Here is a 111,832-nt window from a genome sequence, read left to right on the forward strand (position 1 = left end):
GCTGAGTGTGGTATTAGATTAAAGCCTTCTGCATCTCAGGAGCACAACTGCCAGTTGGAACCCACCTCTGCCCCTCGTCCTGTGTGTGTGCCGAGCAAACAGCGGCGCCAGGGACACTGGAAACAGGCAGGGGTTTCAGCCCCGGATCCCAGCTCGAACCGGGGCAACTTGCAGATTGTGCTGGGTCTCACATGGCAACTCGGTTCAGTGCCCCGAAGCGGGGATCAGCAGGGACTTGCTCGTCCAACGTTGGTCCGTGACTCTGCCCAGCAACGCTGGGGTCGCCAACCAGTGGTTTTCAAATCCGTGGACTATTAGATGATGTTATGTTCTCTCTACAACAGACTGAGAAGTCAACCTGATAGCTTTGTGACTTGTAGCCCTCTGTTAAAACCACAAAGGACCGTCTACACTGGAAGTGAGTGCGCCAGGTCAGCACCTCAGACTATGTGTTTGGGTGATGGAAGATGCTCTGGACCCTTGGGGGCAGCCCCAATCTCTGTCCCCACACGGACACTCATTCTTGTCAGACCATCTGGCATTCAGTGATATGATTTCTGTGTTGACAGGAAAATACTGATGGGATGAATAGAAAGGATAGAGGAAGTGGAGGAAGGAACCATATCGCCATCAGTGATTAAAGGCCACAGGAAATAAAGCTAAATGAAGTGCAGTGTACAAATAAATTAATAGAAAAATCAATCTCTATTGATTGATAGATGCCTGGTCGAAGTGGGTCTTGAATAGGTTTCCCATGGGGACGAGTTGGGGATTTTAAGCGGCAGAGCTGTAACGATTAAAATCTAACTTGATTCTTGAGCTGCCGTGTGTAGTAAAGCCTTAATTAACTAGAACTCGATAATTAAACCTGCTTTCCCATCACTTCTGAGGCCCAAGCCACTGGGAGGTAAGCGTAGGGTGGGGACTTGGATACAGGGTCACAGCACAGCGGCCCCACCCCTTCTACCTAAACACCCGGGCAGTGAGGAGCCGCCTAGAAAGACGGGCTCAGGGGAGAATTTTGGAGAAAGCATGGCTTCAAAACTGGGCTTGAGTGGAATGCTGCTGTGGGAGATCCTGGAGATTCAAGATGGAAACAGCCAACTGTTCCAGACAGTTTACAGTGTGTTCACTCTGTAAATCCTCCAGCACCCACATGAGAGAGGTAGTGTTGACCCCGTTTTATGGTGGGTAAACTGAGGCATGGGGGCAGGCCAGGGAAGTCTCCCAAGGTCACCTGGGTGGTAAGGGGTGGAGCCAGGATTTGAACCCAGGCAGCCTGGCTCTGGAGTCTGAGCACTCACACACTAGGCTATCCACCACTTGAGTAGCTCGCCCCCCAGGGCACAGCTTGTAAGTGGCAGCTGTAGGGTGTGTGTATACGGGAGAGTTGCGCGCTGCACCGTTAGCTTGGGTTACTCCTGGGGCACGGGACTGAGGAAGGAGTTGGTAAGAGACTTTTGCCCTTTGCACTATATACACGTATTTTGTTTTTACAACCAGCATGTGTTATTTTTGTGTTTTTCTTTTTCACTGAAAATAAAAATAAAAGAAAATTAAGTTCACACACACATCCATACCCTAAATGCTACCTCTGCCAAGAGATACATTTGAATGAAGATGGGCCAAACCCAGCTTTTGGAATGTGCCTCAGTAGCCAATTTGGGAAAATAAAATCAGTTTGGCCAAAAGGTTCTAGAAACACTTAGAGAAATATTTTCCCTGTGTGGAAGGCAAATCATCCCCCAGGTGGGTCTGGGGCTGCAAGACCCTGTGCTCGGCGTTCCTCCAACTGAGACCCGAATGACACACAGAACGAGACGACTCCAGACCCATTTAACGCTCCATGTTCTCTGGTCTTCCTGGTCGGGAATGCGGCGTGTCCAAGACCAGGGGAGTGTGGGCACGGGGGGTGCTAAATGCCTGAGTTCCACCGTAAATTTTATCCATGTTTCTAGCCCGTTACCTGTTTACAGAGAGCGCTAATGGGCTTGGCAGCAAACTGAAGGGACATAAATCCCGCCACCAGGGGGGAGCAGAGAGGGGAGTGACTGCTGAGCCTCCCTCTCTGGGGTTAGAGAACTGGGATAGAAGCGAGGCCTGTGTGGGGCACTGGGGAAGGGATTGCATTAGTTATCTACTTGCTGTAACAAAATACCCCAAAACTTTGAGGCTTAAAACAACAAACAGTATTGCACAGTTTCTGTGGGTCAGGAACCTGGCCTTAGCGTGAGTGCCTCCGTCTCAGACTCTCTCCCAGGCTGCAATTAGGGTGTCGGCTGGGGCTGTGGTGGCATCTGAAGGTTGGCCTTGGGGAGGATCCACGTCGAAGTGCCCCCTTGTGGTTGTCGTCAGGCGTCAGCTCCTCACCAGCTGCTGGTCTGGGGAGTTGGTTCCTCACTGGATGTTGACCAGAGACTTCCCATTTCCCTAGCTATGGACTGAATGTTTGTGTCCCTCAAATTCATATGTGGAAGCCCTAACCCCGAGTGTGGCTGTATTTGGATATGGGCTTCTAAGTAAGGCTAAATGAGGCCATAGGCGGGGCCCTGACCCAAAGGATTAGTGTCCTTTAAGAAGAGACAGCAGAGAGCTTGCTCATTCTCCCTGTGCACAAACAGAGGAGAAGCCGTGTGAGCCCACAGCGCAAAGGTGACCATCTACAACCCAAGGGGACTGGGCACCAGCCCGCTCCCCTGCCTGGGTCTCTCCCCAAATCCATTTCCATGGGGAGGGACTGGCATCGTGTTCATTGCCCAGCCTGACACACGCAGTCGTTGAAAAATACTTATTGAACGCTTTCCACATGCTGGATATTGACTAAGTGCCTGGGAGGCAGCAGGGAGCAAGACACCCCAGGTCCCTGCCCCCATGGAGCCCACGTACTAGACGGGGCAACAGGCAATAGCATAAATACACCCACACCGTACCTCAGGTCGTGTGAAGAACAACGACCCAGTAACCAGAAGTGAGGAGAAAAGGCGACCGTGCTGGAGCGCCTGTGAGAGCGTCCCCGGGCGCACGGTCGATCAGGGTGCGAGTGTCGCACAATTCTGAAAACCACAGGATTTTCTTTCCTGTCGGGTAGGAAGATAACCCCAAGGGGTACAGTGTTTTTCCCCTGTAGGATGTTAACCAAATTTGTGGAATAGGGCAATTTCATCTCATCGTTTTTCCCGCTTACTATAAACGTCCCCGTTTTTCGTATTCCCTTTTGCACCAGCTTTGTCATCCTGCACAGCCCCTCATTAGTGAGTGAAATAAGACGTGGACACATGCTCACTCTCAGTTTTAAGAGAGTTATGTTTTAATGGTTTGAGAAGTATAACCTTGACAGGGTTGATAAGTGCTACGAGGAAAAATAAAGCCTTCCAGCGGCTAGGAGAGCATTCATGAGCAGGAGGTGATGGGGGAGGTGATGGGGGCAGGTCCTGGAGAATGAGATGGAGCCAGCTGTGCGGAGGGTATGAGCGGATTAGTGAATGAAGGAGTTGCACAGAAGCCCGGAGCCCTCAGGCTCCTCACTCTAACCCAACCAACCGTGGAGACAGGTGCGGAGCTGGTTCTTGGCTCCTCCCCCAGGTTCCAAGGCTTGAGGAGGCGGGGCCCTCTTCAGCCCCTCACCTCGGGGCTGGCTCACTGGAGGACTCTTGCCACGAGGTGGCGTTCCAGCCTCGTGAATCGACAGCAGGACATGAAGCAAGGAATCCAGGACACAGTCATCAGTCCCTTAGCACGGGCAGCCGCTCCAAAGTGTGGGTCCCCCAAGGGTCACTGGAGACTATAACTAACCTGCTATAGGTTAAACAGCAGCACGTTAGTTCTGAGAGTGGCCAGCACCCAGCTAGTGACACACCCTGAGGCAGATCAAACCCACATGTGTTAAGCACTTACCATTGATCTCATTTGCCAGCACACCAACCCTGTACCCATTTTAGAGGTGGGTACGCTGAGGCTCGAAGACCACATGTAGGCTGTCTGAGGTCACAAGACTCGGAAGTGACAAGGGTGGGGTCTACACCCAGGTCTGTCTGACTCTGTAGCCAGCATTCTTTCCATTGCCCCCTGGGGATCGTTCCTCTGAAGACAAGCAAGAGCCGTGTGGATTGGAGACTCTGCTGTACGATTGTCCTAGGATAGATCGAAGGGTCTGACATGCCGGGGCTGAGACATGATTCTGCCTTAGGCTTTAGGAAGCAACCGACTCTGGGGCCACGCAGGGGCATTTCTTTGGGGCTGGACCAGGAAGGAGCCAAGTTCAGAAACGGGCTTCAGGGGCAGGTGGCCGAGTTTCCAGCTTCAGAGCTCACCAAGCAGAGAGGCTGGAGCTGCTGGTTTAGGTGCTGGGGCCAGGACAAAAGGAACTGAGCCTTCTCCCCACACCCCTTCCACCGGAGGTTCCTGAGAGGCAGTAAAGCGTGGTAGTTAGAGCATGGCGCCTCAAGCCAGCCTCAGCACTCACCTCTCTGAGCCTCAGTGTCCGTGTCTGTAACATGGGCATGCTACAAGTACTTTCCTCTCAAGGTTGTACTTAATAATCCACGTAAAGCGCTGAGCACTAACCTGGCTCTGGGGAGAGGTGCAAGATCTGGTGGCCATCCTCCTCCTCGTCATCCTTATCCTCATCATCACAGTTATTAATTACTCACTGTCACATTTCTATTAACTACCTGGCTCAGGGGGTGGAAACTCCCCAAGCAGGCACCTTGCTCAGCGGTTAATGATGGTAGAACAATCTCTCTTGCCTAACCACTTCGCCTAAGTGTTACTTGACTGACAGGATGGGTTATTTTGGGAAGAAGAAAAAAATCAGTCAAGCCCTCAAGAACGCCATCCCTGAAAAGTTTCCAGGACAACGCACACCTGGATGTTCCAGGGGGAGGGCAGCCAGGCAGGGAAGAGTCAGAACTAAAATCGCTAAAATCTCCCAGTCCTCCTGTGTTTCTGGCTCTTTGTACAGCCCTGGATGGGGCACTTCACATGGGTTGTCTCTTAAACCTCACCACAGCCCTGCAAGGGAAGTACTGTGTTCTTACCCCCATCTTACAGATGAGGAAACTGAGACTCAGAGAGGTTCAAACGTGCCCAAGTCAGCCTGCCAATCACGCATTTCTGGGTTTCACTTGTCCAACAAGAGCAGTCTCTCTCACCCTCGGCACTATTGACGTTTGGGCCAGATCAGTCTTTGTCGTGGGGTTGTCCTGTGCACTGTAGATGTTTAGCAGCATCTCTGGCCTCTACACACTAGATGCCGGTAGCATCTCCCTCCTCCTCCAATTGTGACAACCCCAACCTCCCCAGACATGGCCGATGTCCCCAGTTGTCACCCCCAGGCTAGGTAATCATCCTTCCTTACACTGGTACAGCGCTCTACGTTTATAAATCTCTTTCTCAGGACGGCCTCGTGGAGTCCACATGTGATCACGTGACTTTGGGGTCCTTGATGGTGAGGATCCCGGGGCCCTGGGGCGAGCCCAGTGCCTGAGTCAGGGGAGGTGCTCGGGAAATCAGGGCGAAACTGAACCGTCCGACCTCCCTGTTGGGCAAACACATCCCACGTTACCACCTTGTATGGGCAAGAGAGGAGGAGGGACCCCGAGGGCTCCTGCGGCCTGTGGGCAGCTGGGCTGGGTGGGACCCAGGTGGGTCATCACAGCCTCTAAGATCTCCAGATCCCAAAGGTCTCTATTTGTTCACACAGTACCGCCCAGCCCAGCTCACTGTGCTGTATCACAGGCTGGAGGACGGGCCAAGGCAGCCTGGAGTCCTGGGCACCCCGGCTCAGGGCCCAGCATGGCAGGCGTCAGGCCCTCGAGGACACATCCCCCGGGGATGTGGTTAAGGAAAGTGGCGTGGGGGGAGAGCTGTCATCTTCCTGCAGTTACAGAGGAGAATGGAGGATATTTCAACAAAAGCAGCTTTGATGTGGTCGGTCCTCGTAAGGGGGGATGGGGGCCTTACATGGCTTCAGCAGTGATTTCTCATGCTTGTGAAAAAGCTGCCGCCTTTAATCCTCTCAGCAACCAGCAAGGAAGGAGAAGCCACCATCCCTGTTCAGAAAGCTGAGGCTCAGAGAGAGTCAGTGACAGGCCCAAAGTCACACAGCTGGGGAGCAACGGCGGGTCTGGGACTGGAACCCTGGTGAATCCAACTCAGGAGCTGCTCCTGGGAGCCGGCACGAGGTCTGATCCCTTCCAGGCAGAGCTCCTCCCTCTGCTGTCTCTGAAGTCGGCAGGGGAAAGAGCAGTTGTGTGTCCTTCGTGTCTGCAAACTCTATTGGGTCCCCAGGATTCCTTTTCACGAAGACGTTTTCCATGGGAAAGGGATTTGAAGCGTCAGTTAAGCAGGAGTCCAGTTCCCACAAAGCTTGGATCTTTATGGCACATTCAGTTCAGAAAGAAAAAGAAAAAGGGATACTGTTTCCTCTAATTTGCTTCAGCTCCATTAAACACATGCTGAGCCCTGCTCTGTGCCAGGCGCTCTGCTCGGCACCCAGCGTGGGAAGATGAGTCGGACCTGCGGCCTGTCCTCAAGGAGCTCGCTGGCCAGAGAGACACCCCAGGAATAGATCATTGAAGACACATAGTAGGTGGTCAGCAGGTTTGAGTGTGGGAGAATAAATGAGTGAGTAAACAGATGAATAAATGAGGGCTTGAATTAGCTAGTGAATTTGTGATTGAATGACTGAATTAATGAAGTCGATAAGTACTATGAAATAGGTGAGCACAGACTATGAGATGATGATGATAATATCATGAACGACGATGATGATGATGATATCACGATGATGATATCACGATGATGATGACGATGATGATGACATCACGATGACGATGATGATGATGATGACGACAATGATGGAGGAGGAGAGGAAGCAGCAGCTGCTGCGGCCCTGCTCAGCAATTCCTTATTTCTTTGCGTGCTCGCCTGTGTTCTAACTATCACTATCTGAGACTCAGCCTGAGGGCTCTCTATGGCCACCTCAGCCTGCTCAACCCAAAAGGGACAAGCCAGAAGTGTCAGGGAGGTGACACCCTGGGCAGGCAGTCCTCGACCAATGACGGGTAGTAGTTGGTGTATAAACACCCCGGCTCCCTTGCCCCTCCGGGGGATAGCTCTGAAGTGAATGTTCTACGCTGGCTCCCAGGGTTCCCCAAAGGAATGCAGCTCCAGTGCCCACAGTGGTCACTGTATTATCCACTTTTCCTTTCCTATCTCACTACCCCACTCCCCTACTGGTGTCTCCTGAAGTCACTTCCCACTCGAATCCTTGTCTCAGGGTCTGCTTCTAGAGGAACCTAACTATGAGAGTGATGATTATGATAATGTTCCTAGTAATAGCTAATATCCGTGGAGTGCTTGCTACGTGCCGTCCACTCCGCCACATGCTCTGCAGACGTTTCTCCCGTGTAACACTCATAGGAGCCAAATCATGCAGGCATTACTGTCATCATCCCCATTTTACAGATGAGGAACTGAGGCTCAGAGAGCTTAAGTCATCTCCGTAAAGTCGTACAACTCTTATTCATCACACCTAGGATACGAACCCAGATCTCTGTGACTCCAGAGTTTGAGGATATAAGCACTCTACCACACTGTCTCCTGGTTTTCCTCTTCTGTTGCCTGTAGGGAGGAGAGGGGGAAGATGAGGGGGAGAAAGGACTGCAGATTTGCTGCTGGCCGTGGGGGAAGGGTTTGATCTCAGTTAGGAACTCGGTGACGTTCAGCTGCTGGACAGCTCCCCTGGGCCCCACGCTGCCCCAGGGAGGGGCCCGAGGAGTCAGCGCCCTCCCTCAGCATCCTGCTCAACACTGTCCTTTGCGCGCAGTGAAATTGATCAGTATTAAGAGAGCACCTACTGCATGCCAAGTACTGTCTTCAGAGATGTCAGAAATGCCATAGATCTCAGACATGCCTACAAAGTCATCAAAGGTCTCAGAAAAGACGTCAATGCCTAGCTGTTTTCTCCAGCAGTGGAGATGAGAGGGGGAGCCACACCCCATCTGACCCCCTGAGATGCCCTCCCACGTCCTGGCAAGAACTGGGAGGACCATGAGGGCACCTCCAGCCACAGGAAGAAGGAACCGAGAATGTATTAAGCTCCTTCCCTATTCTTGAAACTACATACACGATAGTTAACGAGATTGAGTAGTGCTCAACCTCAACTAGTGACATCTGAGCAGGATCATTGTTTGTTGTCAGGGGCTGGTCTGCCTCCGGGAGGCCCCGCAGGGCGTGGGGGTGGCACTAGAGGATGACACAGTTCCTCTGTTGTTTCAATGTGCCTGAGCTAGAAGGAGAACTGCAGTTTTGTGTCTCTTGGGCTGGCAGCTCTGAAGGGCTCAGTCATCGTGATGACAGCGGGATAAGCTATGACGTGTCTGTGACCTGTCAGATGCAGCGGCTGCTTCTGTTGGGCATGGCGCACCTACCCATGTGCCCCCATCTCACCAGGGTCCCTCAGGGAAAGAAAGCTGGCGGCAGCCCCTGGGTCTTCTCAGAGCCCAGCACAAGGGACAAAATGCGTGGGAATGAGCACAAGGAAATCCCATCTATGTGCCCTCTTAGCATTCAGGCCTCGGCTTAAATGTCACATCCACCACAGCGGAGGTACCTGCTCCCACCCTGGGCACATCATCCTATTTTTCATTTCCCTCAGAGCACTGTTGTCAGAAATTAGCTTCCTTATCTACAGGTTTGTCTTTTTTACATGCTCTCTGCCAACACCAGAGTGGAGGCTCCGTGGGGGTGGGACCTCGAATCCCCAATGCCTAGAACAGTGCAGCATCTGGCACATAGTGATGCTAAATGCAAGTTTGTTGATGGACTGAATGAATGAATGAATGAACAGATAAATTACTAAATGAATGAATGAATGAGCTCTGCTCAACCTCTTGCAATTGGGTAGGTAACTTGGTGAAACTAGTAATAATAACATCTGCCAATGTATGGATACCCACCAGGCACCAGGAATGAACTCCTCTCGTTTACCCCAAACAATGACCCACTATGGTAGATGCTTTTTTTCTTATTGTGTTAAAATACACATAACGCAACATTTGCCATTTTAACCATTTTAAAGTGTACAATTCAGTGGCATGAAGTGCATTCACAATGTTGTGCAACCATCACCACTATCTAGTTCCAGAACTTTTCCATTACCCCAAAAGGAAACCCATACCCAGTAAGCAGTCACTCTCCATTCCCCCACCCCCAGCCCCTGGCGACCACTAATCTGCTTTCTGTTGCTATGGATTTACCTATTCTAGATATTTCATATAAATGGAATCATATAGTAAGTGGTCTTAGTAAGTGGTCTTTTGTCTTCAAGATTCATCCATGTTGTACCAAGTATCAGTACTTGATTCCTTTGTATGACTGAATAATATCCCATTGTATGGACATACCACAATTTGTTTATCCATTCATCAGTTGGTGGACATTTGGATTGTTTCCACAGTTTCACTATTGTGAGTAGTGCTGCTATGAACATGCCTGTACAAGTTTTTGTTTGAACACCTGTTTTTAATTCTTTTAGCTATCCACCTAGGAGTGGAATTGCTGGGTCATATGGTAATTCTATGTCTAACTTACTGAGGAACTGTCAAACTGTTTTCCACAGTGGCTGCACCCATTTTACATTCCCATCAGCAATGTATGAGGGTTCCACTATCTCCCCATCCTTGTCAACACTTGTTATTCTCCCTTCTTTTGATCATGGCCATCCTAGTGGTGTGAAGTGGTATCTCATGGTGGTTTTGATTTGCATTTCCCTGATGACAAATGACGATCATCTTTTCATGTGCTTGTTGACCATTTGAATATCTTTTTTGGAGAAATATCCATGCAAGTATTTTCGCCCATTTTGAAATGAGTTGTTTGTCTTTTTGTTGTTGAGTTGTAAAAGTTCTTTATGTATTCTGGATACTAGACTCTTTTCAGATATATAATTTGCAAATATTTTCTCCCATTCTTGTGGGTTGTCTTTTCACTCTCTTAATGGTGTCCTTTGGTGCACAAAGGTTTTTAATTTTGATGAATTCCGATTTACCTATTTTTTCTTTTGTTGCTTATAGCTTTTGATGTATTACTTAAGAAGCCCTTGCCAAATCCAAGGTCAAGAAGATTTACTCCTATGTTTTTCTCTAAGAATTTCTTAGGTTTAAGTCTTTATTTAGGTCTTCGATCCATTATAAGTTAATTTTTGTATATGGTGTGAGATAAGGGTCCAACTTCATCCTTTTATATGTGGATATTGTGGTAGATACTTTAATGAACCAGTTTACAGATGAGAACACAGAGGCTGGGAGGGGGTAAATGACATGTCCAACGTCACGTGGCCATTGGGAGGTGGAAGTGGAATTCAATATCAGGTCCCAAGCTGGTCCCCTTTCCATCACACCCAAATGACCTCTATGATATGCCTTTATTATTTCGTGAGAAGGAGGTGTGGAAAGCACACGTCTTAAGAAATAAACCATGTGTTCTAATCTGGCTCTGGGCAACTTCCTCCTCCTCTCCGGGCCTCAGTTTCCTCTTCTGTACAATGGGTTGCTGATCTCTAAGGGCCTTTCCTGCTCAGACTGGCTGGTGCCCCAAGAGCTTCACGCTCCTTTGCCCTCATTTCTCCTCTCAGGAGGTGCAGCGGGAGCCCTCCAAGCTAGTGCTCTTCTGGAAGGAGCTCCCATCCTGGGCCTCAGCCAGCCTCTGGAAAACATCCTCAGCATTCACTGGAAGACACCTGCAGCCCGGAGCAGCCCCACAGGAAAACCGTGGAACTGTGGAAAATGCAAGCGTGGCTAATGTGAGAAGGGCTTTCTCCACCTGCTGACGGTTTTCACAAGTGTCACAATTAGGCTATTTGAGAATCAGCTTGCAAAGCACCATGGCTTTAAATAGCCCTCCCACACCCCTCCCTAACCAGAAATAACACAGCTCCTCTCAAGTGCCCAGTACCAGAGCCTAACCCACAGCGGGCTCTCAATACGTAGTTGAACTAATGAATGAACAGATGAATGAAGATGACGCCACACTCTTTGTTTCCCCAGATGGCCTTAGACCACGGCTTGGCAAACTCTCCTAAAAATGGCCAGATGGTAAATATTTTTGGCTTTGCAGGCTATGCGGTCTCTGTCGCAACCACTCAGCTCTGCCAACGTAGCACAAAGACAGCCACAGACGATGCGTAAGTGAGTGGGTATGGCTGTGTGCCAATAAAACTTTATGCATAATAAAATTTGAATTTTCATGTAATTTTCATGTGATACAAAATATTATTTTTCTTTTGATTTTTACCTACCGTTTAAAATGTAAAACCCATTTTATATCATAGCTTGTAGGTCATACAAAACAGATGGTGGGGTGCATTTGGCCTAGACTTTTTGCTTTTTTGTTTTTCATTTTAAATATTCTTTTCTTAGTACAGGAGCAATATATATTTGTTATAGAATAATTAGAAATTAGTGACATGCAAATAAAGTAAAATTAGAATAATCCATAATTGCAGCATACAGAGATAAGTACTTCTACTAATGGGCATCTATTTTTTCAGTCTATCTGTCTGTCTGTCTGTCTGTATTGGCGCTGTCCACTGTGATAGCCACTAGCCACATATGACTATTTAACTTAAAACTAAAATTAGATAAAACTTAAAAATTCCGTTTCTCAGTCGACTACTGACATGTCAAGTGTTCAGTACCTCCCTACGGCTAGTGACTACCATGTTGGACAGCACACATACAGAACATTCCGCCATCACAGAAAGTCCTATTTGGACAGCACTGATCTACCTATATCTATTTATATAGGTTTAACAAAAATAGGGCAAAACCAAATAAACTTCTTTGGTGAATATCCTTGTTCACTTAATATTTTGAGATGACATTTCCGTACCATTCAATATGCAACAGCTTTGTTTTATTGGGGGCATTCTAGTTCACACAACAGATGTCGCTTCCGAGTCCCTGTTGTACATTTCAGTTGTTTCCAGTTTTTACTACAAGAAACACAATGACAGGAAACCACTATATCCCTACACTTTTACACCATTCATTGTTCGAGGATAAATTCATAGAGGCTTAATTGCTAGGTCAAAGGGTAAGCTCATTTTTAAGATTTTTTTATTTTATTTATTTTTATTTTTTTTTGTGAGGAAGATCAGCCCTGAGCTAACATCCATACCAATCCTCCTCTTTTTTGCTGAAGAAGCCTGGCCCTGGGCTAACATCCTGCCTATCTTCCCCCACTTTATATGGGACACCGCCACAGCATGGCTTGACAAGCTGTGCGTAGGTGTGCGCCTGGGATCTGAACCCCGGGCCACTGCAGCGGAGCGCGAGCACTTAACCCCTACGCCACAGGGCCGGCCCCTTAAGAGTTTTTAAATAAGAATGCCTAGTTTCTCTCCAGGACAGCTTTGATCATTCATAGCCCCATCAACAATTCGTGAAATTGTCCACTTCCCTGAAACCTTCACAAATAATAGTAATTATATTAATAAAAATGAGGCCATTTTGGTAGGTGAAATTTTTCCATCTCTTTAATTTGCCTTTCTTAGACAAAGTTTATTTCCTCCCATGATTATTGACCATTTTATTTATTTGGGCAAGTCTTGGGCGGTAAAGGGGATTATCTGTGTGGCTTAGGTTTTAAGGAAAAATTGCTAGATTTATAACCCAGGCCTCATAAAGTTCTGCAGCAAGGTGACAGGATTAACATACCAAAGAGGCTGGCACGGCTCTCTCAGTTTCAGGAGAATTGTAGATCAATTATATTTTCTGTCTGTTCCTTTGAATTATTCGTATTTATTGTTTCTTTTTGGTCCTGTTTAGCAGTTGTTTATCTATTTGTTTGTTTCATATTTATCTTAATTCTTTAATTCCTAGGACTACAGTCCTCCTTGCTTAATCAGAGATAGGGCAGCCTGGACTCATTTAAGGCAGGAAGGAGGGACTTCAGGGTTCTGCAAGATTCCAGCAGACCCTGGAAATAATGACCTGATCAGGCTGAGTGGAGAAAACCAAGCTGTATTCTTTCTGGGCCTTTTCAGGTCTGGAATCTCCATTATCCATTCCTTACGAGCACTTGGTGAGCTCACAGTGTCCTGAGGGGCAGCTTCTTGTGTCTTTGATTTTACTACTGAATGAATGCGTCCTCTTTCCAAATACCTTTAGAAAGCTACGGGGCTACCAGTCATTCACACTTCAGTATTAACTAGTTTTCATACAGCATTTTAATTTTTATAAAACCACCCTCATCACATCCACAGTCTCATTTACTCCCACGAAGGAGGTACTATCATTATTGTCTCCTTTTACTATTGAGGACATTGAGAACCAGGAAGGTGTAGTGACCTACCCTAGATCATGCAGAAGGAACCATGGACTCCTAGTCCACTGCTCTTTGCGTTGCCCCCACTGTGCACTGCGCACGAGCTCTTCCGGAGCTGGTGCGCCAGGTGTTCAGTGAACAGCAGCTTGGAGGACTGAGCGAGAGCGCCCACACTTGGGGACGGAGAGGGACAGGGCATGATGCTCTTTCCCCCTCCTTTTCATAGGAACCTGGTCTGACTCTGACTCGAGGGTTCCAGAGCCCACGATCCGGGGCGCAGGGTGCAGGTGGGGCAGCTACACTGGCCTGCAGCCCCGAAGATCCAGAAAAGGGGCAAGGAGTAATTAAGGTCTAGGTTAAATCAATCTGTAGAGCCGCCTCCTTTTAGAGATGGGCTCCCCACCCCATCAGATAGGCTCCCCTCCGGCTTGATGGGGGTCCTCGGCCGCCTCTTTCACGGCCCCAGTCCTCGCCCCCGGCCCTCGCGGTCCCTCCTCCGGGCCCCCGGCTCCTGCGCCCGGGGAGACCGGACTCTGCCCCCGCCCCGCCTCCCCCCTCCTCCCCGGAGGCGGTGGCCCGTGGCGGGCGCGCCCATTGGCTGCAGCGCGAGCGGGGGCCGAGGCCGGCAGCGCTGATTGGCCGGCGCGGCTCGGCGGAGCCGGGGAGCCCCGCGAGTCGCTGGGGGAGCGGGGCAGACAGAGAGCGCGCGCGGCCGGAGCGCAGGGCGCGGGTCCCGCGAGTCGGAGCCCGGAGAGCGGAGTCCGCGCGTCGGAGCGGGGGCCCGGAGGTGAGGGCGGGCGCCGGGTCGCGGGGGCGGGCCCTTCCGCGGGAGCCGAGGTGGAGTCCTTCGACCTTGCCCCCAGGGAGCGAAAACCCGGCATCTTCTCCCAGAAACGGGGCCCCCGACCTCTCGAGACGAGTCCCCTCCCCCGAAAAGAGAGAGTCTCCCACCTCCCAGAGCGCAAAATAGCTTCCTTCTCCCTCCAGAAATGGGCCCTTCCTCCTGGCCCCAGACTCTAGAGATAAGATTCCTTTCCCTAATTTACCCCTTGGAATGGAATGTGCCTCCCAAAAGTGAGGTCCAGCCTCCCTAGATATTTAGGGTCCCTCATCTCTTTGGAGACCCATGCCCCTTCCCCCGCCCTAAAAAACAAAGTTTGGATTTCTTCACCCCACCCTCCCTTCGGAACGATGGGGTTCTTCTCAGCTCATAGATAACAGTGTGCTCCCTCTATGGAAAATGGAGGCCCCCAGATGTCCTGGGAAATAAGCCACTCCTTAAGACGAGGAAATCCCAGGGCAGAGACTATGCAAGTCACCCTCAAACCCAATTCTGACATTCCTGCATCCCCTGCTTCAGAAACTGGACTCTGGGATTTGCCTTTAGAGATGGATGGTTCCCCCCAAGACCCCTGTGAGAGAGACATGGCTGCCTCAGACACCCCTACACTCAAGGCATTTGGGGGATTTCCCCTCTTCCTCAAGTAAAGATGTAAGAGGAGGGGCTTTCTTACTCAGAAACAGGGCAAGGGTCTTTCCACCCATCTGGACCCAATCTCCCACCTCACTCTACCCCTCTCTAACCTTTCTCGAAAATCCTATCCCACAAACACCCGACACCCACCCCTCCGCACCTCTCCCAATCCCATCCCTCTCCACTGTGCTCACACACCTCCCTGTTCCACCTAATTCCATCTCACCTTCCCTCCCCCACCCTGGCCTGAGGTAAGACCAGAGAACGAGGTTTAGTAAGAAAGGTTTAGAATCCTGAGCCTAGAGACCCTTCTAGGAGCCTCCAAACTCTGATAGCAGAGATGGCCTCTGAGGCAGCAGGACCAGCAGGGACCCCCCGCCCACATACACACACAAAGGGCTATGTTCAAGTATCCCCCCCACCCCGGAGGCAGTCCACCCCCTCTCCTGGAGAATTGGGTGTCAGTGCAGGGAGAAGGGCGCCAGTTTGCTCCCTGGGGCTGCCGCCCACCCCCCAGCTCCTGTGGGCATTGCCTGGTGGAATTCCCTGGGCGCTTGGCCAAGGGAGATGGATGCTGCAGGAACCATCCTTTGGCCTGGAGACAGTGTTGGGTGTGCTGGACTGAGGGACAGGATGTCGGTGACCTGGGGGGGCTGGGAGCAGCTCTTCTCTGGTGGGCCAGGTTGGGGGGACAGGGAAGAGAAAGACAAGGAGCGTTGCCTTGCTCTTTGGAGCTGCACCTGTGACGTGGTGTATGGAGAAACTTGCGTCCTGGGTGACCAATGAGGTCAGCCCTGGGCAGAGATAAATGGCCCAGTCTGGAGTCCTAAGACCTCAGAGGGCTTCTAGGTCAGAGATCCTGCGCTTTCATTTGACAGTTGAGCAAACAGAGGCCCCAAGAGGGGAAGAGACTTGCTCAAGGTCACCCAGCCAGTGGGTGGCAAAGCTGGTCACAGCCTCTCCGGGTCCCGTGGGGTGCTGGGGTGCTGGACACTGCCGCCAGTCCTCACATTTACAACCGGGATGCTGGGCACTGCTGTCCCCACTTGTCAGAGGAGGTGCGGGGGATCTGAATGTCACGCAGCTGGGAAGCGGCCGAGCTGGAACTCAGCGCCGCCCCCCAACAGGCCACCTTGTGGAATCCGTTCCTGAGGGTCTGCACTTCACCGCTCACCCCATGTGATCTTTTTATTGAGCCTACTGCCGAGTCTAGGCTTGCCCCAGTCCAGATCGATCCAGGTTAGCAAATAAGATGGGTTGCGATATGCTGGAAGCTGCAGGAACCTTAGTTGCATAGTTGGGTTCACCCAGGAACTTTGGACAGGGCCTGAGGGACCCTGTCCCCTCCTCCCTGCTTCTCTCTCAGTCCCACACACTCCCTCTGGCCCCGAGTTCCCTGCAGGAATCTCCCATCCCTGCTGGGAACCTGCTTCTTTTCCTGAGGCACTGGACGGGACAAGGGCTGGAACGCTGGCAGCAGCCTCTCCAGGACCGCCCAGCTGGGCCACAGCGACAGGTCCCTGCACATCGGAGGGTCTTGAGGTGGGGGCTCCGCCTGCCTCCAGCTAGGAGGTTCGCTGTTGTGCTCCAATTTAGAGCAAGGAGCCAAGTCCGAGGTGAAAGTTCAGAGCATGAGGGGGAACGGTAGTGCACAGGGGTTGAGAGGTTGGTCTCTGGACACACGTTATCTGGGTCCAGAGCCCAAATCTGCTCCTGAGGGTGTGATCTTGGGGGAATTATTACCCTCTCTGTGACTCGGTTCCCCTGATGTCCTTATCACGCTAAAACGAGTTAATCTTCGTCAGGTGCGTAGCTCACTGCAGAAGGGTGGAAGCAGTGATTCTGACTACAATGCAAAGTCATAAAACCTCTAAAACTGGGTGGGGGCGGTGCTTTTAAGTGAAACTTGTAACCTGCCCTGTAGATCATCTGCCAGGGGCCGAGGCAGTGGACAGTCAGCCAGCGCTTGGAGACAAGGGTGACAGTCAGCCAGCGCTTGGAGACAAGGGTGATGTCTTCCCAGAGACACAGCGCTGTGTGAGGCATGGAGCGCAGACCCTAAAGTCGCGTGGAGCCGGGAGTCGACTCCTAGCTACTGCTGCCTGGGAACCTTGGGCAAGTCATTGCCCTCTCTGAGCCTCGGTTTCCCCATCTTTGAATGTGGCTTGTTGGGAGGAGGCATCAGATAAGAGCTAGGTCTAGAGCAAGCTTTCTTATCCTTGGCAGTGTTGACATTTGGGGCTGGATAATCCTTCCTTGTGGGAGGCTGTCCTGTGCATATAGGATTTTCAGCATCCTTCCTGCCCTCTACACTTTAGCTGCCACTTGGCAACTCCCTCTAGTTATGACAACTAAAACTGTCTCCAAGCATTGCCAGGTGTCCCCTGGAGGGTAAAATCATCCCACCATTGAGAACCGCTGGTCTGATATATTCCCCGCACACAGTTGATGCTTGGTCTAAGACAGCGCCTTCTCTTCACTCAGGCTCTGCATTCTGCTTTCTGCATGTTGGAGGAGGTGGTGTCCAGCCGAGCCTCCCAAGGTTAATGAGAATTTGAATCCCTCAAATTTAAACAAGACTTTGCCATCTCCAGAGCACCTTCATGTATGTTACTCTAGGTTTCCCATTTTACAGATGAGCAAACTGAGGCTCACAGAGGTTAAATGGCTTGTCTAAGGGCATTACCCGCTTCCCTGCTAGAGGTCAAAAAAACATTCATGCCGGAAACAGTTTTAGAAATAATCTAGTTATGGAGCCTTCTTCAGAAGATCATTTGGCAGTCTCTTTCAGAATTTAAACTGCACACCCTATGGCCCAGTAATCTCGCTTCTAGGAATCTCCTATAGAAATGCTCACACATGCACGCAGATAAATGAACACAGGAATGTTTGCTGCAGGGCTTTGTAATGCCAGCGTGGGAAAGGGGTTACATTACAGTGCATTCATGTGGGAAAATGAGCGGGCTTTTTAGAAGAATGAGGTAGATCTACATTCCTGCCCTGGAACAGTCTCCAAAACATATTATTTCGTGAAAATGATGAAGTTACAGGATTATATACAGTATAATCCCATTTTGGGAGGAAAAGAGATGTCTATAGATACGTATGAAAATGGACAGCTAGAGAAGCGAGCAGCGTGAAGGGACCTCTATATATAAGAATATATTCATGGGGGAGAGGAAGAAGACAAGGAATCCTCGAGCCCCCTTCCCGTGCATTAAAACTGAGCAAAGCACAGCCCACAGAGGTTGAGAGACTTGCTCAGAGTCCCTTGGCCAGGAAGCCTGGCAGTGGGGCTCCAGCCCGAGTTCTGAACCCCAGGATGGGGCTCTCTCAGCTGCTCAGCCCCCAGGAGGAGTACTGCCTTTGCCCCCAGTAGCAGTTGATGGGCGTAGGCTGAGGAGTGGACAGTCCCTCTCTCCAGGGAAGTGGTCAGGCTGGAAGGCCAAAACTCAGGCCTTTGTGCTTGCTGGGAGTTCTGGGGCCAGGAGACAGGACTCTGAGGCCTCATCCCCACAGACTGAGCCTGTGCCCTGGCCATAGGGGATTCCTCGCGCCAGCATGCCAATGGGTCTTGTGGTCAGACTGACCAGAGCTGAACTGGGCTTCCACCAGCATGATGGCCTCAGGCCACAGCCACTTCACCTCTCAGTGTCTCATTTCCCCTCTTTAAAAAGGGAATAATAGTCAAAGAAGAAAAGAAAAGAAAAAAAAAAGTGGGAGGAGGGTCAATGGTAGAACTTACCTCATTGGGTTGTTGTGAGGATTAACTGAAGCCTTGTTCAAGCCCCTGGTACACAGTCCTGCTGTCCCCATCTCTCTCTGCTTGCCAGGAGGCAGGGGACAGAAGCCTGGGGCGTGACAGCTGGGGAGCCCGAGGCCTTCAACAGTGCTCAGCTGGCTGAATCAGCAATGCCCCCTCCACTGCGTCCCAGCGGGAAGTCAGGGGAGGGGGGTTCTGAGGGTAACTGCTCTCTCCCCTCCTCCCCGTGTCCAACTATGCTTGCTTCTCTAGAAGCTCCGTGCGTTTAGCCATCTTACCCATGGCAGGGACGGGATGGCCAGATGTGGCCTCTAATCACACATTCCTTCAATAAGATCGACTCTCCAAGGACCCATTTCCTCCTCCTTCAAAAGCTATCTCACGTTCCATCTTTTATAGCGCGTCTCCCTGACCCTCCCGTCCCCAGCCTGGGGAACCATTTCTCCTCCTCTGAACTTCCGTCACCCACATCCGAGGCTTCCTTGGGTCCAGGCCTGTTGGCTGGTTTCTGTCCCCACCTGTAATCCCTTGGAGGGTTGAGATCACACCAGTCTCGTTTGCTCCTGTGTCCTGAATGCGTAGCACAGTTCCTGGCACACAGTAGGGACTCAGTGAGCATTTAGTGCATGCATCAATGTATTTTTTTATTGCAGTGAAAATACACATAAAATTTAATCGTTTTAAAGTCTACAATTCAGTGACATTAAGTACCGTCACAATGTTGTGCAACCATCACCACTGTCTAGTTGCAAAACTTCTTCATCACTCCAAAAGGAAACCTTGTACCGATTAATTAGCCACTTTCCCTTTCCCCCAGCCCCTAGCAACCACTAATCTGCCTTTTGACTCCATGGATTTGCCTGTTATGAATATCTCATATAAGTGGAATCATACGATATGTGGCCTGTTGTGTCTGGCTTCTCCATATTGTAGCGTGTGTCAATACTTCGTTCCTTTTTATGGCTAAATAATATTCTGTGGTATAAAGGTACCACAGTTTGTTTATCCATTTGTCAGTTGATGGACATTTGGGTTGTTTGCAACTTTTGGCTATTGTGAATAGGGCTGCCATGAACATGGATGTACAAGTTTTGGCTTAAAGACCTGTTTTCAGTTCTTTTGGGAACTGCTGGGTCATAGGGTAATTCTTTGTTTAACCTTTTGAGGAACTGCCAGACTACACCATTTTACATTCCCACCAGCAAAGTGTGAGGGTTCCAATTTTTCCGCATCCTTGAGAAAACTTATTTTCCATTATTATTATTATTATTATTGCCATTCAAGCAGGTGTGAAGTGGTATCTCATTGTGGTTTTGATTTGCATTTCCCTAATGACTAATGACGTTGAGCATCCTTTCATGTGCTTGTTAGCCATTTCTATATCTTCTTTGGAGAAATGTCTATTCAAGTCACTTGCCCATTTTTGAATTGGGTTGTTTGTCTTTTTGTTGTTGAGTTGTAAGTGTTCTTTATATATGTCAACATATATATATATATATATATATATATATATTTGGTGAGGAAGCTTGGCCCTGAGCTGAGATCTGCTGCCAATCTTCCTCTTTTTGCTTGAGGAAGATTGTCGCTGAGCTAACATCTATGCCAATCTTCCTCTCTTTTGTATATGGGATGCCTGCGACAGCATGGCTTGATGAGCGGTGTGTAGGTCCACGCCCAGGATCCAAACTCACAAACCCCAGGCCCCGAAGTGGAGCACGGGAACTTAGCCACTACACCACCAGGCCGGTCCCTATGTAAATGTATTTTTCGTGTTGCCATTTCCTCTTGCATTTAAACATCTGCTCAGCTCCTGTGGGTCAGGCACTGTCTTGTGAGCTTGGGATATCAAGATGACTATAATACAGTTCCTGCCCACAAGGGGCTCATAGATAGAGCAAATTTTCTCAACCTCAACACCATTGACATTGCTTTGGGAGGCTATCCTGTGCATTGTAGAATATTTAGCAGCATCCCTGGCCTCTACTCACTAAATGCCAGTAGCATACTTCCCCCCAGGTTGTGGCAACCAAAAATGTCCCCAGACATTGCCAAATGTCTCCTGGGGGGAATAATTGCCCCTGGTTGAGAATCGCTGGTTTAGAGGCTAAAATAGATATGTGTATCTACAATTTCAGTCATATCTCTTGTGCCTTAAAGAGTACATAGTGGGCATTCAGGACATATTTGTTGGATGTTGGATGGGTGGGAGGATGGGTGGGTGGACAGATGATGGATGAATGGATAGATGGACACAACTCGTTTGTTGGTTGGATGATTGATGAATGAGTTTGTAAATGGATGGGTGAATAAATGAAGGCAATGTATGAAGTCTGGACATGTGCCTAAAATTCTACTATGGGAAAACAAAACGCTATTCTGCCAACTGGAATGTTCTATGCCTTTCTCTCTGCATAGCACAGTGATTCTCACACTTTAGCATCAGAAGCCCCTGGAGAGCTTCTTAAACACAGACTGATGGGCTCCACCACCAGAATTGATGATTCAGTAGAATCACCAGCCTGGCAGAATGCTCCCAACGATCTCCATGTCCTTTGAGAACCCTGTGCCAGACTCCCTTCGCCTCGCCAACCTGTCCATTCTTAGACGTTCCATAGGCTTAACTGCCAACAACTCCCATTGAGGTGCTAACATTTATTGCCTTGGACTATCATCAACGTGCTGGAAATCTCTCCCTTGGCTGCATTGAGAATTCCTTCAAAGCTGGGACCCACTGTGTCCCAGTACCTTGCCACTGGAAGTGTGGTCCAGCGCCCAGCAGTATCTCATCATCTGGGAGTTGGTTAGAAATGCAGACTCTTGGGCCACACCCAGGCCTAGAGAATGCAAATCTGTATTTTAACAATAGCCGGAAGAGAGGAGGATTCGTGTGCACATTCAAGTTTGAGAAGCCTGTCCTAGGACGCTCTATAACCCTCACAACTCAGAACTAAGCCCTGAGAAGCTTTGCTAATGAATTACATTGACAGCATCTGTTACAATGTAAATGGTCTGGGCTGGAACACCATTCCAGCATTCTATCTTTGCCTCCTGTACTTAATTTGTTGGAATGTCTAAACTGACCTTGTTTGACCCATGAGACAACAGAGGCCCAGAGGGGTGGCACCTTGCTCAAGGTCGCACGATGACCATGAAGCAGAACGGAGATTGCCATCCAATCCCTAAAGGGGAGCGGGATCCAGAGGGGTTGAAACGCCACAGTAGTGATACGTGAAAATACGGAGTGGGAGGGTAGCATGCTGAAGCTACTAGGTTTGCTCTTCAAAAGTGGAGAAAGAGAAGATGACTTAAAAGTACGCCAAGAACAAGAGCTTAAGTGATATTCTTTCATTTATTCAGCAAGTATTTATTGAGTACTCAGTAGATGCCAGACCCTGGCATCTAGTGTGTGGTGTTGAATAAGGAAAACAAAGTGTTGCTTTTGTTGGCTTCTGTCTAGGTGGGCAGTGTAATCATCTGACATTCATTCATTCATTCATTCATTCTTTCATGCGTGTCCATTTATTGCACAACTTCCATGTGTCCTGTACAGTACTAGCAGGTTGTGGGTGTGGGTGTGTGTGATGAGGGAGAGCTAGAGACCCAACTACTACGCCAGAGGATCTTCTAGGCTAGCTGTGGGGGGACGTGCCTGTAAACCACTGCCATTCCGCGAGATGAGTGCTGGGAGAGGGTGGGAGTAGATACACGTTCTAGTTCCTCCCCTCACCCTGGGGATGCTGGGGAAGAAATTTCAGGAGGAAAACACAGAAGAGACAGAAAAGATGTTCTCAACAGAGAGAACATGAACAGAGGCTCAGAGACTTCATGGAAAACTGTTAAAAGAAAATCTTCAGGAAAAAAGGATAAAATCATGATAGAAAAACGAACACTTGTTCATGATTTTATTAAGCTCATTTGAGGAGGGCACCAGGCAGATGTTAGAACTGATTCAAAGGAAAAGTCAAATGAAGCATAATTGTGTATGGAGTAAAGGAACGTTGAAATGAATTGCAAATGGAGGCAAAAAGTGGTTAGACAAGACAGAATTTGCTTGTCTGTCAGTTTCCTACAACTTACAAAAAGTTGAAAAAAATAGCTCAAAGATAATGAACAGGGCTAGAAGGAGATAACCCAAAGGTTTGTGTTGTATGTAGACACTGCATAATTTTCCACTGAGACACAGTTTTTTTCCCTATAAAACCAACGTTCAGAGGATGAGGGAGGCGTCTGCTGGGGCACAGGATGGGTGAGTGAGGAGAGGGGAAGCCGCAGGGGGCCAGATCAGCCAGGTGACCCATGATAAACTGTTTGGACTTGACCCAGAGACCAGTGGGGAACCATGGAAGGATTTTAAGCCAGGAGGTGGCCTGATTTGATTAGCACCTGAGAAAGATCCTTCTGGAAGCTGAGTGTAGAGTAGACCGACTATAGGAGGATCAGACAGAGAAGCCTGTTAAAAGATGAGATAGTGGGGACTTCCCCTAGAGTAGGGCTTGGCAAATTTTTTGTATAAAGGAGCAGACAGTAAATGTTTGAGGCTTTGTGGGCCATACAGTTATGATCGCAAGTACTCAACTGTCGGTACCGTGAAAGCAGCCATAGACCGTGTAAATGAATGGGCGAGTCTGTGTTCTAATAAAGCTTTATTTACAAAAACAGTCAGGGGGCTAGATATCCCCCCTCCCAACCATAGTTTGTCAACCGCTGACCTAGAGCAATGTCAGAGAGGCTAGAGCTGTCCATGGTTTTGACAGGCCTCCCGTATCCCTTCCTCCCTCTAGATGTTTAGAATCCATTGGCAGCGATTGGTGGGAGCCCAGGGCCACATTCTCCCACCTGCCTCTGAGCACAGGTTCCATGAGGGAACCTGACAATTCCTGGGGCGGATCTCTGGCCTTCCAGCAAAAGCTTTTAGGACCTCGAAGCTCCTGTGGGGCAAAGTTGGCCAAACAGCCTCTTACAGCAGCCAAAAGAGCAAGCCACCACCTCGGCAGGGCTGTTCCCATGCGGGAACCGAGCCTGCCGCCCCTCTCCTTGCCCAGAGCTGTAAATAGCTCTCTGCTGGCTTTGCAAGCTGAGCGCCATTCTGGGACAGGCTGGAAATGAGCACACCAAGGAGCGTTTGTACAGATTCCTGCCTGCATGCGGATTTGTGAGCCTGGCACCCTGCCCCGCCCTGAGTGCACAGTCTCCCCAGGGGCTGACAGCAGGGCTCAGAGAAGAGCCACACGCAGAAGAGCATGGACATTCTGACCTGGGGACAGGGTCTAGGAGGGATCCAGAGCTGGGCTGTCAGGGTAATGATGAGCTAGAGGGACAAGAGGAAGCATTCAGAGGACCCTGGGTGAAGTTTCAACTTAGGCTCTGCCCATCGTAATGGCAATGAGCCCTAAATAGCGACAGCTCGTATTTGCCGAGCATTCAGTGGGTGCGAGGGCTATTCTCAGGGTTTTATGTGCAATTGCTCATCTCATTGCTCACAACCTTGGGAGGAAGGACTGATCAGATTGCAGAGGTGGGAGATGCAGGCTTGGAAAGGATGACTGACTCACCCAGGCTCTTGTAGTAAAGTAGCACGTCCACAGAGAAACCCAGGCTTACAGGCTCCGGGGCCCCAGGGCCTAACACAAGCCACATGGATGCCTCTGGGTATGCCCACTGCTCTCTCTACCTCAGTTTACTCATCAATCAATGGGAATAATAATATCTTATCCCTTGATGATCACAGCAGAGTTTGGGAGGGCCAGCTGCCACGGCAAATCAGGAAGCAGGGTTAAAAAGTCAAAAGTGCTGAATCAAGCCGGTGGGAAGTGGAGAAAGTCTGAAGCGCTTCCTTCCAGCGGCAGCCGCCCCTAACAACTCGATCGTTTGAGGTGATTGGTCAGATTCGACCCTGTGCAACCCCTCGAAGGCCTGCTGTGGGCTCGGGTGGGGTCCGTTTCTTAGATGCTCCTATAGGGTCATCAAAGCCCCGTATTTGGAAAGCAGCTGTGTTGCTGGCTCCCTGAGTGCCCTGGAGATTGTGACCTCTGGACCTCAGTTTCCTCGTGAAGCGGCAACAACAATACTACCTTTTGAAACAACATATTGGTGGTTGTTAGATGGGTGATAGGAGCGAGCGTGGTTGAATGATTTCTACCTGCCAGCGCTAGGCTCTCTCTGGATTATCTTACTGATGCTCTCAGTAACCCGGCTGGGAAGGTCCTCTTGCGGACAAGGACACAGAATGAGAGAGTTTTAAGTTTCTTGGCCAAGGTCACAGAGGAAGGAAGAACCACAAACTGGACTTAAACCGAGACCTGTCTGGCTCCAAAACCCAAGTCTTCAAACATGGGTTTCACTGGGGACCTCCAAGTGCCAGAGAGTTGAAATCCTGCCTCCTTCCCTTCCCATGCCTTTATTCACCCAGTCTATGTGTAGTTATTCTGTTTTTTTAATGATAATTTATTTTCTGAATAGGTAACGTAGTGCGTGGTAAAACACACCAACAGTTCAACTCAGTGTACAGAGAAAACTAAGTTTTCTTCCTTCATCCCATCTCCTGGGCCCCTTCTGCTCCCTAGAGGCAGCTCTGTATTTTAAAAATGGTCACTGTTTGGCACTTTGATTTTTTTTTTTTTCTGGTGAGGAAGATTGGCCCTTAGTTAACATCTGTTGCCAGTCTTCTTCTTTTTTGCTTGAGGAAGATTGGCCCTGAGCTAACATCTGTGCCCATCTTCTATTTTGTATGTGGGACGCCTGCCACAGCATGGCTTGATGAGTGGTGTGTAGGTCTGCACCTAGGATCCAAACCAGCAAACCCCAGGCCGCCAAAGCAGAGCGTACAAACTTAACCACTACGCCACTGGGCCGGCCCCAAGCACTTTGTTTTTTATCCTTAATATATCACAGAGATCTTTTCTTACCCCTCTTCATGGCTGCAGAGTATTCCACAGTGTCGAGCACTTAATTTATCCGACAGATCCCGTATCGATGGGTCTCTAGGTTGTTTCCAATATTTTGCCATCAGAAGAGAAGCAGCAACAGACCAGTGTGTATCCAGTCATTTCACACGTGCAAATATTTCTGTAAGATAAATTTCTAGAAGTGGAATTGCTACACCAAAACGTATGTGTGTATTTTTTCCAAATACTTTCTGTAAACCTTTTTCTTGTAAAATATAACATGCATACAGAAACATTCACAAAAGAACAAAGAACAGCTCAGTGATTTTTCACAGAGCTGACAGTCATCTAATTGCAAACCAGGTCAAGAAGTGGACCACCAAGAGCCAGAAAGAGCAGGCCCCTCGTGCCCTTCTCAGTCATTACCCTAGCCCCATGTAACCCACCCAGTCTCTCACAGGGACCCTTCCTTGCCCTTCTTTATAGATACAGTTCCACTACCTGAGGATGCATCCTTCATTCCAGATGAGCTTTGCTTGGTTCTCTTCACTGTGTTCTTTTGTGTCTAGTTTCTTTTGCAAACCATAACATCTGCGAGATTTATCCACATTGTTCCCTGTGGCCTCGCCCATCCATTTTCATTGCTGCGTAGTAGTCCATTGCATGAATAGGCCACAATTTATTTATCTACTCCCCTGCTGATGGCCATTTGGGTGGTTTGCAGTTTGGGGTTTGTCTTAGTCTGCTCAGGCTGCCAAGCAAAATACCATAGACCAGGTGGCTTAAATACAGAAATCTGTTTCTCACATTTCTGGAAGCTGGAGGTCTGAGATCAGGGTGCCAGCATGGTAGAGTTCTGGTGAGGGCTCTCTTCTGGCTTGCAGACTGCTGCCTTCTCTCTGTGTCCTCACATGGCAGAGAGATTGCTCTCATGTCTCTTCCTCTTGTAAAGACATAGCCTGTCATGAGGGCCCCACCCTCATAACCTCGTCTAAACCTAATCAGCTCCCAAAGGCACCAGCTCCAGATACCATCACATTGGGGATTAGGGTTTCAACATATGAAATCTGAGGAAACACAATTCGGTTTATAGCAAGACTATTACAAATAATGTTGCCATGAATTGCCATGAACATTCTAGAACAAAGTGGTTGCCCGCCTAGACTCGACCAGCAGTGTGTGTGCGAGTTCCAGTGGCTCCCTCTCCTCTCCAGCTTCAACACCTCGACTTGCTGCTCTATTTTGTCATTTTAGCCATTCTGGGGAATGTGTAGTAGTTTTGAAATTTCTCTCCTTACTAACGGAATTTGACATCTTTTGTATGTGTTTATTGGCCATTTGCGTCTCCTATTTTATGAAGTGCCTGTTCAGGTCTCTTGTCCATTTTCCGTTGTGTTGTCTATTTTTTCTTATTGCTCTGTAGAAGTCTTTATCCTGCTGGATAACGATCCCTTTGACAGTTACACATTTTGCACATATTTTCTGCTCTGTGGTGTGATTTTCATTTTCAACGATGACTTTCAGTGATTGCAATTTTTCATTTTTATATAGTTCATATCATTAACCTTTTATGGTTGACGCTTTTTGGATTCATAAATCCAAGGTCATTCATATTGCCCCCTCTGTTGTCTCCTAGAAGCTTGCACGTTTTGCCTTTCAGATTTATCTCCACAAGCCGCCTGGGGCTGATTTTTATGTATTGGATTAGGGAGGATCATGACTCATTTTTCTTTCCGTATGGATAATCCCATTGACCCAATACCACTGCCACTGTGTCGGAAATCAAGTGCCCACACACCACAGTGTCTTAACCACTGTAGCCTTAGAAATGATAGAACATGCTGAGTTGCTCTCTAAAGAGACTGCACCAACCAACACTCATAGTAACAATTCAACAAAACATGTACTGAGGGCGCAGTACAGTGCCAGGCGGTATAATGATGGGGGTGGGATTTTAAGCATAAACACAGCTTAAAGAGGTTTACAGTCTTATAAGTGGCCAGACATGAACCAAATAATTTTACAAACAGAGGTATCATGTAAATGTGATGGTGCCACAGAGGGGAGAGGTATGTGGGGCTAAGAGTGCGCTCAGAGTGGGGTTTGAACTGGTGGGAGAGGGTCAGGGAAGGCTTCTTGGAGGAGGTGCCTTCCAAGTTGAAATTGGGAAGGTGAGCAGGAATCAAGAATCAGAAGTAGGGAAAAGCATATTTGGACAGTAGGAAGAGCACCTACAAAGGCTCTAGGGTAGAAGCCCTCACTGGATGGACATCAGATCCAGTGGCAGGACCCAGAGGGAGGGGGAGGGGGAGGGGGTGTGCACGGAGATTGGGAAGGTGAGCAGAACCAGACCTCAAGGCCTTTGAGCCATGTTCAACGGCTGGTTTTTATACCAAGAACAACTATCCTAAGACAATAACAAGTCTCCTGGAATCTTCCGGATTAAGGGTGGTTCCGCGAGCCTTTCCAGCACGTCTAGGGTTGCTACCTTGCAGGAGGATGTGTGTGGCAACCTCTGGAGTAACACAGTCGTCCTATTTAGCTTCACCCCCAAGCTCCTGGCACCGAGCACTTCAGTTTTGCTAGCAGGGGAAGCGACGGTTCTGCACAGTCAGCCCGAGTCCTGCCAGCAGCGGCATCTGCCCGGCACCATATCAGGTCTGGAATCCTCTCCCCAGCCTGGCCAGTGTGTCCTGCCTGCTAGGACATTCTCGGGATAGGCCTGGGCCAGGTGCCGAGCTGTGGACTTAAACCGTTCCTCCTCTTTCGTTAGCATCTCTACTCATCACCCTGGGGAGATGTTGTTATTCTCACTCTCACGGAGGAGAAAACAGAAGCTCAGAGGGTCGGCCCTGTGGCTTAGTGGTTAAGTGCGTGCGCTCCACTGCTGGCGGCACGGGTTCGGATCCCAGGCGCACACCAACGCACTGCTTCTCCCACCATGCTGAGGCCGAGTCCCACATACAGCAACTAGAAGGATGTGCAACTATGACATACAGCTATCTACTGGGGATTTGGGGGAAAAAAAATAAATAAATAAAAATTATAAAAAAAAAAAAAAAAAGAAGCTCAGAGAACTCAAGTCACTTGCCTGAGACCCCACAGCTTCCAAGGGGCAAACGTGACCACTTCTAGCTCTCTACAGATTTTATTTTCTAAACTTGAGTGGTGCTTTTTTCCTTTTCAAGATAAACAGGGGATCAGAGTGATCAGGAATTTCACCTGCATAGTTACAACATTTTTTTTGAGTCAGGGTTCTAAAATGTCCCCAAATCCGTGCCCTGAACTGAACTGATGATTACCTAGGCCTGAGACCCCTCCTCCTGCTCTTGGCACTGCCTTCTTAATTGGTTTGCCAGCGTGGGGTTCTGGTTCTTTCTGCACCCAGCAGAGTAATTGAGAAGGTTTTAATCACAATATATGTCTGCTGGGTTTTTACAGAATTGGAGGTGGGGGAGGGAGATCTATATACACCAGCGCTCAAAATCTCATTAAACGGGTCTGTCCCTGTCTCAAGATGGAGATCCAGACAGAGCCAACAAGATTGATGGTGTTTTCATGAATCCAGGCGTCTGTGGTGTTCCTTGTGGGTTTTCAAGGCAGGAATTTGTTGGCAAAAGAAGGAATAAGCCAGGAGCTTCAGGAAGGTTTTGGAGCCTGGAGAGAAGGGGCAGTTCTGGCATGGCTCATCTTGCCCTCTGCGGTGGGATATGTTAGGGGGAAAACCCAAAATATAGATCATTGTTAGTCCCTCCTCTTATCGGACCGTGCTCCCTGTATTGGCGCACAGACTTCTGTTTATTGAGCGTCTACTACCTCCCAATCAGTGTGCTGGTGCAGTGAGTCCCCTCTCTGGGGACCCCATGATGACCCTGTGATGTGATCTCAGGCCCATTTTACAGATGAGGAGCTATTACGAAACTTGCCCCGAGGGCGGGAGCTGCTTCACAGAACTACTTTGTCTATACCCCTGCAGCTATATCGTGGTTAGTGCAGCCCCTCAGAGCAGATGACCTGCCATTGGTCCTTAAGAGTGGGAGCTTTCCACTGGGACAATTGTGCCCCCCACCCCCACCCCAGGGGACATTTGGCAAGGTCTGGAGACATTTTGGGTTGTCACAACTGGTGGGGGCGGGAGGTACTACTGGCATGTAGTGAGTGGAGGCCAGGGATGCAGCTCAACATCGTACAGGGCACAGGACTGTTCCCCGACACACGACAAAGAGTTATGTGGCCCAGAAAGTCAATAGTGCTGGGGTTCGGAGACCCTGCTTAAGAGCACGCTTTGTCTCTACCCTTTCTAGTGTGTTCAGAGGAAGTTTCTGTTAGGGAGCACATCTCTCTCCAGCACCTTCTCCTTTGTGACTGGTTCTTACTGGATTTCTAGGTTTTTCTTCCACTGTGATGGCAGGGCCTAGGCTCTGGGGTGGAGTCAGTAAAGTGCTATAGATAAGATCAATAAGGAGAGGGCAGCTGAACCTGGGATGTTTGGCTCAAGGCAGATTTTTAAAACTCACCATTCTGGATCCTGCTTTCCTTCCGTCCTTTCAATACTGTGAATTCACCCCCGTGTTGATAGGGAGGGTGAGAGAAAAATCCCCCCGTAGGGGCCTGAGACTCTGAGCACTTGGCCATATTATGTTCTCTTCCTTCTTCTGGGAATGGAGAATGTCAGTAAATTCATGCCGTTGCTGCGAAACATGGTACGCCAAAGGTCACCGCGTTTGTCTAGGGGAGATCCCTGCATGATGATCTTGTGGGAATGAGCAAATGTGCACACCTCTCGCCCTTTGTGCGGGGGTTTGCTACCTTGCCCGACTGAATAAAGGCTTCCCCCAATAAGATTAAGGAGGATTCGCTTGGTTCAGACCTTTGAAGGATCCAAAGGTATCTGTAGAAGATAGCAGATTGTAACTGCATTTCACAAGACTGGTAATCTTTAACCTGGAGAAGGTTATAAAACGGGGCATCCTCCCCTTCCAGGTGCTGGGGTTGCTGGCAAAGTCCTGCCAAGGCTCAGCTGGGGGCTGTGGGCCCCCCTCTGCATCCCGCTCCCCAACTGGAATGAGCAAGGTACCTGCAGGGCTCAGGGACGTCGGCACACGAAGGGGAGACCCGGGAAGCAATGCCGATGATGGAAGGCTGCTCAGGGCTCTGCTTTCAACAGGGCGCAGAAGCGCACACGAAACCTTTCGACTAGTTTCTGTTCTCAGCACTATACATGCATCATTGTTTAACTCTCAAGGTAGGTCCTGTGCTCACCAACGTTTTACAAACGAGGAAACTGAGGCACCTCGCCCAAGTAACTTGCCCAAGATTATATGCGGGTGAAATTTCTATCGTACATGATTAAAAGAGTTCAAGGGCCGTCCGGCCTAGAGAGGCAGCCCCTCGGTTTGGGGCGGGTTCGCAACACTCGTAGAGGAAGGCTTCTCCATGCCCCAGGTGAATTCCCACCTCTCTTTGGGAAAGTCATTGTCCGGGGCCTCCTTCTCAGAGGGTTTTATCACTCTCTGTTGTAAGTCTCCTTTGCTAGTGTCTCCAGCACTGAACTGTGAATCCCACAAGGATACAGGCTTTACATGTCCTTTCTGAGCCTCATCCCAGGATCTGGCATAAAGTGAAGATGTGGCCAGTGTTTGCTGAGTGAATACATGAATACATTACTTGGATTAACTTTTTCAGAGTTTTTGAGAATGTTCTGGTTATATTTAGGTCCCATATTTGCTTGGATTTCTTTTGTTTCATCTTGCCTGTTTTTCTCAAGTACATTTTTCGTTTTGAGATCGTTGTCGATTGGCACGGTTGTAAGAAATAATCGAGAGAGATTCTGCGTGCCCTTCACCCAGTTTCCCCGAGCGGTGACCCCTTGCTAACCTATAGTCACAACCAGGAAAGTGATACTGGTGCCATCCACTGGTCTCACGTGGATTTCCCCATCTTACATGCACTCAACTTGTACGTTTTTAAACAACAGTGGCCGCTGGCCTCACAAGGGTGTCAGTTAACACCAGAAGGCAACACCATCTACAGGTGACGCAGGGCTGGGGACTGGGTCCTGGAGGTGCAGGCTGTGGAATGGTGTGGCAGGACAGCCCTGCAGGTGCCTGGCTAGCTGGCTCGGGCACCTGGTAGTCGATTCCTAGCTCCTCTGGAGCTCAGGGAGTGAGGAGGCACGAGGACACTGCCCTCTGCAGACGTGTTGTGACAATCCCCTAAGGACTGCCCAGTAGAGAGACAGAAAGGTGGTGGGTAGGACTGGTTGTGAGAGAATTCAAGGTGATGTCTGGTAAATCCCCCAGAAGCAGCTCATTTGTTCCCCAGGCCTCATCCTTCTCATCCCACATTCGGAAGTTTTGTCTTATCCGAGCCCCACCTAAATCCTTGTCTGTGGGTTCGAGTCCCAGCTCAGCTGCTTCCTGGCCGTGGAAACACGGGCAAGCTAGTGAACCTCTCTGCGTCTCATCTGTACAATGGGAGTGATCATCATAACTACCTTGTAGGTTGGTGTGAGGATTAATACACGGAAACGTTTAGGAGATCACCTGGCACAGAGCAGTAAATACTTGATGGACATCAGCATTACTATTATCACCCATGATTTCTTTTGTGTGTGTGTGTGAGGAAGATCAGCCCTGAGCTAACATCCGTGCCAATCCTCCTCTTTTTGCTGAGGAAGACTGGCCCTGGGCTAACATCTGTGCCCATCTTCCTCCACTTTATGTGGGACGCCACCACAGCATGGCTTGATAAGCAGGGCGTCGGTGTGTGCCTGGGATCCGAACCCTGGATCCGAACCTCCGCCAGCAGCGGAGTTCGCGCATTTAACCGCTATGCCACGGGGCCGGCCCCACCCATGATTTCTTTACATTAAATTGATTTGCTTTCTTTATGGAGCTTCATCCTAAGCAAGCATATCCACACATTAATCAGTTTCATGTGTTTTTTTCTTACTGTACATTAAAGATTACCATTAACATGAATGTTTTCTTATGTGCCATCTAATATCATCTCCGGGAAATGCAGTTCAGGACCCTGGGAGGCCTCCACTGAGTCCCCCTACCTGTGTGTGTTGCGCCACATGACTCCAAGCCTCAGTTCCCTCGTGTGGAGGATGGGTGTGTTGATAGAACCCTCCTCTCAGAATTCGTTGTGAGATTTTGCTTGTCAAGGCTCATAGTAGACCCTCAAGAAATGTAGCCCTGTTCCTTGCCAGGCGCCTCCGATGAGGCATCAGACACATTGCTCATCTTCCCTGAGCCTTGTTCTTTCACTCTGTTAAATGGGAGGGTTGGACAAGCTCTCCGAGGTTTTTATCCAGCTCTGCAAGTTTTTCATTTGCGATTCCCAGTGGGCGCTGCACTTTATTAGGAGGGGCTTGCGTTCCGGTGGAATGGTGGAACTGGCCATGACAGGTGCGCTCTGAAGACTGTGCCATCCCTGGAGTAGCTTTAGAAGTCTGTCCCTGGTCCCTGTCCGAGGAGGAGCTCACGGGCAGAGAAGGAAGCAGAGGGAGAAGGCAGGTCACCACATCCTAACACCTGAGCTGCAGTGTGGGGAACACAGCTCTGTGCTCCCTCACCCGCACACTACCTTTCCCCAACCTCCTTCCCATTCCCGACGTATTTCACAGGAACCCCAGGCCCAGCAGGCCGCGTTCTGTGGGAGCCGCTGGGCCAGGGAGCCCGAGCGCCGAGCTTGAGCTGCTGGTACAGGGGACACTGGATCCATCCTCCTCGGACCAGGGCCCGTGTCCGCCTGAGCTCAGCTCTTTGTGCCGAGTCTCCTCACGTCTGTGAAATGAAGGGTCCCCGCTTTGCTGGGGGACGTCCTTTGGAAAGAAGATTGGCATGTCGATGCCACATGGTTTTCGGGGAAAGTTGCTGAGTCTACAAGACAAGTTCTCTCCTGAGCTGGCATTGTGGGGGAGAGAGGAGAACTCCTCTGAGACTTCTGCTAAAAGAGCAGAATGAGAAGCAGATGGTTCATACTGGCTGCGATAACAGGCCAGTGTCTTGCTGTAGTTTCCATTTTCTGCAGGAGCCAAATGATTGTAAGAAAGATTGCATTTCTCCGTTTCTGTAGAATCACCCTGTAGCATCGTGCTCATGATTCTGCAGAAAAGCGAGGCAGCCAGACAGACTTGGGTTCAAATCCCAACCCCCACTCATTTGCTACAAGAAGTGGGTTTTGCTTAATCTGCAAAATGGCACCGCCATTGCATCACAAGATGTTGAGAGTATCACTGATATCTGGAAATCAGGTAGCATAGAGTGAGTGTAGATAAAGTCTGACCCCCCCAAAGGACCCTTCAGCCCTCATTCCCTGGGTTTTCTCATCTGCTAAATGAGAGGAAGGTCTTCCCTGTGGTGGAGCAATGCTGAGCCTCAAAACAAATAGCACTGGTGGGGTGTAGAGAGACAGGGCAGTTGTTGGCGCTAACTGAACAGAGCAGTTTGCCCCTGGGACACTAGCTCAGTTACCTGCCATTCCTCAGGGCGGAGCAGTGGCCCCGGGAAAGCAGACAATCACACAGTGCGCAGAATCTCAGAACCTGGGACCAGGAGGAATCTCTGAGCTGATCCAGTCTAAACAAGCCCCTCCCTGATGCTCGAAGCCCCTCTCCTGCATCCTAGCTGAGAAGACACCCAGCCTCTCGAGTTGAACACACTCCAACGCAAGGAACTTTCTTAGTTACTGAGCCCAAATCTGCCCATCCTGGTTATTTCTCTCTCGTTTTGTAACTTCTCCGAGATTGCAACCATAGTACAAGGCACTGCAGGGACTCGAACCCAGGTCTCGGTGCACAGCTCATGCCCATAACCCCGGGCCCTGTTACCTCTATAATTCGGGGTCCTGTTGCTGCATTCCATTCTTCCCAGGACTCAGAACAGCTCTGGGCACACAGTAGGGCCAGTGTGACTGTGCAGGGGGACTGTCGGGGAAGAAGGCTGCTCTCTGCCTGCAAGCTCTCTGGAAGTTTGGGAATCAGCAGTCTGACTGTGTCCCATGTGTCCGGGCCTGCCCTTCTCTGCAGATGCTGACCGGCTGATGGGACCAGAGCAGGAGATACGGGGGAGTGTTCCCAGCAGCTGGATGCCTGGGGAGCAGACCTAAGAAGCACTGGTCTTGTACAGGCCTGTCCGAGCTGACCCAAGGCCATCTACTTCCCCAGGAGGCAGCTGCCCAGGTTGAGTCATTGTTTGTTGATTTTAGTTTTACTACAAAGTTGGCCTGCTGCTCCCATCCCCAGAGGTGCCCACGTCCCAAGGACTTATCAGCATTCAACACCTAATTGATGTTGCACGTCCATGATGATATAGAGGTGAACCAGAGAGCAGGGAGCTTGCGTGCTGGAGCAGGGAGACAGATGCATCGATGAGCAAATGAGAAAACAGTGAAGGGCATGACACAAATAAAATTCAGTGACATCAGTAGTGGTAGTCAAGGAAGACCTCTCTAGAGGGTGATGTTTGAGCTGAAGGCAGCGCCGGCCATTCAGAGCACATTCCAGGCAGGGGGGCACGGCTGTGTGTGGCGAGGCCGGCCCAGGGACCTTGAGGTTATAGTGAGAAGGCTGGGTTTTCTTCTCTTTGCAATCCGATGCCTTTGGTAAGTTATTAACTAGAGAGTGATGTGATCTGTTTACTTTATTTATTTATTTATTTTTAATTTTATTTATTTATTTATTTTTCCCCCAAAGCCCCAGTAGATAGTTGTATGTCATAGCTGCACATCCTTCTAGTTGCTGTATGTGGGACGTGGCCTCAGCATAGCCGGAGAAGCGGTGCGTCGGTGCGCGCCCGGGATCCGAACCCGGGCCGCCAGCAGCGGAGCGCGCGCACTTAACCGCTAAGCCATGGGACCGGCCCATGATCTGTTTACTTTAAAACAATCCCTCTGGCTGCCCCGGGGAAAGTGGATTAAACAGGGGTCACGGTGGAAGCAGGGAGGCTGCTGCGGGCAGAGGTGGCTTGGATTCAGGTAGAGAGTGAAAGAGAGGATGTCCCGGAAGTGTCTGGAATGAAGTCAGGTCACGAGGGAGTGGAGTCAGCGCCTGGGCTGTGTGATGGATAAGATGGATGTACGAGCTGGAGCCTGCCTTCCCTCTTGTGTAAATTTTAAATTGGAGGAGACGACAATCTGTAAATTGGAGGTGATGGTAACAGTACCCATCTGATGTGATTGTTGTAAACATTCATTGAGATAATGTACTCATTTCCCAGGGCTGCCGTAACAAAGTACCACAGACTGGTGGCTTACAACGACAGAAATTTATTCTCTGCCAGTGCTGGAGGCCTGAAGTCCAAAGTCAAGGTGTCAGCAAGGCCGCACTCCCTCCCAGGGCTCTAGGCTTCCACCTTTGTCTGCCTGAGTGTTCCTGCTGCCAGAGGGAGGATGGAGAACAGCTGAGCTCACAGTTGTCCTCCAGCAATAGCTTGGTCCCCTCACCCCGTGGCCCCTAAAGGCCTCCCCATCACAGGTCTCTGAGAGAGGAGAGCTGGAGGGATCAGGCAGACCAGCGGGGGCGGCTAGAGAGGTGGGCACAATGGGGCTGTCCCTGGATGGAGCTTCTCTCCTTAGAACCACCTGATAAAGCAGGTAGGACCCTCGTTTTAAGGAAGCTGAGGTTCAAAGAGGTTGAGTTACCTGCCAGAGCTAATGGGTAATGAGCAGAAGAGCCAATATTTGAATCGGGGCAATGTGGCATAGAGCTCCTGTACTTTCCTTCCTGTGGTGGGCTGCCCCATGGGGGCTCTCCCTCCATCAGACATGGACAAGCCTCTCAAACGTAGTGGCTTCAGACAACAATTGATCATTCTCTCTGCCGCTTCTGAGGGTTGGCTGGGCTCATCTGGTTGGCTTGGGGTCTCAGGCAGTGGGGAGTCAGGTGCAGCCGGGGCTGGCATCATCCGAAGGCTCGACAAATGGATGTCCAAGGGGCTTCTCCACACACAGGTCTGGCACCGTGGTGTTCCTGGCCTCCCTCTGCACGGGGTCTCAGCCTCTAGCACCCTTCCTCGTGACTTGAGCTTCTCATGGCTCAGAAGTCTAAGAGTCCTCTTCTTCCGTGGAGGCTGGCTTCCAAGAGGCAGGAGGAGGCTATGCCTGGAACAGGCACAGTGTCACTTCCACCGTCTTGTTTTGGTTTGTTTTTTAACAGCTCTACTAAGATATAATTAACATACCACACAATTCACTCATTCAAAGCATACAGTTCAATGGGTTTGGGTATATTACATTATCAGTATTTTTAAATTGTGGTAAAATATATATAACATGAAACTTGTCATTTTAACTAGTTTTAAGTGTACAATTCAGTGACAGTAATTACATTCACAATGCTGTGCAACCATCACCATTATCTAGTTCCAAAACTTTTTCATCACCCCAAACAGAAACTCTGCAACCATTAAGGAATAGCTCCCTTTTCTCTCCTCCCCCTCAACAACTGGTAACCTCTAATCTACTTTCTGTATAAGTGGAATCATACACTATCTGTCCTTTTGTGTCTGACTTTTTTCGCTTGGCATGTTTTCAAGGCTCATCCGTGTTGTAGCATGTATCAGTACTTCATTCCTTTTTATGGCTGAATAATGTTCTGTTGTAGAGATAGACCATATTTTCTTTATCCATTCATCTGTTGATGGACACTGGGTTGTTTCCGCTTTTTGACTGCTGTGAATATGCTGCTCGGAACACAGGTGTACAAGTACCTGTTTGAGTCCCTGCTTTCCGTTCTTGGGGTATATACCTAGGAGTGGAATTGCTGGGTCATGTGGTAATCCTATGTGTAACTTTTAAAAGAACTGCCAAACTGTTTTCCACAGCGTCCCGTATTGTTTCTGCCAAAGTAGCCACAAGGCTTCCCAGATTCACTGGGGTGGAGAGACAGACCCCCACCTCCTGATGCGGGGGCAAAGTCACAGTGCCAAGATAGGCAGGAGGGGACATACAGTTTAGCCACCTTTGGAACGAGCAACCTGCTACCCTGGGCATTGGTTAGTTCTTTTATTTATTCTTCCAGTGACTATTTATTTATTGATGCCCTGTGCCAGGTACCATGCCAGGGTGGGGATACAGACGTGACCGTCCTACGTGTGGTTCTTACCCTCTCGGAGCTTACAGTTACTTGGAGAGAGTCCTTAACTAAAATTATGCAATTAATTTTGGGGGAAGGGAGCTGAGTTTTCTTGATATTCCCTTTCTCCTTTCTTTTACCTTATTTTAAACTGATGAATAACTTAATATGGCAAACCACGCTAAACCTAAATGTACAACTCTATGAATTTTCAACTGTGGAAACGCCCATGGAACCGGCACCCAGGTCAAGACGTAGACCGTCCCGGCCCCTAGAAAGTTCCCTCATGCCCCTCCCTAGTCAGTAACCCCCAAAGGGTACCTGCTATTTAACATCCATCGGCAGAGAATAGCTTTGCTAATTCTTGAACTGCTAGGAACGTGATCATGCCCTTTGGTGTCAGGCACCTCCCTCTGCCCCATTTGTGAACTCCCACAATTAATTCTTTAATTAAAAGCTGCAGTTCGGGCTGGGAAGGAAACAGGTCCTGTGCCACGAGAGCACATACATCAAGACAGAACCAAGTCTGGAAAGAATAGTATCAATACTAGTAACAGAATCGCCCTCACTAAGCACTTATTATCCTCTAGGCCCTGCCCGTCTGTAGCAGGTGGGGGCAATGTACTCATGGTCAGAAGGCCACGGGCTCTGGGACAGTCCCCAGTGGGGTTGAACCCCATCTCTGCTCTTTACTAGTGGGCGGGACTCCAGGCAGGTTAATCTCTCTGTGCCTCAGTTTCCCCTTTTGTAAAATTAGAATAACAGTCTGTGCATCATTTCACGTATCTCAGAGATCAAGATAGATGTGAAGCTCTGTACTCACCGAGCCGCATTCTTCTGGGGAGGGGTGTGGGGAAGACAGACAACTTTGTAAGGTAAGCAAAACAGGTGATACGTGTTACACAGAAGGGGAAGGGGACAGGGAGAGCATGGTGCAATTTAAAATGGGAGGGCAAGGAAGACAGGAAGGGAGCCGCGTGGGTCTCTGGGGAAGAGATTTTCGGGCAGTGGGAAAGGGTGAGAGCACAGCTTTTGAGGCGGGTTCACCCGCATGTTTGAGGAGCAGCAAGGGGCCAGTGTGGCTGCAGCAGAGTGGGCCGGGGGGCAGGGAGAAGAGGAGACAAGGAGCAGGGGCAGGGTGGGTGGCGTCGTGCAGGGCCTCCTGGAGGTCATCACCATGGCTTTGGCTTTTACCCTGGGATGGCAACCACTGGAGGGTTTTGAGCAGAGGGAGAATGGGCATGGTCTGACCTAACTTTGCAGAGGACCACTAAACAGGTGCTCAAATGAAATGAAGCTTAGAGCTTTTGTACAAGCGCAGGGCTGTTTAGGATTCAGAAGTGAGCTGAGTAGATCCTGAAGATCAGTTAATAACCATAACTCTCATTTGTTCTGCAAGAGGAGTTTGGTGTGCTATTTTCAACTCCATCGCCACATTTGACCTTCAGAACGACCCTGGGAGGTAGAGTCAGCCCCTTATGGTCCTGGGGAGACTGAGGCCCAGGAGCCCTTCCGGGTCTGAGCAGGCGTTTTCCTATCCATCCTATTGTGGTCCCCCGAAACTTGCCACGCCTCCCAGGCGTGTTCAGCTCTTGCTTCACCCTCCGGTTAGGTAGGTTCCGCAGTCGTGCCCTGGACAAGGGAGAAGGCTGACACCTGGTACACCCCAGCAGCCCACAGGGCCGACCTGGCCCCACGGTGCAGGCGGGGTGCTGTGTACTACCTGGGGAGGCTTGAGAGGCAGCAGAGGTATTCCTGGCCTCAACTCTTCTGTTCTCCAACCTGGTGAAGGGCTAGTGCTGACACTACTGATGGAGAAGAGGCAGCTCATAAAGCCATGTTCCCTGGACACATTGGTATGTCTCAAACCAATGTCATTCCCAAGTGGAGGAGCTGCTGGGGACACAGGAGACATTGCCCCAAACGTGCTCCATTGCAACTTGCGGTAACGTAATATATTAAACACTTTCTGGCATCAGTACATAAAGCACCACCTCATTCTTTTTATTGGACGTTATTCTATATTATGGATGTACCAAAATTTATTTAGCCAGCTCCAACTGATGGACATGTAGGTTGCTTTCAGTTTATATCAATGAGACAAATTTCTTCAAGTAGAATTATGCTGGGAAAAAACGGTTGGGGTATTTAAATTTTTATAGATTTTGATAAATTGCTCTCCAAGATATTGGTATAAATTTATGCTCCCACCAGCAGTGTATGAGATGCCCGTTCCTCCACACCATCAACATGACCAGATAGTTCATGACAGTAAGTCCGTGTGGAGAAAGCAGAGGGAGGGTGAAATAGCACCTGGGAGACCAGTCAAGAAGCTGGGACAGCTGTGCAGCTAAGAAATGATGGGTACCTGAAAAGGACAAGAGAGAGAGAGGAGAGGATGGGGAGACCAGAGCTAGTGTGGAAGTAAAATCTCAGGGCCTGCTGGTGAGTGAAGGTAATGGGACGGAGGATCAAGGATGGGTCTCAGGCTTCTGGCTTGAACAAGTGGGTAGCAGTGGTTCTGTTTACTGAGATGCTGAACACAAGAAAGGGAGTAGGTGTGGTGAAGGGAAAACGATGATTTTAGTTGAGAACGTATTGAGCTTAATATGCAGGACATCCTGTTGGAAGTACCTACTGGACCAGGGAGAAAGATTCAGGGACGTTGAATCATTTGTGGAAACCATGCATGTGCATGAGATCTCCCAGTGATGCATGGATGGATGGGTGGGTGGATGAATGCAAGAGTGGGTGAGTGGATGGATGGATAGTTGGATGGATGGATGGATGGAGGGATGGAGGGATGGATGGATGACAGACATAAATCTGGATTTTTTTCTATTTAAATTGAATCATATGAAATTGCTGCTTTTGTTGTTCAAAAATGATCAAATACTTAATTTTATGCAGGCTGAAGTGTTTGAGGGGGAAGGGTACTGATGTTGGCAATTTACTTTGAAATGCATCAAAAAATAGAAAGGATTAATGGATGGGTAGAGGGGTATATGTATGATAAAGTAAGCATGGTAAAATGTTAGCAGCAGAGGGTAGGTGGTGGGTATACAGGTACACACTGTCAAATTCAACTTTGCTGCATGTTGGAAATTTCCATAATAAATTCATGGGAAATGTTTTCCAGTTGGCAATTTCGTGCGGTTTCACCTAATATTTACTCCTCATTTGGCTGAGAGATCCTTCCAGGTCCCCATTCTGTAGCAACAAATCTGCCTTGCGGAGTCTGCCTTGGCCTTATTCTTCCCAGAGTTGGGGGCTGGGGGTCGGCGTTTCTCCCTCCCACAGTTCAGGTTGAATGGCCCTAACGTGCTGTTACTGCGCGGAGTCCGCCGGTATCTGGCCTGTAATAATTATAGATTTCCTCTGCGATTTGATCCCATTGGTTGCCACGGCAACGGCGTAATAGCTCAACTGCAGCGCTGTCACCGTGATTTAGAACCAACGCGTCTCTCTTGCAGCCTCCGGTCTGGGCGCCTCCACCCCCTTGCCGTCGTCATGGCAACTGATGAGCAGCACGTGACCGAAAGCTCTGAGTACCCCCTGAGCTCCCCCTCCCCAGCTTGTGACCATTTCCACTTCCTCTTCTGGGCCCCCGTGGACAGGCATTGACCGCCCCCTGCTTGGGCTGTAACGGGGGGCGGGGCTAGAGTAATGGATCCCCAAACCACCCCCCAAGAGAGGGGGTGAGGTGGGTTGTCAGAGCCTGAGCCCCTTTGCCCCCAGAGGTCTTGGAGATGACTTGGTGCCCCTCAGAGCCCCTTCACGGCTGCAGTGTGTCATAGGCTGGATCTGCTGCAGTCCCCGCCCGCTACCTGAGCCCTGGGGAAGCCATTTAGGAATCTGAAGCCTTGGATCTCCTGTTTGTAGCTTCAAGGATTCCTGAGCCTGTTAGAGAAAAATCGAGGGAGAGGCCCCTGCAAGGGGAACGGGAGGCAGATAGCCTGTTTCAGAAGGTCCCAGATCATCTTTCCGGCTTAAATCAAGCTGGGCTTAAAACATCTTTTTAAAAAATCTGTGTTCTATTTTTCTCTCTCTGTTCATCCCTCTTTTTTTTTCTGTCTCTGTTTCTCTTTGTTTCTCTGAGGAGTTTTCCTTTCTGTTTCTGTCTGAAAATCTCTCACTCTGAAACCCTCTTCCAGTCTCTCTCTCCCCCTCCTTCACCTCCTCTCCATCCCTCTGCCTCTAGCACTTGCCGGGAACCAGCTGAGCATATCCTTTTCCCAGATCTGCTTTGCTTCCAAGGACTTCTTTCCTCCTTCCTGTACCTGAGCCCGTGTTCTGGGGACTGCCTGGAAGTCCGGAGAATCCTCCCAAGGGGGCTCTGGTGCCCGGCGGTACCTCCTAGGATGAAGCAGCTGGTCGTGTCCCCCGGACTCTGCAGAATGACATAGAGGAGGCATTTTGAGCAGGTGGGAGCTGGGCTTACTGCAGGACCCTGACAACCAGGCACTGTAAGTGCAGATGTGTGTGTGTGTGTCCTTGTGTATTTGCATGTATCTGCTGGCATGTGGAGGTGTGTCTCAGCGTGTGTCAGTGACTGTTATGTGTGGTGTTGGCTGTGCAAATGTGTGTGTGTGTCTACCCATGCACGTGTGTGCGGGTGTGCCTATGTGTGGCTTTTGGTCTGAAGGACACACAAAGGTACGTGACAGCTTTTTCAAGGATTCTTTATGAAGCGAACACAGCAGGATGAGCCCCTTTAGAGCGGGAACAAAATAAACAAAGACGGGTATTAAAATGATAGATAAGGAATTTTCTTTAGTCTGGAGCCTGGCAGAATCACTTCTATAATTGTCTGCCTTCTGGTCCCAGGAAATGAAGTCAGGGTCACCTTGAAAAGGCATTTTTGCTCAAGCCTCAAAATAAATCCTTCCTTTCCGTTCTAAGGGCTAAAACAGCACACACACACCCCTTTCTGAAACCCAGGGGAAAGGAAGGCTCAGGGGCACGTGATCGGGGGCTTTGCTTTCTTCTCCCTGCAAGACAGAAGGAGTTTGCAGCGAGAATCTCTTGCTTGGCAGCCTGGATGGCTTACGCCAAGAGCAGGTGCAAGGAAACTTTGGAGAGCAACTCCCCTCACGTCTTTTACTTCTGCAGTCAATTAGAAGTTCACTGTGAAATTTTTCACGGCAGCAGCCCAAGCGCAAAGAGGTTGGGCTGGAGGTTGAGAAGGAGGCAGGTTGAGAAAGGGAAATTTCGTTTGCAGGGAAGGTGTGGGAATCCTGGCGCCTTGCCCTTTACGCCCCTGCGGTTGGTGTGTGAGAGCTGGCAGCCACGTCACCCCTGGAAGGGAATCACCTGTCCCTAAATATTTGGGAGACTTGGCAGCCAGTTGCTCTGGGTGGATGCTGACTGTGGGCCGGGCATACCATGGGCACCTTGGGGGAAGGGACAGATCCAGAGACAGGGACCGGTCTTGGGAAGGTACCAGTCCACGTAGGAACAGACCCTGATCACATAGTGCGGTACCCTCACACACAGAGGCCTCGCTGGTCTTGCATTTCCTCCAAGGTGCCACTCTCGTTCTCGTTCCCCTATGCGGTGGCCTCTGTCTGCAGTGGCCCTGCCACCTTGGTCCACCTGCCCAAGCTCTCATCACCTTGACACATTCTCTGTCACTGCTTCCAGGAAATCCTTAACTTCCACCCAAGTAGAGCCCACGCTGTACGCCCTCCCCTACCTGCCCCCAAATACCTCGTACCTCTGGCATCCTGTACCTACAGACCTGTCTCTCCACTTTCCCCCCAAGCTGCAGTTTATTCTACTTGCAAAGCATCTGGCTGGACTCTTAAAATGTCAGTGTCGTAAAAGGCAGAAACGGCTGAGAAATGGTTCCAGGTTAAAGGAGATGAAAGAGGCGTGTAAGTGAATGCAACGGGTGATCCTGGGTGGAGCCTGGATCTGGGGAAGAAAACAGGCACAAAAGACATTTTGGGCACCAGTGGGGGGATCTGGATATAGACTATATACTAGCTAATAGGATTATGTCAATGATGAATTTCCTGAGTGTGAAATAACTTGTATCTCAGATAATTTGTACTGAAGTTGTATAGGAGAATGTCCTCGTTCTTAGAAGATACAGGCTGGAGGGTTTAGGGATGCAATATCACAATGTCTGCGACTAACTCTCAAGTAATTCCAAGAATAGATAGATAGATGGATGGATGGATAGATAGATAGATAGATAGATAGATAGATAGATAGATAGGTGATAGAGTGCAAACGTGGGAAAGTATGAACAATTGGTGGTTCCAGGATTGTGGGTGGTTGTTGAACTGTGCTTGCAACTTTTCTGTAGGTTTGGACATTTTTGAGTGCCCACTACGAGCTGGGCACTCTGCCTAGCTTGTATGTGGATTGCCTCATTTCATCCTCAGAGCAGCCTGCAGGAGAGGGAGCTCTATCATACCCACTCTCCAGTTGAGAAAACAGAGGCAGAGCCAGATTCAAGCCCAAGCCAAAACCCACATTATTGCACCGCCCCACTGCCCACTATTATTGTGAAATTACTAAGGATAACTCAACAGTCTTAAACCTCTAGAAGAAACACTTCTGGTTTGAGTCTGAGTGACTTCTATGGTGTAGAGCACTGGATCTAGAGCCAGCCTGCATTTGTATCCTGGTTCAGCTACTTAAAGCCTGTGTGTTCTTGGGCAAGTCACTTAACCTCTCCATGCTTCCATTTCCCTTTTGTTTCTTTTTGGTATGAGAGGATGATAATAGTAACTACTTTAGAGGGTTGTTCTGAAAATTAAAGGCACTGTTAAATGTAAAAGCTTAAAACAGGGTTTGGCCCAAAGTTAGTAATCAGTAAATGTTGCTGTTGCTATTATACATGTTCTTGTAATCCATGCGCCTTCTGCCTTGGCCTGTGATGGATAAACCTGGAGGGTCTTTCTCTTCTGCACCCAGGGCGGGTGCTTTCTAGAGGTGGCTTCCGAGGTTCCCCAGGCCAGCCTGTGCCTCTGGGCAGGCGGCCCCTAATGGATACTCCAGAGATCTCATTGTAGGCTGGGGAAGGGGTTCCAGGCCTCCTTATCCCACCGCTTCCCAGCAGGACTGCCCTCCGTAACTCCTGGCGAACCAGTCACTCAGGTGTGCCGTAAAGGTTCTGAGGAAACACACCTGTTCAATTGGAGCCCATAAATGTGCGAGCTCACCAGAGCCTCCCAAGTCCACCAGGAGGGCTGGAACCAGACTCTTGCATTTGTTTGTTTGTGTTGCTTTCACTCATTGACATTATAGCTCCTCAGAGTGATCAAGAAAGAGGCCAGATCGGGAGTGTTTATAAATTCACTTGGTTTTGTGAGATAGATGTTTGCACACACGAAAAGCCATCCTGAGAGCAGACTGAGGAAGGCGGGTGGTCTCAGTCCTGACAGGTGGGGTGGCTCCTCAGTCATCTGGGTCCCCCTCCCCGCCCCCCTTCAAGGAGGTGGAAAGGCAAGGACGGCTGCCATAGTGACCACAGAGCCCGGGCCTCACCGTGGGAACCTGGTCGGAGCATTCGGCTCCCCAGTGCAGCAAACACTCGTTGAGCCTTCCCTGCGTGTGATGCGGTGCTGGGTGCTGGTGTGCTGACACGTGTCGGTCCCTCACCATGGGGTTACGTTGATGACCCTCACTCATCAGAGTGTGGAATTCTTATTTGTTTACTTATTTGTTGTCTGTCTCTTCTGCTGGAACAGAATGCAGAGACCCTGCTATCTGCTTCAACCACCCCAACCTGGGTCCTTAGGATTTAGTACTGTGTCTTCAGGCAGTGGGCGATCAGAGGATAGTGCCTGACAGTGAATCCACGAATGAATGAATGGGTGAATAAGTGAATTTCACAGGCTAAAGGGAGACAGAGAGTTGTGAACAGATTGTCACATTATAGGTGAACTGGAAAAGAATGTGTATATAAATTGATGGATAATCTAAACACGACAGATGTCCACTGTTGAAACTAGGTGGTAGGTACAGCCAAGTGCATTCACGTGTTTGAAATTTTTCATTAAAAAAGGAAAGGTGTGAGGGGCTGGCCCCGTGTCGTAGTGGTTAAGTTCATGCACTCCACCTTGGTGGCCTGGGGTTTGCAGGTTCAAATCCCGGGCACGGACCTGTGCACCACTCATCAAGCCATGCTGTGGCGGCATCTGACATACAAAATAGAGGAAGATGGGCACAGATATTAGCTCAGATCCAATCTTCCTCAGCAAAAAGAGGAAGACTGGCAATAGATGTTAGCTCAGGGCCAGTCTTCCTCACCAAAAAAAAATACTACCATAGACTTCAGATCATCAAAACTCTGCAAAGAATCTTCAAACACTTCTGACCCTTTCCTCCTCCACCCATGTACCCACCCTGTCATCTGCCAAAAAATATATATATATATTGCTGGAGAAGTACAGATTGAGTGGCATCTTACCCGAAATTGAGGGTCAGGAAGGCTTCCTGGAGGAGGTGACCATAGGTGCACTATGAAAAGGTGCACAAGAGTTAAGGGACTATAAACAGGAGGTGGGGGCAGAAAGGACGTTCCAACAGACATTGCCCCATGAGTGATGACCTGGAGGCAGGAAAGAGCAGAGCGTGTGTGTCAGTGTCAACAGGGCAGGGCAGGGCAGGAGATACAGGCATTGCAGGTGGGGAGGTGGCTATGTGCCCAGCCCAGTGGCTAAGTTTTATCCTGGGGGTAGCAGGGAGCCAGGGAGTACCAAGCCAGAGAGCAACTGGGTCAGCTTTATTTTGTGAAAAAATAAAATGGTGTAAATTTAAAGGCCTCAAACTGTTTCTGCAGCTCATCTCTTTTCCCCTGGAGGATCGCTGGGGTTTTTGTTCTTGTCTCAAGGAGCATGATTTTAGAGATTTGCTTTTTTTACCTAGCAAGTTTGTTTTCTCCTAAAAGTATCAAAAAGTCATAAAATGGGGGCCTTTTTCTCAAAGGGAAGCAAGGTGGAGAATGCCTCCTGTGATGGGAGCCGAGGAACCAGGGGAGTTTGGATACCTGGAGGGGTTTCCCCTCCTTGGCGGACGCCAGCCCAGGATAAACTCCATCGCAATTTTATTTACTCTGGATATTTGGCTCTGTGTGGACAAAACGTTGGGAAAGCAATTGCTGTTGTACAATTGATTGAGGCTCTTCTGGCCTCGCCCACTGATAATCACAAGCATCCTTTGATCAATCTTCTTCCCTGGATTTGCACCTCAGCTCTTTCTTTGGTGCCACATTGTGTCCTACCGGCCCCGCTCCTTTAGCTAAACCAGCTGAACAAGGCGTTGTCAGCTGCACGGCTAACGCCTCCACCGTCTGCCTCTGGCGTCCCGTGGGCAGACTCTGAGTGCTCCTAAGTGGACAGATCACGTTTCATGCCTCGGAAAAACAAGCTGCCAGATGGGGAGGTAGGGCTGGGCGTGAGGATCTTTGAAATCAACACACAAGTGCTGTCCAGGAGGCCCGGCTGGCCAGGGTCACGTGATGGATGGCCATTATGGGCACATCGAAAGCAAGGGGGGAGCCTGCCTGTTGGGTTGGGGTAGTTTCCCAGAAAGTAATGAATCAGGGTGCTCTTTCGTTACTACAGTATTTCTCCCTTATTTGCTGTTTCACTTTCCGTGGTTTCAGTTACCCGCAGTCAACTGTGGTCCAAAAATATTAAATGGAAAATTCCAGAAATAAACAGTTCATAAGTTTTAAATTGGACATGTTCTGAGTAGCATGATGAAATCTCATGTTGTCCCGCTCCGTCCCACCTGAGCTGTGAATCATCCCTTTGTCCAGTGTGTCCACCCCATACACGCTACCCGCCTGTTAGTGGCTTAGTAGCCGTCTCAGTTATCAGATCCACTGTTGGGTATCGCAGTGCCTGTGTTCAAGTCACCCTAATTTTACTTAATAATGGCCCCAAGTGCAAGAGTACTGATGCTGGCATCCGGAGATGCCAAAGAGAAGCCGTAAAGCGCTTCCTTGAAGTGAAAAGGTAGAAGTTGTCAACTTACTAAGGAAAGAAAAAAATCGTATGCTGAGGATGCTAAGATCTACAGTAAGAAAGAGCTTTCTATTCGTGAAATTGTGAAGAAGAAAAAAATTCATGCTAGTTTTGCTGTCGCACCTCAAATACATATGTACAGGAAAAACACAGTATAGATGGGGTTCTGTACTATCCGTGGTCTCAGGCGTCCAGTGGGGGGCTTGGAACGAATCTCCCATGGATAAGGGGGGTCTACTGTATATCATTGGACCTCCCCTTTGCTGTCTCTCCTGACCAAAGTGTTTAAAGAGTTGGCTAGAAGAATTAGGAAGCAAGAAAAGTTAGGCAAACTCTTTATCACAGATGAGTGTTTAGAACACTCAATGTAGGCGTGCTCCATTGCCTGGAGTTGTCCCGAGTTCCTGACATTATCAAGATGCCAGTTCTTTCACCCAAAGGACCTTATATTCCATTGGGTGTAGTAGGGCTCCTCATGGACTTTGGGCCTCTGCACCTTGGAAGGGACAAGAGGCACAAGAGTTGGGGTTCAGGAGGAGTGCCTAGTGAGGCCTGAGGTTGGAGATGAGTATGTGGCCAAAAGACGAGCGTCTTCAGGAAGGCTGCAGACAGCGATAACTGTTGGTGTGAAGTTTTTTGTTCTTGTAAAAGAGGTGTGTTGGTCTGAGTTGTCCGATGAGGTTTCTGGGTAAGGACTGAAGCCACCAACCTGGCAATGTGCCCAGAGCTTGGTCTTCAAGCCCAGACCGCCCTGGTTCTAACCCAGCTCCACTATCTCCAGCTGTGTGTCCTGTGCAAGTGGCAAAACCTCTCTGAGCCTAATCCATCCCCTGAAAAATGGGAAGAGTAGTATTTGGCTTCCAGGATTAGCTGAGATAGTGTGTGTTAAGCCTTGACAAGGTAGGTATTCATTAAAATTAAATCGTAGCAGATCCCTACATACACGCATAAATGAAAGATCCTTCGAATTGCTGAAAAGTTGAGATATTTCCAAGGGATTATAGGAATACTGCCAGGCACAGACCATAACTCCCATCACCAAAAGTGTTTCCAAGCCACCCGCCATGCAGACTTCAAAGGAAATAAATGAATCGGTTATTACACGCTGGGGTTTTTGCATATTTAGCAGTTCCTGGAGTCCTTAAAATCCTTTGTTTTCTCTGAATGGGAAATGTGTCTTCTCCAATCTCTCTCACCTTGTTTGTTTGTTTATCGTTGGCCCTCCCCCAGGAGCACAAGGTCCCAGATCAGAGCAGGACACGTCCTTTTTCTGTGCTGTGTCTGTGTGGCTCAGCACAGGTGCCCCGTCCACATTTGTGGAACTGAGCAAACAGATTTTAAAGGCACCTCAGCGTTGGCACCAGCATCCTTCCTGAACCAGATTCTTTTCTTCCGTTCCTGCTCGCTCATAGGGTCGGAAACCCAAAACCAGCTCCTCCATTCACAGACAGACGCGTCTTTCCTCGTATTTCCTGCCCAGGACAGAGGCTGGCTGTCTCTCGCAATCAGGGGGCCTGGATTTGCAGCCTTGTCTGTCCCTTTTTCACTTCACTTTGTTCACAGGCTGGTGGGGGGGCCACCTGCCCTCTAGCAACTCCGTCTTTCTTAGGAGTCAACACTTTATGCTCCCGGCGTATGCGATTTGAGTTCCCCTCCTTCTACCTGAGGGAGCCTGGCGAGCGGGGCCGACTGTGACACAGATGCACGAGGATGGAAGGGGCTGGGCTAGACCAGCTTCTCTCTCTAGAACCTGGAAGTTCAGGCTCATAGCAGGGACACCGCACGCGCAGAGTCCTTCCCAGCGCTCAGGCTGGAGAAGAAGTGCCTTCCCTACAAGGTAGAGGGGTTCTTTGGATTGAGAAAACGGCCTGCCATGAACCATCTCTTCTATGTCCTGTGTATGTTCTGCAGTTGGCCCTAACCAAATGGAGTGTCTCGTGACCTCAGGGGTAGGTTTCATTCTTCCCATTTTACAGATGAGGAAATTGAGGCCTGGATGAGTTGAGCAACTTGCCCAGGGTCATCGAGCTAATATATGGCACATTTGGACCCAATTTCTGGCTCATGTGACTTTCTCAGCTGCACCCTCCGTCTTTCTTAGGAGTCAACACTTGCCTGTTTTCAAGAACAGTATTCCTCTCCCCTTATACAAGTCACTGATGATTGTGTAATGCCCTGAGAGGCAGATTATAGGAAATTATGAATGCAGAGAGGGAGAGCTGGGGCCCCTGCGCGGAGATAGCCAGGGGAGGCTTCGGGAGCTGGGGTTGGAGGAGGGAGCCGGGTCCGAGATGAAGCCTTCTGTCCCAACGCAGCCGTCACAGCCCCATGAATGGGGCCCTGTTAGCCATCTGCAGAGGCCCAGGGCTCTGGCTTTATTGGTTGCCATGGCGACCCCTGGCCTTGACAATGGAGGTGCTGAGCATGTCATTGTGTCCCATTGGGTCTGCAGAAGAGCCGATGGCTGGGGCTGCGGATGGGAAAAGAATGTCCCCAGCCCCTGCCAGCTCTGTTGTCTCGACCCCAAGAGCACATGGGAGAACGAGAGAGAGCATCTTTGGGGCCCCAGAGAGGTCTGGGTGGTCCGTTTCCAGTCAATGCTGCATGCAAAGATTTCGTGCTCACAGGGCCTGGGAGGCAGCATAGTGGGAGGATGAGGTAGAGACCATCTTCCTAGGATGTTTGTGGAGTGTTGACTGTGTATTCAGTGAGGTTTGCAGCCGGGCGCTGCTCTGGGGCTGGGGATACAGCAGGGACCGAAGTCCCAGGTGTCGGTTCCCCCTCTGCTAGCCCACGAGGTGGGTTCAGCTGGTTCTTTTTTCTCAGGATTGCTTCGGCTATTCAGGGTCTTTTGTTGTTCCACATAAATTTTAGGATTCTTTGTTCTATTTCTGTGAAAAATGTTGGAACTTCGGTAGGGATTGCATTGACTCTATAGATTGCTTTAGGAAGCGTGGACATTTTAACTATGTTAATTCTTCTAATCCAAGAGCACAGAATATCTTTCATTTCTTTGTGTCGTCTTCAATTTCTTTCAGCAATGTTTTTATAGTTTTCAGTGTACAAATCTTTCACCTCTTTGGTTAAGTCTGTTCCTAGGTATTTTATTCTTTTCGTTACAATTGTAAATGGGATTGTATTCTTAATTTCTCAGCATGGCTGGACAAGCGGTGCGTCGGTGCGCGCCCGGATCTGAACACCGGGCCACCAGCAGCAGAGCTCGCGCACTTAACTGCTAAGCCACAGGGCCGGCCCCTGGGTGCTGTATCTTGTCAAATGCTTTCTCTGCATCTATTGAGATGATAATGTGATTTTTATTCTTCATTTTGTTAATGTGGTGTATCACGTTGATTGATTTGCGGATGTTGTGGGTTCAACTGGTATTATCCCCATCTCACAGATGAGGAAGCAGAGGCACAGAGAGGTTACTTAATGTGCCCAAGGTCACACAGCAGTAAAAGGGACTAGTTTCACATTCAACACCTTGCATACCACCTCCGCAAACAGCCACCACGGGCTTCTTTCTCCCTGTATCTTTGACAAGTTTAACTTTCAAAGTCAGGACCCTATTTCCAGGGACGTGGGGGTCATGCAGACATGGGTCAAGCACAGGGTCCACCGTCCACCCCTCATGACGGTAGTTCTCCACCTCGCCTCGGGAGCTTCACCAATGCCCTGATCACGCCCGGGAGATGAGTCCCCTGATTCCTATCGCTGGCTTTTGAGCTCTGAGACCTTGGAGAAGCCCGTTAACCTTCTGAGCCTGTCATGCGAGGCGAACACTGCAGGTGAGTGAAATTACACACGGAAGGTACATGCACGTAGCGGAAAGTATGGGCGCGTTAAACAGCGGCCGATACTTTTACAACTTTTATTCTCCCTCCAGAGCAAATTGGAAGGATTTTCTTTTTCTTGGTTTTTTTTTTTTTTGCCCTTTCACCTGAATTCCTCTCATCCTATAGATTCAAACACTGCAGTCACCCATCCCACCCCACCCTCCAAATGCAAGAAGCAGATAAGAGGGAGCAGAGAGAACTAATTAGCATTTTAATTAAAGGAAAAGGCATAGGGAGAGGTTGGAGGAACTGGAGGACTCTGGTTAGACCAGGGCTTTCCGCTCATTTTGACTGAGACACACAATAAGAAACAGCCTTTAGTGCAGGCCCACCGCATGCCCGACACAAAAAGTCCTCTCGCTCACCGTGGACTCTGATGGTTCCTGTTCTTATTGATTGATTGATTTAAATTTCTCCTTCAGTTCTGATCACCTCAAGGCAACAAGTCCCAGTTTGATGCTAGCCTGCCTTTAGCGCCTGTCTAGTACCCACCAGTCTCCCCTTCCAGCCAAAAGAGAGGGCTGGGCCTGAGGCCGAAGCCTTGGGCAGTCGACCGTATCCAACTTTTAACTCAATAACCTGCTTTGATTTTATTACATCCTTTTCCCAATCACCTTTATTTGTAGCAAATGAAACTTTGAGGGAAGGTGGGTGGGTAGTGATTAGAAAGGGTTCTAGGAAAATAAGTTTATTTAAATTTAAAAAACAAGGTGATTTTGAGAAATACGTTAAGTAAATACAAGGGATATGAGAATTAAGAAATGAGGGAGAACCAAACGGAGGTTTGGAAAACTCAGGAAGATTTGGGGTTTCAGAGCCCAGGAGTGCTAGCAACCAGCCTACTTTCCATTCAGATTTGGGGATTTCTCCAGCCTCCCTGGGTCACAAACCTCAGTCTGCGAGAGCCCCAGAAGCCCCCCCACAGCCTGGGATCCCTCACGGCCCCCCTCCTTTTCCCAGATGCAATCCAGGGTCCAGCAGGTTGCAAAGGGCACTGCTAACAGGGATGCTAATGCCGCTTCTGGGGGAGGAGGAGGTTGGGGGGCAATGCTGTGCGAGAGATTCCTAGTAAACCGGGGAACTCTCAGCATGCTTGCCAGATGGTTCTCGGGGTCGGAAGCGGCCTTAGAAATGATGTGATCCACACCCACGTTTTACACGTGAGGAAACCGAGGCCAAGAGAGGGATGTATCTGGTTTTGGAGTCAGACCAGGGCTGTGCTGGACCATCATGTACGCAGTGGCTTCACATTTGGGCGGAGGGGAATAGTGTTGTTAAGTTGTTGTTTTAACACGGATTTCATACCCGCTCACTGATTTTAATACGAATCCTCAGATCTGTCGTAAAAGGCAGGTGTTAACTGTCACTTCACAGCTCAGATGCTTGAGTTCATTCATCGCGTAAATTGACTGCAGGAACCGTGCTGAGCTCTGGGTCCCGTGGTGAACAAGGAAATGTGACCCCCACTCTCTCGGGGTTTACATTTTCTAAGTGTGATTGGAGGGTTTCAGGCAGGAAAGTGATGTGAGATGAATTAGCCTTGAAAAGGTCAGAGACCAAGTAGAAAACAGATGGAAGGGGAGCGCGAGAGAAAGCCGAGAGGCCACTGGGGATGTCACTGCCCTCGTCCTGACGAGAGACGACGGCAGCTTAGACCAGAGGGGTTAGGGGCTTGCCCCCAAGCACAGGTGCCCCAGGACCCTGGACACCAGCTCTCTGCCTGACTCTCGGTGCTCCGGGCGTCTCTCCCGGGGAAAGGAAGCCTTCCCTTGTGGCCAGCTCGCCTCTGAGGGGCTTCAGGGCAAGTCCGGAGGGAGAGTCTGCCTCTGTCTTGGGCCCCTTTGCGTGGTGACCCCAGAAACCTCCATGGATCTCAGGCCACAGAGCTCTAGAATCCACTGCTGCGTCGTCAGCAAAGAATGAAAGGGAGGAGAACTCAGAGAGCCAACTCAGATGTTTCCAGTGCCCACCACCTGCCAGCTGTTTACATCCGCTCTCTCTAATTCCCAACACAGCCCAGCCGTGAGCCAGGCATCACACTCCTCTTTCCGGAAATAAGGAAACTGAGACTCAGAGCGTTTTCGTAAGTTTGACTCTGTTACACAATTACATAAGATAGAGTGATGGTTTGGACCCAAGCTTTATAGTCTGAAGCCCAAGCTCAGATGCCACTCCATGCACGACATACATATCTGTGCTGTCTATTATAGTGCACGTGACAGACATGACTAATAGATCACAGCTCTTTTTCCCCTCAAAGCCTAAGAGGCCATAAAGTCTTTCAGCTCACTGCTCCAAATAGCCAATACCCATCAATCACAACTGGCAGGTGACATTTATTTTCCATCCCAACTCTGCACCAAACCCAGCAAGTTAGCTTCTCCCCTTATGTTGGCTCTAGTTGATGCTCCTGGCCTAGGGGCAGTATGAGAAAGTCCACAGGACAAGTGGGTTCTAGACCATCTCTCTCCGATGTTCAGCAGCAGCAGCACAATCGTCATCAATAGTCGCTCTGTGCCAGGAGCTTATGCAACTTACGTCACTGAATCTTCATAAGGAGCTGAGGGGCAGGAACTGTTACTATTCCCATTTCACAGGTAAGGACACTGAGGCAGGCTATTAGAATGTGAGCCCGTGAGAAGAGATCCATCTTGGTCCTGTTCACCATTTCAGCACAGCACCTATGCACAGTGCTGGCGTGTCACAGGGTGCGCTGATGTCTGCTGAGTGATGAAGGAAGCAAACCTTGAGATCACCCGGCCCGTAGCAGGCAGGAATGCAGACCCAGGCCAGTGTCATCAGTGTGTCCTGTTCTGGTCCCCTCACTCCCACCTGTAAAATAGGAGAGCTCCATAGTTCTTTTCTATTATTTAGGTCAAACTCACAGAACAAAATTAACCATTAACCATTTTAAGTGAACAGTTCAGTGCCTTTTAGTCTGTTCACAATATTGTGCAACCATCACTACTATCTAATTCCAGAACCTTTTCATCACCCCGAACCATTAAGCAGTCACTCCCACTATCCCTCTTCCCTGTTCTGACAACCACTAATCTGCTTTCCATCTCTTTGGCTTTACTTATTCTTGAAGTCTCATATAAATGGAGTCATACAGTATGTGGCCTTCTGTATCTGGATTCTTGCACTTAGCATGTTTTGAGTTCATCCATGTTGTAGCACGTATCCGTCCTTCATTCCTTGTTATGGCTGAATAATACTCCTTTGTATGACCAGACCACATTTTGTTGACCCATTCGTCTGTTGATGGAAAATTGGCGATTGTGAATAGAGCTGCTATGAATGTGCGTGTACCTGGATTTGTTTGAGTTCCTATTTTCAGTTCTTTTGAGCACAGTCATGCGTTGCTTAACGATAGGGACATGTTCTTAGAAATGCGTTGTCGGGGGAAGAGGGAGAATCTCCCTCCGCCCTCTTCCTTAAGGTTCTTATGGCTGGCCAAATAATTAACAAGACAGGTTAGCAGGAGAAAATAATACCAAGTTTAATAACATGTATACATGGGAGAAACTCAGAAATGAGCAACTCGTCCCTCTGTCTAAGCTGCTTGCTTAAGTATTGCAGCTAAAGGCGAGGAGCGTGTTGGGGGTGGGTAGTGGCCTGGGACTTCAGAGGGCAGGAGGACAATTCTTTTCAGGGTCATCTATAGATAATGTGGTCAGGGAGAGACAGAGTTTTTGATAAAAGGGGCTTGGTGCCTTTCCTATTGTAACCTCTATCCTACATTATCTTTACAGCCATTATGATAGAAGATCTGTTCCAGGAAGGAGCCACCATGTCAAATTCTTTAGGCAGTTAGTGGGGGAGGTCAAATGTCCTTCAGAGAAAACAATCAAGGTAAAGAGATATATTTCAGGGTGGCCAAATCTTGATCTCCCACAGCGTCATTAGGCGATGTCATCATTGTGCAAATATCACAGAGTGTACTTACAAAATCCTAGATGGTATAGCCCCCTACACACCTAGGCTCTATGGTACTAATCTTTTGGGGCCACCATCATATATGTGGTCCATCATTGACCAAAATTTTGTTACGCATTACATGACTGTATGTACTTAGGAGTGGAATTTCTGGGCCATATTGTAATTCTATGTTTAATTTTGTGAGGAACCCACAATTCTTAAAGGCCATGCTAACTCTAAGACTGGGAGTTTAGGAGCTGGGCCCTGGCTTCTTCCTCCCCATCAACTTCCACCCCAGTCGGTGCCCTCCAATGTGCCTTGTGAGCCCCCCTTCCCAGCCCACAGTGACCCCAGCATCTCACTGACATGCTGAGTGCTTGTTCCCCTCCGCACCCGCAACGTGGGGACCTGGCTCAGCAGGATCCTTCTGGATAAGACTGGAGAGCTGGGCTCCCTCCCCACTTGAGATGGTCTCCAGAGGGTCTGATCAGCTGGCAGTCAGCGCCAGCTGGTCCTGCCCCGTATCTTCCCTTCCACCGCTCTGTGAGGTCACGTCCCAGCCACTCTCCTCGTGCACCCAAATCCTTGACCATTCCATGTCCTCTCATGGCTTGGAGCGTTTGCTCAGGCCTCATCTATCCTTTCTTCCTTGGCTTCTGAAATCTCCCAGCCTTTCCAGGTACAGCTCAGGTGACTCTCCCTGGCATCATAACCCCTGTCAGTATTCATCTCTCACTCAGTGTTCTCATGGCACCTTGGTCATACCTGCAAAAGTCATGATTCCGTCCTGTCTTATACAGAATTAGTGGTTGACAGTGAACTGGAAAATTTTTATATACATCTTCTGCCAGGTTATTTTAAGAATTTATTGACATGATGGGTAAAGCAGCCTAGTACATTAAATTCTCCCATTTTCTCCCCCTCATTCCTCCGCCACTAAATTATAAGCTTCAGAAAGATAAGAATGTTTTATCCATCTTTGTCTTTCCTGTACCTAAATAATGCAGTGCCTTCCCTGTAACAGGAGCCTAGTTAATTTCTGTTGATTGAATTAGTGGGCTAGAGAAAGTGGGCAAATGACATTAACTCTTCTGATTGTTAGAACTATGTTGTGCTAAGAATTAATGTCTAATAGAGATCAGGTTTCATTATAAGGTCAGTTTCAACTGCCCCCTCGGGAAATGTCGCCTCTGTCTATTTCCCAGTGTGACATTTTGTAATTGAAAGTGTGCGGGTGTGCCTCTCCCTTTTGCAGAGCATTCAAACATTAGTATGCGACTTCTCCAAGATTCTCGCATTTTCAAAAACACATTTAATGGGAATTGAATTGTGTGGAGTCTTAAGTGCTCCTGTTTGAGACAAATGGTTTTAAATGAGCAGCAAACTGCTCTTTCTACGTAGTTACCGAGCTGCTAAACTAACAGGATTGCATGGAGTTGGATGTGCTAGAATCGATTTTAAAAAAGACCTATTGAGTTGTCAAGGAAAGAGTATGGTTTCTCAGTTAATTGATGGTCACACGTTCCAAGCTAACCCTTTTCTCAAAAATATTTCCTCTGGTGAGGAGCAGCAGAATTTCCTCTCTGAACTAGTTCATTTGTATCCATCAAGCCTGAATCGACTGCGGTTAGGTGTTTTGGTTAGGTGTTTTGATATTGGCTGAATTGATCGATACGTTGTAATGAGTGAAGACAAAGCCCTTGGGGTCCAACAGTCCCAGGCAATCCAATCACCTAGGCCAAATACCACAGCCCCTCTGGCTTCCGTCTCCGCGTCTCTGAAATGGGGAGATGCCCTACGCACTGGATGGCTAAGTGGGTCCAGGGGATTAAAGCACCCTTCAGAATCTCACCCAGCAGCCTCCTTCCACAGTCACTTCCACCCAGGAGGAATCCTGGACCCCCCACTGGGAGAGGAGGTTTGCTGGCCGGAAGTCTTGATCCTTAGCCACCCAGCAAAGCCCTACTCCACCTGCACTGCTGAACCGAGAGACACTGTCACTCCCAATGCACTCCCAAGATTTGGGGCTCATCAGTCTAATGCTCTAACCATGCTGTTAGCTGGGACTGTGTTTGCAAGTGAGAGAAATCCACTCAAAGTAATGCAAGCAAGCCAAAAAAAGCAGGGTGGGGCTTTCTGAACTTTCCTACCAAGACGTTCTTAGGATGGGAACACTTTTCCCCCGCTCCTGTTGTTTCCTTCCTTGTGGAGGGACATCTATGAGCCTAACACTCCTGGCCCTCCCCCACCCCCACTCCATCACGTCCAGGGCCAGGGGACTCGGGCTCGCCCCCATGGCCAAGCTGAGCTGCAGGCGTGAGGTGGAACCAGGGAGGCCCCCACATCCAGGACCCCCTCTCTCTCCCTGGCAGCTGCTTCTCTCTGCGTAGGCCGTGTTCTTCTCCATCCAAAGACCCTGTTTGAATGCTGGCTCCTCTCACGGGATAGAGGGTGGCTGCCCCCACAGCTCCCAGGACTCTGGCCCATCCTGGTCCAGTCAACCATGGCCAGTGGGTCACACAGAACAGACATGGCTGCCGGGTCTGCATGCCTGTAGACAGAGGAGGAAGTTTCTGAGAACAGGAAGGCTTGGTGTGTTGAGCAGACACCCCAAAAGATGCCTCCTGCACCCACTCCCCAGAGAGCCTCAGTTGCCTCATCTGTGAAGACAGGGTGATGATGGCCGCCACCTCCTCGGGCTCTGGGGAAATGAGATGGTGTCTGCAGCGCCAGCCAACAGCCTGCACATGTGAGTGCTCAGTACATTGTAAAGCCCGGAGGACAGGACTGCGTCTAATTGACCCCTGTGCCCCCGTGCCCAGCGGAGGGCCCACACACAGTAGGTGCACCGTGAATATTTGTAGACTAAGTGGATCCTCAAGCCAATGCCAGCCACCTCCCACCTTCATTCCCTCTGCTTCTAATATTACAGCCCGACATTCCGTTAGCTCTGGGGACACGGAGCTGGGGGTATTGCCAACTTGTCATCCTGAGCTCGGTGCCAGACACCCACACATTTCCTCACCTGCGCTGCCAAGCCCACGCGCACTTTGCATTCTGAACCCAACCTCTTGTCCCTCCTTGTTCCATTCTGTCTTTGGGAATTCAGCCCTCACCTCCAGCTGTAGGATCTCTCTGGATCTGTGTCTGTCACCTCTGGTTGGAGCTTCCTCCATGCTGTCATCAAAGGATCAGAGAACTGGGCAGGCGGGCCCTCTAGGTTTTCATCCAGGTCCAAGATGGGATTTTCACCCACTACGGGGCTGAGGGTAGGATTGGGAAGCCTAGGCCAACAGAAAGCAGCCTGGGGAGGGCTGCAGCCCTGCGTCCTCAGGCTGTAACAGAGTACGTTTCAGGTGGTTATAACTTGTCATAAATCCCTGCACTAGAGACAAGCTAGCACTTCCAAGCAGGACATCTCTGAACCCAAACCCTGGCTCCACTGCCGACCTGCCATGACTCTGGGTAGATTACATCACTTCTTTTCTTATTGTGGCAAAAGGCAATAACATAAAATTTACCATCTTAACCATTTTAAGTGCACAGTACAGCAATGTTAACTATATATACCTTGTTGTGCAACAGATCTCTAGAACTTTCGTCTTGCCAAACTGAAACTCTGTATCCATTGAACAACTCCCTTTTCTCCTTCCCCCAGCCGCTGGCAACCACCATTCTTCCTTCTGGTTCTAGGAGTTTGACTCTAAATGCCTCATGTGAGTGGGATCATGCAGTATTTGTCCTTTTGTGTCTGGCTTATTTCACTTAGCATAACATCCTCGGGGTCCATCCACGTTGTAGCATGTGACAGAATTTCCTTCCATTTTTAGGGCTGAATAATATTCCATTGTACAGATATACATTTTCTTCATCCATTCATCCATCAGTGCACTTTAGGTTGCTTCCACCTTTTGACTGTCGTGAATAGTGCTGCAATGTGCATGGGTTAAACTACATCACTTCTGAGCCTCCGTTTCCTCATCTGTAAAAGGGGGATAATCCTACCTACCCTTTGTGAGTATCCTGGAAAATGCTAGCACAGCGACTGGCACATAAAGGAGGCTTGATAAATCATGCTCCTAGCACCTTCTACTTTTCCTGAAAAGCATTGCCCCCAACCATAATTATGTGCTTGTTTGTGCCATTGTGTGTTTCATCGTCTTGTGTCCCTCACGAGGATGTAAGCTCCATGCCTGGCTCATTCACCCTTGTATGTCCAGCCCAAGAAACAGTGCCTGCTGGAAAGTTGGTGCTCGATAGAATACTTTGATGCAGAATGAGTGAATGGACATCTATGGAGTGTTTGGACTCAGTAGTGTGTCTTAGTGAAGTTTGGTGACTCTGGGGTCAGACAGGTCTGAGTTCTGTTTTCAGATCCACCACTTAACCTCTCTGTGCCTTAGTTTCCTCACCTGTAAAAAGGGGACCACATACCATTGTTGTGGGTGTTAACAATAATAAATGTTAATAGTTCCATGTGTAGAGGGCTTAGCACAGTGTGAAGCATACAGAAAGGACTCAGAAAACAGGGTCCACCAGTAGGAGTGAGAAGCAAATGGTTCCATCATGGTGCTGGGATACAACACAACACAACTAAAAATACACGTGCCAAATGACAAAGCAGGTATTTAGCAAGAAGACCCACAAACAACAAGGTACACAGCACATCTGAATGGTGGCCTGAGGAGAGGGAGGTGGGAGTGGAGAGAGGCAGTAAAAGGAAATAAACAATGTAGGGGGGTGGCATTGCTCCAGGCCCATGATGCAAAAGGCAGCCAGCAGAGTGAGGCCCTGGGATCTGGGGGCAGGACTTAGGAGCAGTCTGGAGACAACTAACATACCTGTGAAGTGGGACCTGAGACCCCTGACTGCTGGGGCTGTGTAGGGTAACCATCCAGTTTTCTGGGACAGTTCTGGTTTCAAACGGAAAGTCCCACACCTCAGGAACCCCCTCAGTCTCAAGCAAACTTGGGTCACCTAGTACTCCACTGGGTCCCCAGGATCCCCAGATAGCCCAACGACTAATATTCCATGTCAGAATGTTACCAAATTGACCTCACTCCTGTGGGACTCCAACCCACATTCGGAGGAGCTCCAAGGACGGACCCGTGGGTGGGCTTTGTACCCACAATCCGTCCCTTCCCCAGAGGGTTCTTTTCTGTTCAGTGTCGCGGATTTGAAACAAAACTGAAGCTGAGTGGTCAATGGCACAAGCTTTTCTTCAATGGCCAAAGAATGGTGAAGTGGGAACTAGGTTCACACATCAGCTTCTCAGCTCTTGGGGCGAGTAAGCAGCTGTTATCAGGGGAGGTCATGAAGGAGAGGAAGAGTCATCGTATTTGAGGAACAGGGCAGGCTTTTCGAGGGAATAAGGGTGCCCCCTCTTTTCTTTCCTTTAGTCATGTCCTGCCATTGCCGTGGCAGTTGCAAAGCATCCTGGCGCTGGTGGGTGTGCTACGTAGCATGGTAGTGCAGTACAGTGAGCGTGTAACGGCAGTACAGTGAGCGTGTAACGGCAGTACAGTGAGCATATAATGAGCTGCTGGGTCTACGTCAGGTCAAGGCAGACTGCCGTGTTGCCTTCACCCAGTTTTAACTGGTTTCAGCTACATGTCTCAGCGTCTCCTCCTTCCTCTCTTTGTGGTTTCCTGTAAGCTAACGAGAATGCGTTAGGCTTGTTCTGAGCAGGGTTGTGGTTGATGTCTTGTGGGGCCGGGGGCTGGGGTAACAGGAACAGTGCAGAGGGAGCTCCCAGCTGCCCACGCCGAGTGGTCACCGTGGTGTTTGCAGCCCCCCCATCTGAAAGCTTGCTTGCTTGTCCAGGTGGATGATGCGCTGAGCTTGTCAACTCGCTTACAGGGGGATCTCAGGCCCACTCTGTCCCCTCTGTTTTTCCATCCAGAAAATGGGCATAATAATCCTGCCTGGGTGCGGTCAAGGTCAAATGAAAACGCACGTGACCGGGCTTTGATTTAAAGTGGATTTTCAAGGTGAAAGCAAAGGATTCGTGTCAGAAGAACCTTCTCCACTGTGTGGGGCAGTGGTGGGGCTGGGGTGCGTGGCCGGCAGGGAGTGGTCTCTGCTGGCCTGACTCTGGTTTCTGGTCTCTTTCAGGGTGGTAGCGAGTGACGGGGGTCTCTGTTCCCGAGGAGGGCATCATGGCCTCCATGTTGCTCGCCCGGCGGCTGGCCCCCAGCTTCCAGCACAACTGCCGCCTCCTTGTGCCAGGTAAGCCGTGCTCCTGAAGGAAGCCACAATCGAGACTGGGGATTCTGGGCTGGAGAGTCCTTGGGGATAAAGGGACCAGCAGGCTAGTGCTTCCGGGGCTGTCCCATCGTCCCCCATAAAACTGTCCCCGTCGCCACCCCTCTCAGCTCCCTCCTCCACCATGTGCTCCTGTCCCCAGGTGGACAGCTCTGCAGTGTGAAGACTGCAGATCCATCCTGGAGCCACTCTGTTTGCACGGAGGTGGTGGCCCCAGCAGCCAGAAGGGCCCAGACCATCCCCATAGGGACCGTGGGGGAAACACATAGCTGGCCTTGCTGACAAGAAACAAGAAAGCGACGAAAGTCTTTGTTTTGTTGTTGTTTTTTTTGTGAGGAAGATCAGCCCTGAGCTAACATCCGTGCTAATCCTCCTCTTTTTGCTGAGGAAGACCGGCTCTGAGCTAACATCTATTGCCAGTCCTCCTCCTTCCGCCCCACCCCCAAAGCCCCAGTAGATAGTTGTATGTCATAGTTACACATCCTTCTAGTTGCTGCATGTGGGACGCGGCCTCAGCATGGCCAGACAAGCGGTGCGTCGGTGCGTGCCCAGGATCCGAAACCGGGCCGCCAGTAGTGGAGCGCACGCACCCAACCGCTAAGCCACGGGGCCGGCCCCCGAAAGTCTTTGTAATTGACATAAAGGTCCACTGTGCTTCAAGGGCACTGGATGGGAGGCAGCATCCCAGGAATGTCCCACCCCTCGCTGCCATCTCCCTCACCTCTCCCTCATCTCCCACACCCAGCTGGCCACCTCACCAGCTCATTCTGCCACCGTCTCTCAGATGCCTCTATTTCTCTCTGCCTCACTGACTTCAGAAGGCAGCTCAGTCAATGAGCCTCATCAGTGAGCCCCCTGTTTGCATGATCTCATGAGACTGCCCTCCAATAGTCCCACCAGGAGGGCACGAGTGAACCCCATCGTACAGGTGAGAAAACTGAGGCTCAGAGAAGTGAGGTCATTTGCCCAAGGTCACACAGCCACTTGAATGCAAGTGAGTCTGGCCCCAAACGCTTAGTTACCATCCCTCCTCCACGTGCCTCCTGCGGCTCTGGGAGAGGGAGAGGCAAACGGTAGCCTCCTTTGGACACTCTGCAGCTCCAGTCTGTCCCCAGTCTCTCAGAACCCCATGCTTGTCATCACAGTGTCCCCTTATTGTTGTCAGTCCCGCCTGCCTTCTGATGATAAGTTGCTGGTTGTGTCCTTGGTTTGCACGTTGAATACTGGTGTTTATATCCTGGGTGGGATAAAAAGCAAGAGTATTCGCTCCTCTCCCAGGAGTATTAGCAGGTTTTATCTTAAAATAAATGTTTTGTTTTGGAATGATTTGAGATGTACAGAGAAGTTGCAGACATAGTGCAGAGAAAGCCCACGTGCTCCTCGCCCAGCTTCCCTATCGTTAACATAACATCTTACGTCACCGGGATGCTCTTGTCAAATCTAAGAAACTGACCTCGGACCATTACTGTTAACCAAACTCCAGACTTCACCAGTTTTCCCCTTAATGCCTTTTTCTGTCCCAGGGTCCAATCTGCATTATTTGTCACATCTCCCTCGTCTCCTCTGGTCGGTGACAGTTGCTCAGTCTCTCCTTGTTGTTCGAGACCTTGATAGCCGTGAGGGGTTATTAGTAGGTTTTGAAGTTTTGCTTTGTTGTATTTAATTATAATGCTGACCCATAATTATTTTAAAAATAAACCAAAACCAGGATGATTCAGGTGTGGTGTGTCCAGAGTCGGAGGGAGAGTCGTTGGCGTGGAAGATTCATTCATTCGGTGACTAATACTGTCGAGCGCCCACTGAGTGCTGTACTCGGTGCCGGGGACACGCCAGTGAAAAGAGAGCGTGGCCCCCGTGGGGCTCCAGCCAGGTGGCACATGTGGCGCCGCTTTTGAAGGTCGTTCTCAAGGACATCTTGGACTCCCCAGGGAGACAATGAGGAAAGAGCAGTGGATTAAGACTCATAAGATTGGGCTACAGGCTTCCCCGCGTGTTAACCGAGTGAGCCTAACCAATGGGCAGAACCTCCCCACGCCTCAGTTTTCTCATCAGGAAAGTGGGGATAATGACAGTATCCTCCCTGCTTCACAAGCCTCTTGTATCAGAAGAGGAGGTCCATGTGAAAGCACTTCGTTTACGTTTACAATAAAGTGGGGAGTGTCCTGACTCCCACTTTACGATCACGGGAATGGGGGCACCATGCAGAAGACGGAAATGGCTAAATCAGAGTTACTCAGCTCTGCGTTTCTTGGTCGGAGTTGAATCTTTTTTTGCACACTTCTGCCAGATTTAGAAAACTATAAGATTTTTTCTTTTCTTTTGGCCTATCAATCTGGCATATCTTTTATGATAGATAGATAGATAGATAGATAGATAGATAGATAGATAGATGACAGATAGATAGATAGATGAGGGGTTTTATTAATACTAAAACTGTGTTGGCAAAGGTACAGGAATATGTGCACTCTTATACCCTGCTGACGGGCAGGTAGCAATAGGGGAATGGTTTTTAAATTATAGAAATAATCACTTACTTTTAATCCATTTTGTCCTCACCACAATTCCATAAGACAGAGGAAACTGAGACTCAGAGAAATTAAGTAACTTGCCCAGAGTCTCGGAGTTAGCAAGTGGCTGAACCTGGCTTTGAACCAAGCCAGTCTGGCCTCAGGACCCTCACCCTTAACCTCTCTGTTGTTAGTTATTGCCATATAACAAACATCCCCAGACTCAGCGGGTTAAAATAATATTATCTCACAGCTTCTGGGGATTAGGAATCCAGGGGTGGCTTAGCTGAACCGTCTAGCTGCAGGTGTCTCATGAGGGTGCAGCTGGACCTCTTCATGGAGCGGCTCACCACGTGGCAGCTGCTTCCCCGGAGTGAAGGAGAGCAGGAGGGTGCCCACAGCCTGCTGCCACACCCACTGTGCTTCCATAGAGTCTCCACCCACTGGATCACTGTGAAGTCATTCAAGGTGATGATAGTTCGTGACCTGAGGCAGTGTTCCCAATCGCATTGTTTCATGCCGTCCCCACAAAAGTTTATAAGCACATATCGGCAAATAAAGTACAGAGAGTGGGAAACTAGACAGCAAGATGGTTATCTCAGTGTGGTGAAATTACACGTATTTTTTTTCCCTTACTGCTCATTGATATTTTCCTCAATGCTCACGTTATCAAAAAACAAGTGGGAGGGGCCGGCCTGGTGGCATGGTGGTTAAGTTCGCGTGCTCCGCTTTGGCAGCCTGGGGTTTGTGGGTTCGGGTCCCAGTGCAGACCTACACACCGCTTGTCAAGCCATACTGTAGCAGCGTCCCATGTATGAAATAGAGGAAGATGGGCAACAGATGTTAGCTCAGGGACAATCTTTCTCAAGCAAAAAGTGGAAGATTGGCAACAGATGTTAGCTCAGGACCAGTCTTCCTCACTGAAAAAAAAAAAAAGGTGGGGTGGACAGATGGGGGGATGATAAGATTTTTTTTAAAGGAAAAGCAGAGCAAACAACTCTAGTTGAACTTGACCTTGACTTTGACCTGGCTCACATACAGAACCCTTCCTGTTTGGGTAAAATGACATTCATTTATTACTCTCAGTAGAAAGATCAAGAGGATGTTAAAAGCGTTTGATGGCTGTTTTTATAGTTTGGAGTTAAAAATTGCCTCTGGATTGGCATGGCCCCTGAGGGTGGTGAGCGTCATCATCAGACCCAGAGGCGGGGCTGCGTTCACCCACAGTGCTGGCTCTTGGTGTCAGGACACACCTCTGCTCTCTGGTGTGCTGTTTTATTCATGAATGAAAATGCTGGAGCATTCAATATTAATTCAAGCTTTTTTTTGCTTCCTTGTGCTTCTGATAGTAATCTGCCTTTGGGGGAAGCGAGTTGTTTTGGTGCAAATGTTTCATTTCAAAGACCAGCATTAGATGAGATGAAAGATATCATCAGATCCATTCACAGTGTCTAGGAAAGGAGAGGTCAGATGGGCAAATTTCCAGCTCAGCCACTTACCAGCTGTGTGACCTTGGGCAAACTAATTGACGTTTCTGAGCTTCAGCATCTTCTTCTGTAACGCAGGAATAATAATAACATTTACCTCCTGGAGGGTTGTGAGGCTTAAATGAGGCAATCCATGTAAAGTGCTCAGGATAATGCCTGGTATGTTCACCATAAATGCTTGGTAAATGGATCTGCTCATGTGGCTTGATATAACAGACCCCAGAAAAGGCTTCCTTGACCATTCAAATCTTGTTCTTTTCTCTGGTGGCTTGTGGCATTATATGTCATCATTAAGAGAATATTCGTTGTATTGGTATTTGGTTATTTTCCTCTACAAAAAGTCAAAATTGAGATATAGTGAGAAAAGCAGAAGTGTTGCACCTGGGTTCAAATCCTGGCTCTGTAACTCACTAGCTGTGTGACCTTGGGAAAGTTGCTTAGCCTCTCTGATCCTCATCTGTAAAATGGGAACCACAATACCATCTCGGGAGAGGGTTGTGGATTAATTGAAACAATAGGTGAGAGTTTGCCTAAATAAGGCCTGCTTAGCACGCAGTAGGGGCTAAATACATGTGAGTTTCATGATCTTCCTTTTTCTGATAGCATGGTTGCAAACAAACTTGCCAGGCTCTGATTTTCAGGATCTCTGCCCAGAGATCTTGGCCCTCTTCCATCTACACCCACAAAGACTTGGCACATGGTAGGAACCCATGCACTTCTTGAAACAGACCCGTCCACCTTGCCCTTGAAGCTGGGCTTCCCCTTCTTGTACCCCTTTGATCCCTGCTCCCAATGGAAGGGTTCTCACCCTCTCTCCACCGCCTCTCCCTACCCCGCCTCCCAGCCGCTGTTCCCTCATTTGGCGCCCGCACAACCACAGCTCCACGTGATCCACACATTTCTCCCAGGATCCTTTCACCTACAGCTCCCACTGCTGTCCCCACTGCTGTCTGCCTCCATTCCCTGTGTTCCCACTTCCCAATTCCCGAGAAATCTGACTGCGACAAAGCGATGTCAAGACATTTTCTGGAGAAAGGAAGGGAAGACTTACATGTCTTCGCTTAAGGACAGCTTGCTAATTTCAAATTTTTCACTTCCCCATTTGCTGGAAGCGAAGAAAGATCAGCACCAGTTAAGAGCTCTTTTTACCCAAATACGCGTCCCCGTTCTATGCACTCTAGTCGGAATCAGTCTTGACCAGTAACCATGAGTCCTGGCCAAGGGTGAGATAAACAGTTCAGTGTAGAAAAGGTCATCGCTATGTTCCACGACCTTTAACTCTGCTAATGGAATAGACTCTTTAGGAATTCCCTTTTTATTTTAGGATCAAACAGAAGACAGTAAAAGCTGGTTTCTTCATGCCTTAAAATAAGGGTGGTGTTGGATTTTAACTGGACTTTATGTTCAAAGGGCTACAGTTTATTACATAATTAATTCAGAAGCCTTCTTTGATATTCAAAGCAGTCATGGAATATTGAGAATGAATTTGTGTTTTCTAATATCATGGTTTTGTATAGTTTGGCAAGGTGTGTGTGTGTGTGTGTGTATGTGTGTGAGAGAGAGACAGAGAGAGAAATCCTGGCACGTTTCTTCGCCTCTCAGAGTTTTAGTGTCCTCTCCTGTGTAGTGGAAACAATAACAACTATCCCTCAGGGTTGTGTAACGATGAAATGAGATCAGAGATCACGTATATGACTTATATAAAGTGTCGAATGATTTCCTAGTTTGATGCAATTATGGCCTCCCAAGTAGGAGGAGCTGGCATTTTGCAACCACCGAATAGGTGCCAGGAAGATAAACGATGAACAGGGACATGAAAGGGACTTCTGGGGGCTGCTGATTGTGAATCCTGGTCTTGGATTCGCTGAGCCTTTCGCTCAGGGATCAGTGAGACTTGGGGCTGAGACTTCCCTTTGTGTCTCAGCCACATGCTGAGCTAAAGAGCCGTGTGGGGTCAGCCGGGGCACTCAGACACCCTCTCTGTGTTTATTACTATAAAAAAAGGTGAAATGGGTTTCAAACAAATGACTTCTGACCAAAACTTTTTTTTCTTTTGTAAAAAACAGTCCATAAATGGGAACCACCTGAGTTTAGACATTTGATTATTCCCTCCTGGTTAATTTTTGATTGTCACAAATAGGGTCACAACTTAGGGGGAGGTGCTACTGGCATCTAGTGAGTGAGGCCAGGGATGCAGCTAAATATCCTACGGTGCACAGAACACCCCACCACAAAGAATTATCTAGCCCAAAGTGTCCATAGTGCCGAGGCTGAGAAACTCTGGTCTATATATCCATTTGGATATAGATTAATTTTTTATAAAATTTGGACAATTTTTATAATCTGACCTTTCACATGCTAATACCATGGGCATCTTTCCATGTCCATAAATATTCAGAATGTCCATCTCGAAACTGTAAATGGATGCGTAATATTCCATCGTCCGTGAAATGGTTGACTATGTCGTATTCTATTTAACTGCCCTCCATTGTTGAACATTTAGGTTGTTTTCTCTTTGTTGTTGTTAGAGACAGTACTATTATGAATATTTTTGACCTACATCTTTATGCACTGGTCCCATTATTTTCTTAGGATGAATCCTAAGAAATGAGATTGCTCAGTTGAAAGGAAGAGGAAGCCATCATCAGCTTGTACTCACACCAGCAGGACGTGAGCATGCCTGTTTGCCTGCAGCTTCACTGGCACTGGGCTTTCCCATGTTTTAAATCTGCAGTGCTCTTGTGGTGCCCACGTCTGGCCAGACTCAGTGTTCCAGGGTGGTCTGGCTGGGATGGGTTGAGGTCCTGGCACTGCCTCTGTTAGGGACCTTGGGCGTCTTTTAGGGCAGGATTCTCATTATATCTGCTGTCATCGGGAGTTCTCATCATTTTTGTTTACCACAGGACCCAGACACATCAGTCAAGCCGCAGCCAAAGTCGACGTTGAATTTGACTATGACGGGCCACTGATGAAGACAGAAGTCCCAGGGCCTAGATCTCGGGTGAGTTGAGCATGCCCGAGTGGTGTGTTTCAAAAAAGAGCAGAAGGGGTCCGTGAGGCGAGAACACAGCCAAGCTTAGGGACCTGTATTGTTAGCTGCTTTCAGAGAGTTCACCACTAGAGATCAGGACGTTAAACTAGGCCATTCTGCCATAAGAAGTCAAAGAAGGCTTCCCAGAGGAGATGTATCAGTTATCTGATGCCACAGTAATGCTGCGTAACAATCACGAAACCTCAATAGCATACAGATTGCTCATGCATTTAGGGTTAACTGGGGGTTGAGCAGGCAGCTCTTTTGGGCTCATCTACATGCCTAGGGGATGACTGGCTGTTGGTTGATCTAGGTTAGGCTTGTCTTGGTCACGGCAGTGACTTGGCTCTGCTCCACGTGTCTCTCATCCTCCAGCAAGCTGGGCTGGGCTTGTTCTCGTGGTGATGGCAGAGGAAAGCATGCTGTGGGTCTCTTGAAGCCTAGGCTCCATACTGGCCCACCATCACTTCCACCTCATTCTGTTGGCTAAAGCAAGTTACGTGGTTTGCTTTGAGCCCAGAGTCAAGGGCTGGGGCAGAACATCCCACCAACAGTGGAAGAACATGGCAATGCTATATGGCACAGGGCATGGATAGCAAATGCCCTTGAGCTTGACATTGAAGGAGAAAAAGGAGGAATTTGCCAAAGGAGGGCATCCTCTTCTAGGCAAGTACATGCTGACAGTATGTGGCATATGAGAGACATTGGGTAGCTCTGATTCCCTGGAGTAGATGTTAGCCTGTGAGATGAAGAGACACAAGATGAGTCTGATGAGGGAGGTTGAGGCTTCTCCTCAAACGTGCTCCAAAACCTGCATATCACGCGTTCTGGGAGGCTGACTAACCTAGATTCTGTGTTATGTGCAATACTGTTTTTAATGTTTGAATCTAGGAAATAACAGTGTCAACCTCTTTAATACAGATTTATTTTTTTCTCTGCGTATTTTACAGATTTTATCTACAGTCTCATTTTTTTACCATCAAAACATTCCCCTGTTGTCATTGAAACTATTTTGTAAACCCAGAAATCTTTATACTGATGTAATTGATTGTAGTTATTTTGGATAGTGATTTGCTAACAAAAGGAGACACTTTTTTCATGCATATTTCACTTGGGAAGGGATGGATTTTAATTGAATAGTAGTAAAATACTTGGAATAATTTTTCATATTCTTGTCATTAATATTATTTTCTATTTTTATGCAGAAATATATAATTTTATGACACTGCTAACGTTAATTTCATGTCAAATTATTTTTAGAGATGAAATCTCTAACATTAAAGCAGCTAGTTGATATTTCCCAGTCTCTGTATAGAATTGCACAACTGGTTTATGGAGCTTTCGGATTATAATTATAAATGGTTCTTTGATATGCAAATTAATATTTTCCATTGGTTTTATTTTCCTAATGGGATGTTAAAGCCTTTTTTTCCCCTAAATAAAAAGAAAACTCATGCTTTTATGGACACTAGATAAACGACTTCAGCTTAAGATTTTTTTTTTTTTTTTGTGAGGAAGATCAGCCCTGAGCTAACATCTGCCAATCCTTCCTCTTTTTGCTGAGGAAAACTGGCCCTGGGCTAACATCCGTGCCCATCTTCCTCCACTTTATATGGGAAGCCGCCACAGCACGGCTTGACAAGTGGTGCGTTGGTGCGTGCCCGGGATCCGAACCTGTGAACCCCCGGCCGCCGCAGCAGAGTGTGTGCACCTAACTGCTTGCGCCACCGAGCCAGCCCCCAGCTTAAGATTTTTTGTTAAATATTTTAGTTTGTTTTATTGTTATCTTCCAAATGTTTAAATCTCCAGTCTGTCTGTTGTACTGGTAATTTAGCTGGCAGGAAGAATTCCCTGCCAACTGTTTATATTAAGCAATTTTTAAATGTTTTTAATGTTGTTGACTAATTAACTGACTATTAAGTTATTGGCATGAGGGGGAAAAAAGCCCCAAGACTTGGGAAGACGTGGAAGATTTTAAGCTACTTTGGCAAGAATGTGGCTTTGCTATAATACCTTCGCTCTTCCTGCCTGCAGGAGTTAATGAAACAGCTCAATATAATTCAGGTAAGTGGGGATGGGGTAACATTCCTTCCATTGCTCCTCTATCACAATTTCACTGAGGGACACAGACATTTACTCTGTGCTGGCTCTTTTCCCAAAAGATGCAAAGCTGACTTTTGTTCTAAACCTTTTTTTCCTAATTTGCCTTGTGATGTTTCTGTGACTCATTGATTAGTTATGTGTTATTTTAATTACAACAATTTTGTGAGCTTCCCAAATTTCTTTGTTATTGATTTCTAATGTCATTGCATTGTGGTTGGAAAACATATTTTGTGTGATTTCAACCCTTTTACATTGATTGAGCCTTTTTTATGGCCTAGAGTGTGGTCTGTCCTGGAAAATGTTCCATATACACTTGAGAAGAAAGCATACTCTACTGTGGGTGGGTGGAGTGTTCTATAGATGTTTGTGAGATCTGGTGGTTGAGAGTGTTGTTCAAGTCTGTTTCCTTGTTAATCTTTTTCCTAGTTGTCCTATCCATTATTGAAAGCCAATAGAAGTCTCTCCATCTGTTCTTGTAGAACTATTTTTCCCTTCAATTCTATCAGTTTTTGCTTTATATATTTTGGGGCTCTATTGTCAGGCACTTAGACATTTATAATTGTTGTATCTTCTTAGTGGACTGACCCTTTTATCATCATAAAATGCCTCCCTTTCCCTCCAGGAACATTTTTTTGTTTGGTTCTACAGTCGAGTTTGTTTGATGTTAGTATAAACCGTCCCAGCTTTCTTATGATTGCTGTGAGAATCACATATCTTTTTCCATCCTTTTGCTTTCAACCTATTTATATTCTTGAATCTAAAGTATGTCACGTGTAGACCACATATAGTTGAATCTTTCTGTCCAGTCTGACAGGTTCTGATTTTTGATTGGTTATTTACTCCATCTGTAGTTAATGTTATTATTGATATGTTGTATTTACCATTTGGTTTCTCTTTTACTATTTTTTTGCATTAAGTGAATATCTTCTAGTATAACATTTTCGTTTCTTTCATAATTACTGTATGCTTTTTAGTTTTCTTAGTGGTTGCTGTAAGACTTACCATGTACATCTTAATGTATCAGAATCTTCTTCAGATTTATATTGCACCCTTTTTTGTTGGGATATATAAAACACCTAGGGAAAAATTCATAAAATATAAATTCACAGCTTAATAAACTATTGCAAAACAAATCACCCATGTAATTACCCCCAAGGCAAGAAATCCGACATTGCCAGCACCTACGTATACCTTCCATGTGTCCTTAGAATGGGCAGGTCATGGTTTGCTTATTAATTTGAGCTTAATCCTAAAAGATCAAGAATCTAGGGAGTTGCGGGTGAGCCTGACTCAGTCTCTTCTTTCCCCAAGAATGCAGAGGCTGTGCATTTTTTCTGCAATTATGAAGAGAGCCGAGGCAATTACCTGGTCGATGTGGATGGCAACCGGATGTTGGATCTTTATTCCCAGATCTCCTCTGTCCCCATAGGTAAGAGGTGGAAACTCAGTCCATGACTGTAACTTCTCTTTCCGAGTTGTGGCTGTTCAGACTTCAGATGCTCCTTCCAGCAGGCACGTCCCTGTGTGTTGCCAGACACTTCCCTCAAGGGCAGAGAAAAGGAACAAGTAATTCGTAGAGGGAGTATTATTAGGGACTTTACCTGTCTTGTCTCATTTACTCCTCCCCAAAACCATACAAGGTAATGTGTTCATATCCCCGTTTTGTAGATAGATAAGCAGAGCTTGGAGAGGTTAAAACAGCTTGCAGAGGAAGCAGAGCTAGGATGTGAACCCAGGTCTGTGTGACTGCAGTGTCCAGGGTCAGCCGTCTTAGGTTGGTTTCCTGAAGAAGAGCCTGAGGCAGGGATTCTGTGCAAGGAGTTATTGAGGGACAGCTCTCAGGAGAAAGGGAAGGGAGGGAAACAGCAAAGGGCCAGGGGGAAGCTACAAAGGGTGAGTTCTCAGCCAGAGACCAGCCACAGCCTGATCCCACAGGGGGCCCTGGAGCATGAATGGCACCCCAGAGTTGGTGCCAGACTGAGGCAAAGAAGCTGGCCTTTTTGTACCCCTGTGCCCGTCAGTCATTGCCCATCAGCTGCCAGAGGGAAGGACACGTGTCATCTCTTGAGCAAAGCAGCTTCTATTCACCAAGGGCAATTTTCCAGAGAAGGAGGCAGCTGGGGCCGTTATCAGCGCGCACACACACAGCAGCAGGAAGAGGGGTGGCCTGCCCAGTAAAGGTGACCTGGTGGGTCACAGCATCTGCCTCACCAGGCTCACCTCCCAGCCACACAGAGCGTGACTCGCTGCTGTATGCAGGCTCGGCAGACGACGGGATAGACAGGGCTGGTTTGGACATGCAGGAGCTGCTCTTTGCAGTTTAGGCAGTTGATGCTTCTTCAGATGGATTCCCTGCTGCATTCCCTGGTCTGTAGGCTGAGCATCTGATGAAGCCTGTGCCTGCCTGGATCATGCTGGAGCGTCCTCAGCTCCCCATCAGCAGCTCCACCCCGCCTCCCCTCAGCAGCCTGGGGCCTTCCCCGCCCCCCAGACCCCGAATTAGATCTCCACTCCTCCTCTGCTTTCCCCCAGCCCAGTCCCTCCAACCTATTTATTTCCTGTTAAGATGCGATCAGGCAGTCAGCAGATGACTCATTCTCTTTGGGAAGTCCATCATTCAGAAATGCTTTGGCCTTTGAAGGCATTTTGGATTCTAAGATTTACAAAACCCTGTCTCCGTTTTGTGTTGGAGTGAAAGGGATCAGATCTCAAGTTATCCTGGGTCCGAATCCTGGCCCCACCATATATTAGCCGTGGGACTGTGGGCCAGTGTCTTCCCTAACTCGTACATTCCCCACCCCACCTCCAGGGCCCCTTCAGCTGCAATCCCCAGCCAGCTAGCCAGCGTATGTGTGGGGGTGTGGGCAATCAGGCCAGCTGCAGTTGTTAAAAGACTGGAAGTTCTAAAAGTTCTCTCTCTGGCCAGCTTTTCTCCCATATCTTTAGTCTTTGAGATGATTTTTTTAAACTAATAATTGTTGAGAGTTTACTATGTGCCTGGCATATTGCTCTACCTGTTATCCCGTTAAATCCCTACATCAGTCCTATAACATCACATCTTTTTTTTTTTTTGAGGAAGATCAGCCCTGTGCTAACATCTGCCAATCCTCTTTTTTGCTGAGGAAGACTGGCCCTGGGCTAACATCCGTGCCCATCTTCCTCCACTTTATGTGGGACACCGCCACAGCATGGCTTGCCAAGCAGTGCGTCGGTGCGCGCCCGGGATCCAAACCTGTGAACCCCAGGCCGCTGCAGGGGAGCGCACGCACTTAACTGCTTGCGCCACTGGGCCGGCCCCCATCACGTCTTTTAACATCACCTCCAGTTGACTGATGGGGAGCCAGGTTTTGAGAGGTTGCAGGGTTTGCCCAGCGTGTCCAGGGAGCCCAAGGATTTGAACCAATGACTGCCTGTCTCCTAAGCTGACTTCTGTGATCGCAGCCTCCCAGATGCTGCCCCTGCCCTGCCCTGCAACGTGGGGGTCCCACCGTGTCTAAAGCCCAGGCCTAGGACTTCCTTGATCAGAGGGACTGGCTCCTCTTTCATTCCTCCTTCTGAAGCTGATCAGACAAGCTGCCTCTGTGGCTTAATAAGATTTCCCTGGAACCGGCTTATCTGCTGAGGCAGAAAAGTCACAAACACCCGGGCAGTGTGATAAAAGAGCCAGAGCTGAAAGACCTCTGGCCGAAAAGCAGTCGGAAAAAACCCAGAGTGTTCCTTCCTTGAGTAACGAGCACTTTCCAGCTGTGGGCCCAGCAGCCGTGGAGCAGGGTGGGGAGCGGTGGGGAGGGTTGGGGAAGGACATTAACAACTCTCTCCCTTTGGCTCTGACATCACCCCCCCCCACCCCCCGAGTCCATGCTCCCTGCAGCAGGCAGAGGGAAACCACTAGGCTTCTCAAGTCTGTTGACTCTTTCTGATTCATCTAGGAGAAAGTCTTCCCCAGGTGATACTGGGTCTTTAACACCTGTCTAAACTTGCTCATCTGTTCTTATGGAGGAGAGCAGGCTCCAAGCTCAGAGCCTTGGGCCTCTCACCATAGTGATGCAAAGTCTCCTTTCAAAGTAAATTTATTTAAATTAAAAAGTGAGGGGCTGGCCCGGTGGCTTAGCGGTTAAGTGTTAAGTGCGTGGCTACTGGCCGCCTGGGTTCGGATCCCAGGTGCGCACTGATGCACTGTTTCTCTGGCCATGCTGAGGCCGCATCCCACATACAGCAACTAGAAGGATGTGCAACTATGACATACAACTATCTGCTGGGGCTTTGGGGGAAAAAAAAAAAGGAGGAGGATTGGCAATAGATGTTAGCTCAGGTCTGATCTTCCTCACAAAAAAAAAAGGTGAATTGGTTTTTTAAAAAGATAGATACAAGGTATGCATGATAAAAATTGTGATACTTGAAGACCAGGAGTTTTTCTCCAAAGTCTGCTTCCTGCTCTAAGATTCATTGATTAGTCTTTTCTCATCTCTGACAGTTTTGAGTTCTTGCCCATGTCGCTGGATCTCCACATTATTCATCCATTCAATTAGTATCTATTGAGCTGACCACTTGGCCGCTGCGTCTGAGGGTCTCACAGTGTGGTCTCCTGACCTCTGTGCCTCCTACAAACTTGTCCTTCCTGTGGGAGTTGTCACCGGGATTAGGGATAATGAGCAGAAAACCCCTCACCTAGTAGATGCTCAATAAGTGGAAGTAAAGGCTTTGAACCCAGAACATTCTGGCTCCACTGCTGTGCAATACTGTGGTGCTCCTCCCTCCTACATAATAAAGCTTTCGTTCATTGAGCATCTCCTCTGTGTAAGGCCCTTCCTGTTCATCATTGCTAGTCCTGGCAGCTGGTGATGGGCACAAGGTTGTTGCAAGCCTGGAGATGTTGGAGGGTCGTGATTAAGACACGTGTACATCGGTCTTCCCCCCGCCCCCAAAGCCCCAGTAGATAGTTGTATGTCATAGCTGCACATCCTTCTAGTTGCTGTATGTGGGACGCGGCCTCAGCATGGCCGGAGAAGCGGTGCGTCGGATCCGAACCCGGGCCGCCAGCAGCGGAGTGCGCGCACTTAACCGCTAAGCCACGGGGCCTACATCGGTCTTTATGCACACTTGTGGGGGAAATTCATACAAGAGCAGTTGCTGAGTCAGAGGCTATCCTGAGCCTTGTCATGGGACGTCAGGCCCGGTGTGGACAGTAAATGCGGCGGGACTCTGGGAACAAGCAAGTGCATGAAGAACTGGACATGCTGGCCGCAGACTGCAGGCTGCATCTGTCCCCCCTCAGTCCCTGAGCAAACGCTTATTGTGACTTGACTCACCCAGTGAGCACTGGGGAAAAGGCGAGGGCACCTCTGCGGTTCATCACACCGGCCTGGGGAGCCGTGCCCAGCCCTGGTCTTGAAGTTTGCCTTAACCTTGTGTACACCTCCTCTTATGCTGGTCTGGTCCAGCAGGTCTCAAAGCTGAAGGGGCATCAGGATCACCCAGAGAATTTGTTGAAGATTTCTGGGCAGCACCCTGAGAGATTCTGAGTTGGGGGTTCTGGGTGGGCTGCAGGAATGGGACTTTGTGTCTGCAAAGAATAAAAAGACCCCTTGGCATGTGAAGAGAGTTGCAGGGTTGGAAGGATAGGGTGGGGGCAGGCATTGGGGGAGGGGCGCAGGGACGCTGAGATGCTATGCTGTCTCTAACTGTACTCCCCTCTCCCCAGGTTACAGCCATCCCGCTCTCGTGAAACTCGTCCAGCAGCCTCAAAATGTGGTGAGTCCTGGATTATGCAGAGTAAAGACCAGACGCGTTCATGGGGATTCAGAGGATCGTTGGGGCGGCCTTTGGAAACAGTCCATTCACTCATTCATTCATTGCATAAATATTTATGGAGCACATACTACACACTAGGCACTTGGAATGCCGTGGTGAGCAGAAACACAGCGCCCCACCCAGTGGAGTCAGTCAATTAACCACACACGTAAGCAGAGAACTGCAGCCATATTAAGTGCTACAGAATGAGGTAAGCAGTGCTGTGTGGGCATAAAACAATGAGAGTAATAATAATGGTTAACGTTGATTAAGAGCGTAATACATATAAACACTGTGTTCAGCACTTCACAGCTCTAATATTGACACATCTGTGAGGCAGGTACTGTTTTATTCCCATTTTACAGATGAGGAAACTGAGGCACAGAGAGGTTAAATATTTGTCCAAGGTCACACAGCCAGAGGAAGTGCTGGGAATAAAACCCACAGGAACTGGGCCTTTCAGGGATGGAGGGGCTGAAGTCAGGGCAGTGTTCCCAGGGAAGTGACATTTGAGCTGAGATCTGAAGGGGGAGAAGGTGCTAACAGGTGACAGCCAGGGAAGAGGGGTCCGGCAGGGAGAAGAGAGTGGGAGGGAGAGCTGCAGTGAGCTTGAGGAACAAAATAGGACAGCGTGGCCGGAGCAGAGAGAGCCGGGCGGGATCCAAGCAGGCCTGAGTGGTAGGCAGGGGCCAGGTGACATGCAACTTCTCATGCTCTGCTCTGTTGCCCTTTGGAGCCGGATTACTGTCTGATGTGGGGCTGTCGGTGCACGGGGGGATGAGCATCCCTGGCCTCCACCCACTAGATGTCAGTAGCACCTACCCAGTTAGGACAACCAAACATGCCTGCAGCCATTGCCAAATGCCCCCAGGAGTGGAGTCACCCCAGTTGGGAACCCCTGCGGTAGAAGCAGCACTCCTGCATCTCCTTCCTGAGAGGTGGAAAGCCATTACACAGTTACACCAACGGTAACACACGCGCACAGACGTGCCTACATTCTAGGTGTACTGCCAATGAGTTTTCCCATGTAACCCAGTGTCTCCCAACACTTTTTTCTGATTACTTCCTTAAGGAGACTTTTTAGACTTTATTTTCCTAGCTGTTCCCCCATCATGAAATTTTAATACCACCATGTATTCGTGTCCTATTGCTGCCGTCACAAATTGCCACCACCTTCAAGGTTGCAAACAGCAGCTGTTTGTTGTCTCACGGATTGTGTGGGTCAGGCGTCTGGCCAGTTCGGCTGAGCGCTCTGCTCAGGGTCTCACAAAGCCGAAATCAAAGTCAGCGACCCGAACGCCCCGCTGGCGGCTCTGGGGGAGAATCTGCTATGGGGCTCGTTCGGGTTGTTGGCAGATGCATTTCATTCTCGTGCTTCCCATGTGGTCCCGCCATCTTAAGCCAGCAGCAGCAGGTCCAGTTCTCTGTCTTCCTCCTCTGCCTCTGCCCTTAGCAAAGGGCTCGTGTGGTTGCAGTAGGCCCATCTGGGAAATCCAGAAGAGTCTCGCTGTGTGAACTAAATAGGAACCTTAATGACATCTTCAAAGTCCCTTTTCCAGGTGACATATTTGCAGTCCTGGGATGGGGTGAGGGTGTGGCATCTTTTTGGGGGCCATCGTTGTGCCCTCAACACACCTGTACGGTATGGTCTATTTGTGTATGATATGGTATACGTGGCCCAGATAGATGGTTGTGCCCTCTACATCACAGGAGCAGGGTGTTTTCCCCAACCCCATTGAGGATGCATGAGTTACAAGTGGTCCCCACAAAACGCCCCACCCTGTTACTGCTCTCCAGACCAGGTGAGGGGGGCTGCTCCCCTTACCTCTAGCGGCACAGATGCGTTTCTTGCATTCTTTATTACCACATAAATGGAGTCATACGATGTGTGCTCTTTATCACGTCTGGCTCATTTCACTCAGAATCTGTCTGCGTCGTTCATCCTTGTTGTGTAGAGCGGCAGACCATCTATTCTCATGGTTTACGTAGCATTCCATTGTGTGAAGATACTGCAAATAATTCATCCCTTCTGCTGTTGATGGGTGTTTGGGTTGTTTCCTACGAAGACTGCTGCTGTGAACGCTCGAGAATGTGTCTTTCGGTGAACACGTTCATGCGTTTCCATTGGATACGAGGCTAGGAGTGGGACTGCTGGCCGAAAGGTGCACAAATGATCAGCTTCAGCAGATCCTGCCAGACGTTTCCAAAGTGGCTGTGGGGGTCTCCATTCCCTCCAGCAGTGTGCGAGGGCTCCAGCTGCTCCACATCCTCACTGACACCGAGTGTCATTGGGGGACATTCATTTTACTCAGAGAGTGACACACTTGTCCACATGGGACAAGGAGTGTGATTCCTGAAAAGAAATCTAAGAAAGGCCGGGGTGGACCAACAACCCAACCCCGTTAGGGACTGACTCCCCGGCCTTAAAGTGTCTTCCCTTTTATTTTTTTATTTATTTTTGTGTGTGTGTGAGGAAGATCGGCCCTGAGCTAACAGCTGCCAATCCTCCTCTTTTTGCTGAGGAAGACTGGCCCTGGGCTAACATCCATGCCCATCTTCCTCCACTTTATATGGGACACCGCCACAGCATAGCTTGCCAAGCGGTGGGTCCATGCGCGCCTGGAATCCGAACCGGCGAACCCCGGGCCGCCGCAGCAGAGCACGCGCACTTAACCACTTGTGCCACCGCGCCGGCCCCGAAAGTGTCTTCCCTTTTAAATGACAGAGTTGAAGATAATAGGAAAGAACCACGTCTCCCTCCTTATGAATGGCTGTGCCCTGCTGGGAGGGGCTTGAGGACGTTCCTCGCCTCCATCAGTTGCCAAGTTCGGGGGCTGCTGTAGTGGGAACCGCCAGTCTACCCGAGGTGTCTGCCGAGGCCCGTCTGCGGCCGGAGGCTCCAGGCTCCATGGGTGTGTTTACATTCAAAGCCGGGCTTTGTTTCGAAACGTTGTGCGGATCCCAGATGCCTCGGCAGTTGGTGCTGAAAAACTGTGTCAACAAACGTCACACACATTTGCAGTGTCAGCTGTCTCCGGAGGCAGAACCGTCCCCAACAACACGTGACTTCCAGGCCAGGGGATTCTGATTTGGGGGGATGCCCTGCCCCCACCTGTCCCTGCCAGGAACCTGGGAGCCTCGCGTCATCCTCCCTTCCCCCGACCCCCCTCTCACCTCTCACCTCCCACCCAGTCGGGGACCAGTCCTAGCTCCACAGCTCCCACTTGGATTTTCCCAACAGTCCCTCTCCATCAGCCCCTCCCGCCCCACATCCAGTCTCACCTCCTCCAAACCATCCTCCAAAATGCAGAGGGCGTGGAGCCCTTTCCGGCACCCACTGCCCTCAGGATGCCTCCTGACCCCTCCACATCAAGTGCAGAGCCTGCGTGCTGGCTCCTGCTTCTGCAGCCTTGTTTCTGGCCTTTGTTCCTTCACCAATGACTCAGTCCCTACCTTGTCCCGGCCCGGCTCTGGGCTCTGGGATTTGGGGTGAGATCCCACTCTGGATCCTGTCTGTGCTGACGTTGCTCTGCAGAGCACTGGGTTGGGGCAGGGTGCACGGAACACCTGGCACAGTAGTGGAGAAGTGGCAGCTGACGGGCAGAAGCTCAGCAGGGTGCACCCGGGGCATCAGGCTGGGGGACCGTCGGTTGACGTCTTGGGTCTTCCAGATTCTTGGCTGGAGATGTGCTCAGGTGGTGGTTCTGGTGTTTTCACTGTCTGGACCAGGTTCCTGCCAGGTCACTGAAGTCCTGAGAAGGGGCTTATCAACCCTTTTGTACCCCAACCATGTCACCCTGAAACTCCAACATAATTATATCATGTGGCTGCAAAAATTAAAGCTGTGTCCCGTGGATCCAATATCTGGGTTCCAGTTACAATTTCATGTGTTGCCAGGGCCACCTCATTACATTGCCCACAGTTACACAATGACTGTTGGGCATTGCACGTGCACAGTCACGTTGCAATGAGTGATGAGTGCAGTTGACATCCGTGGCACCTGGGATGGACATAGGGCAGCTGGCCTGGTTCAGGCATGACACATGCCATCCCTGTGACCTCCAGGCCTTTCTACCTGTGTGGCTCTGTCCTTCTAGACCAAGCTTCTGCCTCATCTTATGCCGTGTGGTCTCACTGGCTCCTCACAAGCACCCAGGGATGGCTGCCACCCCAACCCCATGTTGGCAGATGAGGACTCTGAAGACCAGAGAGGTTAAGTGACTTGCCCCTGGGAGGTTAAGTGATTGCACAGCCACTTAAACCAAAGCCAATTCTCCTCGCGCTGCCCTTTAGGGCTGCTGAGTCTGACGGCAAGGATTCTAGAAACCTGTCCTCATTTGATTCTGCTACTCGTTGTCCCAGATACCTTCTGTTCTTAATGTCACTCTTTGTGGAACAAGAACACCACCCCCACGTCTTCCCTGGGCCCAGATAGGCAGTCAAGCTGCCAGCCAGCCAGTTGTCTGCTGTGTGAGCTGCTTCCCGCGATACTGATGATGGCAGTTCGCCTCCACCCTGATCTCACGGTGTGCTTGCTTTCTTTTTTTTTTTTGTGAGGAAGATCAGCCCTGAGCTAACATCCATGCCAATCCTCCTGTTTTTGCTGAGGAAGACTGGTCCTGAGCTAACATCCATGCCGATCTTTCTCCACTTTATCTGGGACGCCGCCACAGCATGGCCTGACAAGTGGTGCGTCGGTGCGCATCCGGGATCTGAACCCAGGCCTCCAGCAGCGGAGCGCGTGCACTTAACTGCTACACCACGGGGCCGGCCCCTGTGCTTGATTTCTTAGGAGCCACCCTAACAGCTTGGAGCCAAAAGGGAATGCCCCTCAGAGACCCCTACAGGCCAGCCCAGGTCTCCCCATTGTGCCAGGCGAACTCGTCCAGCATTACCATTTTCAGGTGCCGGCTGCCTGCGGTGTCTGGCAGAGGATCGGATCTGAAGTCAGCAGACCTGGGTTTGAGTCGTGGTTTTGCTCCTTCCTGTCTGTGTGACTTGGGGCAGGTTGCTTGACCTCTCTGGTCCTCAGTTCCCCCATATCTATAATCAGGAGCGTCACCTTCTCCCACTACTTAGACCCACCCAGGTGGTCACAAAGCAGAAAAAGCAACAGAGGTCTGAATCTGCCACAGTGTCTAGTGGTCCAAGCCGAATTCCAAAGCCACCAGGGCACTGAGTCCTGGGGCCTCCCTCTCCTTGGGTTTCCTCCTATACGTAATGCCACTGTTTGGGTTTGCATTGAGGTTATTACACTGATTATGTCCGAGAGAGAGAGGAAGCCGAGAAGTCCCCATTCCCAGGCTCAGTACGATCCTCCCTCTTTTCTTTAACTAAACGTGTTTATTTTAGATGAATTTCAGATTTACAGACAAGTTGTAAAGACAGTTTCCATCTACCTTTCTCCCTGGTCCCCCCAGTGCTAACACCTCACCTCTCCATGGCACCCTTGTCGAAACTAAGAAATGCATGTTGGTACATTACGTACTACAGACTTTGTTCAGATTTCCCCGGTTTCCCACTAAGGTCCACTTTTCTTTGCAGGATCCAATCCAGGGTGCCACATTGCGTTTAGACAATCCCTTTTTATAACCCGAATCCACTTCCAGGTGACATCGCTGTTCAGGTGCAGACACCTCCAGACTCTTGCTGATCCCTGCCTGGGGGCAGGCTGGACCTCAGGGGACGTGACGGCTTTTCTCTTATTCCTTCTGCATTTCCATTTGTGTCTTTTCTATAAGGTGGACACGTGTTGTTATGTGTTTGTCAAAACCCATAGAATGTCCACCACCCAGAGTGAACCCTGCTGTGAAATTGGAACCTTTTTTTAAACACCATTTTCCCAGCCACGTAACATCACCTTGAGTTAATTGCCATAGTTTACATCACCTAATGTTGGCATTTAGAGTGTTTCTCCTTTTTGTTGTCATAAACAAGGGTACATGAGTAATTAAATGCTTAGCTTTGTCCATGTTTGAAGTCGTTTCTTTAGAGGAAGTCTAGAAATAGCCGAATCAGAGTACAAAATAGTGTCAGGCTCTTAACACACAGCAACACCCTGTGTGGTTGAAACATCTACCGTGGCTGGTGTCCTTCCAGAATTGAATGCTATCCTTTCTCTTTGCTGTAAGGGAAGTATTTGAGGACAAGCCTGTGGGGAGGTTTGGGACCATTGGCCTGCGTGCGTCTCCAGCCCCGTCATGGGGACAGCTAGCAACCATGCCTGCATTTTGCAACCAGCAAGGCAGGGGCTGGTTTTCTTCAAGAAAGCAGCCACATGAGTGTGGGCCTATCCCTTGACCCGGAGGTTGATTTAAGATAATTTTGGCTGGCATTTTAAAATGGGGCGATTTCACATTAAAATCTACATTTCCCTTTTCTTTTGAAATCTAGAGGCACGGCTCCCTCAGTCTGCCTTCCTGCTCCAGAGTCACTGGGCAGGGCTGACCCACCCTTGGATGAGCAAGTTCCTCTCAGTGCCCACCACGTTCCCTCATTTCCTGGGAATCAGAAGCGAGTGTCTCTTTAGCATTAGGCTTGCACTGGTGATTTCCTTGCAGAGGGAAATACTTCTCTGGACCCACATGGATCAAAATTAGAAAAAAAAAAAAAACCAACATAGACAAGTAATTTTTGTAACATTACTTTTCTCATACTCAACCCATTCTGTTTATTTGGCCAGCTCCCTCACCAGATTGCCCTCCTACACCCTGTTCTGCTTAGAAATTCCAGAGCTGGCGTGGCTTCTTAATGCCTTTTTTCCATGTTTTTTTGAAATTAAAGTACAATTTACATGCAGTAAAATCCATCCTTTGTAGTGTATAGTTCTGTGAGTTTCGACAAAAGCATTGTCATATAGTCACTGTCAAAATCGACACATTAGTACATCCAGGTTCACAGCACTGTTATTCACAATAGCCAAAAAGTGGATGCAACCCAAGTGTCCATCGATGGATACTGAAGGGATAAAGAAAATGTGGCATAGCCGTCTAATGGAATATTATTGAGCCTCAAAAAGGAAAGAAATTCTGCCGTATGCTATAACATGGATGAACCCGGAAGGTATTATACTAAATGAAATAAGCCAGTCACAAAAGGACAAATACTGTTTGATTCCACTTATACGAGGCACCTGGAGGCATCAAATTCATAGAGACAGGAAGAATGGTGGTTGCCAGGGGCTGAGGGCAGAGAGAATGGGGAGTTATTGTTTAAAGGGTACAGAGTTTCAGTTTGGCAAGAGGAAAACGTCCTGGAGATGGATGGTGGTGATGGTTGCACAACAATGTGAATATACTTAACACTACTGAATCGTACCCTTTGAAATGGTTAAGATGGCAAATTTTATGTTACTTGTTTTTTAACACAATTAAAAAAAATCCAGACCTGAGCAGTTCATCACCCCAGACATTCCCCAAGCCCATTTCTAGTCAGTCCCACCCCAGCCCCTGGCAACCATGAGCTGTTTTCTGTCCCTATAGTTTTGCCTTTTCCAGAATGTCGTATGAATGGGACCATACAGTGTGAGACCCCTTGATCCTGGCTTCTTTCTCTCAGCATCACGACTCTGAGATTCTTCGTGTTCTTTCATGTTATTATATGTGTCAGCAGATTATTCCTTATTATTGCTGAGTAGTATTCCATGGTGTGCCTATACCACGGTTTATTTATCCTTCCCCCAGTGGAGGGGCATTTGGATTGTTTTCAGTTTTTGGCAACTACAAATAAAAGCCGTTATAATCATTTGCGTGCATTCACGTCTTTGTGTGGACATATGCTTTCATTTCACTTAGCTAAGTACCTAGAAGTGGATTGCTGGGTCGTAGGGTGTGTGTATGTTGAACGTTATAAGAAACTGCTGGGCCGGCCCGGTGGCGCAAGCGGTTAAGTGTGCGCGCTCCGCTGCGGTGGCCCGGGGTTCGCCGGTTCCAATCCCGGGTGCGCACCGATGCACCGCTTGTCAGGCCATGCTGTGGCAGCGTCCCATATAAAGTGGAGGGAGATGGGCACAGATGTTAGCCCAGGGCCAGTCTTCCTCAGCAAAAAGAGGAGGATTGGCAGATGTTAGCTCAGGGCCGATCTTCCTCAAAAAAAAAAAGAAAAGAAACTGCCAAATCATTTTCCAAAGTGGCTGCACCATGTTAGTCCCACCAGCTGTGAATGAGAGTCCTAGTTGCTCTACATCTGCCCCGGTACTTGTTATCCATTTTTTGTTTTTTAACCATTCTGATGGGACTTTTTTAAATTACAGATTCAAAGGAAGTTGCAAAAAATAGTACAAAGAGGTTCCATGTATCCTTCACCCAGTTTCCCCCCATAGTAGCATCTTATATAACTATAGTGCAATAGTACAGCCAAGCAATGGACACTTGTTTATTTTTATTTTATTTATTTATTTTTTTGAGGAAGATCAGGCCTGAGCTAACATTCATGCTAATCCTCCTCCTTTTGCTGAGGAAGACCGGCTCTGAGCTAACATCTATTGCCAATCCTCCTCGTTTTTTTTTTCCTCCCCCCCAAAGCCCCCGTAGATAGTTGTATGTCATAGTTGCACATCCTTCTAGTTGCTGTATGTGGGACGTGGCCTCAGCATGGCCAGAGAAGCAGTGCGTCAGTGCACACCCGGGATCCGAACCCGGGCCGCCAGCAGCGGAGCGCGCACACTTAACCGCTAAGCCACGGGGCCAGCCCTGGACACTTGTTTAAAAACCCAGAGCAATCCTAGTGGACTTCTCTGAAAGTGCAGGGAGAGCTGTCATTCCCGCACTGACAGGACACCCTTCAGCCTATTTGAACACATCGCTATGAAAAGCATCCTCGGGGGGCAGGGGGCTGAGTCCGGCCTGCGAAGTCACCGTTTGTCTTCCTGCCTTTCTGCAGAGCACGTTCATCAACAGACCGGCCCTCGGAATCCTCCCCCCGGAGAACTTTGTGGAGAAGCTCCGGGCGTCCCTGCTCTCGGTGAGTTCCCTGGGAACAACCCTCCGTGGTCAGGACCCCCCTCCACCTTCCAGCCCCGCTGAACTGCAGTTCTGATCTCTCAGAGGCGAGGCAGCACCAGCAGGGGAGGGAAAGGATGGAGATCCATCATGATTAAGAATGGGGTGTTTCTACTTCAGTGTGGCTCTCTGTGCAGTTTCTTTCATGAGTATTCTTACTTTTCCCTTTGAGGAAAAGAAGGGATTCCTTGTGTGCAGGAAGAAGGGATCTCTGGAGAAATTAGTATTTGTCCCATGACAGGAGCTCTGCAGATGTTATTCAATCCTCCCCGACATTTTGGGTTTAGTTGGTACAACAATTAAAGTCATTCAGAACCTCAGCTTCCCACCTGCAAAATGTGGGTGTCTCGGGGAGTGGGGGTTGCGTCAGGAGGGACGGACTGGGCTTTTCTTCACCCTTTTATCCTCTCTGCGCTCCAGCCTCGGGGCCTCCTGGGGCTTCTTCTCCATCCCTGAACAGCCCAAGTCCACTCTCCCAGACCAACTGCTGCCAGGACGTCCCTGGTTCCCTCCCAGCCTCCCTCCTCCTCCCGCAGCCCCCTAGCCCAGCGTGTGGCCCCTGCAGAGGCACAGCTCCAGCTAGGGGACGTGGGGCGTCCAGACGGAGCTGAGCCCACAGCTGTTCCCCTCTCTGCAGGTGGCTCCCAAGGGGATGTCTCAGCTCATCACCATGGCCTGCGGCTCCTGCTCCAATGAAAATGCCTTCAAAACCATCTTCATGTGGTACCGGGTGAGGACGGGGCACGAGTGTGCACACGCACACACACACACACAGAGGCTCCCCAGCACCAGCCACGCACTCACCGCTTGTCCAACTGTTCATCCCAACTGGCTGGATTATTGGACATCAGTGACCCTGGTCAAAGTCCTGGGAGGCCCTTGCGTGGACAGAGCCTTCCAAACACTCCGGGGGGTGTGGTGCAGAGGGCTGAGGCTTTGGCACCAAATGGACCCAGTGTAATGACTCTGTTTTACCCGGCATAACGTATACCATGTCAGCAGATCTCGGTTACTAGTGGATTAGTAACACACCTGATGTATTCATCTGTTTATTTCATCACAAGGACGCTTAAGTCTCATGCTTCAGTACATAGGTGTATTGACCTACATATAAGATCAGCTCCTGAGAATGCACTGCCTAGTTGTCCAGACTAAATATCGGTTTGTGTGGACAGTCAAAGCCCCTCCTACCCCAGAGCGTCTCTGAGATTTTGTTCTGTTTTGTTCGGTCAGAGTAAAGAAAGGGGTCAAACCGGTTTTTCCAAAGAGGAGCTGGAGACGTGCATGATCAACCAGGTAAGTGCAGCGGGCCCTTCCACCTCGTCCATGGGGGAGTGGCCCAGGCTGACCTTCTCAGACAGTCGGCTAGGCTGCCATAACTAAATACCACAGACTGGGCAGCTGAAACAGCAGACGTATTTTCTCACCATTCTGGAGGCTAGAACTCCACGATCAAGGTGCTGGCCAATTTGGTTCTCTGGGGCGGGCTCTCTTCCTGGCTTGCAGATGGCCACCTTCTCACTGTGTCCTCCCATGTCAGGGAGAGAGGGCAAGAAAGCTTTCTTTTTTTTTTTTTTTGTGAGGAAGATCAGCCCTGAGCTAACATCCATGCTAATCCTCCTCTTTTTGCTGAGGAAGACTGGCTCTGAGCTAACATCTATTGCCAATCCTCCTCCTTTTTTTTCCCCCAAAGCCCCAGTAGATAGTTGTACGTCATAGTTGCACATTCTTCTAGTTGCTGTATGTGGGACGCAGCCTCAGCATGGCCGGAGAAGTGGTGTGTCGGTGCGCGCCCGGGATCCGAACCCGGGCCGCCCGTAGTGGAGCGTGTGCACTTAACCGCTAAGCCACGGGGCCGGCCCAAGAAAGCTTTCTTGTGTCTCTTTTTATAAAGACACCAGTCCCATCATGGGGCCCCCCTTAAGACCTCAACCAACCCCATTTACTCGTCAAGGCCCCATGTTCAATTGCCATCACATTGGCAGTTAGGGCTTCAACATATGGATTTCAGGGGATGCAAATATTCAGTCCATAACAAGGAGTCCCCAGGCATTCTGACCCCTAGTCCATTCCTTTGGTATCAAGGCCGAGAGGAGCTCTTCCTAATGGGCACCCATCAGTTTCCCAGGACAGCTGCGTGAGTTTCACCCGTCTAAGGAGGCCTATAATGTGTTTTCTAGAATAATCCAAAATGTCAACACAAATGTATGTGCAAGGGTGTTTACCCTGTTGGTGTTTACAGTAACGATAACCAGAAAAGACTGGGAACCACCAATCTATCCAGTAATGGGGAAAGAGGAATTAAGTGTAGGGGTTTCAGTTGGAACCAGAAGTTCCTAGAGTTCCCAGAGGCACCAAGGAGGCCATTGCTGAGGGACAGCGGAGGTGGGGCTACAAGGAAAACCAAGTGGGTGGCGTCCACGCTCCCCAGCCAGCTTCACCAGAGCAGGCCTGTCCTCCCTCGTTTTATGTTTGGGGTCCCATTACAATTTAGACAGAAGTGTCTGCTGCTAAAAAAAATCGAGAGCCACTGAACTTGGTTACCCGCTGCGTACATCCACAATATTCTGCAGCAGAAATTGTTACAAAGGGGTTCTCTTGGCCCGGAGACATGCGTGCTATAATTTAGTGGAAACAGTGGAACGTAAATTTGTGTGGACACCATGCTTTCAACCATGTAAATAAATATAGAGGAAATTGCTAGAAGAAATCCTGCTAACATGTTTACAGTGGGTTGCCTCTGGGTGGTGAGATTGCTTTGTTTTATTTTTATCTTTGATGCTTTCTTAATTTTTTTTTCCTAATCCTACCTCTTGCTAGCAATATATCCACACCTTTCTCCATATACATACAGACCTACATAAACTTAAGCTTTTTCTTTTTTTTTCTGGCCGTTTTTTTTTTTTTAAATGGATCATACCCTACCTCTTTCTGATCTGATATCCATGGACATCCTGTTCCGTCGACATTTTTAGATCTCATTGCTCATGTGTAGTGGCTGCATCGTAAGGTGTGTGATGATGTGTATGTATCACATTTAAACCAGGAGCAAACAAGGGAAAATGACAAGAGGGTCTTCTGGGGTTTGTGGGGGGAGGTCCTAGAGCTTTTCCTGGGGGTCTCAGGGACCCGCTGGAGATCAGCCAGCCTGAGGAAATGCCGGATCAACCTTCCAGAGACTCGGGGCCCCTGCGGTGGCCTCTGCAGCGTCCCCAGCCATTCTGCCAGAGTCAGCTGGAAACGGGTCTGATTCTCCGGCCAGTGGGACATCAGGAAACACTGTCGCAGCGCCATCCTCTAGGGGCTGGGAGGGGGTGGGGAGTAGCTGCACCCCTCCTGAGCCCAGGGGCAGCCACCATGGGAGGAGGGGCAGGGTGTCCTCTGGCTGTGGCCCAGCAGACCGCGTCCGAAGGCCTGGGGCGTTTCCTGAGGTGCCAGCTCAGCCTCGTGTCAGGGAGGCAGGTACACACCATCAGCACCTGGCCCACCTGGAGCAGTGGGAGCCAGAGCAGTCTGGAGCCAGGGGGGGCCGGGAGTGTGAAGAGCCTGTAGACGGGGGCTGAACACTCAAAACCCCAGCAGCCTGGCAGGTGACATAAAGGTGACATGAAAGTGGCCCGGGGGCAGCGTGCTTGCCCAGCTGTTAGGCTCAGCTGAGAAAAATGGGCCCAATGGTGCAGAATTTGTGAGAAGACAGAAGTTTGGATATTTATGTGAAATCTCTTGATTAAAAAAAAACCACTTTTTTGATTATATAGGCAAAACAAAACACCTGTGGGCTGGATGTACGCCTCAGGGGTCTGATTGGCAACTTGGGCCTGAGAAGGGACCCCGGGTTCTTCTGATGGACTGCATGCTCCTCTAGGTGCACGGGGCAACCACATAGCCCCCCAGTCCTCACAGCCTTGACTGATGACTGCTCTCTCTTGGTTCTAGGCCCCCGGGTGCCCCGACTACAGCATCCTCTCCTTCATGGGCGCGTTCCACGGGAGGACCATGGGTAAGGAGGGGCCGTGAGACCCCCAGGTGGCAGTTAGAGTAATAACACAGCAACAGCAATGGCGAGGCTGCCTTTGATGTCGTGTTGGCGGTTTCCACGTATTGTCTCGTGGACTCCACACCATTCCCTGCAGCGTGTGGGGTATTATTCCCACTTTGCAGATATGGAAATCGAGGCTCAGCAAGGCAAGGAACATTCCAAGGCCATTCTATGACAGAGCCAGGATTTGAACCCTTGTCTCTCTGCCTTCAAAGTCTGCTTAATCTGTGATGAATCAGAAAGCAAAACACACACAGGCACATACACACACTCGCGCACGCGGTAAGTGTTCACAGGGTCTGCTTCACTCCAGGATGTTACAGGAACTGCGTTTCTGCAGGCAATGGGCCTCCCTGGGCATTTAAAGACTTGTCCTGAAATGCCCATCTTCTTCTTTTCAAAGACTGTTCCTCCTGCTTCCCCAAGCCGACCCTCTGCTCTTCTGTTTTGCTGGCCCAGGTTGCTTAGCGACCACGCACTCCAAAGCTATTCACAAGATCGACATCCCATCCTTCGACTGGCCCATCGCACCATTCCCACGGCTGAAGTATCCTCTGGAAGAGTTTGTGAAAGAGAACCAGCAAGAAGAGGACCGCTGTCTAGAAGAGGTAACACCCACATCTGCCGGGACCTCCGCAAACCCGCTCTCCTTACCCTTGCCACCCCAAGGCTCAGCCTGGGAGAAGAGGAATACACACACAGAGTTTATCTGGGGACCCGCGTGGTGCTCCCTGGGAGGGATGTAGGGACAGAGAGGCCTCCTGTCCCAAGTGTTCCATGTTGGGAAAGGTAATGAGACACATTGATTTTCCCACCCAGCATCCATCACCCCACTTCTGGTACTGATTTCTGTATCATTTAAGTTTCTTTGGGGGCAAGCTTCCCTGATTCTAGAATAAGAGAAAATGGATTTATGGAAAGAATATGGGAAAGCTCAGAAAACATGGTTTCATGGGATCCTTTAATCCACCATTTTTCAGTCTTTTCCCGAGTCTGGAGTTTTTGTGGAAGCCCTGGGGTTGCAGTGGGGGCAGGGGAGGGACTAAGGATGTGCAGCCCCGTGTCACCATGCCTCCACTTCAACCAGAACAGCCCCCCTTTGACCTGTTCTGCATATCAGGATTACATATAAGACATCGGAAGGATTCTGTTGCTGGGGGAGGCGGTGGAAACAGCTATTTACACCTGGAGCACGTCTCCATTTGGACCAGCTATATTCCAAGTGCTCCACAGCCACCTGTGGCTCCCGGCCGTCTTAATTGGAGAGGGCAGGGTGTAGGAAAGACAGCATTTTGACAAATAAGAAAATAACCACGTAACAACAAATTGCAGACTATGCTCTGAAAGCAAAGAAGAGCACCTCAGGGCTTTCTTGGGGCAATTGGTGGAGACCAAGCCCAAAATCGCATCATCCAAACAGAAGGTTTTTCCTTAATTCTGCATAACAGAGAAAGACTGCCCTTGTTACTCTATTTAGGTGTATGGTTTGGAGTCTTTTAAATTATGTATGATTATTAAATATTAATAAAGTATCACAGTTACTACTTTTTAATTATCTATAAGATGATGCCCATTTTAGAACAAGAGTTCAAGAAATATAACCACTTAGAAACAATCCAGTCTTTTTCTCACTACCTCATGCACTAACAGTTAAATTTTTTTTAATCAACTTCAACTTCATAAACTTATAGTTTACATTCCATAAAATGCACTCATTTAAGTGTCTAGTTCAATAAGTTTTGACAAATAAATACAGTTGTGTAACCATCACCCCAATCAAGGGCATCTGTCACCCCGGGAAATCTCTCGGGTCGTCGAGGACTCAGTCCACGACCCCCACCCCCACCCGACTCCATGCACCACTGATGGGGTTTCTAGCATGATGAATGAGTTTTGCAACAGTTGTATAAACAAATAGACATCTCAGATTCCTGCACAGAAAGGACTCTTATGCCAATAATAACAAAAATAATAGTATAACAAGATAATAACGTAGTGGCGATACACCAGCAGCTACCACTTCCTGTATGGTGGACACCGTGCTGTATCATCTCATCCAGTCCTCTCCATGACCCGGTAGGTAGATTCTGTCAGTGTGCCCATCGTACAGATTGGGAAAGCAAGGCTTCAGAAGGTTAAATAATTTGCCCCAAATTATCAGTTTGTGTGCCCACAGGTGCACCAGTCCCAAGTAAGACACACTTCATCCACACCTGTGGCTCCGAATGGATCCACAGTCTTCACCGGAAGTGCACACAAACACATCTTCCACGTAACTTCCAGGGTTTGTGGTACCCCGGGAACACGCCCATCCACAGATGCTGCTCGAGCCTCTGCAAGCCCTTGTCGCCCCCCTCTTTGGAATCCAGGTGGAGGATCTGATCGTGAAATACCGGAAAAAGAAGAAGACGGTGGCTGGGATCATCGTGGAGCCCATCCAGTCTGAGGGTGGAGACAACCACGCATCCGACGACTTCTTCCGGAAGCTGAGAGACATCTCCAGGAAGGTCAGTGCCCGGGCTGAGGTTGGACAGGTCCACAGGCTGTTTCCAGTTGGTTTCCCAGAGCAAAGGGTTAGCTTTGCGTTCCTTGTAAACTTCCGGATGTTCAGAGGCTGCTTGTCAGCCTCACGGTTAGGATTCTTCCCTAAAATCTTATTGTAAAATTAGCCTCCAACCTGCCGTGTTAGTCGGGGACTTTCCCAATCAAGAGACCCTCCCCCCCACCTCGTCTTTCAGCCTGGTGTGGTCCACACTCAACAGATGCAAAATGAACAGACTTTATGTTAATATCGTGTTTATTTTAACGTGTTTGCATGTGTCACTGGCATATCCAACTGGTGAGTTCACAGAGAAAGGTTATACGACCTAAGCTGATTTCAACACAAGGTTAAGTAAATAATCATCTGGTGACATGCAGATCCAGCAGACAGGGCAGCTGAGGTTTGGGGACCAGGCCCAGGTCCCGCTACCAGGACACACTTCCTTCCGAATAAGTCAGCTGGCTCACGGACGGACCAGCTGCAATGCTGCTGTGCTCTGGTTCAGGGAGTATCTGATGTTCCGTCTGTGCCAACTCAGCTCTTTGAGGAAACGTCCAGATACGGCCCTGGTGGCCCTGCCCGGCTTCAGTGTCTGGTTTAGTTCTGGACAGCCCACAAACGCAGGCTTGGTCCCAAGTCCAGAAAGCAAGGACTCTGGCTGGATTCAGGCGTCTGCGGTGGGTCACCTGTGGTGGGTGTTTTTCTCTCTCCAGCACGGCTGTGCCTTCTTGGTGGACGAGGTCCAGACGGGTGGCGGCTGCACTGGCAAGTTCTGGGCCCACGAGCACTGGGGCTTGGATGACCCTGCGGACGTGATGACCTTCAGCAAGAAGATGATGACCGGAGGCTTCTTCCACAAGGAGGAGTTCAGGCCCAACGCTGTGAGTGCGGACCCCACCCTCTCTCCTGTCCAGGGAGGGGAGGGAGACAGTGAAGGAGAGGCCCGTTCTCATAACCGTGCCTTTCTCGCAAACCAGGAACTGAGTGGACACCTAATGTGTCACAAAGGTTTCCTAAGTTCTGATCAATTTAATTAGCCAATGGTTATGATCACCGCCGCTCTCTCTGCAGGGCTGACTTTGTAGCAGTCCGTTGTCTTCTCCTAATTTTCCTCTGTGTGCACAGACAATAATATTGTTAATAGTTTTGTGCCTGGCCCAGTTCTAAATATTCCTCACATACTTTTAATCCTCGCAACAATCTAACCAAGCCGGTGTTATTTTTATCTCCCATTTTACTAATGAGGAATCAGGCACAGAGAGGTTAAGGAAGTTGTTCAAAGTCACACAGCCTGTTAAGTGACAAAACCAGAATTCAAACCCAGGGCCCATGCTCTTCACCATTACACTGTACTGCCACACATACGTACGGATTCTCATACATACACACACACAGTCATCAGGGGCACAAGATCCTTCCCTCCACCATTCTTGCATGTAGTTTCCACCCTCAAGGTCACCTCTCATGGTCCAAAATGGCTACGGGAGCCCCAGCCATCACATCTCAATTCTAGGCAGCGGGAAGGAAAAAGGAGAGAAGGACAAAGTGGCCCCCTCCTCGTCTTTAGCAGCCTTCCCAGAAATCCCACACTTCTATCTCCAACATGACTAAGATCTGGTCACATGGCCACTCCTAACTGCAAGGGAGGCTGGGAAGTGTGTATTAGTTGGCTGCGTTGACACCTGGGTAATTCATGGAGGAATAAGTCAGGTGGTCTTTGAGGGTCAGACTGCCATCAGTCCACTGCCAACTCCACCACCTGTGAGCTGTATTTTTCCTGGACAAATCACACAACCCCCCAGAACCTCAGCTTCCTCCTCTGTAGAAGGAGGATGATGGTGGCTAGGGGCCAGCGGTCTTGGTCTCCCCAGGACCAAGGGATTTCCCAGGGCCTGGGCTAGAGGGTACCTAATGGCAGTACCCACCTGTGGGGTCGTTGTTATGGGAAGAACTCCATGAGACGTTGTGTGTTCTCCTCCATGTGTGTTCACTGGGTTGGTTTCTCTCCTCTTCAAGGGGGACAAGGCGTGTCTGGGGGCGCGGGCCCCTGCGGGGTGTGCCTGTGTGAACCCTTCCAACAAACACCCTGTGCCTCGTTCCAGCCCTACCGGATCTTTAACACCTGGCTGGGGGACCCGTCCAAGAACCTGCTGCTGGCCGAGGTCATCAGCGTCATCAAGCGGGAGGACCTGCTGAGCAACGCAGCCCACGCCGGGAAGGCCCTGCTCACGGGGCTGCTGGACCTCCAGGTACCCTGCTCTCCCAGGACCCCCGCCCCTGGCTCCTGCGGCCCCCAGGGCCATATCTGAGCTCTGGTCCAGCGGTTCTGAATGGGCCCTGCCATTTCTGTAGGGGATGCCTTCCCACCCCTCCATCCAACCCACTCCCAGGGCCTGAACACCTGGCTTTCCTTCCACACCAAGTCCAGACGTCCCTCCTTTGAGAAGCCGCCCAGACACTGCCCCGTCACTCCCACTGATGTGGCAACCATGCCCTCCTCTGGTGTACCGGCTTCTGCGTAGTTATCACTCTGCAGCAGTGCTGTCCAGCGGGACACATCACAAGCCACATATGTCATTTTAGATGTTCCAGTAACATACTAGAAGTAAAAAGGAAGGAGGTGAAATTTATTTCAATAGTGCATAGTACTTAACCCGTTATATCCAAAATATTATTTCAACATGCCAGCAATATAGAAAATAAGTAAGGTGATATTTCACATTCTCTTTCTTATACTAAGTCTTTGAAATCTGGTGTATATTTTGCACTGACAGCACATCTTGATTTGGACTCACCACATTTCAACAGCCACATGTGGCCTGCATTGGACAGTGCAGCTCTCTATTATAATAATTATTTGTCCTTACTATGTCATGCTCCCTGCCTGACACTCCCTACACACACACAAATGTTACTCTCCTAGATTTAGGGGGGGCACACTGCTGGCAGAACCACAGTGTTTCCAGGACTGGCCAGGCCAGCCCAGGAGTTGGGAGGAGAGGTGACCTTCTCCAGGTGGCTCGTCACAAAGAGCCCCTCCCCTGGGATCTTGAAGCATCCAGTCACCCATGATCTGAGCAGAACCGCCGAGGGGGGCTCGTGGTGGTGGTGGTGATGGTGATGATGGTGGTGGTGGTGGTGGTGGTGGTGATGATGATGATGGTGGTGGTGGTGGTGGTGATGATGATGATGGTGGTGGTGGTGGTGGTGGTTATGATGATGGTGGTGGTGGTGGTGATGGTGGTGGTGGTGATGATGATGATGATGATGGTGGTGATGGCGGTGGTGGTGGTGGTGGTGATGATGGTGGTGGTAGTGATGATGGTGGTGGTGATGATGGTGGTGGTAGTGATGATGGTGGTGGTGATTATGGTAGTGGTAGTGATGATGATGGTGGTGGTGGTGGTGATGGTGATGATGATGATGGTGGTGGTAGTGATGATGACGGTGGTGGTGGTGATGATGATGATGGTGGTGGTGGTGATGATGATGATGGTGGTGGTGATTATGGTAGTGGTAGTGATGATGACGGTGGTGGTGGTGATGGTGGTGGTGATTATGGTAGTGGTAGTGATGATGATGTTGGTGGTGGTGATGATGATGGCAGTGGTGGTTATGATGATGATGGTGGTGGTGATTATGGTAGTGGTAGTGATGGTGGTGGTGGTGGTGATGGTGGTGGTGGTGATGATGGTGATGGTGATGATGGTGGTAGTGGTGGTGATGATGAAGGGATGAGGGACAGTAATAGGAATGGCTTCCATTTATTGAGAGCCTGCTCTGTGCCAAGTCCTGTAATAGGGACTCTCATCCGCTCTTTCATACAAGTCCAACAGTAATACTGTGGGTGTAGGCACCATTATATGCTTGCTTTACAAATGAGGAAACTGAGGTGTGGGGGGGCCGTTAACTTGTCCAAAGTTACACAGCTTCCACCGCTGGGGTTTGAACCTGATTCTGGTGGACTTCGAAGTCCATGTTCTTTGCCAGTGTTTACCTCTCTGACATGATCAAGGACCTAATAATAATAATAATAATAACTTCTATGAATTAAGAACTTGCTATGAGCCATGCATTGTGTTAAGTGCCTTATCTCACTTAATCTTCAGAATAGGATTACTGCATTTAGGAAAAAAGAAATCAAAACCCTCAGTTAAATTTAAATTTCAGAAGTCTGAGGCCCAGGGGAGTAAGCTCAGGACTTGGTTCTGGACACAGGGCAGCCAGGAGCTCCAGGGACCACCTGCTCCCTCCTCCCCAGGTAGGGGTGCCAGATTTAGCCATTACAATCCAAAATATCCAGTTAAATTTGAAAAACAGCACCTGTTTTTTTTTAGCATAAGAATAGCCCATGAAACATTTGGGACATACTTATGCTAAAAAATTAGAAGTTGTTTATCTGAAATTCAAATATAACTGAGCGTCCCATATTTTATCTGGCAACTCTAACTCAAAACAATTTGAAATTAGGAAAATAGGATTATTCTCATTTTCTGGATGAGAAAATGGAGGCCCAGGCAGTAGTGAGGGAGCCAGGTTTTAAACCCCCATCTGCCTGATTGCGAAGACTCTGAAGGGGTTAAGTGTGACTGTTAAGACAGCGATGACCTTCCAATGGTGCCAGTCTGGGTGGAATTTCTTTTTCTTTTCTTGGGCTGGGTTTGCAGCTAAACTGAGCTTGGGGTGTGGGGGTCCGGGCATGTGCGAAGGGTCCCTTCCTTCCTGGTGCCACGCTCCTTCAATGTCCGCCAGCCAGCACGGCAGGAGAGGGGACAGGCGACGTTGATTTTCTTGGGAGACGTCCAGCCCTGCCTGCGGTGGTGGCTCGTGCTGACTGTGGGATCTGGTTGTTCTGGGGCTGTCACAAACGGGGGCTGCTCTCTGTTCTAAGCTGAGATGCCTTCCCATGAGGTCCACACGGACCAAGGGCTGCCTTCCTCGTGATGCGGGCGTCACTCAGGGTCCTGGGATACGAAGCGACAGGCGGAGCTCACGGCCTGGCAAGGGGCTTGGTTGGGACGCAGAGGAGGCAGGCTGGGGAGACACAGAAGCAAAAATGTTTAGACAGTCTGAGGTGTCGCTTGACAGGCGAGTCGCGGTCAGATTGCAAGATAGCAGTGTGGGGGCCGGCCCCGTGGTGTAGCGGTTAAGTGCTGGAGCTCCGCTGCTGGTGCCCCGGGTTCAGATCCCGGGCGCGCACCGACGCGCCACTGTGGTAGCCTCCCATATAAAGTGGAGGAAGATGGGCACAGATGTTAGCCCAGGGCCAGTCTTCCTCAGCAAAAAGAGGAGGATTGGCAACAGATGTTAGTTCAGGGCTGATCTTCCTCACCAAAAAAAAAAAAAAAAAAAAAGATGGTAGTGTGGCTCAGGAACAAAGAGCAGAAACGGGGTTCCGACCCCACAAGTGAAGTCAGACCAGCCCAGAAAAGCGAGGCCCAGGCCCGAAGGAATGCCGGAGATGTTTTCTTTGTAGGCCTCTTAAATGTCCCCGTTAATGCTGCCCATTCCCAGTGGAGCTCCTGGAGGACCAGGCAGCTTGCAGGTCCCTGACTGAGGCCCCTGGCTCTGGGGAGGGGGGTGGAGGACAGTGTTTCCCAAAGTGGACTCCACGTGCAGGACGGGGCCACAAAAACGGTTCCATGGAGACGTCCCAGAGACTGGCATCTTGCCTTGGGAGCCCCGGGCTGGCTCATTTAAAGGGATGGGAGGGGTCGGGGGCCCCCATCAGGGTCTTAAAAAGCTATAGGCAAGAAGGAGGTAAGATTGCAGAAATGCCCTCAGACAATGAGCAGACAGATGGGTGAAACAAAAGGAAGGCTCTAGATGTGCAGGCCTGGAGGCCTACAGGGAGGCAGCGATCAGCGCCCTGCAGTGAGGAGGGGCCGGGGCCCCGCGTCCTGCATTGATTCCCCAAATGGACAGTTACTCAGCCCCGCTGTGTGTGTGTGGGGCACAAGGGCCCTGAGGGGTGTCTGAATGTTTGAGACCTTGTTCCCGGCCTCCCCAAAGACCTGCTCTGGAGGGAGAGAGGAGTGGGTCCCAATCACTGGCTCCCATCAAGCAGCAAGTGCAAGGAACGAGTAGAGTAAGTGCTGGAGTGACTTCTGAGCCTCAGTTTCCCCACCTGTGGAGACCTAAATGGGTCTCCCTTCACCGGCAGGATGAGGACTCAGTCCTGCACGGCAGTGCCTGGCACAGTGCCCGGCATGTATGTGGGGCCTTTATGATCTCCAGAATCTGACTTCATCCCCAGTGTCTACCAGTGGGCTGCCATGCAGTGACACTGCCCCCCGCCGTCTCTGCCCCCAGAAGCCTGAAGTTATTTGGGGTTTTCCAAGCCTTTGTTTGCTGTCCCTCGTGTGGACGATGGGGAGTGGGGAGGGACCAAGAGCCTCTCTCTGAGTGACCATATTAGCTTCCTCGGGCTTCTGTAACCAATCGCCACACACCAGGTGGCCTAAAACAACACTAATTGATTGTCTTACGGTTCTGGAAGCTGGAAGTCTGAAATCAAGATGCCAGCAGCCTTGATTCTTTCTGGAGGCTGAGTGAGAATCCCTCCCACGCTCCTCTCCCAGCCTCTCGTGGCTGCCGGCCGTCCTCAGCCTTCCTGGGCTTGTGGCTGCAGCACTCCGATCACGGGCTTCTCCCTCTGTGCCCGTGTCTCTGTGTCCACATTTCCCTCTTCTTACAAGGATGCCGCTGTTGGATTTAGGGCTCACGCTAATCCAGTGTGACCTCATCTTAACCGAACTAATAACATCAGCAAGGACCCTATTTCCAAATAAGGTCACAGTCACAGGTTCCAACTGGACAGGAATGTGGGGAGGGGGCTACTGTTCAGCCCAGCACAACTCCCGACCTCAAAGCCTTGAGTGAGGACGAGCTTTTTTTCTCCGAGAAGAATCACCACTTCTAGAAGAAGAGTTACTACATAGATGGCTGACATCTGTTGAGCACCTTCCACGTGCCAGGCTTAGGGCTTGACAGAGAAACCTTGTCTCACCAAATTCTGCCCACAGCCCATTGGGGTCAATAGCATTTACATCCCTCAGTTTACAGAAGAGGAAACTGAGGCATGGGCCCCTTAAGTGACTCACTCGGGGTTATGCTGAGAAAGAGGCGGAGCCAAGTTTTGAAGCCAGGCCTGGATGCATCCAGAGCCAGGGCTCTGAACCCCACGTGGTCCTGCCAGTCCATGCAGAGGCCCAAAGGCTGGATCGGGGGTGGGGGGCAACTAAGGAACCACAGCCACTGAGCCGGCTGCTACAGGGGTGACCAGCTTGGATGCGGCCTTGTCTCCCCCACCGCAGGCCCGGTACCCCCAGCTCATCAGCAGAGTGAGAGGACGAGGCACCTTCTGCTCCTTCGACACTCCAGACGAATCCATACGGAATAAACTCATTTTAATAGCCAGAAACAAAGGTAAGGCAGCGGGAGTGTAAGCTGAGCATCATCGGGCGCCCCCGGTGCCTGGTGGGGGGCGGGGCAGGTGGTACTCGGGACTGAAAGTACTCTGAGTGTGCTTTCTCGAACGAAGAGGAAGTAGCCAGCGGGATCTCCTTGTACGTTATTCATTCAAGAGATATTCACAGAGGTGAGTGGTGCCAACACTGGAGAGAGGCATGACGATGAGCAAGACCGCCGGGGCCCTTCCTCCAAGGAGCGTACAGTCTAGCAGGAAGGGTGACAGTAAAGAGAATATGTCATACACGACAATTGCAGTTATAAATCCTAGGAAGGAGGAAAAGGGGCTAAAGGTTGGAATAGCTGGGAAAGTGTCCAGAGCAGGAAATCAGGGAAGGCTTCCTTGAGGAGGTGGCATTTTACCTTACGTCTTGACAGATGAACAGGGGGTGGCCAGGTGAAGAAGGTGAGGAAGAACATTTTGGGCAGAGGGAGTCATGTGTGCAATTAGCCGAGGCGGGCCAGAGCTTATGGAGGCGGAGAAACAGGAAGGATGGAGTGTGATGAGGGACAGACAGGCTGGAGGGGATGGGGCTTCAAGATTCTGGAGTTCTCCCTAAGAGCTGTGGGAAGCCGTGGAAGAGTTTTACGTGGGGCAGATCAGGGCCTCTCCTGTGTGTCGAGCATGGGGACCATCTTATCGAGTCCCCGCAGCATCCTTGAAGGCTGGGATCATTCGCCTCCTCTTTAAAATGAGAAAACTGAGTCTCAGAGACGCTTCACACCCTATACAAGGCCGCCCACCTAGTCAGTGGTGAGGTCGCCCTTTACCACAAGCAGGGTCCGTCCCTCTTCAGGGACGGCTCTGCCCTGCGTACCTACTTCTGAGCTGCCTGCTCTTTTGTAATTTACTTGTGCACTTCTTTCCTTTCCCCACCACACCATGAGTTTCTGGAAGGCAAGGACTTGATCTCGGGATATCTCTATGAGCAGACCTAGCGCAGGGGCGGCAGAGCAGGCATGCGGAGCTGGAAGGGAGGGAGGGAAGAGGGTGATGGGTGAAGGGGGAGAGAACGGGAATGAAGGGTGGGTGGGTGGAGGAAGGGCAGATGGAAGTCTGGATGGGAGAATGATGTGATGGACAGAGCAGGGCAGCCGGCACGTGTAGCCTTCCTCCCAAACTCCTACCCTCCCTCCTGCTTTCTCTTCCAGGCGTGGTGTTGGGGGGCTGCGGCGACAAGTCCATTCGTTTCCGCCCCACTCTGGTCTTCAGGGATCACCACGCGCACCTGTTCCTCAATATTTTCAGCGACATCTTAGCAGACTTCAAGTAAAGAAGCCATTCCCACTGCTCTGAGAAAGCCCCGATTCAACAGTTGTCAAATTGATTAGTTTGCCTAATTCATGTTTTCACTTAAAGTGTCAGAGGTGAATGCATCAACTGGAGGGTTATTGTGGGGAGGGGATGTTTTTGGTGGCCTGGGGGGAGGGGAGGGGAGGAGGGGCTGGTTTGGGTTTTCCTCCCTGCAAAGCCAATGGGGCACAATGGTTGAAGGCCAGAAATTCTGCTTGAGCCCTGGACATAGTCTTAGGAGGGGCCATGAGGGTCCTGGCCGTATATCTGCCCACCCTTGACCCTAACAGTTATTTGGAAGCCAGTCAAGGGGATGACACCTGCTCCTGGGACTGGTGGCTGGGGCTCTGGGTTCTGTCCCTCTCAAGTGTAGTATTCTGTGATCGAGGATGCTGGGTCCCCTCGTCCTATGCAACAAACATGCCCGCACCCCCTCACCCAGCCCTTGGAGCTCTGAGCACGTCCCAGGCACAGAGCGTATGAAGGCAGGACAGTAGGGATGTTAGGATTGAGCCAGGGGTGCAGGAGGGGGTCTTCTGGCCTCCTGGGGACTTGAGCCACGCCTCTCAGTGCATCTGGCGCTTCCTTTAAACTGTGAATCTTGTCCTTGACAGGGCTCTGCCCTGAGAGAATCTCCAGGGGGCATCACCCACGGTTCCTACTCGCCGTCCTCCATCCCCCAAACTCTCTCTCCTGTTCCGTGTCAGCCTAGACCTCTGTGGAAGGAAATCGCAGCCTGTGCCTCCACAGGGGCACACGTGAGTTGAAGTGTCAGCAGCACAAGCCAGGTGCCCGCGGGTGGAAGCCCAGGGCCTGGGGCAGCAGAGCCGCTTCCTCCTGCTCCTAGTTCCGAGGTCTAACTTATGGACCCCATGCCCCGGAGGCCCTTTCTCTAGTTTTTGCTCATCTGCCTTTGCTCCACTTCTGAGCAGCCCCGGGAACAGCTTTGCTGTTCCATCAGAGGCCATTAATGCTGAACTAGGTTTCCTCTTGAAGGAAGCATCATGAATGAAAGGTACCAGAGCTCCAAGAGGGAAAAAAGTAGCCTGTTGGTTCAAGGTGATTCCCTTGTCCTTGCCACTCTAAGTTAGAGATTTTTCTGGACGTGGATGAGGATGGAGATTACAGGCAGATGATACTTAAAGCTCAATTGGACTCTGGCTGGGACAAAGGGATCTCTGCTGGAGGCAAGACGTTCTTGGGGCTGATTTGACCTCAGATGTTCCTAAAACAGACGTTATTAGTCCTGCAGCAATGAGGAGTTGATTGGTGGGTGGACGCAGGAAGTCTGGCTCGTATTCTGTCCAGAAGGAAGCCGCTCCGTCTCCTGGTGCCTTGGCCCACAGCTGGGGGAGATGGGCACGTCAGGGCTCTCAGTCAGCACTTTGCTCTTTTGGTAACTCATCGTCCAAAGATCTCAAAGGGTTTTTTCCCCCCATTTCCACTCTTCGGCAGAGTTGGTCATCCACCTGTTTCTCTTGAGAACAAAAGGCACTAACGGGCTTAACAGACATGGGAAGATCCATGAATTCCGGGTCACTTGGCATTCTTGCAGCCTGTGCTCATCCGTTGCCTTTAAGAAGGCATTTTGCCGTGTTTAAGGCTGTTTGCACTGCCAGCTAAATGGAGATGTGTGCCTGCCTCTCTCCGCAAGGTTTCACTTGTTCGTGTATTCATTTATTCAGTCATTCATCCATGAAACTTTCATGAAGTACCTGCTCCGTCCCAGGCCCACTGCTAAGCACTAGGAATGCAAAGATGAAATAAAACAGTCCCTGCTCTCAAAGGGACTCACATCCCATTGAGGACAACAGACTCTTAAAGCCCAATGGCAAGTGCTACAACAGAGGTCTGTGTAGGAACATCAGGAAATCAGAGGGAGCGCCCCAATCCGTCTAAGGGTCAAGGTTTCAAGGAGAAAGTGACATTTGAGCAGGGTTTTGCAGTATGAGCAAGAGTTCACCAAGCCGACAAGGCAAGGCAGAGTGTTGCAGAAAGGGAACAGTATGTGCAAAGACACATCAGTTCATGGTCTCACACCTTTCACTGGGGATCCAGATTCCACAGGCAATATCCCAAGATTCAAGGCCTTATTTAACAAACAACCAAAATGCAAACCAACCATAATTCATTTATTGGTGTAAGGATGCTTTCTCCTGAGAACTTGAGCATTGAGTGCAAACATTCAATGAGGTTCCTGGAGTCCAAAAGGTTGTTAAGGGAGGGCACAACCAGAAGCTTGGCTCTCTTCGGTGGAGACGGTGGCTCCAATATTTTGTTCCCTCCCCATGGGGCACTGCCAGAGACATGAAATCATTTCATCTGGAAAGTCATTTCCAGACTTCTTCACTCCTTGCCAAGGGAAGTTACTTCTCATAAAACTTTTTAAGCCATTTATCAACAAGTTCTTGTTGACTCAGGACATAACGAGTTGCTGAGACATCCTCTTTTGGGGGCGGGGGTATAGCTGGAAGAATTTCAAGGAAAAGATTTCTCGGCAGAGCTCAAGGTCATAGAAACTTGGAGGAGGTTGGTGAGCACACAGGGAGCCCAGTGGACAGGTTGCCGTCAAGGGCAGAGCCAACAGTCTGGAAGTGAATCCATCACACATTAGTGCCATGGAGTTTAGTAAATGTCTCTAGTAAGCCTTGTCACTTTTACAGAAAATAAGGTCCAGTAATAGCAAGTCTTAGTACATCCTCGCTTTTATTATAAATGGGTGTTTTTTAATAATTTTTACTGACACTAAGTAACCATGCAAAATTGTGCAGAACATTAATGTACCAATATATCTATACCTATCTATCTATCTATATATATATATCAGCTCATGGTAGAAAACCATAGCTAGGGAGCATCGCCGACTTACACATACGAAGTGATCTTGTTTACAGTATTCTGTTGACCGTGCCAATAAATGATAAAGAAATTAACATTGTCACAATGTAACTGATGACCATATGCACAATTCCATCAATTAAATCTGTTTCCTGTGTTAATCAGTATTCCTAAATTAAAAAAAATATTTATAATGCAAACATTGGGGTGAATGTGGCCTTTTTGGTCAGAAATGGTTTTGTTAAGTATTTGGCAAGTACTTAATTAAGCACCTATTGTATACCTCTTAGGGATGTCTTGGGGGAACACTCTACCTGCATAAGTCTGCCTTGGGCTCAGGAAGCACCGTGAGGCCGTTCATTTCACCAGAGTTCATCAAAGACATACCATGTGATAGGGATGGACATGGCGGGTCCTTACCCTTGGCGCTCACCTTCTAGTAGGGCAAAGGTCACAGCAACCCAGCATAAGGACCAGGATACAGGAAGACCCTGGATGCTGTACATGCGCAAAGGATGGGCCCCAGGTGGGGTGGAAGTTAGGCCTCCTTTAGCAGGAGCAGCTCCAGTGACCCAGAGGAGGGATGGAAGGCACTCCAGACCAAGAGGATAGCCAACTGAAGGCACAAAGGCAGGATGAGGCAGGCCCTTCTATGGTGTTCAGCATTATCAGATCACAGACAGGGAGACCAGGCCAAAGAAACCGGCAGGGCTCGGATCCAGAGGGCCGTGGTGCCACGCTGAGAGGCGTGGGCCTTCCACGCAGTGCTGGAGCCACCAAAGGCTTGGAGCAGGGGGATGATCCAACGTGCATTTTGGAACGACTATCCGGAGTGATCACTGTGAAGGACAGGGCGGCAGGGAGACCAGCCAGGAATCTATTGCAGTCCAGACGACCTGGTGGCCTGACTAGGACAATAAGGGGATGGGTGGAGAGGGAAAGAAAAGCACAGAATCCAGGGCCGGCCCTGTGGCTTAGCGGTTAAGTGTGCACCGCTTCTCCGGCCATGCTGAGGCCGCGTCCCACATACAGCAACTAGAAGGATGTGCAACTATGACGTACAACTGTCTACTGGGGCTTTGGGGGAAAAATAAATAAAGTTTAAAAAAAAAATGTTAAAAAATTAAAAAAAAAAAACACACAGAATCCAAACATAGGGGACAGTGACCTTCAACACTGGATGCACTTCAGAGTCACCCTAAAGAGATTTGTACAAAAATCCTAATGCTTGGGCCCCACCCCAAAGCAGTTAAACCCGCGTCTCTCAGTGGCACATTGAGGTGGTAAGTCGATGCCTGACTGGAATGGGCCGGGAGGGAGAAGCACTATGGGAAGGCACAGAGAGATGCTGAGGAAGCACCGGGGGAAATGACCTGGCGCCTCGGTTGTCCTGGTGTCCTGACCTGGAACTCGGGAATCATGGGCTCTTGTCTCGCTTCTGCTCCCAGCTGTCTCAGCGCCCTCTGTGGCCCTTCTTCTTCTCACCATAAAAGGTATGGTTTGGACCGCGTGACTCCCAAGGTTCCTTCCAGCTTGGACATCCAACATGTCTATGAGACAATTGACTTGGAAGGCAGTGTCTACCATGAAATGTATTTTTTTTAATCATCATTTGTTGAGCCTCTGTTATGTGCAAACATATCCTGTTGGCACTTTATAATTTTCACAACAAACCTACGAGCTATGTATTTGTATGCCTATTTTTTTTTTTTTTTTTTTTTGTGAGGAGATCAGCCCTGTGCTAACATCCGCCAATCCTCCTCTTTTTTTGCCGAGGAAGATGGCCCTGGGCTAACATCCGTGCCCATCCTCCTCCACTTTATATGGGACGCCGCCACAGCATGGCTTGCCAAAGCAGTGCATCGGTGCGCGCCTGGGATCCGAACCAGCGAACCCCGGGCCGCCGCAGCCGAGCGCGCGCACCCAACCGCTTGCGCCACCGGGCCGGCCCCTTGTATGCCTATTTTTAAGATAAGGAAACTGACACCCAGAGAGGTTAGGGGAATCTGCCCAAAATCACACAGCTTGGGAGCCAGGATGCACACAGACATGTGAAAGATGACATATTAGTGTATAAACATGTGTGTGCGTGCACTCACGTGCGCGCGCACAACCGCACACACAGTCAGCTTGGCATTGGTTGAGGAGAGGGACTGTCAACCACTCAAGGACCTTTCTCACAGCCAGCCTGGCCACCAGCCTTGGAAAGGCGATGCACTGGTCAGCATTAGTGTGAACATCCCTAAGGCGGGCGAGTGGAAGGTGCCAGACCCTCAAGGTCAAATACTCTTTGTTAAAAACAGTCACTGTTTTCTACTTTCTGTCCTCCATGCCCCCTGGGGAGGCCGGATGAGGCAGTAGAATGACCCAGCTCTGCTGCTTTCCAGCTGGGTGAGCTTGAGCATGTCGCTTCACCTCTCTGAGCCTTGTCTGCAGAATGACGTTGAGAATAGCAGTGCCAGCTCACACTCACCCAGTGCTTCCCTAGACCACGGGCTGGTCTCAGTGCTTTTCCACTGGTCGGTCAGTCCTCTCAGCTGCCCGAGGTGGGTGCTTTTATTGTCGTCACTTCACAGATGACACCAGGGCACAGAGTAGGCTATGTATTTGGCCCACTGGGAAGTGACAGGGCTGGGATTCCAGCAGGCAAGAAGTCTTGCTTCAAAGCCACGGGCTTCTCCTCCATCCACTGCCTCTCTCTGGTTCTCTAACCCGAACAGGTGCTGGGAGGATGAAATCAAATCATGTAATGACCATCTGGCACATGTAGGTGCTTAGTACCTCGCAGTCCCTTTTGCTGCTTCATCTCCATGAACAGCTGAGTGTGTCTCACATACAGTTCTAAAGAAAAATACTATATTTCAGTCAGAGTTCAGTTCCCACTCGTAAATATTAAATCTACTTTCCAACACAAGTACAAGACCAACCAAATCCCAGAGGACATTTCAGCTGTTAATCGGGAAAACGGAAGTTTTCTCACTGGAGTCGCACAAACGTGGCCGGATGGCACTGGCCCTGCCAGATGAACTCCAGTCGGGCACGATCGGGCGGTTGAATGCTGCAGGGTCAAAACGAGGCCATCAAGGTTGGACTGCCTGGGGTTCAAAGGGACCCTGTTGCTTTCCATTTGGGGACTCACAAGTCCTGAAATCACAAGGCAGCAAGAGGAAGCCTCCCAACCCCAGTTATTTGGGCAATTCACCCGGGGCTGCCCCCGCAAGCAGCTAAGCCCGCCAAATCTGTCCTGGAGAGAGCATTAAACGTGGTGTTTAATGACGGGCTGGCGTGGGTATCTGCCCCGTGACAGGCAGAGTCTCACTGTTGCAGGAAGGACAACAGCTCCCAACCGCGCACGCCGTGAACGTGCCAGTTACGGCCGACTCACCACGGTCTGGAGGACCCTGGTCTTCCTCAGCTCGGGCTGCTATAACAGAACACCACAGACTGGGGGGCTTAAACAGCAAACATTTCTCACGCTTCTGCGGGCTGGAAGTCTGTGGTCCGGCTCTTGGTGAGGGCCTCTTCCTGGCTGTCCTCACATGGCCTTCCTTGGTGCATGCACACAGAGTCTCTTCCTCTTTTATTTATTTATTTTTTTTGTGAGGAAGATCAGCCCTGAGCTAACATCCATGCTAATCTTCCTCTTTTTGCTGAGGAAGACTGGCCCTGGTCTAACATCCGTGCCCATCTTCCTCCACTTTATATGGGACGCCGCCACAGCATGGCCTGACAGGCAGTGCGCGAGTGTGCGCCCGGGATCAGAACCTGCGAACCCCCGGGATGCTGAGGCGAGCACGCACACTCAACCGCTGCACCACTGGGCCGGCCTCTATCTTTTTTTATAAGAACACGAATCCCATCATGGAGCTCCACCCTCATGATCTTATCTAATCCTAATCACCTCCCAAAGGTCCCACCTCCAAACACCATCACATTGGGGGTTATGGTTTCAACATGAATTTTAGGGGGGACACAAACATCCAGTCCATAGCAACTACCACATGAAAACTGACATGCTACACCCATCCCCTACATCTAAATTACACACAGCGCAGGATATGGAGGGACCAAAGTCTAGACAGTTCCCAGCAAACGGGAAGGAAAACCAGTCTACAAGGGACAAACACAGTTAAGTCACTGACGCTTTCACTGACAGAATGTTCCCTACTGTCAACTCAGCTCCCAAGTACGGAATGGGAATTCATGGTTGAACAACTCTTCTCTTTACCTCTGGCATGAGGGGAAAGGATGGAAGAAGAGACTGTGTTTACTACAGCAATTTCCTTCATTTGTTAAGATGGATGACATGCTAATTATGAAAATTTTAAACAATACTAGAAGGTTCTAAAGTTGAAAGTAGAAAAGTCTTCCCTTCATCACATCCACCCCTCCCACCCCCAATCCTCTCCCCAGAGGTAACCACTGTTAACGATCTGGAATGCATGTATTGTTTTTAAACACAAATAGGATCACACAGAACTATATTGTTCTATGATATATACATATATATATAGTTCAACCTCATTCTTTTTAAGGGCCGTGTAATATTCCACAGTATGGATCTACCAACATTTATTTAACTGTTACCTACTAATGGAAACTTAGTTTATTTCTAGTTTTGTTGTTGCTATTGTTTTGTTTGTTTCACTATTAGGAACACTCAGTGAACATCCTCATATGTATGCTTGGGTACTTCTAGTATTTTGGAATTGTTGTCAAAGGGGGAGAATTGCCAGTGTATCCACCACCTGAATCTAAAGACCACTTCCATTTTCTGAGAAGCTGCTTTACCATCAGAGGCACGGCTTTTGGGAAGGGTAAATCCCACACAGTGATTCTCAAAAGTCAGGGTGCCTTGGGATTACCTGGGAAGCATAAAAATACAGATGCCCAGTTTCTACTGGAAGCTACAAGGTGAGTTTTGTTGTTTTTGTTGTTGCTGATTTTAGGGTTTCAGACAGCTCCCAAGTACTGCCCCACTGGTGGCTGCAGAAGCCCTAACCCACTCGGTCATCACATGGGGATCTTTGATTTAAGGTCAGAATAAAGGGATGGAATAATGCATTTGCTCTGTGTGCCCTCTGCTGGTACTGCAGAAGCAGATCATGTCTCAAAGTGGAGGCTCTTTCGTGCCAACGCTGGTGAGAATGGGGGTCTCGCCTCCCAGTATGGTGACACTTCTGATACCAGCTCAAGACAAGGTTGACATAAGGGAAGCCATATTGTAACTTTGAATGACTTCTGAGTAACTAACCCAGCTGGGCATGCACCCTTCAGATCTGACTGCTCTGTGGATTTTACAACCCCTGCTTGTGCACATACCTCCCAGTTGTGATAAGATAACTTTGTTGTTTTGAGTTCCTTAGGAATGTGATGACCCCCGAACAGAGAGTCTATGCTGATAGCCATCAACAATGAGAACTGAAAGATCTGGTGTGGGAGTCCCAGTCTGTAACACCACAGGGTCAACATTCCTAACTCCCTCCCCTGTAACCCACCGGCCTATATAACTGCTGTAAGATTTTGTGCCCCCTTAAGATGGTTCTTTGAGACATTAGTCGGCCATCTTCCCCCTTGCTAGCAAGCTGGAATACACTGCCCTTTCTTTTCCACCATCTTGCCTCCTGACAACTGGCTTTTGTCTCACAGTGAGCAGATCGTGCCCTTTGTGCAGTGACATTTCTGGCATGACTGTCACCCCAGGCTATGAGCATCACCTGGGGAATCCAGTCATGGGCCTGGGCAGCAGTATTTTTTGAAAGCTCTCCAGGTGACTCTGCACATGGAGCCAGGACTGAGAACCTATTCTTCAGGCAAAAAATTGGCCCGAGAACATGACGTCCACAGGGGCTTGTGTTCCTCTGGTGTTTCCTGTCCTGGTAGTCTATTTCAGGAATTCCCAGCCTGGCTGCATTTCAGAATTGGCTCCAAGCTTGTGAAAAAGACAGATTCTGGGGGCCAGCCCAGTGGCGCAAGCGGATGAGTGCGTGCGCTCCGCTGCGGCAGCCTGGGGTTCGCGGGTTCGGATCCTGGGCGCGCACTGACGCACTGTTTGTCGAGCCATGCTGTGGCGGCGTCCATGTAAAGTGGAGGAAAATGGGCACGGATGTTAGCTCAGGGCCAGTCTTCCTCAGAAGAAAGAGGAGGATTGGCATCAGATGTTAGCTCAGGGCTGATCTTCCTCACCAAAAAAAAAAAAGACAGATTCTGGGGACCCATCCCAGACATACTCCATCAGAATCTCCAGGGGTGAGGCTCGCTCAGGTAATTGCTTACAACCCACCCAACACCAGGGGCTGAGTTACTTTTTGTTTTTAATGAGGTCAAGGTCAAATCATTAGTAGCTCTTAAGACATAGGCACAGACTGCACGTCTTTGGGGGAAGGGGTTCACAGTCATTGAAGGAACTGATAAGCAGGGGAGGGAAGGGTACAGAAGGGAACCAACAGCTCTCTGTAATTATATAACGGACTCTTCTGTACAACCGAATCGTGACTACAACTTCGTGAGCAGAAATAACAACACCCCTGGTATACAGAGGAAGACACTGGGGGTGGAGAGGGAGAGGTGCAGGTCTCTAAGCAGATATCCAGGGAGAAAGGCTTCCAATGCAAAGGCCCCGAGGCTGAGTGTCCTTGGTTACTGGAGGAAGAGCAAGGTGAATACACACAGTGAGGCGATCAGGGCAGTGGGGCAGGGAAGACAGCGGGGGCAGGGGTGGGCCCTGAGGACTGCAGCTCTTACAGCCGCGACGCGGTTCTTTGTTTTAGGCTCACTGGTTGCTCACTGGGAGAACAGACTCTAGTAGGACAAGGATGGAAGCAGCAGGTTGCAAAGACCCAGAGGAGATACGAGGGTGCTTGGGCCAGCCAGAATGGCCGCGCTGCAGGGGGTGGGAGGTGGTCTGGTTCTGGTCATATTTCTGGAGTCCATAAACCCCGAAGTCAATGGAACCACATGCCATTTGCCCTGAAGAGAGAGCCGGCACTCCTGAATGGCTTTGGCCCTCCAGGACCCTCCAGACCCACGACCAGGCTCTGGCTCACACGCTGAGCACCACCACATACTAGGAGCATCCTCCTGCGTGCGCAGCCCTCTATCTAGGAAAACCACAGCTATGCCCAGACTGACAGTGGGTGCGCTGTGTCCCCAAACATCTGAGGGACACAATCACACGCACAGTCCCCAGACCACTGTCTCCCGTTGGCAGGAATTAACATGGGATGGAATTTAATGAAGGAAACAAATCCAAAAGCCAATAACCTTTCATTTGCATCTTTAACTAAAAATGAATATGAATTAAAAAGAGCTGTTTCCTCTCGTTCTTAAAAGCCCCCAAACTTCTTTCACTGTTCTCTCCTTTCTGTGACCCTCTAAGGCTTCCCATAGCGATTAGGATCAAATTCAGGCTCCTCCCCTTAGCAAGTGCCCCCAGCTCCTATGGGGCAGAACTGCACACTTGCTGTCCCCAAGGCCTCTGTGCCCGCCTCCTCCTCACACCCCGGCTCCCCCTCCACTCAAATGTCCCCTCACCGAGTCGTGCGCCCTCCTGCTATTCCGGAGGAACCAATCTTCCTCAGCAAGAGGAGGACTGGCAACAGATGTTAGCTCAGGGCTAATCTTCCTCACCAAAAAAAAAAAAAAAAAGGAAATGACTTAAATATGACTTAAATAGTAAAGGTTAAAGAACCAGCTACATCCACTCAGTGGAATACGTTGCCATTCTTGATTTTTTTTTTTTTTTTTTTGCATCAAGAGTACTTAAATGAAAAAATCAGGGGCCGGCCCCGTGGCTTAGCGGTTAGGTGCGCGCGCTCTGCTGCTGGCGGCCCGGGTTCGGATCCCGGGCGTGTACCGGCACACGGCTTCTCTGGCCATGCTGAGGCCGCTTCTCCGGCCATGCTGAGGCCGCGTCCCACATACAGCAACTAGAAGGATGTGCAGCTATGACATACAACTATCTACTGGGGCTTTGGGGGAATAAACAAATAAATAAAATTAAAAAAAAAATCAAATTATCTGGGCCTTTTGTTTTTGTCTCTATGTAAGGTATGCTCCCTATGATTTTTTCTGATTTTATTGAGATATAACATTGTATTAGTTTAAGCTGTACAACATAATGATTTGATATATGTATATACTGCGAAATGATCACCATAAGTTAACATCCATCATCTCACGTATTTACAAATA

At 49.5% G+C, this 111,832-nt stretch overlaps 2 protein-coding genes across 6 annotated transcripts in view; both read left to right on the forward strand.

Moving 5' to 3' along the window:
• The window catches only part of METTL22 (methyltransferase 22, Kin17 lysine), a 21,720-nt gene extending 20,155 nt beyond the window's left edge, over positions 1 to 1,565 (forward strand). Inside the window, exon 10 of the mRNA XM_014793460.2 lies at positions 1 to 1,565. This exon is cut by the window's left edge and continues 3,565 nt beyond it. The gene's annotated coding sequence lies outside the window, so the exon portion shown is untranslated.
• Positions 1,566 to 14,042: 12,477 nt separating this feature from the next.
• Positions 14,043 to 100,927, forward strand: ABAT (4-aminobutyrate aminotransferase). Of its 5 annotated transcripts, none has more exons than XM_014793459.2 (16): positions 14,043 to 14,116; positions 61,390 to 61,503; positions 68,437 to 68,534; positions 70,599 to 70,628; positions 71,979 to 72,096; positions 76,369 to 76,418; positions 85,338 to 85,418; positions 86,094 to 86,186; positions 86,690 to 86,752; positions 89,393 to 89,456; positions 89,955 to 90,103; positions 91,865 to 92,002; positions 92,751 to 92,918; positions 94,140 to 94,286; positions 99,354 to 99,465; positions 100,660 to 100,927. In XM_014793459.2, exons 2-16 carry the CDS (start codon positions 61,434 to 61,436, stop codon positions 100,779 to 100,781), a joined length of 1,503 nt encoding a protein of 500 aa, XP_014648945.1. In that variant the 5' UTR covers positions 14,043 to 14,116; positions 61,390 to 61,433; the 3' UTR covers positions 100,782 to 100,927. The 5 variants fall into 5 exon arrangements, with proteins under 5 accessions (XP_014648945.1, XP_087305729.1, XP_087305727.1 ...); XM_087449603.1 differs by lacking the exon at positions 14,043 to 14,116 and adding an exon at positions 30,518 to 30,695; XM_087449601.1 differs by lacking the exon at positions 14,043 to 14,116 and adding an exon at positions 34,516 to 34,640.
• The last annotated feature ends 10,905 nt before the right edge of the window (positions 100,928 to 111,832 follow it).

The sequence above is a fragment of the Ceratotherium simum genome, chromosome 26 (genome assembly GCF_057802395.1).
Source record: "Ceratotherium simum simum isolate JZ-2026a chromosome 26, ASM5780239v1, whole genome shotgun sequence".
NCBI classification, from domain to species: Eukaryota; Metazoa; Chordata; class Mammalia; order Perissodactyla; family Rhinocerotidae; genus Ceratotherium; species Ceratotherium simum.

Excerpts from the sequence above, each read along its gene's own strand:
- ABAT (XM_014793459.2), top strand. The coding sequence starts at position 61,434 with ATGGCCTCCATGTTGCTCGCCCGGCGGCTGGCCCCCAGCTTCCAGCAC. Across the intron at positions 85,419-86,093 it reads TCCGGGCGTCCCTGCTCTCG|GTGGCTCCCAAGGGGATGTC; the intron begins GTGAGTTCCCTG and ends CCCTCTCTGCAG. Across the intron at positions 89,457-89,954 it reads GTTCCACGGGAGGACCATGG|GTTGCTTAGCGACCACGCAC; the intron begins GTAAGGAGGGGC and ends TTGCTGGCCCAG.